At 40.7% G+C, this 144,179-nt stretch overlaps 1 protein-coding gene across 1 annotated transcript; it reads right to left on the bottom strand.

Moving 5' to 3' along the window:
• Positions 1-45,706: 45,706 nt before the first annotated feature.
• LOC148037571 (beta-hexosaminidase 1-like) lies at positions 45,707-139,964 on the bottom strand. Its single transcript, XM_087676525.1, has 15 exons — positions 139,376-139,964; positions 97,756-97,830; positions 97,522-97,557; positions 97,132-97,243; positions 96,917-96,987; positions 96,691-96,821; positions 91,424-91,440; positions 74,078-74,126; positions 71,182-71,282; positions 65,937-65,996; positions 65,533-65,566; positions 49,130-49,228; positions 48,999-49,058; positions 46,095-46,345; positions 45,707-45,991 (listed from the first exon to the last, which is right to left on the bottom strand). Exons 1-15 carry the CDS (start codon positions 139,769-139,771, stop codon positions 45,822-45,824), a joined length of 1,662 nt encoding a protein of 553 aa, XP_087532651.1. The 5' UTR covers positions 139,772-139,964; the 3' UTR covers positions 45,707-45,821.
• Positions 139,965-144,179: the final 4,215 nt, after the last annotated feature.

The following is a 144,179-nucleotide window of genomic DNA, read 5'->3' as shown; positions in this document are numbered from 1 at the left end:
TGGTACTAATGTGGTTTGTGATACGGCCGTGGTGGTTGTGGTGTTTTGGCTCCTTGTATCTGTGAATGCCCCTCTAGGAGCATTGAGCCTTTGGTTCCATGAGTTGTTGTTGTTGAAGGTGTTGCTGAAATTGTTTTTGAACCTGTTTTGATTCCCTTGTGCTGTTCTTCTGCCTTCCAGGTCCACCAGTCTTTCGGCCATTCTCATGGCCTCTGCTAAGCTTGTTGGTTCCTGTCTCTCCACATCTCTTCTAGCCCATTCTTGCATCCCAAACAAAAATCCATGTAGTTTAGTGTCTGTATCCATGTTTGGTAGCTGTAGCATGATTTGCCTATACTTGCTGACATACTCTTTCATCTTTCCCTGTGTTTGCTTGAGGTTCCTCCATTCATCTCTCGCTTTGAACTTTTCCATCTTTGGAATGAAGTAGTCCTTCAATTCTTCCTGCAGTTCTTCCCACGAAAAGATGGTGTGGCCCTGCCCTTGCTCTAGCAGGTACCAAATCGGCAGCGTCCTCCTCCAAGTAAATGGCTGCCACCTCCGCCTTCCTGTCTTTTGTTATGCGTGAATACTTCAAGTATCTGTCTACCTCTGCGATCCATTTCTTCATAACCAACCCATCTCTCTCTCCCTTGTATTTGGCTGGTTGGGGCATCCTGAATTTTCCATAGTCGTCTTCTGAACTATCACTATCTTCCTCCTTTTTACAGTGGTATTTCTTCTCTTTCTTCTTGTCTTTCTTTTTGCTGCCTAACTCTACTACTTTCTCCTTCTCTTTCCTCGTATCTTGCGCCCTCCTAGATGTCTCTTCTCTATCCATTCTATCTATCTCCTCTTGCATTTTGTGTCTTTTCTCCTCTTCTTGTTGTTGTATCACCCATTCTCTATAGCCCTGCTCCACTTCTAGTTTCTTTCTCCTTTCTTCCTCCTCTTTCTTCATCTGCATGTTCCTCCATATTGACTCCAGCATGCCTGACATACCATCTAATTGTCTTCTAGTCCGGCCACCTTCTCCTCTTGGGCCACTCTCCATTCTTGCCCCCTACTCTTCTTCCTCTCCTCCAGTGTTGGGAGGGTGACGTTCTCTCTTTCGTCTTCCATGTGGGTGGTGGTGGTGTCGACATGGGGAAGCTGCGTTTCGCCTGTGGTGGTGTGGGTCATGTCGCGGGGAAGCCGCATCACGTCTCCAGACGGTGGGATGTCGAGGTTGGGGCATCACGCCGGGGCGACACGTCGGGGGCGTCGCGACATGGGGCGACACGATGAGGGTCGACGCGACGTAGGGCATCGCGACGTGGGGCGACATGGCGTGGGGCGTCACACTATGGGTCGTTACGACTTCGATCTCTTTGGGGCACTGGATCTTTCCTCCTGCTTTCGTGAGCACTCCTTCACTCCGAGCAAGAGTTGTTCTGATACCAAGTGTGATAAACCTGCACTCGTTACGCACTCAACACGACACAAAAAGGTAACACAATATATGAGCTCAAGGTATACTCTTGTATTATTCAATCCAAAAAGCGGGACAACATAGACACATCCCAGGACTACACCCTCGTGACGCCGCACATAAGAGGGTTCACCACCACTGGGTATAGGGAATCACACGTAGAGTGGAAACAAGGCAGGGCTTTGAGTCACTACTGCTCCCTATATAGGTGCAATCGGTAGCAACGGCATGGTATAACTACAAAGCCCTTACAGGGGGGGCGCAGCTGCCTGGCAAACGAGGAGGGGGGAGGGCGTGCTGCTTCCCAGATGGAAGGGGGCAGCCTCCGTTTGACATAGGGAGGGGCGTTGTGTGCTGCTATTGTAGCCGATGGCCCTGAGCCTTAGCCCACAAGGGCTTTATAGAGGGGGAGAGGTGGCTTATGGGGGGGGAGACGGTGCCTCCCGCCACCTGGGGGGCTGCATGCCCCCCTTCTCTCACCTCACTCCCTCTCTCTCTCTCTCTCCAACGTGCTGTCAACAAGGAGAGAGTGAGGGATAAAAAAATTTATTTATTTTTTTTAAAAAAATCTTTACAGGGGAGGGGGGGTTCTTATGGGAAAGACATGGGGGGAGCATGGGGGTAACAGAGGGGGACATTACATGCATCTTTTGACATAATCTTTGGGTTAGACGAAGTAATTAAGCTAGTAGCACCTCGAGGCACATTGCATCAAGTTCCCATAACCGTGTTCATGGGCTATAAAAGCTAAACCCCTTCACAAGCATCCATCATCTATCTTTCACCCAATCAGAGTTATTCCAGCTAGCCTTAAGCTCTTCACCTATATTCTTTGTAGATCACCATGTAAGCTTCACATTGGAAGCACACAGGTGAATAGAGCCATCTTTGTATTAGTTGTTTAGAGCTAACTAAATTTTTATATTCTCCTCTTATCCGTTGTGTACTCTCTAACTCTTTCTCAAATTCTGTTTGATGTGTCATGTAGTTTTTACCATTACAAGACAAGCTAACACTTAAAGGAAACTCCAATAGGATTCAAAGAGAGAAAGAAACCATTAAAAAATATAACTAGCTCGTGTGAGAGAGTAAAGAAAAATATCATGCATTAATATTTGAGAGAGTGAGAAGAGAATTAGTCTTTTAAAAGAGACTATGAATAAGAATGATATTTTAAGGATTTTTAAGTCACCTTAGAATGTGGATTTGAGCGACCCAACTCTCAAAGAAATGGTAAAGGACTTAAAGGATACAGTAAAACCAAATAAAATTGTAGAGACATGTGATATTGTGGGTATTAGTCGAAAAGGGTATTGTGCTATCTCTAGATTATGGTTTGAAAATCTTAAATGTCATAGAATAAGTGCATTTGGATTGCCTCAATCCCTTGCAGTATTAGTTGCAAGAACTACTATGAATAGTAAGATTCCACATTTTTTGGGAAATACATTCATATTGAAGCATCTATGCATCGAGATTTCAATGGTTCACATGTATAGACTCACAATAGAGGAATGTCATAGTGTTTTAAACTTTTCCTTGAAGTTAGATGAAGCACTAATCCAAAAAAGACAAAAAAGAAAAACAGTCAGCATTTGCATTGTGAAACATGGTATTGGACTACAACAATGGTGGGGTTCAAGCACTAGTACATAAGTTCTAGCCTGAGATGGAGATTTGGTGGGTTGGTGTAGCTTAGGTACCAATTGAGAATCATCAAACATTGAAATGGTTGTTCACTCATACAGGTATTCCAAACATTATTAAGTCTCAAAGTGAAGGAGAAATGTTGATGGTTGATGGGATTGGTAATTTTAATATGCAATGGCACATGAGCATTGACTTAAAAACTATCAAATATATGCTTGAAACATGTAATGGAAAAAATGCAAAATCTCCTTATACTTATTGCATGGAAAGTGCTGGGTCTAAAGATTGGAGCAACTATCAGAAGATCCCCAACTAGAGACTCTATAGATTTGAGTAAATTTAAGAGCAAAGAAGACATATGAGATCCCATTCTTTCAGTTCCACTTAGAAATGTTCATATATGAATTGACAAAATTCTTAGGTTGCATCTCAACTATGCATACTCGATTAAGCCCTTGTTTTTATTGGATGAGTGTGTTGATAAATGTGAGCCATTACTCTCCAAAATAGATTTTCATGGAGGTCAACTTCACTTAAGAAAATATCCAACACTTAAACAAGAGATGTCTTGGTTGATGTCTGAATGGAAGGCTTAAAAGCCAAATGCTTTTTAGGAAACCATACAAGAAAATAGGTGAGCATTACTTCGAAGCATTGGAGAGAGCTGTGTAATAACAATAAACGTTGCAAACACACCATGACTTGCATTTTTAAGGATGGAGGTTTAGAGACACCTCGTTGTCTTTCTAAAGCTCCTCAAGCAACAAAAAACAATATACACATATCCAAAAGAGTTCAAATGTTTGATTATAAATCATTTTCAAGTAATAAAGGAGGCATTGTGAGAAAATGATATTACATTTTATTTGGTAAGAGAGAATATTTGATCCAAGTTTCTTTGATAAATTTTATAATGGCATAAAACAATTGTTACTCTCTTGTATTTGCAGTATATCTTTCATATCCATGGGTCTTACTTTGTGTAGAAGCAAGGCCCCCTAGCAACTTATAGTGGCCCAGGCATGGAAAAATCTCACTATCAAGCACATACAAGTTTTTTTTCAAGCACAAGATATGGAGTTACAAAAATTAATTCTCTTGAGGAGCTATTCAATTGGTTTTTTTTACAAGACAGCTTCATAGAATGAATACTTAAGATGACAATGAAACTTGAGAATTCATAGTATTTTTCAAGATAGAAAAGTACAAAGCTAACTCTCAAGAGCCTTTACATCTTCCTCCTCCACAGGGATCTTTCCTCTATAGCGTAGAAATTTTCTTCTCTTGTAGGCAACTATTGATTTTATATCAGTTTGATTTGCTGCCAAAGCATAAGATAAGAGGGCCAAAAAGTATTGTGCTCTAGAAGAAGAGAAACTAGAACCATAACTAGAAATCCTAATTGTTGATGTCTTCTCCAAAAACATCGCCTTGTGTGCATTATATTGCAATCCTAGAGAAACCAAGTAGCCTTGTAAGTGCCTTAATACATAGTATAGGTCATGTTGCTTCCTCTGAGAAGATGTTATGGAATATTAAGCAAACATGGGTATCAATCCTTGCCAAGTAATGGCCAAGTGCAACATCTTTGAATGAACTAGCACCAACTCTCAATCCTTTCTCCCCATCCCAACAAGTTATTAAAATCTTCAATCTCCAATTGCAAAAAAGATAAATGTCAAATGAAAGTTGAAATCAAACATATTAATGTACCTTACAAAATTGGAGATAATAGTACCAATTGATTTTCATCATTCTCTAGCTTAGTTGGATACCATATATTAATTAATGATTGTGCATCATTGGTATCTTGCAATTCTTTAACATACTTTGACTCCTCTCTTCCAAAATTGGAAATTCCAAGTTGGTCTTTAAGGTAGTTGAACTCCTCATCAATAATCCCCAACTCTTTATCAACATCTTGTGCCTTGTTGATATAAAGAGAAAGGGCATCCCCTACATCAATAAACTTGTCATCTATAATTTCAGTGTCTAGTTTAAGTAACTCTTCTTTCGTTTCATTTTTTACATCAAAAATGTCATCTGCAGCATCAAAAGCCTCTATAATGATCACTAAACAATAATCCTCCCTAAGATTAAAGAGCCTTTGGATGTCTAATAGCTGCATGTATTCCTTGTCCTTAATAGGAAAGTTGGAAGAGAAGGAACTGTATAGAAAGAAGATGAGTCGCATACAATATCTACATTTACATGGCTTTCTTCAATTATGGTCTCAGCTTTGAATTGGGAAACATTTAGTTTGTTAGCAATATATACTTCTTGCTAGGGGTCCAAACATTCCTCTGCATCCTTCTCATTTTCCACCTCATCCAAAAGGAAAAAGTTGGAACACTTTGGTTCCTCCAATTGTTCTTCATTAGATTTGACAGGATATTTAACAAGAGTATACACAATGAATGCAATTGCTTTTGACATAAGCCTGCATTTCTTAGAATGAGTAGAAGAAAACACATCTGGTATATAAAACCCGTCAAGAGAATGAGATCCACACTTCCTTCTGAATAGTGCCTTCTCTGAACGTAAGCTCCCAATAAGTATATGAACATTTTCCTTTGTATCATTTTCAACCACAGGCAATGCAAGACTTTCAAACTTAGCAAACTCCTCCATGATTCTTTTTTGCAAGAATTCAAGACATGGTCAATATTCCAATCAGGGTTGAAAATATCCTTTTTAGTTCCATAGTAAGATAACTCCATACCATTCTGAGAAGAAAGTCTAGGAGCCTTTCTGTGGGAGAAACCTCTTTGATCTGAGACAATCCAAGAACCCTCAATGGTGACTTACCTTCGATTGGAGCTTTCTTAGGCATTTCCACACTTATTGTTCCTGATGATTGCCAAGTAAGGAGAAGAAGCATTGGGAATTTCAAGAGAAAAGGTAGCACAATCAGAACCCCTTGACCTTGAAGACAACCATTTTGTTTTCCTCTTTGGAGTGACCAAATCTTGGGAGCCTTCAATATGTTTTGGTTCAGATAATTGAAGGATGCACAATATGGTGCAAATAGATGAATCCGACCACACGGATAATGCATGCTTGCTTCATACTGTAAATGCCAATACAGTTCAAAAACAAACTCATGTGCTTGATGAACAACACTTCTCGCATCGTATCATGATTCCTGCAACAACAGCTCAAAGGAAATAGCACAAGAAAATATCTTTAGAGAACTAAAACAATTTGAGAGCAAGATTTTCTTTAAAAAGTAAAAAAATCCTTGTACCATGTATTTACAGACAATTGGTGTGATTTGCCATGTGGAAGGCCACGTAGATGCTCATGGAAAATCCTAGCCAATAATACAATTCATGGTGTCATGTGCAATACAAGTATATAAAACCGACCCTAGCTTACATGGATTGTTTTCGTCATCCAGCATACGATGCAAAAAACAACCCCTTGCAGATTGCCTCTCTTGCTTGTCACACCGTATGATCTCCTCTCCTTTACGCAGGCTGGCTTGTTGGTCCATGATATGGAGCGAGGAGATCTCTTACAGTGATGACACTTCTCTATGTTGTGTCATATTGGCTCCTTCATGATATGGAGCCAAAGCACCTTGCGCCACACTAAAACATTGTGGGGATCATGCTGTATCATCTTCTTCACAATACGAAACAAGGGAAACTATTCCAAAGGTAGCTTTGATCATGTTGTATCAACCAACTCACCCTCGTGTCTTTCTTGTATTTGATTTTTCACCCTTGTGTCCACAATGTGATGAAAATAAGACCTTCATGAGATCAGAATTCCCTCGAGTCTCGCACCGTAGTTGTAGCTCCACAATGCAATGTGAATAGGTCCTTTGTGAGATCATAGTTCCCTCCTCTCACACTGTATATGTAGCTCCACAATACAATGTGAATAGGTCATTTGCGAGGTCATTGTTCCCTCCTCTCGTGCCGTATCTATAGCTCCATGATATGGTACAAATGGGTCCTTCACGAGATCATGCTTCCCTCCTCTCGCACCGTATCTACAGCTCCATGATACGATGCAAATGGGTCCTTTAGGAGATCACGCTTACCTCCTATCATGCCATATTTGCAACTCCATGATATGGTGTGAATAGATCCTTCACGAGATCACACTTTCTTCCTATCACACTAGATCTTACCCTGTGTGGTCCATTTTTTTAATTAGTCTTCCTGTCATTTTCTAGTAGGTGATGGCAAAGACAAAGCAAACAGCAAAAGGAAGGTCTATATAGAGAGCAAGAATAGTGAGGAAGAGGCAAGGCCATCAAATATTCCACAAGCTTTTCGTCTTGAGATCCCTCCTACCCCTAGTTTTCCTCAATCTCCTACTCGAGTGCAAAGACTATGTGTTCTCCTCCTACCCATGGCAAGCTTCCAACATCCCCTAGAGCACATGATTAGCAAAAAGAATAGCCTAGACCCTCTTTTGCTCATGGAGGAGGAATTTTCAAGCCCAGGAGAAAGAGAAGGTCCATGTTTTACTATATTCAGAAGTGTTTTAGTGAGATAAGGAAGGCCCACAAAGCCAACAGAGCATGTCATTCCAAAGACAACTTTTATCAAAGTTGTCAATGACATTTTTTATAGATTATCAAGGGTGTCGACTGAAATTGGCATGCAAAATAAATGGCAGCTTGTGGCCATTCTTTATCTTTAGGAGGCACACAGTTGAATCCTTTGTTATTGACTTTATGAATGATTCTTACATTGCCACCAATCATTCTCATAGGGTGACCTTGATAAACAAATATTTTAGTATGGTCAACAGAATTATATATAGGCTTGACAAGGTTTTGAGGCCCTTGCCCACTACTGATAAAAAAGCCTTTGAGATCCTTAACGTTCTACTAAAATTGTCCAAGAAAGTGAAAGGGCCAAAGATCAAGGATGTGACACATCTACACCTAGCAAATGTTGCATCTCAACAAGAGTTTTTCCAGTAAGAAAAATTGCATAGGTCATAGAATCTAAGGATGAAGTTTGCAAGAGAAATTTTGATGTGCTTGGCCCTATCAATTATAAGAGAATGGGTGAGGTGTGTGGACAAATGGTTATCAACGTTTCTTGTACTTCTAAGGTAGAGAACTATCTTAGTATATCTCTTAGATATTCAATTGTTAGATTTTGTAGTCTATTGTTGCATAAAGTAAGACATTTTGACTCTCAAAATTTTTAGTATATGGAATGATGGTGTTGTTCATTACAAATAACAATGATTTGTTTTTGCTATTGGTTTTAGGGTATTGATTGCTTCTCTCAACCAATAAATATCCAAAATTATATCTAATTCTGATCCATTGTTATCACTGAAATTGTTTTCGAGATCTGGTTCAAACATAAAATATTTTACAAAATGTTTAATTACATCACAAACTACCATATTTTTTTCCCTTACATCAAAGGCATGAAATTTCCAAAAGGGTTAATGTATACTTCTTTATTGTGTTTATTACTTACTAATATTTCACTTTTTGCAGAGGACATTGAACTCTCATAGATATTGATCTACTCACTAGAGAAATCATCCTCATGAACTCGCTTAGTAGTATCCATGGCCAAGCAAAAATGTGTGTTGAATGGAATATCTCTTGCTTTTTGGTTGCTTATTTATTTTATTTGATTTTCTATTTTAGTTACATGTTTCCATTTGCAATGCTCGTAGGCTCGTGACTACCTTCTTGGACACCACATATAAGGATATTTCTAATCCTCAAAAACCTTATAACTTTCTCCAACAAGAAGTACCCTTGCAAAGTGATACACATACTTGTGGTAGATGGAGAGTGATTTCAAATGTCTACAGAACACTAGATTCAAAGATACTTAAGATAGATGGGGTGAATGTAAGTCTTTTTCATATTTTTTGTTTTTTAGGTACCTTTTTTAAGTTTTTCCACTTGTTACATTTTTTCTCGTAGTGCCAAAATTACCCCGATTCATATATGTGGTAGACAAGTGAGTGATGTATTGAGTTGATTTTGGATAAGGCAATCACACTAGCAAATCGCAACTCCCCTCTACAAAAATCTTCAACTAAGAGTAAGGGCAAGGGCAAGTCATCTGGAAAGACTAGTAAGGTGAACTCCAAAAAGAAAAGAATGCCAACACTTCCCCCTATAGATTCTCATCCATCTCCTCTTCAGCTTGAAGAGAAGAGAATCCCTGTCAAAGTCAAATTCTTCTAGCAACCAAAGAAAAAAGCCATTGTAAGGAGACTAGAGATCTTTGCTGAAAGTGATGAAGAAGTTACAATGCCAAAAGAAGATAAATAGATACAAATAGAAACTTAGAGGAATCTCCATTGTTATTTTGTATTCCTTTATATTTTTCACTTGAATTTTGTAACTCTTGATTCAATGAAAATATTTTTATCATATGTAAATGTAGTAAATATTTGTATATTTATTGCTCAAAACTTTCAATTGTGGAAGGCAAATAGCTCATACAAGAGAAAGAGCATTTGGTGCTTTTCCCTATTGTTTTACCATTGACTTTGAACTTATATCCAAGGGATCTATGATCTACCAGCTCTAAGGTATCCCTTACATCCTTAAGCATTCAAAAATTCATTATTGACATCCATTTGTTGTTGTTTTAAACCATATATGGCAACCCATACAATTAATATTCTAACACTAGTCATATTTGCAATCAAACTAAATGTTTCCAACTATAGGTCTATGCATACCCCTTGGCAACCAAACTTGCTTTATATAATTCAGGTTTCCATCATCCTTCCACTTGGATTTCTATATCCACTTGCATCCAATAGCTTTCTTTCTAGGTGTTACTCTTACAAGATCCCAAGTATTGTTCTTCTCTAGTGCATTCATTTCAATATCTGCCCCTCCAATCCTTATTTTGCCTCTTCAAAACAAATGGGTTCCACACACTACAATTGAGATACCATAGATGCATGATGTATACATACATAGCCAATATATGTCAATCTATCCATTGGATGTCTTATCCTTTCCAATCTCCTTAATTGTGGTGTATTATTTGGTGTTTCTACACCCCTTGCATGTGGTAGTATATACTTCCCTACATTTTGAAATCCATGAGTTCTAACTTGTGATATCCTATACTTGTCATCTAATGATTCATTCTCTAAACTATCCACTATAGGCTTCTTTCCTTTTGGAATTTCAACCCTATTTGATTCATCTCTCAAGCTCCATGTCCCTGATTTTATGTTCCCATTACTTGTTTCATGTTTGTGAGGTCTCAATGCATCTTCAATATGTTGTTCATTTTGAGCCTTCTTGGCTATATAGTTTCCACCATAATAATCCTCATTACTTTCATATGACTTCATTGCTTTCATATGCATGATCATACTTGACATTACTTTCATATCCTCATTATCATAATATTGAACATTCTTGGCTACATATTTTCCAACATTATTGTAATCCTCGTTACTTTCGTATGCATCTACAAATCCGTCATGCTTTGCTCTATGCCAAGACTCATATGTAGTAAGCTTTACATCTCTGCTTACATAAACTTCTCTTGACACTAGTTCATAGCATTTGTGTCCCTTCTTCTCATTTGAATATCGAATGAAAATACATTTTACTACTTTAGTTTGCATTTTCTTTCTTGAATCTTCATCATATGGACATATCAAACACAACCAAAAACTTTGAAGTTCTATAGGTGTCCTATTCATGATATGGACTCCTCTATGCACTACTTTGGCCTACTAAGTGAGCAACATATGTATTCAATCCATGAGAGCCCTTTCAATTTTAGTAATGGTGTCATTTTTCCTTTCTACAATTCTATTTTGATGTGATGTATATCTACAAGTAATCTCCTCATAATGCAATTATCTCTCAAGTAGTCAATGAACTCATTTGAGATGTATTCAACACCATTCTCCACCTTCAAGTATTTGATACATTTACTAAGCTACTTTTCAACCATTTCTTTACATTCCAAAAACTTTTCAAATGCCTCAACTTTATTTTATAAAGAATATACCCATGTATTTTGCTAAAATCATCAATAAATGTGATATACTACATTGCACAACCATTCACACATTTAGGCATGGTTCCCAATTATTTGAATGCAAAATTTCCAAGGATACATACTTAGAAGATGACAAGGAGGATGGTGAAGAAGAAAACAATACAAATAGATTTGGTAGAGGGGATGAGGATTTGGAGACTTTTTTTGACTCAAAACTAGATGTCTCCTTACCTTCACCCACTTAAGATAATCATAGGGTATTGATGAGAAAGACTTAGAGAGATATTCAAACAAAATTTCCTCAAAAACATAGAGAGAGAGAGAGAGAGAGATTCACTGCCACAAAAGGGGAGCATAACAATGCTCTTACAATCAAGAGGTGCTCTGAATTCATATTCAAAGCATTTCAAGAAGCATGGTTGAGCTACATGCACCATGTGTTTGTAATGTTCATAGTGTTGTATAGCATTATTATGGATGATGGAGAGATCTATTCATAGTGTTGTATAACATTATTATGAATGAGTGGAGAGATCTATTTTTGATTGGTGGAGGGATCTATTTCTTCTAAGAGATGATGGAAGATTTGAAGAGGAGGTAACCACAAAAGTAGGAGGCAATGGAAAGAGGAAGGGGAATCAATGATGGAAACCACCAAGTAATGAAAACTAAAAAGGGTAAAAGAGGCAAGAATTGGTTTGAATTAGCAAAGGATGAGGAAGATAGACTTGAAAAACTTGAGGAGCTTATGAGAAACACTTTAGGGTTGATTGTTCTTTTTTTTTGGGGGGGTGTAAGGGTATGGGCTTTGTAGCTATACCATGGCGTTGGAGCCAGAAACACCTATATAGGGAGTAGTAGTGACTCTGAGCTCTGCTTCGTTTCCACTCTACATGTGATTCCCTATACTCAGTGTTGAACCCTCTGTGCAGCATCACAAGGGTGCACACCCAACATGTGCCTGAATGTCATATCTTTTGATATCATGAATTCAATGATTTCTTATTGATATTTGTTGTGTGCCATTCCACTATGCCTTTTTGTGCCTCATGACAGGTTATGACTTGAAGTATTGTGAAGGTTCGTGTAACACTTGGGTATCAGAGTAACTCTAGCATGGAACATACTAGCTCGACAGAGGAGTAGGCTCACAAACATGGAGGAGTTCCTACCATGACATGTTGCACAACAGGATGCAATGACCGCGACACAACACGATGCGATATGACACGAAGTGACGGGACATGACACATCCCGATGCCCCATGTCATTGCAACACCCTCAGGTAAGTTACTTATGAATATGTGTGCATCACGTGGGTTCAAAATAAGGTATTTTTAAAATACCATTTTTATTTATTTTTACATAAAAAAGGGTGTAATATAAAGAGGTTATTTACATATTGAATAGAAAAGGGTTATGTTTTATTCATGAAAAATTCACATACAAGGATATTGATAAATAGGCCTTGAACGCACATGATGTAGAGGATATGCATGTAGTAACTTCCCCGAGACAACACCCCCTCGAGCGTGTTACTGAAAATTGGAAGAGAAATTGATGTGCCAACAATGTTGAGAGGCAGCCGTGGTGTGAAAGGGACGTGTCGCATACCATTCAAAAATGACTTGGAGAAAGCTGAGGTTGTGGGATGTCAGTTTCTTTGAAGAGAAAGACGAGCTATGTCATTGGCTCAAAATCACATATGAGATGAAAGAGCTATGGCTCAAACTGATCGAGCAAACAAAGAAGACCATCAAAGTGCTAAGGAAGATCCACATAGCAACAGATGTGATGCGCAATCTTAAAGAGAAGGTTGAAGAGCTGGATGAAGACTTGGAGGAGGTTGACTACCAATTAATCATGGTGTGACCAAGCTATGGCAAGTGAAGATGGCCCAAGACCTCAACACGGTGTCATCTTGTTAAGGGTTGAAGGTCTATCACCAGGGCTTTAGTGCAAAAGAGGAGTTTAGGATTCAAGGTTTGGGAAGGGGAAAATAGATTGGGGTTTAATAAGATCTGGGATTTAGAAATGATTTAGGTATGGAAGAAGAATTCAGGCTTTTTCTCTATGTATTTAGCATACATGAACGGAAGAAATAACTCTATCTTGATAATATCAAATGCCTCTGGATACATACATCATATCATAAAGGACATTTTCAAATTCTCAATTCAATTATGAATATCAAATGCAAGTTCTAATGGCTTTTATTTCAAGTACATAGATGGATTTCAACCCTTTGGAACAAGTATTATGTTGATAGACTCAAATGCATTCAAGATTTGGGCCAATAATACATGAAATGAATTGAAGAAGCATAATTTTAGCTTCAGCCCTGTTTTAAAACAGAAAATTCCAGCCCATAATCAAGCTCAAAATGAGTGCATAAACTCATGAAAAAGCACCTCTAATCATTAATGAACAAAGTCCTGATGAAAAGAGGTCATTTCCTTCCATTACAACCACATAAATCTCTTGTTTGCTCATAAAAATGGACCATAACAGTGGGCTGCCCTGTTGTGCTTCAGACTGTGCAGCTCCCTGCTCAGGCGCTGGTCACTTTTTGACCTACCCAGTCACTTGCTGGTCATTTAAGTCTATTACTTCAGGTCCCATGTAAACCTAGTGGACTTTTGGCAACTTTTGGCATTTTTCTTGAGTTCTGACCATATTTTTGCACCTGAATCAATGTGATTTATCCTGCAGACTGTCAATTACTTCAAGTTGACCAAGTTGTAGGTTCCCATAGACTTATTTTTCATCATTATACATGGTATAACTGAAAATTATGTACTAAATACAAAAGAACTTATGCAACTAAGTTGGTTACTGGATAACAATGTCTGAATTTTGTATGCAAATTCCTCGTATAACTCCTAGTGAAGTTCTTCTGTGTTCATAAGAATCCCATGATTTATATTATAAACAGTAAACTCTTTGGCATTCACCCCCTCCTAACCTGCACATCCTCTGGCATGTGCCATTTCATAAGATTTCAGGTCAAGGAGGGTCTTCTTCTGATATATCTTCATCTTCATTCTCTAAGTCTTTTTCTTCCTGCATGTCTTCAAGTAGAGGGCTCATATCTAAGTCTTCAAGTTCATAAGTTGAAGATTCTCTTCGTTTGAAGAGTTTGATTCGTTTCCCGGCTATTGGAATCTTAATCATGGTCCCATCCATTTCAGCCAAAGAGTAAGTAGCATTATTATGTACTACTTTTACAACATATGGTCCAAACCATCGCTTGGCTAACTTCCTATGAGCACTATATTGATTGTCCAGGCTGCTATCATAGACAAGAACCCAATCATTCTCTTGAATAGCTATTGGACGGAGTCGATGATGCTTGTCAAACCTTTTCTTATTCTTTAATCTTACTGTTTTCAACCTTTCAATGGCTGTTTTGACATCTTCTGGCCTTCTTTCGAGTTGCCTTATGCGCAAAGACAACAACTCTTCTCTATTCATGCCTTCATCCCAAGGTAAGATACTCCATGTGACAATGGATTCCTCAATAGGCATAACAGGTGGCTGTCCATATATAAGTTCAGCTGGCATATATCCTGTCACTGCACTATGGGTAGTTCTATCAGCCCATAATGCGAATGGTAGCATTTTAGGCCATTCCCTCAATTTTCCTTTGCATGATTTTGCTAAAGCTTTAAGAATTGGTTGATGACCTCTTTCACTCTTACTATTGCCTTCAGGGTTGTAGGCTGAAGTAAGAGATAGCTTAATTCCCAATTGAGCAAAGAAATGGCGAGCCTCATCAGCATCCAATTCTCCTCTATCAGCAGTTACTTTAGCAACACATCCATACCTGCAAAATACTTCTTCAAGTAAAAATCTACAAACAACATGAGTGGACTTTGTTGTCAAGGCTTTTCCTTCCACTTGATTTGTGAGATCTTCTCTAGCAAGTACTAGATATATCATGTTCCAAATTCCTATAGGCATGGTTACTAAATCAATTACCCATCTATAGTGAATGGATAAAGGATAGGTAGGCTGAAGCCCTTCTCTATGCTTTACCATAGAGTACATTTGACAAACATGACAAGACTCAACAAAATGCTCAATGTCTTTATACATGTTTTGCCACCAAAATTTCTCTTTTATTTTGGCAAAAGTGCCCCATATGCCTCTATGTCCAGTCAATAGGCTTTCATGAAATTCTTGCATGACCTGTCTTTGAGTCTTTTTGTCTCCTAAGACACGAACAGGCGCCCTTCCTTTCTTTTTCGCATGCCTCCAAAGGTAACCATCTTTAAGAAAAAAAGCCATAAGCTTTTCTCTTAATTCTTTTGAACTCTTCATTAGTCCAATCTTTCTTCTTTGTCATAGTGCTCAAAAATTGGCCAATTTTTAGCCAATCATCTGCATAATATTCTTCTTTAAAGTGTGAACAAACCATAACATAACATTGAACATGCTGTTTAGTAGCTGTCCATTGTCCTTCTTTGGTTGTTTCATCCTTCCTTGCTGATGTAAATTTTGTTTTAGCAGCTGAACCTGTTGTACTTGCTATAATTTTTGTTGTACCTGCATTTTTGACTGCTGAATCAACATTAGTTTCAGCTATACTTGCTGTTTTCAGATTTGTACCTGCATTTACAGCATCATTTATAAACTCTGATTCTTCTTCATCCATCATTTCTTCTTTATCCCTATATCTGGCATGCGAAAGCATGTCAGCAACTGGATTATCTCTACCTGCAATATGTTTCAAATCAGGATTTAAGGATTTAATATAGGCTATCCATCTTAGCATGGCTATGTTGGGAGTGGAACAGTTGGCGATCATGCCCAAGAGTGGAAGGCAATTTGTTTCAACTATAACGTGTGCGCCCATGAAATACTCCCTATCATATTTTAATGCAGTTACTACTCCCCAAAGTTCTCTTTTAATTTGAGCATACCTTCTTTGTCGTTCATTAAGAACCTTTGCTCCAAAGCAGATTACACATCTGTTGCCTTCAAGGTCGTCTTGACCAACTGCCCATCCTATTCCAATAGGACTTGTGTCCACTGTGAGTATAATGGGCTGTCCATTAGAGTAATTAGCCCTCTTTAAAGTGGGGGCTGAAATCAGCATTTTCTTGAGTTTCCGAATAGCCTGAGTGTGTTCTTTTTCCCATATAAACCTTTGGCCCTTTCTTAGAAGCTGATAAATACTTTCAGCAACATGGGCAAAATGTGGTATCCAAATAAGGTAGAAGACACATGCACGAAGAAATCTTCTCACCTCTGAAACATTTGTACATTCTTCTTGCATTTTGCTGATAGCATCTATTTTGGATGGAGAAGGCTTTCGGCCATATGGACCACACATATGTCCGACCACAAGGACTTCTTCGACTCCAAAAATAGATTTAGCTCCTGAAAGAGTAAGATGGACTTCTTCTAATTTAGACAAGATTTGAGCACAATCATTAATGTGATCAGAAACAAAATTTCGACATCCAAGTTCATTGAGTTCTTCATTTTTCTCATGAACTTTACATCCTTTGATTGGAACATCATCAAGAAAAGGAATAGTCAGTTGAGGAATATAATCCCTCAATACTTTATGCATAGCATTCATCATGTGAGCTACTGAATTCATAGCCCCTTGAGGTAGAGTACACATGCGGACTAGGCCAAGAGGCGTCTTCATTGTGGTAATGTCATGGCTTTCCAAAGCAAGCTGAAATTGGTCGTAGCCTGAATATAATTCTTCCATGGAATAGATTGCCCTACCTGCAAAAGCTTCAGCAAATTCATCAACAATTGGCCCTGATTCAACATTTCTAATAGTGACTTTGTTGACGGGTTGTAAATCTTAAATGAATCGCAAAGATCCATTCTTCTTAGGTACAGTAAACCATCGGTTGGAATATGGAGCTGAAGATGGCTCCAATATTCGCATTTTTATCTTTTCATTTAGAAGTTCCAATAACTTAGGCAAATGAGCTCTTGGAACCGGAATCGGTTTAAGATTCCAAGGAACATGTGGGACCGTAAAAATCACCATTGGTGCCACAATGCTTGGATCCACACAGCCAATTTTATGTGGCTGAAATGAAAAGGCTTTGCCATGATTCTTTAACATCTGCATGAAGATTTGCTTTTCAGTCGGCAAGAGGAAAGAGTCTTCACCAATTTTCAGCTTTTGTAGACTTTCTGCTGTAAATTGGTGACCAATATCTTTAGGATCACGAAGGCTTGGCTCTTTGGATACCCTTTCTGCCAGTCCTTCGCTTTCAGGCGGTAGAGGAGTGGCTACCGGCTTGACCTTTTTATCAACTGTTTTATACTTTGTTTCTACTCTTACTTCATCCTTGTTTGGCTGTCCAAAAGCTTCATAATCTGCAAATTCTTGAATTATGTCATACATATCCAATGTACATACCTGTATGGACTGATTTTTAGCTTGATTTTCTGCATGAACGGCTGTATAAATTTCAGCCATTATATCATTATAATTCAGCCCATAAAATAGTCCTGAAATTTCTTCATCTTTAGGTAAAACATCAATTTGCTTCAGCTCTTGCTCCATATGACTCAAATACTTTCTTTCAGCCCTGTTCATGGCTGAAAACTGTTAATAACAGCCCACACTATTGGCTGTTAAAACTTGTAAATCATCTTTTGGCCTTGCCTCCTTCATATGTGGAGGCAAATTTTTTTGACATGATGCACTGCCATAGCCTCCACTTATAGCAGTGCTACCCGAAAACCCTTAAATTCTCGGGCATTAGGAGGAACAGGATGATCTCTCAATCGATCCCTATTCCGGTGGTGATTAACATAGACGGTCAGGAATTAGACAGCTTTATCATTATCCTTGCTTCTTATCCGAGCATATGATGAACCATCATCAAGAGCCTTTGTCTCTAAATAAGACTCGGAAATAAATGGTTATCTAAGAATAATAGGATAGTGAGAGCGGAATTTTGGTACCGAAAAGTGCTTAAAAATAGCTAAAAATTATGAATATCAAGGGAAAAATATTCAACGTCAAAGGCGGCGGCTCGATCTAGGATGATTTTAAGCGCCAAAGTGCTTTAAAGGCGCCCGAGCGACGCTTGTTGATTTTTCATAATTTTTCAGACTGTCCTGCAGGTTGGCAAGAGCTACTAGCCAATGCGTGATGCTAAGCCGGATGCCCAGGATTTTTCAGAGCTCAATTCCAAGTCCGGACGGGGAAATGGCCACAAAATGGTCAAGATATGAAAAGGTGGACACTTGGGAGGCCAAATTTGAGCATGCCTTTTGAGTTTGGACCCCCCCCCCCCCCCCAAAAAAAATTTATGCACCTTATGAAGCAAAAAACGTGGAGAGAGAATGAAGAGGGATGAAAAAACGTGGAGGAAGATGGCGCCCAAAAAATGCGCCATGGAGGATGGAGAGGCAACTTGCCTGCTGCAAACAACCCCCCCAATGGATTATGGGGCTTCATTCCCTCCTGAATGCTGACTCTATCGCCGCCCTTCGCCCATCAAATGATGGTCTCTTTGAAGATCTCTGATTTCAGTCTTTCTCTCTCCTCCCTCTCTCTCTTCTAAAGGTAAGTTCATGTGGGAAGAGAAAGGAAGAAGAAAGAATGGTGGAGGCTTGTCCGGCATTGATCGGATTGCTCCACGGGCTGGGAATGGTGACTTGTGATCATCATGAGCATAAAGTGTTGCTGATTTTCAGATTTGCAGCCATGGACATGAAACCCGAAACACGCAAATAAGCGGTAATTCATTTTTTTTCAAAGGAAATTTGAGATTTCATGGCTTTTGATTGATAAAATGTTGTTCATGTGGGCTAAAAATTGTTTATGTTGCTGTTTTCCATGAGTACTTGCTGTTCATAATCAGAAAATCAGAAAAATATGCATCTTGTGACTCAAAATAATACACTAAAACACGTAAAATATGGAAAATCAAGGGAAAATGATGTTTTTTGGGCATAAAAATGGAAAATGAATAGGAACACCAACTAAATTCTCATTTTTGCTGCAAGAAGGAACTAAGGGCCACAGCCCATAACCTATTTTGAATTTTTAGTAATTAAATCATGCAGAAAATAAGGAAAAATACAAGAAAAATAGAGGAAAACCACAAAAAATAGGGGAAAAATGCATTTTGGCTGCGGAAAATTAATGAAAAGTAAGAATAATGTTTGTGAATGTTTGTGGGGACTGAAGCATGAGGATTTGCCTCAGTTCATCCCCACCTTCTTGTTCTAGTGTGTTTTTTCCGCTTTTTACACATAAAATGATGGCAAAATGCCCTATAAATCTATGCAACAATGCAACATGTGATCGATGGGAGGGTAGAGTGGTTAGAATGTGTCTAAATGCGGAGTAAAATGATGAAAAGATTGCTGTTTTTGTTTGCATGCCATATAGGTCGGTGAATAATTATAAAATAAGAGCCTAGTAGCACGAGGGTTTCCTCAGTGCTAGGTTCGTGCAACGCCGCATAAGAACGGTAGTTGACAATCATTGAAAGGATGTTTTCCAAATGTGCACAATATTGATTTCATAATTGTTTGAGCACTTAGCATCCACAATATGCATAAATCATGGAAATATTTAAAGGTATCAGAAATCCTGGATGCACAGCAATTGCTTTCATTAGGACCTTGACCCACGTTGAGTGAGAGACAGGACACCCTAAGCCATAGACTAGTCGTGGGGTCTAGGGGAAAGAGAAGTAAGGACAATGGTACATTCCTGTATACGATTAAATGGTACCTTTGAGTGGATTTTATGCGAAATGTATATATGTCGAGCGACGCATCGAGGGGCCAATCCCCAAGGTGTAGGAGAGTCGCAGAGGGGTGGCGGTATTCAGCCGTTGGAGGACCCCCTATGTCCGTGCTTCGTGCCATTAGGCAATGTGTAAGGGACTCCCTCTGAGGAGTAGTAGGTGAGAGAAGAGTGGACTACAAACGACGTAATACAAATGCAAGATGTCTAGGAAGGCAATGTATGTGTCATCAACGCTCCTGGCCGCGAGGCCGTGGGGTTGTTGAGCGCGTGAGATAGAGGTCCGGCTAGTGCACGAGCCAGTGCCAGCCTGTTCTAGGTCCCATCAGTGGTGCGTCTACCGGGAGCTGCCTATAAGTGGCGGTTTTCGAATCTAGGGTTTCAAGGGACCCTAAATTACCCATAAAATGGGGTTTGTTCAAGGATGGAAAAACTTAGTTTTCCCCATACAAAACTTACTAATGGACTTAGTTAGTTATGTAGAGCATGAGTCCTCTGCAGAAGATAATTTATGTGATGAAAAGAGTAGCCCATTAGTGGTTACCCCATCCTCTAGTATGATGGCATGGACCGAGGTTCGCCTTGGTGTGGTCTCTACCCAAGAGAAATCAGGTTTAACCATCCATCAACCTAGAGGGCATAAAACAAGCATGTTGGAAACTATGGTAGTTGTGGCATCAACAAGTCATCATGCTAAATCCATAATGCCATGGGAGAGTGCGGATATACGATGGAATATGCTTGTGGTTGAAACATCCCGTGTAATGGGCCACCATGACGACATAGTAGGCATCACAAGGATGTTAGAAGCCCTAGCTGTCAAGGGAAAACCGTTGCTTAAAAGGCACGGTTCCCAAGTTTTAAGAAGTTGTAATGATAAATCTGCTTTAGATAAGGACCAAAAGCTCTTATATAAAATCGTTATGGACTTTCCTTTTAAAGGGAAAGGTATGGAAGACCCTCTAAGAGGGAATCAAAATGACATGTTGAAACTTATAGGACTCCCTAGACCACTCAGTGAGTTGGCAGAAAGGGATGTCAATGAGGATATTAACCCCCCTACACCGGAAAGGGCAGGGATGGAAGAGGTTAAAGATCCTAAGAGGCTGGACCCAGATCATGATGAATATGAAGATTTTAATGACCCGGTGTTGATCCCAAAATGGAGGACTAAATGTCCTCCTCTTTATAGGGATCTCCCAGTGTTTTATGGGTTGCCAAATGAGGATCCAATGATTCATTTAAGAGAATATGGCCTAACTTGCATTGCAAGTGGGTTTGATGATATACATCGGATGCTTGTATTCCCAAGTACCCTAAAGGGAGAGGCAAGGAAATGGTACTGGAGCCTCCCAAGAGGATCGATCAGATCATTTGAGGAGTCTTGTGATAGATTTCTAGATGAGTATGGAAAACAGCTCCCTATGATTCAGGTCTTAGGGCAGCTTATGCAGTTTAGACAAGAGTCTTATCTTTCTGTTAAAGAGTATGCTAGAGCCTTTGATAGTACTCTTAGGCTTTGGCCAAGAAGAGCCATTGCATTAGCAGATGATGTGCTATGTGAGCTCTTTCTGAATGGCTTAGAGATTAATACGTAAATCCAAGTGGGACTGCGGAATCCTAAGTCATTAAGGGAAGCAAAAATGCATGCCATCGATTATGAGGGTCATATTTAGAAATGTTGGAAAAACTTTTAGAGTTTTCCCCGCTCAGTACAGGTGCATCCCAGCTTCCAATCATTTCTGCAAGGAGACAGCTCACTTGTTGATACCAAGGTAGCCTATGAGGGGAACCTTGGTGGCCAAAATCTCAAAGCAGAAAATGGCCATCTTATGAGTAGTAATGACATGCCTCTCAGTGAACAAGTTCCAAGCCATGTAAGTCCCATTAGGGCTTGCGACACTTCCACGAGAGATAGTTGTGATGGAAATATGGATCGCACCAATGGGCCTATGAGTGTTGATAAGAATTCTCTTTGTGGTTCTAATTTTGTTGCTAGTAAGGCTCTTGAGAGACCTTTGGTATTGGAATCATGCTTCCGGGTGGATGTTGTTCCTTCCAATGAAAGCATGGTTCTTATGGAAGAAAATTTGCAGTATGGACGTAAACAAGTAAAGACATCTTTTGTAAAGAGGATGCAAAATGCTAAAAGTCCACCTGTGCTTCACAAAGGTCATAAGGATGTGAGGCCATTTAGCCATAGGGATAAGTTTGCATTGAGTTCGTTAGACCAGTGCAACAAATTGAGGGAGTGCAATAATATTAAGGGAAATGTGAGATGGGTTTGGAGACCCAAAATCTCCAAAAGTGTGGCAGGAATGTCGGATGCAAGGCCAAGGATCCCATCCGGATATATTCTGTTGAACCCCCAAGAGGATAAGATTGGATATACATCTGACCATATGCACTGCCTTGGGATACACCCATGTGATGTGCCTAGGCTTGAAGCTCTACCTAGTTTGGGTCGCAGCACTGATTTATGTGAAAACCCAAATAGAGGAGGTTCGAATGAGTACAAAGCTATGATTATTTCTCCCAAAGGAGCCACTCAGCCGCTTGAACGACCAGTTTATTCAGATTACAGTAAATGTGGGACATGTGAGCCTACTAAGGTTGTTCATTCAACTCATAGTGCCCAAGAAGGGATCGGTCTTATTGATGAGTTATTTGTGGAAAGGCTTGGACTTGTAGCTCTACAAGAAGAAAACCCTAAGATTAAAAAGAAAAAAAGAAAAAAAGAAAAAAATATATACAAGATCAAGCTTTTCGCTAACTTGCATGAGTAGCATGGGGTTAGTCGACTTATAATATGCTATCTTTGGCACCCTGGGTAGTCTGAGAGGGTGTGATGTATATGCCAAGGACATCAGTATTACGTGGACTAACATGACCTATCTAGTTTTAAGCTAGGAAGGCTAGCTGCTTTGGAGATTACGTCCAGATCTCGTTAGGCCAAGAGGGCCAGTCGTTTGTTTAGTGCAGGTGCGGTTAATGGTTTCTTGTTTTAGTTATGTGCTAGACAGGTTTGAAGAAGAGCTTGGAAGGAGCCTTTTTGTTGCGTGGAAGCTTCTTGTGGCCCTCTCCAGGTGATATCCATCCTTTATGAGTACTGTGGTTTTTATGCTATATGTGTTTATGTGCTCGTTAAGGGGGGTTTTTCGTTTCTTGTTGGGGACCGGCGTCCAAGGCATGAAGTCCCGAGGTTTCGATTTAGTATGTTTGAGGGAGGTCGGAGTAGTCATTGCCTCCTACAAAGACATTGTCAAGCGTCAAAATACCTATTTTAGAAGGGAGTTCTAGTGACCCTGTTCTGCTAGTCTGCTAGGCAGCTGTTCTAGGAGTTCTTGCTAGTTGTGAGGCAGTTAGAGAAGCCTGCCAGAAGATAATAATGATGATGCCAAGAAACCCTGAAAAAGATGGAAACATCTCGAAAAATAGAGCCAAAAAAGAGAAAATTTACAAAACTATTATGGAACAAAAGGAAGAAATCCCCTGCCATAATAAGCATCACTCCAAGAAACCCTGGCAACAGTTGAAAGTTGGTTGAGGAGAAGGTAACGATATTCCACAATCGAAACCCTTCAAGTCACTGGCCGATGGTCCATCCCTAGGTGCGACACCCCGTAGTCTAGACCCTCTAAGTTACTAGTTGATGGTCCACCCCCTAGGTGCGATGATTTCCAGCAATAATATAGGATGCAATACTAAAGCCACCTCCCTTGGTGCATTGTATCTTGTGTCTTTACACCATTGGAACTTCTATAAAGAGTCTTGCAAGGGCATCAAAGGATTCTTCTCATGCTTGCTCATTCTCCAATCTGGCCTTTACCTTTTGCCTTTTCACGTACCTTTGGAGATGCTCCAATACTTGCTTGGTGTGTTTTATTCTGTGTCTCAACGCTATTGAAACTTCTATAAAGAGTATTGCAAGGGAGTCAAAGGATTCTTTTCATGTTGTTCATTCTCCACTCTATTCTTTTCTTTCTACCTTCTCACATACCTTTGGAGATGCTCTAATGCTTGTCTCTTTATTACCTCATTCATCAAAGAGTTGGCTCCTCTAAGCTTTTTAATGATCCACAGAAGGGAACATAGGATTTCATGCTTATTTTAGTCTCCATATGTCTCTCTTGCTAACCTTTCTTCCATTTTCAATTTCTTATAATCTCTAAATTCAGCCTTCATGCCAATATAGAGGGAGATGAAATTGGTTTTGAAGTTATCAAAACTTTTACACCTTAGAATAGCCATTGTGCCATCATTCTAATAATAACATATTCTGAGAGTTTCAATAGTATATGTGAAAAAGACACAATCCACAAACTCCCATTGGATTGCTGATTGAACGTACAAAATGTTATCAATGCAACAATTGTCCCATGTATCCTATTGTTGTATGTCCAAGAAGAGATTTCAACTCTTTTTCTTCTTATTTTGATGAACTTCCACTGACCAAGTCCCTTAAAGCTTGTGTATGATCTCCCACCTGATGTTGTCTAGAAAATCCTTAATAAAGGCCACATCCCCCATCAATAACCATTCTCTTTACTTCTTTTCTTTCAGTTTTTCTCCAAACTATCACCTACAATCATATACGTTACTATGGCTTCAAAAGAAAGTGGAAACAGTCCACTACACGAGTTGCATCAATATGTCCTTTTTTTCCATTGAGGGATGAATTTCCTATAGAAAGTGACCTTGGTGATGAATTTATTCAATTATTTTCAAGTTAAAAAACTTCTACAATTCTCCATTTATTTTTTCTCTTTTCAATAGTATCATTTCTTCCACTTTCAACCTCTTCGGGTACTTTTGTTGATGGTGGTTTCCCTTGACTACACACCAAAACATGGACCTTCCGAGAGAATACCAAAAACATTGGGAAAGAACATCAAAAAAATCTACCTTGTCTCACCAACAAGGATGGTTTTCATCTTTTATGAAAGCACATAAGGAAAACAAAAACCAAGGAAAAAAAATCTTGATATAGCATCATAGATTGTATCTTCCATGGAAGCAAACTTAATGAAATGCATCATATTATTCATAGTAACAAACCACCAAGAATAACTTATATATACCACTTTATGAATGGAATCAATCACATAATATTCATATCAAAGCTTCCATAAAGAATTCTCTCATAATCTCACAATATTTCTCTAATAGAAAATGTTTTGTGTTAAAATTTGGCCATCTCCCACTCAATCTCTCTCATTCAATGATACAATACAATAGAATAACACTCCATAATCATCATTTGGTCATGAAGATACCTTCCATGAGATATGGCTCATCCAAAATGACACCAAAACTACTACTACAGTGACTCTTTATAGTACACCAATGACACTATTGCTACTAGCCTTTAACTTTAGTATTCAACTTTTATTTCTTCATTCAAACTAGCTAAATTGAGCTTGTATTCTCCTTCTTTCAAGGTAGGAAAAGTTTCTCAAGCTAAGAACCCATGAAACAAAACACATACAAAAGCATACATAGGCTTATGGAAGATATATAGAAACTCGTAGAAGCTATAAGAACCCAAATATAAAGCAACAAAACATCATAGGTCAAACCAAACCCATTATAACCTATCAAAAACCATCCGATACATATTCAAACCACTTATTTACAATCACAACATCTCAACAAAACCAAAATAGAGCTCTATACATGCTAGCAAAGCACATCAAAACCAAGTAAACACAACTAAACATATTAGAACTTTTCAAATCAAACCAAGACTTCAATTAGCTTTCCAAACACACTGATCCTAGCTTAATACTCTCTAAAATCAACCAAACCTATCCAATCATGTATCAAGCTATCCATTGAGTCCCAAAAAATCAACCAAAAAACAATTAAACATCAAGTCTTTCTAGCACACAATTAAAACATATTTGTGAGGATACAAGAAGTATATGTGCAAAAATTTTAATACATATATAGTTGAATGAGGGATAAAACACCAACATACAATGCTATATATACTATAACAAAATGGTATAGTTTTAAAAAAAGTATAGATCTCTCTTGGAGATGTTATGATACATGATTAAAAATCAAGGTTTATCACATAGTTTCTCACTTGAGGCTATAATATGTGCAACTCATGTACTTAATAAGTGTTTCACCAAGGTATTGCAACCTATCACTCTTGGTTTGCATGGTAAAAAGCCATGATTTTCTCACTTGCATATTTTTAGTTTCTTAGTTTAGGCATTAGTACTAGTGCAACAATGCAAAAAGTTGGATAGCAAGCCTACACAATACATACTTGTCTATTACACTATTGAAAATAAAGCTTTAGATCATTCACAAACTAAGCATATTTCATTACGTCAATATCTTATCTTTGTGGAAGATGTTATTCAACCTTTACTTTCATGTACCAAAGAGAAATATACTCTCACAAGCTATTTATAACACTTTTTAATAAAAATTATATCATGCACAAGCTAAGCATATTTTGGTAAGTCATGATTTTTTTTTTTAGAAGATCTACTTTCACATACCAAAGAGACACATATATGCTCAAAAGATATCCATGACAATTATCTCTGTTTAATGGTAGGCAAACAATGTTGCACTAAATGAGATAAATTTTCAACATATGCATGTCTCTTATGAATTCACAAAGCAATGTATTTCTAATGAAGATATGAATGATACACTTCTTGAGAGAGTAGAGACCAAGCAAACTAAGACTATACCAAACTAGTTGGTGTAAATATTACATGATAGTAAATTGGATACACATTTATCTTATCATACTCATTCTAAGTCTCATAATGCCTCTTTTACATTAGTTTGTTATGCATTGGCTATTTCTTGTCTGCAAATTAAGGATTTTCTTGTAAAGAGCCAAAATTCAAAAAAATAGATGGTGCTTGTGCAATCCAAGTTTGATACTATCTCAAAAATGGCACTTGCTTTTATGTGGCTTATTTCCATACAAAAGGACATTGAAACTAATTGGGTTTATAAGTAGAAACATAAGTTGGTAGTGTTGATTACTATAAGAATAAACTTATGATTAAGGGTCATGCTTAATAGAAAGGCATCGCCTTTGATGAGATATTCATTAGGGGAGTTTTGAGGTCTCGAAAATGCCCTGTAAGAGATCCTAGAGAGAGAAAACAATTTACGAAATAAAATCATTTTATAGAATTTTTAAAAGGTTTATATTTTGGTAAGTTAAAATATCAAAATTCGTTAATAAGTCATTGTCGTGATATTCTCGTGGTCACATCAAACCTAGAAATCTAGGTCGCCATAAAGTTGGCAATGTTGCCATAATGAAGATCTTACCTCTCCTCATTAAAGTGAAAAGTAATATTCAATTTGAATTTTGGTGGATACTCGATTGCCTCCCTCCATCGTTTCTCCATCGTTTCTCTCTTCTTTTTTTCTCCTCCTTATTAGTCTCTTCTTTGTTTTCGTTCTTGCTTCTAATCATATCCTTAGCTATGGATCAATCACCCAATGATCTCTGTAACTCAGCTATGGATCAATCATCTAATGATCTCTGTAGCTCTCATAAAAGACCTCTCTATCATCTTCATATTGAGTTGGACAGTGAGTATGAACCGATAAGAAAGAGAACAAAATCTATCACGGTTACAGAGTCTATGAAACATATACTGAGGTTTGAAGGAAAGAAGAATATTGATCTTTGGTTAGATGGAAAGCTATATCCCAAAGATCCTAGCAGAAATAGCACTCCTCCTTTCTATAATAGCTCGTCATTAATGAGGTTTATTGGCGATGGCTACAATGGATTTTTAGGTTATACACTTAATCTTGTTGCAGAAAAGGATATCCTTGGACTAGAGAATCATCTTTTGATGAAACACAATATAGAGTTGTTGCAGAAGCTAGAGGATTGTCAACAAAAAATTCATTCATTGGAAAAGCGTATCAAAGCTTATCAACAAAAGCAAACTTTATTAGGCCTTCGAAATCGACAAAGAGCTCTTAAAAATATTGAGAATCTCAAACGAGGAGGAGGAGGCTGTGGTAAAAGAATCCAAGCAGCAAGGTATATTTTTTTTCACTTGAAAAATCTTAAATATGGCTTTATTTAAACTACTTGCATTGATTTGTGATGTTAATTTTGCTTAGATCTCTTCTACAACCAAATGCAAGTGAAAGAGATTCTTTAAAAGCAGCTCAGTTTTATTATCATCTTCTTCCTTCAGTGGTTTCAAAGGATATTTTGGAGAAGAATAAATTTAAAAAGGCAAAGAAACAATGCTTGGAGTCATTTGTGAAGGATCATTCTTTGGATTCTGAGTTAGTACAGAAGACACTGGATAGTATTGGTATCAGTCGAGATGCTTATATGCAACTTTTCCAACTTTTACAATCAAATATGAAGCAAGGACAGGTACACAATTGCATACTTCCGAAACCATTTGTGGTTAGGACTATCAGACAGAGAGTTAATAACAAAGTGATGGAGATTCTAGGTGAGCCTTTTCATATCAAGGCTAGCTTCAAGGGCAAGAAAAAGGAGGTTACATTCAATGAATTTAACAATATTTTCCTTGACTTGCCCACCCTACAATGCTTAATGATCAAATTTTATGACTTGTCAGTAGTTGAGGCACAGGGAGTGGCTAGATTTGTGATTAAACTTGATGAAAGTGAGATTCTGAAATGTAAAAAATTGGAGAGAATCTCTATCACCTTGATGAATAGAGCACTTTCGTCAAGTCATTGCAATCACTCAACATCATTTAGTGTTCAATCTGAATATAACATCTGGTGGCTAGGAGCATTTGAGGTAGATACTGAGAATTTTGATATACTATATTGGGTTTTTCATCAAACATCAATACCTAATGTTATTCAAAGGCAACAAGCAGGAGAAGAGCTATTTGTTGAAGGATTAGGGAACTACAGGATTGAGTGGCACATAGCTGGTGACCTAAAGACACTCAAATGTATGTATAATGTATCAAAGGGAGCTAACTCGAGATCTCCTTGCTTATACTGCATGTCACCAGCTGTAGAGTTAAACTCAAGCAATTGGAATAGAGCTCCCTCTAGGCACAATAAGGATCCACAGTTTAAACCAGTCTTGGACATTCCTTTAGCGAATGCCCATATTTGTACACTTCATGCACTTTGCAGGATAATCGAAAAGCTTGTTCATCTCTATATAGGATTTGCATGGAAGTTGAAGCCATTATCAACTAGAACAGATGCTATAACAAAGGTTGAAAAAGTTCTCTCTGCAATTGGTTTGCATGGTGGCAATGTTGTTATTGAACCAGATCTTCAAAAGTCTAAGGATGGTAATTGTGTCCCAAAAAAACCATCTATTGGTGGAGTGAAGGCTAGAAGGTTTCTAGGCTTTCATGGGAGACTTGGCAAGATAAACTCGAGAAATGGTGGCTCAACTATTAAATTTAATCAGTGGAAATCCCTACATAATGCAGTTAAGGATCACACTGATAATGGACAAGCTCGAAATAGAAAAGCTAAAGTTTGGGAAACACTAGACAAAGTGTTTTTTTATTGTGATAAGACTGAATGGAATGACGATGATCTCAAAGACTTTAAAAACCAATTGAACCTTTTCAAAAAGGCGATGACAGAAGCTTGGGGTGATCAACACTTTACTCACTATATGGTAAGAAGTTTGTATATGTTTGTTTCTTCATTGTCGAACTCATATAATGTTTTTTAATAACTTTCCTTATTTGTTGACTATGCAGCATATTCTATACAACCATGCTCCATACTTTATTAAACAATATGGATCTCTATCTATCTGGTCAACCCAAGGTATGGAAAAATCACATTATCAAGCAAGAACAAAATATTTCAGACATACAAGACATGGAGGTGGAAGACACAAAGCCAACAGTTTATTAGAGGTCTTTCAATGGTTCTATCGACAAATTTGGCATAAATTCAAGCTTAAAGATACAACCACATCAAGCAATACATCATCTTTAGCAAGGACTATACAAATTGTTACCCAAAGAAGAAAAGATAGATATTTAAATTCTTGCGCAAAGCAAAGATTTACAGAATGGTTACAAACCAAACAAAGAGTTGGGAAAAGATGGGTTTCAAGAAACCCTTAATCTTTGGCATCTTCTAGTCTGATTGTGTTGCAGAAGAGTCCTTAGTTTCAGGTACCTCAACAGGGCCTTCAGTGGAGTCCTTGGTTTCAGGTAGCTCGACAGGGCCTCTAGAGGAATCTTTTGTTTCATCCCACTCAATAAGACCTCTGTATTTCAAAAACTCTTGTTTTCGATAGCCCGGAAGAAGCTTCAAATTCTTACTATCTCCTACATAAGAGAGCAAATAGGAGCCAAGAACTCCAAAATATCCAGCTCTAGAACCACTGTATCCAGGCATAAAGCCAAAAACTCTTATGGCTTCTTCCTTCTCCACCAAAATGATCTTGTCCAAACCTCTGCTGAAAACTTGAGATCCAATAACCTTTGAGATAGCTCTCAAAGCCATCATTGGTAGACTTGGAGAGCTTGACAATCTACTATGATATATTACAATTATTTGATTGTTTAAGTTTCCAATATAATGGCCAAGGCTTTGATTTTTTCCAAGCTTCATTGGCCTAGAGCCCTTGGCCCTTCCAAGAAAGTTGTCCAGATCTTCAATCTCAATCTATAGAACAAACCACAACAGTACAAGATATAAGATATTTATCTATAATGCATAATAAAGTCTAACATAAACTCAATGGGTAACTTCGAATTATATTTCATACCTTAGGGTGTTCATCTTCTTCAAGAAGACTATCATCATAAAGATTTATTGAACTCTTGGGCTTCTCATCTGATGGTGACTTCAATCTCTCTTCATACCCTACATCATCAATATGAAGTTTCTTCTGGACTTGCAAGAACTCTTCTTCTGTAGGTAGCCCCCCCTTTTCGTATTCTATGATCTGATTAATACATGTATGTAAGGCTATAGAGCTATCTTGGAAATTCTCTCCCTCAACATCAAGACTTGCTAGTGGTTCTTGTTCATAACCTATAAAATTCATGTCATTTTTGCCCCAACCTACAAGGATTGCTAAGCAATAATCTTCTCTAAGATCAAAAAGATGTTGAATATCATTTAGCAACACATATCTCTTCTTGTTGATAAGATAAGTGGGAAATGTTGGAACACAGGCAAGAGGACCTTCTTCATCAACCTGTGCACTTGGCTCAATCTCCTTTTCTTCCACCATTGTGATATTGTCACTCTTGAATAAACCTACATCAAAACCTTGGACAAGTTGATTCTCAACATCTTCTTGGAACATCTCCTCCTTCTCTTCAACCTCCTTATCCATACTTGCAATATCCTCTAGCTTTCTCTGTTGGTCTATATCTGGAGAAGAATTTTCCATGTACTGAAGATACACAATAAATCCAACGTCCTTGTGGATTAGAAGGCATTGGTGTTGATACCTGTGGAAAGGGCAACATGTTTCTTTCTTTCTGAATTCCTCATCAATGAGGTTGAACCTGCCGAGCAAAGTTGACCTGGATGTATTGGTGGCTCCCATGACATCACTATAATGAACAAATCCATTGACTTCCAAACCTTGCACATGTCTATCATAAAAACATCTGTACTCCTTAAGTTTATCATCAAGATCCTCTAATAACTCCTTCAAATCAAAAGGAACATTGAAAATTTCCCTGATATAGCAAAACTTGGAAGAATTTCCAGTGATGTGTAAAAAATCAAAGAGCCTATCATCAGATGTCTCAATTATCTCCTCCTCATCCATTCCTTCCAGAGATAGCTTCCTCTTTGTCATTTTGACCAGAAAAATATTTATCCCTGAAAAAAAAAGCAGAAAAGAACCAATATCCAATAAAACAAGATGATATCATGGAAAAAGGCCCCAACATTGATTTTCCAAGACAAAAAAATCAAAACAGGAGAATTTTTTTAGTTGACCGGTGAAACGCGAAAATTCAAGTGTGTAAGGCAAATGCCTGTGAAGGAATCGCGTTTCATCAGACACTAGCTTGAAGACAAAAATTATTCTAAAATGTGGCCGGTGAAACGCGATACTAAGAAAAATATCATCAACAGAGACATTGTCTCGCGTTTTACTTGTCAAAAATTGCAAATGAAGAAAAGAAACATGAACAATAAATAAATTCTATGGAAACACACAAATTGATGATATAATCATTTTTTGAAAAGATATACTGCATTTGAAAGATAAAAAGCACATAACATCTTTAATTATTTAAGTGTTATAAAACATTCTTTCTATATTAATCAAATTTATTTTGTTAAAATGCTTGTAATAAAAAAAATTGTTACCTATCAAAGATTGTTGAACTGCTCTTCACACAGGATGCAAGGACCTTGAAGGGAAGTCGAGACGAAATTTTGGCAGAGAAGAAGACAATGTCGGAGAAATGGGTTTGAAATGCTTTTATATCGACCGTTAAGCATGTGGTGATAGTTCCAACGAAAAAGTTTGTGTAATAATGGAAATACACGTGTGTGACTTAACACAGCGTAATAAACTCCTCAGAAGACGTGCGCATTCTCTTTTTCCAAAAATACGTTTTACGTGTGTTAAATAACCCTTTTCCAAGTAAATAAAAAGTTCCGATAAGCGAGGGTACGTCACACGTGTGTTATTAACACTTTGCGAAGAACGTTGAGTCCATGCAAATTCACCGCCTTCAGCTTTCATCGCATTTCATCGCTACTCCATCTTTGTTTTTGGTGTTCCTTCCAGTCTCCACGCATTTCCTTCCAATCTCCAAGCATTTCACTGCTTCCCCAACAAAGCAAACCTTCAAGCATATTGTCATCTTTAGGCTGAAATTGTGAAGAACAAGCTAAGAAGAAGGTATGGTTTCTGCATCTTGCTTTTCAATACAAGCTCCATTCAATGCATTGTTTCGATATTTTTCCTTAATCCTTTATGTTATTATTAGCTCATGACCACTACAAAAGAATTTTTTCCACAGTGAAAGCATTCCTTAATATTGTGGATATTTAAGAAAATCTTACTGTGATCTGCATGAGCTATCTGAAATCCATGCTACTGTAAATAATTACTTATCTGAGAATTCCATGCTCTCGGTGACTGTTTCTTTCCTCCCTAATTCTTTGGGTATTTTAAGTAATCTTAAAAGCTTTCCTTGGTCAATTTTTATGCTATTCATGAGTTGTCCGGTGAAACGCGAAAATAAGATACTTCAAGCAGGTTTCCTGGCTTAAATTCGCGTTTCACTGGACACAATGGACAACAAGTCCGGTGAAACGCGAAAAGAAGCAGCTGCAAGGAGGCCCCCCTGCTTGACACTCGCGTTTCACTAGACAGCTCGAGAAAAATTCAGCTGATACGAGAAAACGCCATGCAGCATAGATAACTCTTGTCTGGGACTTGCGTTTTGCTTTACATGCTGGAGAATAAGTAACATATGTTTTTTTGGCAGATGGCTAGGACTAAGGCAACAGCAAGAAAACAGAAGATTGATCCTAGGGATTTAGCATCAAAGATTCATCAGTCTTCAAAGCCTCAGAAGCTGTCTAGAAAGTCAAAGCCAAGGAGAAGGTTTTCTCAAAATGTCAGGTGTCTAAGGGAGATTAGAAAGGCAATAAATGCTCTTGACAATGCAATTCCAAAGTTGTCTTTTCAGAGGCTTGTCAGGGAAATTTGTGACAGATATAGTTTGGATAGTTTCAGATGGACAAGAACAGCTCTTAATTGTATACAAGAAGCCACAGAGGATTTTCTAATTGAGTTTTTCCAAGATGCCTACATTTGTGCTGCTCATGCTCATAGGCTCACACTCATGGACAAGGACATGGTAATTCTTAGGAGGCTAAGATATAGATTTTCAAAGGTCCTTGAGCCAATTCCCCTCACTGATATGAAGACATTTAATATCCTTAATGTGCCCCCAGCTAGAAGAAAGAAAGATGATTCTGGTGTCAGGGTTGAGGATGTCACCCATGAGAAGGATACAAGGCAACATGAAAAAGAGGAGAAGGCTAAAGAGGAACAAGCAGATAAATGGAGAGAGTATAGGAGGCAAAGGGTTGAAGAAAGGGAAATAGAGCAACTAGAGTCCTTTGAAAATGAGCTAGCCACCCTTCTTGAAGCAACTAATCCAAAAGGATTCAGTGTGTTTTGTTTCTTACCTGGTGACTTAGGCAAAAGAACTGAGGTTATCTCCTTTGATGCTGCATGTGTTCAGATTCTTAAGGATAAAAGAAGAGAAGTAAATGACAGTCTTATTCTTGCTGGCCTAAGGTATGTCCATCCATAATTACTTATACTTTTTGATATTTTTTTAGCAATAAGATTTTTCTTGTTTATACTCACTATTTCTATGCCTTTTCTAGGTGTATAATGCATGAGTTTCCTTTGGATATACAACAAAAAATTGAGGTTTTTGATCCATCTATCTCATTCTTTATGAGGAATGAGCTTGATGCAAGTTTTATTGAGCACTGGCTCAATTTGATTGACTTCGATACTTTGGAGCTGCTTATAATTCCATATAATGAAAAGTAAGTGATTCAATATTCTATTAGAGTTTTTGAGATTTTATCCTACTAATTTGTTGAGATATGATTGCTTTTAGTTCTCATTGGAGCTTGATTGCAATAGACCTTGTGGATAAGCAATGCTTTTTAATCAACTCTATGAAAGGAAGCCATGGAAATGCTAAATTGTAAGTTATATTATCCAAGGGCTCCTTGATATTTCAATTCTTTTTTTTGTAAGTACTCTAAATTTCAACATATTTTATATACAGAGGTGCCAAAAGATTAATTGAAGAGCTAGAGAAAAGACCCCCTATGCTATCTGATTTGCTTGCAATAATGCAATATAGACAAGTTGCAGTAAGTTATTCATTAAAATAATTGAAACATGAGTTTGTTCTATGAACTACCATTCGTCCTCTTTATAGTTTTACTTTGTGTTGGTGGTTGCAGTGTCCCCATCAGGATGATAGCCATTCTTGTGGCTGGAGGGTGATTGCAAATGCTAGAAGAATGGTTAACTTTGTTTATCTTAATGATGATAAACATGTAAAGGTAATATGAAAGATGCTAAACTTTAAGATAGATATTAATTGAAAATAGTCCATTGATGATAAAAATATAGTCTATTGTAAGAACAATAATGAACTAAAACTCTTTTTTCTATAAATGTGTGACAGTTTTCGAAGGATTGCTATACATCTGAGCATATTTGGTACATCAGAGCAAAGCTCTTGAAGTATATGATAATCAATTGTATACAACCAACAACAGAGATTGGTGGGGATTTGCACCATGAAGGAGATGTGGTGCCTATAACCACGGAAGGCAAATCCACAGCTTCAACACCTTCTATACCCAAGACATCAAAGAAAGGCAAAAGGACTCCTAGAAAGAATAGTTCTCCAAAAAAGAAATAGCTTTGCCATATCGCCTTGTAGGCCTTCATATATAGAAATTTGCCCTTCAACCCTTGTATATCTCATAGAGATGGCAGATAGACATCTGCTACAAAATTTGTACATGTATTTTATATTGATAGTAAAGATATCTTTTCTTGAATGTCATTGCAGTGTATTTTATTTTCTCTCCTTTTCGATATCTGCAAAAAATAAATTACAAATGTTTGTTAGTTAGAAAGTGAGATCTTGATATACATCTAAGTAGATATAATATGATGTGAAAACTTACTCGTTTCTTGTCAAGTTGGAATACAAAGGAGCATGGTAGTTCAATGTCTTCATTTTGTAAATCCATCCTCACTTGATGTAGCGTACATGATTTTCTGATCTTTAAGATTGCAATAATATACTCGTTGAACCAAATATCAAGATCCACAATAGGATCCTTGCTGAAATCATTAAGATTCCGGTCTAAAGCAACTAGACTACTACCAACAAAATGTCATCGACTATAGTAAAAGCTAAGGATAAAATTTTGAGTAGCAATCATATATTTACAAGCTATAGAGTCTTGATCTATCTTACATATAATTTTTCCTTCTGTCCTTGTATCCCATCCTTCATCAACAAATTGTATGATATGATCATATGTTAGTCTCTTCACTGAAAGCATGGTTTTTGTTATTCTTATCTCCATATTAGAGAAGAAATCAATAAATATATTAATAGGCATAAATAAAGTAACTTTGCTTAGCCTACTTGAGATATTAGATTTTAGTGCTTTCTGGATCTCAGAAAATATCTTACATCTATAGCCCTCACTAGTAGCTGGACTTGGCAAAGGCCACTCAAAGCTTGAAAAATCTGGCAAAGGAAGGAGTTTTATTGATCCCCATTGGCAACACCGCATAGGAATAACATAAGAATGGTCATAAAAGAATATTACATTCTCTGCAAGCTCTGTCTTCTTTCTACCTCTATACATTTCTTCTCCAATTGAACCATGTATAACATCAATAACATCAATAATAGATTCCACTGGTTGCCATTCCTCAAGATTAGAGGGATAGACATCTACAAGACAAACAAATATTATAATGGAAAAACCTAAACCATGTTTAAGAAAGGAAAAACTTTAAGAATCAAATTCTTACAATTTGGTCTATGCATTGGAAGCTTTGAAGATCCAGGTTTCAAACACAGCTCTCTATGCATGAACACATGTTGCACTAGTACCTCTTTGATACTATTCTTATTTGCTCCAAGCTTAAAATCTCGGATTCTGCCCTTCCAAGCAAAGATAAACGAGCTCTCATGTCTTTGTCTTTTTCCACGTTTTGCTTGTTGCATGGTGATCCAACTACCTTTGCTAATGATAGTAGGAATCCATCTTCCATCAGTTTGGAATGAGTTAAACACTGATATGGATGTGATTTGGGAGCTTGGACGCCTTGTTGAAGGTCGAATTTCTGTATCCATGGTAGAAGAGAGAGATACATGCACACACACACACACACACACACACACACACACACACAGAGAGAGAGAGGACTAGGCTATCATAACGGAGGGAAAAACAATAGAGGAATAAAAGAAACGAGGGAAAAAACTGAGCGCCATGCTTTTCACCAATTTGAATTTCGATTACATCAGTCATTATCATTAATCTAGAAACATCATTAAATAAAAGTAGCCGAGACTCTATGCCATTAATGCAAAATATGTCATAATCACGAATATAAGAGACTAAAAATACATAATAAAAATACAAATTCGTAATATTATCATATTTATATATTTTTGTAAAATGATTTTTTATTTTTTTTAAATTAGAAGTTCCGTTACGGAGGCTTTGCTCTTATTGGTCTAGAGCACTCTCTCTCCACATCCTAAAAGGCATTTTCGAGACCTCAAAACTCCCCTAATGTGCTCTTATTTGTGATATGAAAAGTATTCGTAGCATTTATACTTTAGTAGCTCATAATGGTTGAGACATAGATCAATTGAACATTAAAACTACATTTTTGAATGGTTAATCTCATGATTCTATTCATAAGGGATAGAAAAAAAATGACGTACAAATCATAGAAGAAATAGTATAGTCTACAACATGCACCTTAAGCTTAGTATGAGAAGATACATGCATACTTGACTACATACAAATTTTCATAATACTCCAATTGAGAGAACCATGGGGATGATATGCCTCCATTTGTTGTGGTTTGAAACGATGGCATACTGCTCACTAGTCCTAACAAAACACATTGGTAATGTTAAGGATGTGTTCAATTCAACTTTTAACATGTTAGATTTGGACCTATTGCATTATTATTTAGGCATTCAGTTCAAATAGTGTGATGGAGGTATTACTTCTTTGCATCAACCGAAGTATGTTGAGACATTATTGCATAGATTTGAACTTGAGTGCTACAAGCCTATTCCTACTACTATATAGACAAGTTTGAAATTGAGCCTTCATGATATTAGAGAGTTCCTTAATGTCTTTCTCTATTAAAATGTTGTTGGATTCTTGATTTATGTAGCACTAAAAGGCTTGATGTTCAATTTGTAGTCTCATAAAATGTGTTTTCTTATCCCAAGATATGATCATTACCACCAAATTTACATGGGTTTTTCGAACTTAATTAGGCTTATTGTAACACTCATGTATTCACAATTGGTTCATGCTTTATAGCTCCTACACTTTGGTTAAATATAGTTTTCTTAAATACCTTTTAGCAAATTTTGGTATTAGACAATCATATGCCACTACCATTTTTATTAACAATCAAAACACATTGGCAATTGGAAGTAACCCATCATTCCATGGTCGTACTAAGCGCATTGAGATGAATTATCATAGTATCAATGAGAGACTGCAAGAGAGGTTGAGTTACTGATGTACCAACACATCAACCTTTTAGATTTCTTCATAAAGGCTTTGCCTTGAAAATCTTCTCTATTGATACCACTTAATACACGGTGTTGTGTGTTGTCTTCTTATCCAAGCTATATTTGTGCATTTCCACAATACTATATCCAACATGATTTCATATTTCTTGCCTTTGCTTCCTTGGATACAGAAGTCATTGCAAGGTGAAATCCATTTGTTTTATGCTATTGAAAAAGTAGGAAAATCATTTGGGTCAACTCTAGTCCTTTTGATTATATGTTAACATACCATAGCGTTACGGTATTAAGATTCATAGGACAATTTTACAAAGGACCCTATTGCTGTCCTTATGTATGCAATATCATCCTTGGACAAACATTGCTATAGCTTTTATTTGGGAAGTTGGCTTAGTATATCATCACTCTAAAAGCAAAGCCTTCTAATGACATATTCTTAATTTGACTCAAGCCTTGTGGCAAGAGACCCTTGAGTGCTTTGTGGCAAGAGACCCTTTACTCAACTACTTAGCATTTCCCTAACTTGTGAAAGGAAAATAACCCATTGCAAGCTAAGGTTTTGACCATATCCAAGTTGCTTGATTGACCTCCTAAGCACATAGAGCATGGTCATTGTAATATGATGGCACTGAGTTTGAGGACCATACAAGATGTTCTCAATCTTGGCCAATCTCGAGTTTATCCTTCCATCATATCTGTTAATATTTTTGAGTTGCCACGGTTACCAATTGATTTGGTCGACCTTGGATGAATGATTGTGGCATTTCTGATCACTTCCATTTCAATCTCCATTCCCATGGTTGGACTAGGCTTTTGTGTACCCTAATGATCTCTAAAAACAATCAACCAATCAACTTTATCATACAATGGTTTAGGATAAGAGACGAGTGACTGAGAAAGCAAATACATTTTGGCCTGCACGTGATAAACTAGGTGACATGATTGGTTGCCTTGATCCTGGAGGTCTAAGTGTCGATACTAGGAATATTATATAGAGGCTTCTTATTGAGGGTCTTACCACAAGGGATATATTGCATGGTTGCAAGATCTCTAGTTGTCTTCTGTGCTACATGTGATGAGTCTGAGTCTCCTATAAACACCGTTTTATTTCTGGCCAAGTGGCTAGATTCCCAGTTGTCTTCTATTCTGCACTACATATGATGAGGCCTATAATCACCTTTTTATTTCATGCTAAGTGGCTAGACAAGTTTGGGCTTTCATTTCTAGAGAATGGACTTTAGTGATATCTCAAGATACAATCATCCATTCTTGGGTTTTGGCCAAGGTGTTGTCCTCACTTTACAACCAAAGCATCCTTGGCTTTTTCATTTTCCGCATTAGACTGGTCTTTGACACATTTGGTGGACATGCAATGCATTTATCTTTTATTCAACCTCAAGTATTTGTGGTCATGTGGACCAAGTTCCACAATTGTCGCCAAGCAAGTTAGTTCCATTGTTTCTGCTGGTGTGATCCTTAGAGAGGTGGCTGCTCCATGGATGTTGGGAAGGGGCAACAGGAGAGAGAGAGAGAGAGAGAGAGAGAGAATCGATGGCGTCTGCAGTGCCTTTTGTGTTCTAACTGTTCAAGCTGCCTCGTAGGGGGCCTGAGGGCCTGCACGCCTGCATAATCCCACCCTGCTTCAGCGTGCAGAGCAATGGCAGTCACTGGACGAGAGTGAGAGAACTAGAGGAGGGTCACGCGTTGTCTTCCCTCCCCCCTTTTCAAACCAGCACAGGGTTACGCCTGCCCTGCCTGCATATTGAAACATTTCCCCCTGCGGTTTCAGATTTTACTAGTCGGCTTGCAAATTAACTTGAAGTCTGCTCCTTTCTTTCTGCAACGCTCAACTGAAAGACAGAAACAGACCGTCCACTGTTAATGCACCTACACAGACAATTTTCATGTAGGGCCTGAAGGAGTCAGTCCCAGCTCAGATCTGACTTCGCCAGTCAGGGTTCAGAAAGACATTTGTGATCAGCATCTAGTTCTGCTACGGCGAATCTACAGATGTCAAATGGTATCGATATGGACTTCTTCGATCAGCATATAGGGCAAGGGAATGACAGATCTGGCAAACTTGGATGGTGATTCGTCAACTGAAGACCTCGGGCCGTTGCTGAACGGGGATGAGATGGATAAATGTCATAGGATGTCAATTGATGAATAGGTATTAGGCCCCCCAAATTTGCCTCAGCCAGAGGTTCATGTTTCTTGCTCACAATCTAATGGGTCTCTTCAGTTCATGCTGGCCACTGCCAATCATCTTATGTCAAATTATGTACATGTTAATGAGGGTAAAGCTAACTCTCTACCAGATGGGGATCATGCAGTTGCAATCATAGGAGCTGACGTGGTCGTACAGCATATTGCTACTTTCCATGAGAGAGCAGACATCTTTTACTTCACTGGTAGGACTCCCTTGATCACCACGATTCGTGCTTGGCTGCAGTCCATGCTTGTCAATATTGAACACTGCCAAGATGATGCTTGAAGGCATATGCAAGCCCCTCTTGTTGAATGATTTATGATGGACCGAGGGGGTTTTTTTGAGGTTCTTTTTCGCTCTGCGGAAGTATAGGCTCTTATTATGCAACACATTCCTTTGTTTATGGATGGATAGCTAGTTCATATGTTTCCTCCGAGGCCTCGACTGAGTTTCAAAAGGCGTTGAGACAAGCATTCCCAATTTGGATGGAGGTGGTCGATTTTCCTACACATCTTTGGAGACTCCTCCCTCTAGTTTTCAAAACCCTTGGTGAGGTGTTGGTGGAACCTTGGTTGGCTTCCCGCAATAGGAATAGGGCATGTATACTTTGGGACACAAGGAAACCTTGCTCGACAAAACTTCGTTTTGAGATTCCAATGTTGCAAATGTTGGTATATGAGTTGAAATGGGGTACTTTTTTTGGACATTGTTTCAAATGTGGCCAATTGGGCCATTTTATTTTAGAATGCGATAAAAATGTTGAGATATTGCAATGCTCTATGGATCTTGACATGGATATGCAAGACCACCATCCTCAGTAGATGCTTCAGTAGCTAGAAGTTTATCTTTAGCAGCTTTCCCAACATGATCATGATGATGGCAAGAATGATGTTTTCCATGTTGGTATGGAGCGTGCTTTGCTTGTGGTTGGGCAAAATTTGTCTCCTCAGGAGGATTCTTGGGTCGTTGTGGTTCGACGTAATGCCAGACAGGATTCTCGTTCCAACTCCTGCCCATCCACTGCCACCCCCAATCACTCACACCTTTCAACACACACGTAGGGAGTTTTATATGAAACCTCAATCTTCGCATGTATCGACAGTGGAAGATAAAAGGACTTATGATTCTGCTTTGCACTGTGATGCACGTGGGAGGCTTGTGCCTCCTTAGGATATTTTCCATTCATAACAACAACAATTTCCTTCCCGTGCTTCAATTGTTGATTTGCAGAGGGCAGATCTTGTAGATGTTATCTGAAGTGAACTGGGGAAATTCCAATCAACTAAAGCTATTGATGTAAAAGGGAAAGGGAAAGTGGTGGCTTAGTAGTTTTCTCATTTGTGATTGATCATGAGAATTGCTTTATGGAATGTAAAAGGTATTTCTTCGAGTAACAAGCAATATCGGTTGTGGAAAGTTGTGTTAGCTAAAAATTGGGATTTTTTTGTGCTGTGGAGCATAAACAACACGCTTTGGTTGGATCTTCTTACGCATACAATGATTATGCAATCTTTTTTAGTGGTCAAGCTCCACATAAATCTGGAGTTATGTTGATTGTCAAATCTTCCCTACAACCATCGTTGGTTTCTCAAGACTCTCATGGCCGATTTGTGATTCTAGAAATACTTTGAGGCAAAGGTTTTGTGGCTCATAGGCGTGTATGCTCCTTCTACTACTCGGGAACATCGTCAGCTTTGGGATAACCTGCACTGCCTAGTTATGGCTCATCAAGGCTTTGTCATGATTGATTTTAATGCATGTGTATCTGGGGATCAAGCGATAAACCTGCATCCAATTATGGATGGTCCTGAGCAACAGGTTTGGGATGCACTAGCAACAGTTTCTTTGAGTGGTCCTGGATGTATCCATCACAACCCAGATATACTTATTTGCAGCAAAATCAATTTTTGGAAGGTGTTCAACAACCGATCGCTTCTTTTAGCTCAAGGGTCCTATCTGGAGGGATGAAAGAATGGGTTTTTTTTAGAGATAATGCACGAGCGTTGTCCCAACAATATGGTATTCAACATGCTCTCTTTACAAGCTGATTTGCAGCATGCCCAATCTTTATTAGCCCATTACTTGTCTCTGTGTTAGTCAAGGGATTCCAATGATGACTTGCTCACATGCATTGAATGATTGAAAGGCAAGGTTTAATCTCTTCAAGAAGAGGAATATACAAAATACAAATTGCTGGCCAGGCCCAAAGCTTTACATGACAATAACTGTCAGTCTCATCAAATCTTTACTCGTCTGCACCAAAAATATGCTCGAAAAAATATAGTGTGTTTAATGGATGGGCAAGATGTTATGGTGACTGATCCTGCCTCCATCATTTGAATGAGTGTAGACTTTTATAGGTCCTTGTTGGATCCGCAGGAGATTCTTCCTAATGCTATTCACTCTGCTCTCAGATATGTTTGTGACTTGGTTAGTAATTAGGTCAAACCAGAACGGGTGGATTTAATGGAGGTTGATATTTTAGAAGATGAAGTGGAAGAAGTGTTGGCCCACTTGCCTCGAAGAAAAAGTCCTGGTTAGAATGAGCTTTCTAATGAGCTGTTTTCAGCCCATGTAGAGCTACTTAAGGATCCATTAACTCGCATGTGTCAGCAAGTATGGAATTCTGGCATGATGCCTTCAGATTGGAAGATTTTTGTCATTAGGTTGTTTCCCAAGGTTCCCTCTCCAACCTCTTTGAAACAATGGAGATCCATTTCTGTTATGGGGTCTTTATATAAAATCTTCTCCAGAATCATTGCCAACAAATTGCAAAAAGTATTTCCACACTTGGTTCATCCACATCAAAATGGTTTCATTAAAGGTCGGAATATAATGCACAACAATTTGAATGTTCAATTGGGAATTAATTATGCCAAAGCTTCAGGCCAACAGGTTGTTATGCTTCAACTGGATATTGAGAAGGCATTTGATTATGTTAACTAGTCATTTTTGCCACAATTAATATCTACAATGGGATTCAGTCCGCACATGATTTCTCTGGTTGATACCATTAGTCAGGGTGATGTGGCTCGTATTGCACTTAATGGAGGGATCACAAAGAAAATTGCCTTATCTCAGTCTCTTCGGCAAGGTTGTCCTCTCAGCCCTTTGTTATTTGCTTTAGTCACTCACGTGATGCTCTCATTGTTGCATAAGATGGTCGATCAAGGCGAGATAGTTGGCTTATCTCTTCCATGCGGTGCCCAGCTTGTGGATCAATCTTTGGCAAATGATTCATTTATGTTTCTCAAAGTTGATCACACTAATGTTAATCGGGCAATGGTGGCATGGAATCTCTTTGCTTTGACATCGGGTCTTTATATTAATACTTAGAAATCTACTCTACTCTTCTGTACGGAGAATGATCTGCAAGCCTTGGGTTGGAATGGAATTGCCATCCCAAGAGGAAATATAACTAGACACTTCGGATATCCTATTGGTGTGGAGGTAGCTCCCCGTGCCTTGCTAGATTGGATGGCCTCCCGAATTCATGATAGATTCATATACTGGAAATCTCAAAGCTGGCCTCTACATATCAAACTAAAAGTTGCTCAATGCATTATAATCAGTATGATTTCGTTTTTTCTACCTGCTTCCTTGAACTAAGAAGTCCCTTTTGGAATTTGTTCAGTCTATCAGATTCATGTTGTGGAAAAATAAAGGCAATCGTTTGGGACGTGTGGATTTCGTGGCAACATGTGACTACTCCTAAAAGGGTGGGGGTGTAGCTTTGTTGGATATTAACTTGCATATAGCTACTTTGAGGCTAACCCTTTTGCAAGCTCTATGCATACAAAGTCATCCTTAGTTAGATATTGCTCATTTTTTCATAGAAAAGACAAGCATCTCTCATGGTAAGCACAATTATCCATGCTTTCTGGTGGCACACGTGCTTAATTCCACGAGGCCTATTAAGGTCTCCCAGTCTTTTCTCCTTTCTCCTTTGATTGTATCTTGGTAGGAGATGTAATGTTTTGCGGTTTGGCATCCTCCTGATATTCGTAAGGAGAAGAATTCGCTGCAAGAAGTTCTGGCTTCCTCCAAGTTGTTGGAGTGGCCGCATAAAGATTTGCAGCGATACAAGTTTAATCGAATGGCTCGATTGATATTGCAAACACTCCTTGATGGTGTTATTCCTAGGCAGCCTCGTCTTTGTTCTTTCAAGTGTATTCGTCAGCACTTTCAAGTGCCTCGCGGATATAGTGACATTTAGTTGTCCATACAGGACAGACTTCAGAGGTTCTCTCCTTTGCCTACGTTACAGCCATTGTATCCATGGCATGACTGGATGTTTGTGCTCCCTGATGATTTCGAGCAAAGGTCAACTAATCAAATATATCATCAAATGGTGGAAGCCAAGAGATGGGTCACTAAAAAGGTTAATAAATTATGGCATCTTCGGGATAGCAAAAATAATAGGCAGAAAATATTTATCCCGCTTTGGAAGTCTAATGTTCCCTATAAGGGTAAAGTGTTCATGTGGAGGCTGCTTATTGGGAGTCTTCCAACTGGGGATGTGCTACATGCCCGAAAGATCTCTGTTGGTCGTGTATTTTGCACTACATGTGATGAGACATTGCTTCATCTCTTTGTCTCTTGCCCTGTTGCTCGACAGATCTGGAGTTTTATTTTCCGCATGGTCCTCGGCGACTCAGCACCTCATACCAGCTCGTTCGTGTATTTTGAAAAATATGTCCTCTATGTCTTCCTTGCATTCAGATTATTCCTTCCTTTCCCATTTCCTTAAATTGACAGCCCTTTGGCATATTTGGCATACTCACTATGCCTTTATTTTTTATTCAATATTGGGCACCCATGGTCATGTGGCTCATGTTCGTGGTTTAGTGCTATGGCAGATCTCTTCTATGATGTCAGCTCACCTGGTTCTTCCTAATATTGCTGCTCCCTGGCTGGCAATTGTTCGCTCTACTCCAGCTGTCCTGTGTGATTTCTTAGTGTTACTCATGTAGTAGGTTCTATTAGCCTGCTGGCTTTATTACAGTTGTTTCCATCCTGTTTGGTTTGCCTGGAGGCCGTAAATATCTTCATACATTAATATACTCTTGTTCACGAAAAGAGAGAGAGAGAGAGAGAGAGAGAGAGAGAGAGAGCCCAAAAAGGCATCCTTCTCTGTCATGGCAGACATTTGGAAAGCCTCGTGCATTCTTAATTGAAGTAGCTTATCTGTTTTCATACTTGCTCTATTTATACTATGGAAATAGATGTTACAGATCTATAAATAATTAATCCTGATATGGAGATTTGCTGCTGTGACTTTTGTTTCAAGTTTGTAACTTGTGTACCCGCTTAACCATGAAGAGTTAAGGGCCTAAGGACCTATTAGGAATCGTGTTTCACATTTTCTCCTACATTATAAACAGATACTTACAATTATTTTTTCCTACATTATAAACAGATGCTTACAATCATTGCATTGAAAAGCACTAATACACATTCACTGTACATAGCAGGATCCAGGCCCAGAAGGTGCTCTTCTAGCAATTTCATTTGTCACAGGAGCCGCTGCAATGCCCCTCTGATTAAGCAGGCATCTGAAATACTCTAAGCGATTTTTCGCCTCTTCGAGGTGGTTGTCTGTGTAGTCTATAGGACTCCAGAGTCTTTCTGCAAAGATCAATAGCCTACAGTCTGTGAAACATGAATTAAATGACCAGTAACTTAAACAAATTGAAGGAACACATGGTAAAAGACAGTCTCTTTTATGTACCTGCAGCAGCAGCAGCACGAGGCCATATTGTTTGGAGTAGATCAGATGCATCAACTGTTTCACCCCACATGCATACCTCCCCACCTAATACAAGGCCTTGCTCTGTAGAATTTGAAATCCCTTCCAAAGGTTCATATGTGTAGACAGTTTCCCATGGAACATCCAAATGATCTAGATACAAAACTCCCTGATTGCTAACAATACAACGAAATCCTTTGGCAACTACTTTTGGTGCTACACCTGGCCCCAGCCTGAAAGGACAAAGGAACATGAAATTGCTATTGAGTGAGAGAGTTGGCATTGCATTTTTCACCACAGTACTTTGCTGCACATGCTTTTTTTTTCCGGGGCAGGAAATGGTTCGTCTCTTTTTTATTAGCTTTTTCTAGTACAGTTAGTCTTAACGATAGACTTGAATAATCCATAAACTTGGATAGGGCTGTTCTCCAAAGGGAATATCCTTCTGCTAATAGTAGCCACCAGCAGATAGGGATCTTTCTACTTTTTCCTTAAAGATAACAGTGAATTGCTGAGAGAGGAGGCAGAGCTGGATTGAGCTTAGTAGCCATGAGATCCTTGCAAGGGGTGGAGAAATGCATTCAAGACAGGTCATCAGATGTTCCCTTCTTGTAGTATATGGCCAGACTTTTGGAAATTTCAGATAAGCAAGACCAAAGAGTTTCTAGCTCTTTACAAATACAACAGTTGTGTGAACGGCAAATCTCGTGAGCTATAACACCAATCCATCTGAAGGGCCCATGTGGAAATATATGTTTTGAGTCCCAGGTCTGCAAGAAGGCCTCTCTCCTCATCCTCCCAGACCTCCCTGCATCCTCTCCCATCTCCCATGGAGAGAGTGGAAGATCTCTATTCACATCTTTGAACAGGTCTTTGCTATGGATACATCCTGAAGGTCTATAGCATGGTTGCACCTTGCTGTCCAAATGTACAAAGCTATAATACTAGCAATCATAAGTATAGATATGACATCGGTCAGCCTTTCTTGACAACCTGTTGTAGGAGGTTGGAGGAGGGATTTAGGCATGGAAGACTATACTCGTTTTTTGGCTTCTAGCACATGGGAGTCTGGCAGTAGGCATCTGGCAACATCAGCAAAGTTCCTGTAGCATTCTCAAGATGTGAGCTTGAGTAAGGAGACTTGGAGACTATAGCAAGGGAATGTGAATGCACAAAGAGAAGAACACTCCTATCCATCTTTGCAACAGTCGTTCTTCAATAGGAACGCTCCTGTCCCACTCCACTTGTAGGGAATGGACTGCCTGGAAGTAGATTGCATGACTTTTAGGATTTGAATTTTGCCAAACAAAAATTGTGCGCATTTGTTGATGTGCAGCCTGCCAGCCATCCCATGGACTCTAGGAGAGAGACAAACTCTGTTAGCGAGAGGCAGGTAGGGAAGTACATAGGGAGATTAATGTCTATTAGAGGCTAAGTTGGCATTGTAGGGAATGGACTGGAGGGATATCCACTGCATAACTTTTATGTGTGGTCAAAAAATTTTGCCCCACTTTTGTTGATGTGCAGCCTACTGGTCATCTCATGAACTCTAGGAGAGAGAGAGACTTTGTGAGCATGTGACAAGAGGAGATCAATATATGCTAGCGGCCAAATTGGCCTATGAGAGAAAATGTCACAAATTGGTATCCAAAGAGTCCATGCCTCAGAGTATAATATAAAAGATAAAAGAGAAACTAAATCTAGCCAAATGCATCCCATGTCTAGTCCCTATTGAGCATGCTATAGAAGTACAACCATGATGAGTAATGAGTAATATGTAATCTAACAAACAGCTCCATCCAATGGGTATGATAGGATGTAGTATGTTACAGATGGGGGGCGTGCACTAGTGGGCTAGAAAAGGTGGCAATCTGTGGCTGGGACCTTTGGCTCTAACTATGTATAAGCTAAAATCAATGACTTTGTAGCTCCATGGGGTAAGTCCAGGCATCTCTAATCAGGGTAGCTGACTTTGTAGCTCCATGGGGTAAGTCCAGGCATCTCTAATCAGGGTAGCTGACTAAGAAGGCCAAAACCTTCTCTAGACAAGCATTAGCGTCTCCCCTTAATCTCAGTCTAATGGGCTTCTACATATACGATGTTCCTTTTACTCTTATAACTGGATGGTGAAGCCTGCACATCCTATCCTCACCAGCCACCCATGCTGCTCAAAATGTCTCAATCTCTAAGGGTGTGCAATGATACTCTCATCTGCTGACAGCAACCATCACAGTATGGGGCATATGTACATCCACATAGCTTGGCCATTTGATAAAACTGTCATTTGTGAATCTGATCTTTGTACTTGAGCATCTTAGTGGGTAGGGTACCCAACCAAGTCTCTCAAGGATGCATCTAAATCAGATCTTGTCAAAGTGTGTGCTCCTCTTATCCCGGGAGAGTCTAAAGTGTCAGGAGTGCTGATCGTACTAGAGAGGCAGAAATCTGTCTATGTGAAGTCCATGTTCTGAGAACCACACGAATATGATATATTTGCTGTAAAAATGTATCTTAAGGCAAAATGCAAAGTACACAGCAACCCTGTAAGTGATCCCTTACTAAAAAAAACACAAGGAAATCCAATTACAAGGCCTGAATGAGTAACTAGCCAGGTCTGTAGTGCCACACTATATGGGCCTAACAATGGAAGAAAGTGCTAGAGTCCCAAGTCCTGAGAAAGCATCTCTTCTTATTATAATTGCACTATTGACAAAATAGATCCTGATGAGTTTGAAGTATAACCAATGCAGTTCATGTGTTTTCGATGTGCTTTGAGTTTGGCCAGAGGTTTCTTGTCCTCAGACGCAAGGTGCAGCCAGCTAAAATGACAAATAGCATCAAAACAAGGAATACTTATGAGGTAATATAACAGTTCAAATCACATACCAATTATGCACAATGGTCTTGGGATCCAACTCATCAGCAAATGCGTTGAATGTCTCCTCCCTGCTACCATAAAATCTTAAGCACAATCATTAAGAGAAAATACAATTCCATTCAGAAAGTTTTGTGCTTACCAATTAACTGGCTCCCAACCATGCGCAATTGCAATTTTTTGAGCTCTCAACACAAAATATATATATCCTTGATATGGTGTCATCTCATTCTCATCCAACCTATCATACACAGAACTTTGAATATTCCCAACAAGCATTGCACATCACCATATCTAACCACATGTTGAGTAACAGTAGAAAATTATTGATTGCTTCCAAATTCTATCACATGTTTCTTAGGGTATGTATACATGATCCAAACATATTTCCAAACAATTCCCAATAAGATCTCTCGTATGCCTGTAAATTGCAGCAATTTAGATCCAATCATTATCAGATATAGACATTGATATTAACAATGTCAATGCATGGATTTCTTTCCCTTGAATTACAATAGCAAGGATCTAGCATGGAATCACTTTGTCTAATTATCCAAAAGTATCTGAGAGGTTGACACAAGAGACATATGGGTAACATGCTAATATCTATGGAGCTGGCGACATTGTATCGTGAAATTATCAATCCTGTGATCTTCAACATAAACATGAGACCTTAATGCCCCAGACTAGAAATTCTCGGATAGATAGATGGTGACTCTATCTGAAAGAACACTTACTGGAAACCAAGCTAAGGCAAATTTCCAGCTGTGCAGCACAGAGCACTGTGACCTAGCAGAACTGTGTGATTGTATTAGTGCTGCCAATAGAGACCTTGGTTGCAGGAAGCCTGCTATCTGCTGAGAGGACTGCTAGACTCGCCCCTCTCTATCTCTTGTCACATGTCACCCAACAGCACATACGCAGCCAGAAGCAGAAACAAGAAAACAACTTATTGTCATTAGCCTTTTGTGACCAAACATGCCTTATACCTGTCAATGGTGCCATCAGCTGTGCTTAAGTTTAAAACCCATTTTGTGCCAATAGATTTCTTGCCATGAGGCAACTCAACAAGATCCCAAGTACGGTTAGTGGTAACAGAGTCCAACTCTTCTACCATGGCCTATAACCAATGTGCATCTTGCTGTGCTTCATCAAAGAAGTAGGCTCATCATCATCCAACAGTGAGCTCATAAACACATGCTCATCAAAAGGAGTCTCATCAGTGTTGCAACGACAAAACCTGGGCATCTAGCAATCTAGATGCATCTGTATTGTGGCAAGGGAAATCTAGCTCAATTTGTGTTGTGGCTCTACTACCCTTTATTTCTAAAGGGGGTGAGTGAACTATTGAAATGGTACTTACTTGCAAGCAAATACCAAAACATAATCGAAGAAACACAAGTGCCTATCACACCAATCATAGAAGTCTCAAAACAGAAATATTGACAGCACCTAGAACCTGTATGGGGTCCAAAAGATCTCCAAACCACCTCTAGATATCTAATCACATGTCAAGGAAGTAGTAGCACCATCATCTCCGAGCACCAGACAATGCTCCAGATGTATGCTCCACTGAATCTTAGGTAGCGCTGACCTAAGTCTGCTCCTACTAAAAAGCATTAAGGTAAAGCCGTAACAAGTGAGTCAATTTTGCCAAATCATCCATTCCCATGCATTTTGCATGAAGTGTGAAATCCATTTCACATCAAGTGGTGGGTGGTTCTAAAACTCAACCAAATAGGATAGAAAACTTCACCTTGATCTTCCACTCCTTAATGTGCAAATATTTGTTCAGGAACCAAGATCTCATCAAATTCTTCATTGTCTAGCTACATTTCATCAATGATATCAAAGAGGCTTAACAAGACTCACATAAAAGACATTGTAAACCTTCCAAGGAGTAGTTTCACCTTGTAAGCCACCTCATTGATCCTCTACAACACTTAAAAAGGCCCATAAATACCTCATGCCAAGTTTATGGAAAACACACTTTTTACCCTTTGATTTATTTAACCTAGCCTTCTCAAAACAAAGACAAGCCCAATCGGCCTTTACAAACTCTAAAGCTCTACAACGACTATTAGTTGTTTTTCTTGTTCAGTAGGCCTATCAGGCATAATCATGTACAATGATGATCATCATTGAGTATCAAAGCGTGACATACTAAGATGTCATCTTTGATGGCAAGATGTGATCCGTGATGGTGAAATACAATGCCAAGAGAAAACTATAAAGGTATACAAAACAAGATAATGTGAGTACAATGGAGAGAGTGTGGGGGAATCTATGGATCTACTAAATCCATCCAGTGGGGATTGAGGGGGTAGAGTATGCCATACATCCCTGAGGAGATGGTGTAAAGGTAGTATCTAGTTTGATCTCCCATCTTTACCAAGTATTAGTCGTAGCATCGACAGCAAATCTCCCTCATCTCTCTCTAGTGTAGCCTCTATGTTTGGAACCCAGACTCTGTGGTCAGCATGCTGTTTTGATCTCTCAACTCTCTAGACCTTCACCCCCCTCTTTGCAAATACTATGTGTGTAGCCACCATCTAAAAGAAGTCAGTAAGCTGTGATTGCTTGCCTCCCCTATGCATTGTGCCTCTGGACCTTGATCAAGAACTGGCCTAACCAGCACTCGTCTGGTAACTCCATGATATAGTTGAGAGAGTGACAAAATGTGTGGGCGCACACGCATATGAGAGAGAGAGAGAGAGAGAGAGAGAGAGAGAGAGAGAGAGAGAGATATTAACGTCTACATAAGGCCAATGTGGCCTATGAGACAATCCAAAGTACATCCATGTCTAATGTCATCTCATCAGTAAGGTAAAGATAACATTACAAATAAGTGGGTGGCCTATGAAACAATACTGAAAATAACTATGCGATGGGACTATACTAGGGTTGCACCATGTGTAGTGTTGTTCCATCGATAGAAAAGAAAAGGAAAGAAAAGGAGAACCAAATCTGATAGAGCCATGTACAAAAGTGTGGTGGAGACTATGGGCTGTAGCTGATCTCAAGATCTGCACATGATCTCAACTATGATGCGGTCCCTAGCTGCTTCATTGATATGCCTGGTGGTGAGTCTTCGGTGTCTTGTGATAATGGCTCTAATCCGACTATGGTGTGGCCTCCTCGGACGTGGTCCTGGTAGACGGGGTCGTCATGCTCGACGAAGTGAAAGGGCTCTATCCAATGTGACTCCACGGCGTGGCCTGTAAGGTGTCTGGTGGGGTGGCTCTGACTCTGCTAGGCTAGTAGTGTCAATAGGGTCGGCTTTGTAGAAGAAGTCTATCACTGCTCTATGTGTGTGTCCTTCTGGATGAGCTAGTCTCCTGTCTTGCAATAGTGCGGTTCGGCTCCTCTCGAGCTCTAGGAGGAAAAGACCTAGGCATCTCTGGTCCTCGTACTCCATGACGCGACGAAGAGGTCCAAATTCATCACGGAAGAGGCAATGGTACCGTCCTCGTATGTCATAGTATATTGTGCATCTGCATATGTAGTGCTCCTCTGTCTCAGGCTCTCGACCACAAAGCTAGCAAGTCCTATCCTCTGCTAGGGTATTTGTCCATCTGCCTGTCTCCATCTGAAGCCTATGTGAGGAGGTGTGAATCTGTCCGATAGAAACCCATACGCTATGGGAGAGATGGGTGTCCATATATGCTGGCCGAATAGTGAAACCATCATCAGAGAGACATAAGAAATGATTCCTGTAGAACTCCATCCTTGATCCTAGAGGGAGTGGTGGATGGATCCATGTCTTTGCTGTCTCAATCCTCAAGATATCAACTCTGATCACCTGGTTCAACTCTGATCGGCTGAGAGAAAGTGTAGGGCAATCAAGGCTATAATCCAAAGGTGGAAGACAGTCAATATCCAAACCATGTAGACTCATCCAAATAGCCATCTGTGAAAACTGACAGTTCTTCTCGCCTCCTGCTGCTAGTTGTCTAGATGAGGTTAGTGCCAATCTAGAGTATCTATGGCGTGGAAGTTCCAATAGTCTGTGCCAAAAGGTAACTACCTTGAAAAGTGCCTCCGTAACTATAGGTGTTTCCCCTAGCTCTGCTCTAACAATGGGATGTGGGGTGGAGGGCTTACTCCTAACCATGCGTGCTATCATCATGATCAATGGCCTTTCCATGCTATCCCAACCATCATAATAATCCCTCTCTACTCCAATCTGACCAGTGAGTGGGCTAAGATGCCTGTGGTACAAGCTGCAACCCCATACCTCTGCTCCATATAGTAATGTAGGTGTAACTAGGGTGTCAAACAACCAGAGTTTGGTGCGGGGCTCTTGGAACTGTATGTGAGCACATTGACTCTCGAGTGCCCCTAGTGTTGCGTATCCACGTGCCAGACATGCCTCTAATGCCCCTCTCAACGAAAAACGTAGGCTAGAGAAGGTGACTCCCAAATAGACATATTCCCTCACATGCTCCAGTATGTCTCCCCCAAATGTGAACTAGTACATAGATCTAGTCACCCATGTTGCTGAAGTATTGAAAACCATTATTTTGGTCTTCCCAAGGTTCACTGTGAGATCTTTATCCCTACAAAATATGTGCAAAGCGTCTAGATGGCACTGCAATCCCCTCAGTGAATCTGAAATGAGAACAATATCATCTGCATACAGTAATATCGGTATTACCGCCCCTTCCAGCCTGGCTCCAGCTGCTCCTCCTCTGTCTATGTAATCAAACACTTCATCTATATATAGACCAAACAATGTGGGCGAAAGTGGACATCCTTGTTTCACTCCTATGGTACTATCAATCCTCTCTAATAGCCCCCCAGGTGCTCGTACATGACCTGTCACTGTCTCATATAATGCATAGACACCCCATCGTATACCCTCTGGTACTCCAATGTCCTGCAATCTCTGCATGATGCATGTACAAGGCACTGTATCAAAAGCTTTACAAAAGTCTACAAAGCAACAATAGATCCTCGTCTTGGGGCTCGACCCTCCTCAATAATGGCTCTAAGTGTGAGAATGTGGTCCAGTGTAGTAAATCCTCGTCCGAAACCTACATGTCCTTGTGCTCTCTTGCCTTGCATTTCAGCCCACTCACTGAGTTCATGCTCCAATATAGATCCATAGGCCAAAGTATGACCGATCATGATAGTCCTGTAGATGCTAGGAATCAAAGAATCACAACTTTTAAATAGCGGGATTATAGTATTGTCTGACCAACTCATAGGGAAACCTTCACATACTGCTCTATTGAACATATGTGCTAATATGGGTGCTAATATGTCACAAGCATGTGAGAAATGTTCTGCTACTAGTCCATCCTCATCCTATGCCCTCCCATTTTGTAATCTATAAATTGCATCCCTAACCATTTTCCATGTGAAGAAAGACCACTATGTTGGTCTACAAGCTTGCGGGGGCTGTATAGGTGGCTGTCCTGGCAAGTCATACAGTTGTCTCCCATAGTCAAGCCAAGCATCTGGTGATGTAATCTGTATGGGGGGCTGTCTTTCATGAAACATCTTCCATGCACTCTTGCTATCCCGCCCCAAAAATAGCTGATATCTCAGCTTTTGCTTTCGCTAAGTAGTCTCGTTTCTTCTTCCACACAAGGCGTTTGAAGAACGCCTTTGCTTGGCGATGTGTCTGAGTGCCTAGCTCCACTTCTCTCTGTAAGCGAGCTCAAGTGACTCTACACTCATCATCATACCAGCTATTTTGGGGAGCAGTCGATCGTGTGGGTCTACATCGGGGCAAGGTGTGTGGGAATGCATACATGGCTGATCCATGTATGGCCTCTGCTAAATCCCTTGTACATTCTTCCAACGATATACTCAAGTCCAATGTATGTAAACTGGTTTGCAGAGAACCACTGTAGATGTGTGAGGTGTCTTCTGTAAAGTAGTATTTGGGATGTCTAGGGAAGCATGATGTTTCATGTTTCATATGTACACAAGAGAGCATAAATGTCAAAACAACATTATCTGCTGCTATGCCAATTGGTTTCTTAGATATCTTAAAGTTTTGGATGTCTGGTATCAATGTTGGTGAGCCCATCAAGTAGTCCACAATATTGCCTCTCCTTTGTGATTCCAGCATGTCAAATTGTCAGATCCTGGCCATTGTGGCAGACCATTAAAGATGGCTAGTCTATGTGCACTTCCCAAATTCAATAGGTGTGTCCCATAGGTACTCACTTCTTTATCCTAGGCTCTCCTGCGTAGGCCTATTTCATCTATGTCGATCTCTTTGAACATGGCATTATCATGCATATAAAAGTCACTCTATCTCCAATGTGTGCATTGAAATCTCCTACTAATAATATGTCCCCAATGCTAGCATATCTCATGATATCCTCATAAAGTACATCAAAGGGAGATCCATCTTGTGTGGCATAGGTAGAATTTACAGGAGGAAAGCAGCATATTGCAATGAATATATCCCGTGGTCTTCCTGCATGTATCCTAATCCATAAATGTCGTGCATCATCATCTCTTTTCATTACTTGCACTATCCCTTTGAGGTCTTCCCGATATAGTATGGTCACACCTCCAGAACCCCTAGTGCTTCCTGGTTTTCTAGCTGCTAGACGAAATGCACTTTCCCACCTGTATCCCCGCACGTCTGGTAGTCCGCTACCTTTACATTGGTGTGTTTCTGTGTACATTGCTATATCTATGTTTCGAAAGCTATCTTCAAAGTAACCAGCATCTAAGCATAGGGCTCCATTACAATTCCATATTGACATCTGAAGTGTCTCATAGGCCTTGTACCATCATGAAGTCCTTTTGTCATTGATGATGACTCGTGCATCCCTATAAACAGCCCACTTTCCCTCTTTGTGAGCCTCCAATACCTTGGGCATGTGTTCTCTGCGATGTGCGATTTGTGCTAGGGTAAGGTCCTCATCCAAATAAATCTTCTCACCCTTGAGGGCTCTCCTCTTGGAGAGGAAGGTCTTTTTTTTCTCTATGTCCCCAAAGCAAAGAATTAGAGCCTTCAACTTAAGAGTCCTCTTTCCCCACTCTCCAAGCACTGACGATGGGTACGTCTGAAGCCCCAATTTGTCAACAAGTGTCTTAGCATCTTCCTGTGGGCTGCTCTTCTCCTCCCATCCTACTACCCGTACATATAAAACCCTAGCCTGTCTCCTAGCCTCTTCTTCTAAGGTAGCATTCATTACTTCAGTCTTGTTTGCGGATGTTCCCTTATTCTTTTTTACTACCTCGATCCATAGATTGGCTTCTTCTATCTACTTCTGTGTTGTCTTTGCCACTTCTGCCCATGAGTGAACCTCCCTTTCACATGCCTTCAAAGCCTCTTTCTCTTTTTGTAGTTCTTCTTGCACGTTCTTTTTTTTTTCTTAAATGTATTCAATTCTTTCCCTAGTTCTAATATTTCAGATTTGTAGGCATCTGCCACTTTCAGCATTTCCATTTTCAGCGTGTGCATTTCCGACAGCATTTGTGCCTCTAAGTCATTCTTAATCTTTATGTGCATGTCTTGCATTTCTGCCCTCTAATTTACTGTTAGTTCGGCTTTGACTTGCTCTCGTATTTCTTTCTCCAATTCTTGTCTCATAATTCGTAGTTCAGAGTAAATCATGAGATGAATTTCTTCGTATTTCTTTTCATTCATGGTACGTGAGGTCTTTCCATGCCTGTCAAATGCTGGGGAGACGGATCACAGACCCTATGGCCATACGTCTTGTACAGTGTGTTCTTAGAAGGGGTGTTGAACATTGCTTCCAGGGACGGTTGTGTTAGTTCTTGATCAGATTCGTCTCCCAAATATTCATTTTCCACAGTTTGATGCTTGCATTTGTCTACATTATCCATCTCTCACACATTGTGTGCAAAGCCACTCAGCCTGTACTTTGTACTGTCAAAATCAGAGCAAATTCTGTGATTCCTGCAAATTTCCAGGGTTTTCCTAAACCCTCACTAAATTTTTGCAAGCCTAGTAATCTTTTACAAGCCCAAATGCCTTCACACTGTTTACAGTCACTACAGAAATACAAATTGCAGTCCCAGTCAGTGCATTACTGTGGCCAGTGCATCAATACATTCACCAAGTCTGCATTCATTACATTCTGAGTGCATTCGTGTCCCTGCAGGACAGCAGCTGTCTCCCTATGCAGAGACATGACCTTGCAGAGCAGCTCCTTTGGGTCAGCACTCACACCAGTCCCGCTAGACTACTGTCACTGTCGTTGCTCCCACCACACTGACGCCTCTTGTAGGACGGACATGATAGTCACGTCAGCTCTTGTCACTCGCGCCAGACACGTCTCGTCTCACGACAGCATCCCATCACTCACGCCAGACACGTCCATCACCAAAACTGAATGAATAGATTGATAATGATAAGTGAGATGCTAGTAGAACTCATAGGGCCTTAATATATAGGCTAAGGTGTGTACCTAAGACTTTGACCCTTATTTAAGGCTAAGTAGTGCAAAAAGGTGCTCATACCTGCACACATTGATGTGTGTTCGCACACGGGGATAAACAATAACTACCAAACACCCCTTTGAGTCATACGTGATTGAACCTGTGACATGATGTATATAAAAAGGGAAATGGAAAGCTCTTACCTCAAAGAGAAAGTGTCTAATCTTATACAACATATCCTGTAGAGGAGATACATAAGTGAGAGAGATGCAACATGAGCTAGATCATGACATGATCTAGACTCCAACGACAAGCTCAGGGACCAAAAGTAGGGCATGGTTCAAAGGTATGTGTGCCTTGCTCAAAGGCAGATCAAAAGCCAACATGGCAGAGAGGCACTATCAAGGGCATGATTCAAAGGTGTATGTGCATGGCTCAAAGGCTAATCAAAACACCAGTATAGTTGAAAGGTATACTACACGTGATCAAAAGCCGAGTACCTAGATAAAGCTTTTGGGCTCAATACACAAGCCATGAAAAAGTGATTACAAACCCCTGCTAGAAGAGAAAACTCCTTCAAGAATCATAAGGAAAGAAAATAAAAAGATGTACAACTCGTTTTGGATTAAAATATGGACAGAGGACCCCACACAATTACTTAATATTCAGGTGATGGAAAGGCCCTAGCACACGTGTGAGGATAGTGATGTCTAATACCAATCACATTTTAATTTTTTTCAACTTGTTTACAATTTTTTAAAATTATTTGTAAAATAGTATCTTTAATTTCTAAAAATCCTCCCTTCATGTCGATGTCAAAGATGATGCAATCGATACTGGCTGCTTGTGATGGCATCACCACAAGCATTAGACGCTTGGTGGATCATTTTACACGAATATGAAAGACGAGTACCCGGACCATCTTCAATGCATTATCAAAGGCTTCGCTTGGATGGAGATAGATGCCAACATGAAAAGCCCCGAATTTTAGTGAAGTTGTTTGGAAAAATGTCAAACAAAATCAAAATGCCACAAATGTGTGTGAACTTCCTCTTACAGAAAAAGACTTGGACATTAAGTAATAAGATTTCGTTAAAACCTTATATTTGCACTAGGCAAATGTCGGTCACGACAAAAGACGAAAAGTTAGATTACATGTTGCAATGCAGCACAGGGCAGCAAATATAGAGACAGCTGGGCAGCACCTAGGAAAGACAGCATGCAGCACACAGCTCAGGTGGCACGCAGCTCGGGTGTGGGTTGATGTAGCAATGGACAGGAGGTTGGTCAAGGCAGCACCTTCTTCTTCTTCTTCTTCTTCTTCTTCTTCTTCTTCTTCTTCTTCCCATGCTGGAGCTGCTATGGCACAAGTTGAGCAATGTGCATGGTGGCACTCAACTGGTCTAGCAAACCCGCTTATACCATTGTTAGGTGTGGTGCACCAAAGACCAATAGGCTATGGTGGATGGAACTCCATTCGGGTTTTGGTGGGATGGGTGGGTTTGGGAATTGGGGGGGCGAAATGAAATGATATGATATATTAATGTCCGCAAAAGGTACAATGACCTATGAGGCCATGAGTTACAATCCTTTGTATAACAGCACAACTATCTGAAAAGAAAAGTAAATGAAAATGCATAACTAGTACAAGAAAGCTAAAAGCTACAAGTAAGGAAACTCTAGTTGACAAATAAAGAGCTCTAGCTGATATAATTCCATGGAGGTGCAGAGGGCATGGATCTAGCCTGAGCAATAATCTCCTCTATCCACCTATGGAAGTGCCACTAATGCTTACATTGGTGTTGAGGACGTCTAGATCAGTCAAGCTGGGCAGCTTAATCAATCGATATGATACGTGAATGTGTAGACGCTCGAGGCTGTGACTGTGTTGAAACTTCTTGAGTCTCCCTCATGAAGAAAACTATGAGCTACCTTTGGGTAGGGCCTCGACATTTTGAGCTGCTATACTCCTAAGGAGCATGCCCCGAAGCTCTCATATCTCAAGGAGGAAGAGACCAAGGCACCATTGATCAATGAACTCAATGATTCTCAATAATGGTCCAAACCCATCTCTAAATAGATAGTGGAAATGGCCTCAAATCTTATAGTATGTGAGTACCGCCAAATATAGTGCTCCTCTATCTCTAGCTCTAGTTGACATATCTAGCATATGCACTTCTCTAGTGGTATGGATCTGTATCTACTAGTCTCAATCCCTAACCAGTGTGAAGAGATACACAACCGACCAACAACACACGACCCCATGTAAGAGGTGGATGTATTTCGGATGAACAATAGATCCAAGATCCATAGTAGAGAGAAGATGCTCTCTACAAAAAGCCATCGGCTAGTGTCTAGCAAGGTGAGATCCATCCCGATGACCCTACCCATCTATGGGTGGCATCAAATAAGAGATGTTGCATGCCATGCATCAAGGGAGTATTGAAAGTGGAGTAGCCTATCCATGCTAAAACCATGTAACTCAAATCAGGCTGACATCTATGCATATCAACACAAAGTATTACCCTCTCTAGCAAGCTAGAGGACTCGAGAGCTAGTCATGCATATCTACGTTTGGGTAGATCCCATAAGCTCTGTAAGTATATGATTGATTAGATGAGTGCCTCTAGAACAGTCAGTGTGGCCGCTAGCTCAACTCTGATGATCTCATATGGAACTGAGGCCTACATTTGATTGTCCTAGAAATTATGGATACAAGTGGCCTCTCCATCGACCTCCATCCATCAGAAGTGCAACTTGATCAGCTGCAATGATCAAAAGTGTGCCCCCATACCTCTACTCCAATGAGTAATGTGGATGTGACCAATGTATCAGAGAGTAACATATTAGTGCGGGGTTCCTGAAACTGCACCTGTGAGCACATCCTATCCAAACCACCTAGTGTTTTGTATCCTCAGGTCATTCTAGTGTTTGTTGCCTCTCTCATAGAGAAACTGGGATTTGTAAATAATACTCCTGAATATGTATAGGAATCTACATACTCCAACTCCTCCTACCCATTTGTGAGTTTAGGTGCTGATCTCCTAACTGATTATGGTGTAGTGTTAAACACCATCACCTTGGTTTTACCAAGGTTCACTAAGAGCCTGTTGTCTAATGCATAAGAGTGTAGTGCATCTAAAAGTCTCTATAATCCTTCTGGAGAATCAGGTATCAATACAATGTCGTATTGGAGCTCCTTTATCTCCTCCCTAAGATATGTAATCAGCAATCCCATCAAAGTATATGCCAAATAGCATTGGAGAGAAGGGGCATCCCTGATTCACCCCAATGGTGGAGTAAACAACGTTTGAAAGGCCAGCATTTGTCCCTACTCTGCCAATAACCCTCTTACACAATGCCAAAATCCCCCAATTAAGCTCTTTATGCACTCCCATAGCATTTGTCGTGTATATCAACATGTCTTCTGGCACTCTATCAAAGGCTTTGTGGAAATCCACAAAGCAATAGTAGATCCATTGGCCATGAGCTCTACCCTCCTCAAATGATCCCTCTGAGTGTGAGGATGTGATCTAATGTAGAGAAGCCTCTCCTAAAGCCAACATGTCCCCATTCTCTGAGACCCAACATCTCTGCCCACCTGCTCAACTCCTACTCAAGAATGGAACCACATAACTTAGTCAATGTATGTCCAACCATAATAGTCCAATAGTTGCTAGGTAGAGTACGATCCCATGCCCTGAGGATAGGCACAATACTATTTGTACTCTAGCTCTCTCAAAGCCCTTTCCACATGACTCTATTAAACATGTAAGCTAGAACCCCTACTACCAAGTCCCTAGCATGAATCAAGTGCTCCGCTACTCATCCATCATGATCGTGTGACGTGCCTCTACTAAGTCTATTAATAGCATCACAGTCCCTACTCTATGTAAAGAAGGTGGTGGTCTCTGGGCAAGGCTCTAGTGGATAGGGGAGAGGAGGTTGACCTGCTATTGTATAGAGACTAGATGGATACTACTCCCATGTATCAAGGGATATAATGGGTGTGGCTAGACAATGCTCTCTAAAAAGCCTCCAAGCCTCTCTAGAATCTTGACTCAAGAACAACTGGTACAAGTCCCTCCCTGAATTGAGCTAGGAATACTCTCTTCTTCTGTTAGACGTGTGATGAGTAATTGTGCTTAATTGTCGGTAGTGGATTCTAATGATGTGAGCTTTAGTCTCGCGGCACTCATCATCATACCAACTATCTCCAGATATTACCCCAGTGGAGGCTCTCTGTTTAGGCTAAGTTTGGGAAAGCTACACCTGTTGTTGTGTGAAGGGCCCCACTAAACTGTTGGGTGAGCTCTCATAGTGGAATGTTGATGTCTATATTCTATAACACTCTAAGGATCTTTGTGTCATAGATATCCTTTCTCTCTCTAGAGAAGTACCTCGAGTGTTGGTGGTCTGCATGTTGGGTTTGCATATCAATAAATTGGAGATCTATAATGAAAGATAAATAAGCATAATCTACTGAAACTTTGAGGAGAGATGGTGGGACTAAGAGGTCTTGAATATGGGATATAAGCAGTAATGGAGCAAGTACATAATCTATCGTGTTGGCAACACGCAAATAGGGGTAACATGTGAAGGCACCTAATAGGGGTATCTACTAGGTCATTAAGAATGGCTAGTGCATGTGCCGTACACATCTCCAAAAGATATCTCCCATACTCTATGACTTCTCCCGTGACCTAAGATATCCTCTCCATCTGTAATTCTAAAACATCCTACTCATGTAATATCTCTTCAGATGCATCGAAGAGAGACACGTGTTGGGAGGGATGTTATCCTAGCATTAAAGTCCCCTCATAGAATGATATCTATCTCCCTCAAGAACTCCCAAATATCCTCATTTAGAGCCACACAGGGCGATTTCCCCATGTCATGGGGGGGAATCAGCATATGGTGATATAAAGTGTGCGTTCCTCATCCTGTACTCACAAAGAGAGAGAGAGAGAGAGATGAAACTTCACTTTAGCACACACTTCATCCATACTCTCAACATATTCGTCCCATACAATCCCATACACAATCTTACACAAAGCCTCTCTCAGCCCTACCCCTCATTTTCTCAACCTTGAATGCCATTTCCTCATCCCTACCTGCCATTTTCTGCAGATCTGAAAAAAAAAACGTAGAAACCCTAATTTCTAAATTTGGGGGTTTTCGGAAATTTGTGCAATTTCTCATCCATCTTGCCGTGTCATCCCCAATTTCAAAGAGATTTTCAATTCCTCACACTCGATACCAAGAAATTTAGAGATTTTTGACCAACTTGCCAATTTTTAAAATTTCTTCGAGGAAATTTGGCTTTTGTCCAATTTGAGCTCATATGCATAAATCTCCACCGAAATCGCTAACACTGTGCAATTTCTTCGACATTGGTGGGAGAAATTTAGGGATTTTTTTATTTTTGGGTCCGACACGCATCCTAAGATGAAGTCTAGTACAACAATAAATTGCTATGTATTGTAGATTTAGTACTGTTTTGGGCAATTTTGGCATGCATTTTGAGGCATGCAACAATTTTAGACAATTTTGGTACTTGCATTTATATCGTGTGTTGGGATTTCGATACTTGTGAGAGTACGTTTTGCACATCGGCTTAGAAGTATTTGTTGCACTTTGTGCATTTATTGCAACTATTGTTGAGCAAGGTCACACTGACCACAACAACATATTCATTGTGAAGTTGGGTAAGCACTTCCACACTCTTGAGTATGTGCCCTTTTTCTAAGTTCCAATCCTTCAAATTGGTTCCTTGTTCAAAGTTGAGAGTGCTCTCATATTGAATTGAGGCCACCTCAATGTTCTAAACACTCAATAGTTCACTGGTATGTCTTTTCTACCTTGTTGTTCTATGTGTGTCCCATGTGTAGCTTCAACCACCTTCTCATCAAGGAGGTCCGTGAGGGCTGCAAGGGATGAGTGCTCACTAGCATCTAGGCATGCATCCCTAGTTTGTTTCTTCTCACCAAGGCTCAGCCCTAGGGCTTGTATTGGCTTTGAGGCAAGATCAAGATTATCATCCTCACATACTTGCTCGTTCTATTCCAAGTAGCTAAGAATATCATCCTTGATTTGGTAAATTTTTTTCAAGGGAAACTTTGGGTTGGTCTCGTTGAATTGGGGTGCTAACTACTCTAGCAAGTAGCGATTATGGTTCTATAGTGAGCGGATCTATATGGTTAACAAGCCTTCATTGAATGAGATTGATGACCCTACCATCCCTACATTTGTTTACATTCCGTGTTCCATCAAGTTTCACTTGCATGGCCATGATTGGCTGTTGCATGTTCCAAATGTGGTCAAGTGGCTGATTAAAGGTGTTAGTGCCTTAGTCTCTCATTGTTTTGTTCTACTCCTAAAGGTGTCTCTCTCTCATGTGCATCCTCTCAATTTGTCAACTCAATGTTGTTACACTGATCGTGCTCCTCCTTGGTTCTGGCGTGAATGGTCCCTTATCCACAAGCACTTTTTACCTTCTAGCTAAAGAAGGATTCTTTCCCCATGTGAACACCCGTAAGGGGGTGTGGTACTTTGGTACCTTAGGGATTGTACTTTAATTATCATTCTCACATAGTGGATGTGACCTTCCAGTACTCTCTTCTTTAGGGAGGACAAGTCACAAGGCCATTAAGTGGGCTAGATGCCCAAGAGAAATGATCCACATCAAAAATAGCTCCACCCCCCATTCTTTTCAGTATACATATATAATTCCAAGAAATCCAAGAAATGCCAAATTGTGTAGAATCCTTTTTTCAAAGCATTAAGAGAATAAATTGGAGTGATATCCCATGGATTAGACTTTGACCAAGCAATGGTAAATAATATGAAATCATTAGTACCATGATTGTCTGAGGCACTTTAAGACATACATGAAAAGGCCATACGTGTGATTTCCAATAGACAAATAAACTTGTCAACAGCACATATTCAAGCAACTTCTTAGACAAAACTTTGACACCAAGGGCAGCCCAAATGTCTTGTAATATTATCCTAAGATACCACCTCTCTTTGCAAACCCAAAGCCTGCAAGAACCATTCTGTAGAACTAAAAAAAGGAGATTTTGTGGTATCAATATGTAGCCCTGAAACCAATGCAAAAAAGTCTCATGTGTCTATTGCTTTGCAAAGATATATTTTTATCAACTTTCAAGAACATAAATGTATCATCAGCCAAGGCTTGATCAATTAAATATTGCACTGAAGGATGCAGCCAAATGTGATAACATTGTCACTATAGGATGTGTTGCAAGAGCAAAGAACAAAGGACTCAAAGGGCAGCCCTGTCTAATCGATCGAGAAAGGATGAAAGGCTCTATAACACCACCATTAAGCATAACTCTGGAGGAAGAATCCCTGCTGATAGTGTAAATCAAATGAGAAAATTAAGAGCCAAATCTCATCATTTTCATAAGCTGGTCTAGAAAAGACCATTCAAGATTGATGAAGATTTTTTCTAAGTCTGACTGAATCATTACCAATTCGTGATTTATATAACAAATCTCAGTTCCAAATATTCATTCATGGACTGATCATTTCACGCCACACTAGAAATCACAGTAGTAAAGCAGAATGTATTGAACCACCCAGTACTAATCAGCATATGGGTGGCATATAGGCTTGGATACTGAAAGTGCTATATAGTACAACACACATACATAACAGCAACACTGCCACTTTGGACTCTCTGGAACATTCTATTATTTGCACATAGCAGACTCTAACTCCATACTCTAGATGAGAAGTGAAAACAGATTTCAAGCAATTACATCTTTCCTAACAAACTATCCTTCATGCATCCTAGCTCTTTTTGTTTATCCAGGGGTCTAAGCCTACACTAAAGTCATCTAAACACATGCACCTATATAGATATCATTCCAATCTGTAAAGGAGTCCAAGACTGTGCTGCTGTGATGCGTTTAACACATTAAGAAACCTTCGTTCATATCTTCAATTTATCTTAGTTACAACCAGAGTTATTAATCCTAATTCACACTTTGAAAGACTATAAAGATGTGCTGGCAAAACAACAAGCACAAAATGTCTATAACCATCACCCTTAAACAATTTAATTCGGTAACTTCTCAGGAGTCTTGAAACACCAACAAATAGATTTATTTGGTCAATATTGGAACTTCCAAAAATCCTTACCATTGCTTGACATGAGGAGTATTATTCCAGCAAGCTGTATTGAGAAAAAGCATGCCCACAATGATGTCAAACCAAGTACTAAAAGGTCACAAAATAGGACTTAATTAAGATAAAGTATATATTTCCACAATTAAGCAATTATGACCAGTTACCCATTAACATCAAAACATCATGAACACAGTATTATAAATAAGAGACAGACTCTTCTCCCCTTTCTCGGGGGAAACTTGTTTAAAAGGGGAAGAAGAGGGGAAAGGTTGTTGTTGTGTGTGTGAGTGTGAGGGGGGTTGTTTGTTTTGGTTGGGGTGTCAAGTGTTGGTTGGGTGTGTGAAAAATTGTTTAATGGTACCTCTTTAGCATAAGGTAATATTTATATAAAAGGAAAGCTAAAAGGAAACACTTACTAGTGTCTACTTCATCTCCTCCTAGATGAAAAAATCCAAAAGGAAAAACCTTCTTCAAATCTGCAAAAAAAGTTCACAATTTTCCACTTGTAATGTGATGTGTGTGTGTGTGTGTGTGTGTGTGTGTGTGTGTGTGTGTGTGTTTTATTCCAAGAGATCCAAATGTAATAGCATTGATAGAATAGGATCTGTAGCAAGAGCGAAAAACAGAGGGTTCAAAGGGTCGCCCTTTCTGACAAACTTGGAAAGGATGAACAGCTCTATAATGCCACCATTAAGCATGACTTTGGAGGAAGAATCATTGACAATAGTGTAAATCAAATGAGACATTCCCCATCATTTGCATGAGTTGTGCTAGAAAAGACCATTCAAGATAATCAAATTTGACAGTTTGGAACTGTAATTTTGGAACTGTGATGGAGCTTTGAGGCTTGATGCACGGTACTTTGAAGATATATTCAAGAACTTGGATATTGCTATGTACGTACAGACACACTAGTGTATGGGTAGCAACTTACCAAATATACATGGATATAGGTGGAAAAGTACATGTTGACCTCATCCCTGGAGACTTGGAGGGACGAAAGGATTAGGTGGTGTAGCTGTTATGTTTAGAGAAGGGCTTGAAGATCTGATCCATGTGGTACATAAAGATGTAGAAGCTAGATACATGTGGATTAGAGTGCACACAAATAGACCTAAGGATATCTATGTTGCAAGATGTTATTTCCCCTAGCATACTCTGGATTCGCCTCTACAGAGACATCTATATATGCATCACTTTACAAAGACATCATGAGATTCACAAGCATCAAGATGTTTTACTATTAGGAGACTTCAATGCTGGTATAGGAAATAGTCAATATGCTTTCTATGAGACAAGTAATGAGATGTTCCAAGAGCTTGTGCTGGATGAGGTGGGGTTACTTAGATCAGCCCAAGCTGTCAGAATATGGAACACACATATTGCCGATGGTGAGTGCATATAGCCTAGCTCTCTTCAATAGACTATCATAGTGGTCAAGATCAAATGGTCTCACATGCTGAAACGATAAGAAGGGAGAAAGTACTCCTTGGAAGGCGCAACAATGAGGATGGGATTCCCAAAGTAGTGGGTTAGGGAAGTAGTGGCTCTATTCATCAATACATGGCTAGGTTATGACTGGGGGAGCCAGAGGAGAGAGATTCAACATCCAGATATCAGTGAGATAGGGTTGCCCATTGACCCCCTTCTTGTTCTTTTATAGAGAAGGCCATGAGTTCCTTGAGAGACAGATCCACCGGTATCACATGTCTCAACCTCCCCATCCTTGAGTTTACGAAGCTTCTTGATGTAGAATTTGTTGATGGCACAACAATGTATTTAGACAGGGATGGAAGTAACTTCAGGGCCTTTACAATAGCCATGGAGATCTTTTAAAAAGCAACGTGTGCCTTAATTAATTGGCACAAGTCCTATGACTTTTGGGTATGTGACACTAGGCAACCAGAATGGCGATCGCACACAGATTTCACAAGAGTTCCCTCAATCATGGTGAGATATCTTGGATGCCATGTGGGGATTGACATCATCTCAGAGCGGCAATTGGCACCTCTTCTTCTGAGCATCAGACAAAAGCTCCTATATTGAAGCTCCGCGAGACTATCGTTAGCAAGGAGAGTAGTAGTCACCAACCAAGTCCTTCTTGCTACCATGTGGTACATTACTTCCTATTGGGCATCCTCCAAACTCCAAGTATTGCATTGGCCAAGTGAACTACCTTATCAGGAGCTCTATTTGGTCAACACGAGATGAAGCCCGACTAGAGCAAAGGTGACTTGGAATGTCATCACATAGCCTAGGTCTAGGGGAGGCTTGAGGATCGTAGACTTAGATTGCCAGAGCAAATCCTTCTTCACCAAGCTCATTGTTAAGGGTCTTCTTCCAAGTAAGGAGCCTTAGAAAAAGTTTCTAATAAAGAGGCTTCAATCCATCACACATGTACATGGAGGACCATGGCAACCCAACATTCACTCAATTTTTCAACAGATCAGGACCAAAGACTTAAGGAGCTCTGAGGTCAGATTTGTAGTTGCTATCATCATAGCATGGAGATCTATTTCTTCCGGCCTCCACTGGCTACCACCGAGTGCAACATTCACTCAATTTTTCAACAGATCAGGACCAAAGACTTAAGGAGCTCTGAGGTCAGATTTGTAGTTGCTATCATCATAGCATGGAGATCTATTTCTTCCGGCCTCCACTGGCTACCACTGAGTGCAACTGAAGAGAAGAGAAGGCAATGCCTTCTCTTCAATCATCACTTGAGATTAAAGTCAAACAACACCCTTGGACAAAGGACTTATCTATCTTGGAGGAGATTCTCTGCATAGGTCACTGCCTCTCTAGGAGATAGGTTCACATTTCAGGAGCTACTGCAAGAGATTCAAAGGCAAAGACTAGAAGCTCTCAGGGAAGCCAGGGCTATAATTTAGGCTGTGATAGAGGGAGTACCTCCTGAGTGGTAGATGGATACAGACGATTCTCAAACCTAGGTTGGTCTCTTTTCCAGAGTGGAATCCTTCTAGTAGTCACTATGACTACCAAAGACAAGGCATTCACTTTTCTAGTAGAGAAGGATGGACACGCAAGAGGACTTGGATCTCACGAAGTTCACAAGATACTCTAGACAGAGGAACAAAGTAGTGGCATACTTTGAGAGGAAGTGGCACATTGACCCAAAACCGACCATCTGTCTTATAGATGGATGGAGATATTGGGCTTATCAAACGAGGCCTTTACAAAGACTACAATGGCCAAGAGAGCAAGTGCAGAGAGATGCTTTTCTTGCTAGACCATGTGATGTGGCCTTCTTTGGCTACACCATTAGGCTTGGGAAGAGAATACAACTGCTCAGGATCAAAGCATAGCCAACAACCAACAGCCACCTGTGATTGGTACAAACAGGGCATCTCAACACATTTCATTTCTTATTGGACTTTTGGAGGAGGCTAGATGAGAACATTAGGCATAGGAAGATATCCCTCTTCCTATGGCTATTAGCTCACGAGAGCTTAGTAGTTGGCACTTGGCTTCAATACAGTAGGGAATCGCTAGCATGTGTGAGATGTGACGAGCTAGAGGAGATGCAAAAACATTGCCTATGGGAGTGTCCCAAAGCTCAGGAGGTCTGGTGAGCCCTCATGATGACATTCCATGGCATAGCATAAGCCATGGTCGTAACCTGGGGGGCTATAGCTTGGGTCATAGATAGAGTCCTAGCATGTGGATGTGATGATGTTCAGGGGAGCCTATCTTTCAAAATTATTGGGCAACATTTGAACAAGATTCCTACTCCAAACTACTCACAGGCACATTGAAGACGAGACAATGTCACAAATGGTAGGTGAGTGCTAGTATTACAGGTTGGAACATCTGGACCACAAGGTGTAGCCACATTATTGACCTTCAGGATGTATCCACAGCTAAGACTCTTTTGAGGATTTGGATACAGATCATCCACACTCTCCACGGGAGATGGGAGAGGATGGAGGCCATTGACCATGATGATATCATGCATGATTAGGAGTAAGCCCTCCACCCTAGACCCCACCGTCAATGCAAAGTTGGGGGCAGCACCTATGGTTGTGAGGCACTCTTTAGAGCAGTGACCTTACACAAGTTATGGGAGCTCTCACACCAATGATATCCTAGACTGACATTGACCTCCTCTAGACAGCTAGTAACAGCAGGTGAGAGGAAATGTTAGTACTCAAATAGGGCCAGTTGGATGAGGTTCCATCGGCTGGATTGACCGGCTTCCACCTTTTGACTATAGCCCGCATTATCTCACACTCTCCTCAGCCATTCCGAGCTGAATTCAGTCATCAAGGGCCAATGTTCATTGGGTTGAGACAAGGAGGACGTGGATCCAGCTGCCTCTCCCTCTAGGACCAAATATGGGGTTTTATAAACTCTCCAAGGATGGATTTATTGTCAGACCATAGTATATGGACACGCACCTCTCCCACAGCATGTAGGCTGCTATTGAACAGCTTTTCACCTCTTCCCATTGGCTGAAGAGAGAAACTGGCAGAAGGATAAATATTCCAGCAGAGGACAATATATGTCAACTCTATGGTTGAGAGCCTGAGATGGAGAAGTACTAAATGTGCAAATGTATAGTGTACTATGACATACGGGGAAGATATCGCTGCCTCTTCCATGAGGGCTTTGGACGGCTCTGTCATGTCATGGAGTATGAGGACCAGAGATGTTTAGGGCTTTTCGTCCTGAACTTGATATGATTAGCAACAAACACTTTCCTAGTCCAAAGAAAATTACTGCTCAAGTACCATGTAAGATGTAGGGCTTAGGACACAAAACTAAATGTTGTTAAAGAATGCTCAATAAATAGGAAATTTTGAAAATGAAAATGAGTGGAAACATAAAGACCAACACTAGTATTGCAAAGAGTCCCAATCATGTTCTTGAAAAATAGTGAAACTTAACAACTCTTTATGCCTTCTGCATGACACATGAGCTTGGGTGTCAATTAGATTTTCAACCCAAGGTTGACATCTTACTAAACAAATTAAAGAGCCCTTTCTACAATAGAATTACTAAGAGCCATACTTCACTTACCACAACAATAGAACCAAACTTACCATGACAATATACATGAAGATGTTTGGTAATACAGCACACTAGTTGTTATAGCCATGTGTCAATGAAGTGGTGATGAATCACCACATCTCTAAAGCAAAACTGCTTCATTATAATATCATTCAAAATTCATTGTTTACTTCAAGCAACAAAGTTGTGAATCCTTGATCAAAGTCTAAACCAACCCGTCCCATGAACTAAATTAAGCTTACACTTTGGTTAAATGATGCATCTACCTCAATTAAACCTCATCTTGGGTGGTTCTTTCATTCTCCATAAAGCATGAGCATACTTGAGTCTAGCTAAATTTACCCCACAATCTTAGTACTATGTTAGCTCAATTCATACACTATAGTGGACATTCTTCTAGTTTTAGGCATATCTGGAAATAGGCAACAATTCTCATTAGTTCAATCAGAATTCAGCATACAGACACAAACGTATACACACCTCATGGCTAAAGTGAGAGCAATTTCAACTACCAAACTGCATGACCACTTCCAACCAAAAATGCTTGCAAGCACAACTTTACAAGCTTTAAAAGGAGAGATGGTTAAATTTCGTACAAAAAAATGCAAAACTCAACAAAGAGCAAATTACCAGAAAGGATGATATCGATGACTTCAAATGTAAAATTCTGGCTTACATCAAGTGGTTCTCGACAGTCAACTGAAGGCCACAAATCAGGATATCCATAACCCCTATCAGAAAGCCCAAAAGTAAGAAACACTCTGCAGTAAAACATTACAACTTTTCACCTTATACTCAATAACAAGTTTTTGGTCAAGCCTTCCAGTCTTTGGCTGTATTTTTCTATCATGGACTTTCATTTTTACTAAAATACTCACTTCATACTCAACAATGTGTTCACATGTGTATGTGTGTGTGAGTATGCATGCACCCCTATCAGAAAGCCTGAGAGTAAGAAACACTCTGCAGCAAACATGACAACTTTTCACCTTATACTCAATAACAAGTTTTTTGGTTAAGCTTTCCGATCTTTGGCTGTATTTTTCTATCATGAAATTTCATTTTTACTAAAATACTCATTTCATACTCAACAATGTGTGCACATGTGCATGTGTGTATGGGCGCGCGTGCGCACGTGCATGTACATGTGTGTGGGCATACTGAAAGGAAACATACAATTTTAGGAGCCTGACATTTAATTTTGATGGCTACTTTAGATGCTTGCTGCATCAGGCCTTGAATGAAAGCTATTATATCAGTGATACAAAGATGCTTCTTACTAATGTTTAAAAGTGTCTTACCACTGTTTTCTCCTAGCACACTTAGTGGTGAAGTTTATTCTTCTTGTACATTGATGAGCTGTGTTTCATACTCAGCAACAAATGACAAAGAAAATTGACTTGGTTGTGTAATTCTATGTCCACTTCTATTGTAGGTGCTATAACCTTCTTGTTTTCAGTGTTCACCAAAAACTTGCTTCTAGTTAATCCTCCTCCTTAGTCAGAGGGAGACTGCAGTCATTTCACCCTCTCTTTGATAAACACATTTACAAAAGGCTACCCACATTTTTAACCTTTGGTTGCTGCCTATTTGATTACACTGTCCCTCTTATGGAGGAATGGCAGCAAAACAAGAGTTTGATATAAGACAGCAGGGCATGGAGACTAACAAATATACCACATGGCACACACACAAAATAGACCTGTATACTTTCCCCAATTCAAGTTAAAACATGCCTCTTAACTAGGCATCCCTTTACTTCCTGCACTAATGCTAACACTCAGATGGGCAGCATCAAAATTGTGTAAAGATAGAGATCTATGTGTATTACTAAATGCACAAGGAGGGCACACCAGATTTCCCAAGGCTTGATCTAGGAAAGAAAAGCAGATTGATAGTATAATGGCATATCCACCAAACAGGACATTCCTGCCAAATAAGACCCTGACAAACTTTTGTCCACCTATGAGACTAGATAGTTATAACTCATTTCCTTGGGTGCTATTCTGGAGTCTTTGCACCCCAATACATGTGCGAGTGTCAACCTAGATGTAGAACATAAGGGCAAATCTGTCTCAATTGTATCAACTACTGCTATTCCCTCAATAATAAAAAATCATATTTCACTATGCTTGATTTTTGATAATGAAATAAGTAGTGAGCCTAATGTAAATGTGTCTAAGTTCGGTAAAGAGCTCGGTAAAGAGCAGACAGCATTCTTGCATGAGCACAAGGACTGTTTTTCTACATCTTTGCCAGAGATACTTCCACCAATGAGACCTAAGGACCATCCCATTGATCTAGTGCCAAGTAGTAATCCACTTTACAGGGTTACTGCTGGCTCGTACGAGGAAATTGTGAGTCGGGTGATTTGTTGGCAAAGCAATCGATTCAGCCTAGTTCATTTCCTTGTTATTCACCTATATTCCTGGTTAAGAAAAGGGATGGTTCTGGGCACATGTGCATAGATTTGTTGTGTGGAGGAGCTAACAAGTGGAGATCAGCCTTTCATAGTCAGCACATTCATTGCTTATATGGACAACTGGTTAGCTCATTTAGGGCTACCTTCTTTGTCTCAGGTCTCTTTCGGTAGTCTATACACTTCACTCCTCCATTCATGTGGGTATCACACCACATCCACTTGACAAGAGGGAGTCTAGAGGTACTGCTGGTCCTCACACGTGTCATCACCCATGTGGTCTGTGTGGCACATCTCATTCTTTGTGCTGTGGATTCCATTGCCCATTTATTTGTTCTTTGAGTTTTGTGTTCTCTCTTTTGCTGTCCATGGTTCTCAGAGTTAAGCATTTGTGCTCTCCTACCTTCACTGCTCATTCTCACAAGTGACATATCTCAAAACACCTCAAAGTTTAACTAGATGGATGTCACATACCAAACTACAATCTTTGAATTGTTGCCAAGTAACATGAGTCACACAACTCACGTGAGTCACATTAGTCCCCTTTCCTCACAAGTCACAAGCCTACTAAGTTGCATAAGTCTTAGTACTAAGTCTCTCATCACAGAAGTCTGCCTGGTAAAACTAACTGAACAAGATTTCTGGACAATCAATAATTACAAGATCACCAAAGCCTGGGAGGAGACAGGCATCAGCGAGCCTTGCTTGGAGGCCTGAGAGGTAAACAACTTCCTACCAAGTTTAGGTATTTTGGGTCTAGTTGTCACATTCATATTTTTGTCCCAAACACTCTACTTTTAGAACACTGACCCACAAAGAGCAGCATCCCATTATCATGCATAAATACAGAATGCACATGCTCTTACGTCTATCTCAGCATCATAGAGTTATTCACACCTTTGGAGACAGTACCATGTTTTTTTCTTCATTACTATGGCAGAGAGAGGAAGTGTGTAAGATCCGTTTGCTGTCTTTTCATGAAGATCTTGAAACAATTATTTGCGACCACATATGGTAACTAATCAATCTTCTGGTCGCTACCTGAACTTTGTATATGGTTTACGAAGTTTTACTTAGACAGGTGAGGTTGATTCATTGAGCACTTACCATGATTCTGCATGACCTGGAACATCTATTTCTGCCATAACTCGGATACCTGTTGAAGAAAAAATGATAAAAGTGACATGAAATTTGGTAACGGGGGTACAACTGAAAGTGCTGAGCGAACAATTTTTTCAGCCTGGTCAACACATGAACTGGCACTTGAAATAAACAGGTGAAAAGAAAATTCAGATTCATCTTTAAAAATATCATAAAGACTAAGCATGTAAGTAACAGAAACATGCAAAAACAAAGGTTGTACTCAGACCAAATCCAAGCAACAAATATTTCTCCCAGTCTTTGTCAGAGCAAGTATGAGAAGTAAAAGATCCTTCAGCAAGGGAAAAACAAATTTTAGCCCTGGCATACAAAAAATAGCCAATAAGAAACAGAGAAAAGAGAGAAATGGTCCATGGCACATGTTCGCTAACAAACAGATATAACATGGAGGGTTGCAAGCCCCAGTATCCACCACAATGTGACAAATTAAAAAATGAGAAAAGAAAGAAAGAAAGAGCAGAGATACCAAACATGGCAATCAGACGTCCAAACTCAAAGAGAAAAGAGGATAGATCGAAAGAAAGAAAGAAAGAAAGATATTTAACGTCTTCTAAGGCCAAAATCAGCCTATGAGACAAAACCATGAACAATGTTGATCATCACTAGACATCCAAGTGTCGCATGCTAAAAGATGGTCAGTGCTATACTGTGAAAAGAAGTTAAGGTGATCTCATGACAAAATAGCGCCCTTGAAGAGATACAATAGGAGGATCAAACAGTACATATCTCTAAGTATCCAAGTAGTGTCTATCCGCAAGGAACTGTCCAGCAGCAAGCAATTGATCAGGCCCGAAAATGCAGCTGTCCACATGGCTGGAAAGCAGGGCAGCAGCTGGGAACAAGCTGTAAGGTGCTGCAGCAGTCAATGTGGCTGTTCAACAGGCTGTAGATGGTGACTTGCAGGATGACCAAGGCTGGAATCAGCAAAATGCAGCTGCCAAAGGGTTGAAGAGGAGTGTAGATGCAGTTGCCAAGCAGCTAGACTGTAAAATGCAGCAGCAGCAACCTCTAGATGGGTAGGCAACAGCTGAGAATGACAATGCCAAGGGTTGAGGAGTGGCAGCAACAGGCGATGGAGCTGGCAGCCACAAGGTGGTGTAGACTGGATGGAGTAGACTGAATTGAATGATCAGGGGATGCCAAGTGACTGAGCACAACATGTATTTATAGATGAGGAACCAACCAAACTCTGAGAGTTTGCATATGGGACCCAAAAACTCTATTTAGCATTTCAATTTTGAGTTTTGGGGCTTTTTAACTGAGCTAATTAAGGTCTAATGCGTAATGCACCTTTTTAGCTTAACAAAAGGGTGGTAGGTGCTATAGTGAAGATCCTTGTCAAGGAGGGCTTCGACTCTTCCCAAGGTACAGGGGACATTCTTGGAAGCCTTCTTCGAGAAGCCGCTTTCAAGTTTGACCACCTGACAGAGGCCTTCAATGAGCAACTTTGTCCAGTTGGGCCTAACTATGGCACTGTGAATCAATGATCCCCAAGCCTCCCAATGTTCTTCCATGCCACTTTGGTCTAAGAATCCTCGGATCCATCTCAGCCTGACCAGAAGAAGATCCAAACCAAGCAACGTAGCTAAACTATATAGATTGCAAAGAAGCACCAACATAAATGTATGTACAAGGTGGTTGCTAGTAAGAGGTGTTTGACAACTAGGGTTGTGCCCTCTAGAGAGGGACATGCAGTGCTTCAGTATACCATCTTTTGCTCAATGCCACTGGTAGGAATTGCTAAGGAGTTGTGATATCAAGCCCTACCTTGTATCTAAGATATTTGATTGTTTGCCCTCTGCTTACCCATCTGAAGCCCAAGTGAGCTCCCCATTTTTTGTGGAATTAGGATGTGTGTGAAAATAAATTGGCTTACACCAATTGATTTTCGCACTTGCATGTTGTACTCTTACTTGAGTAAACCTATTGAGCATTAAGGCATCCATCTTACATAACAGCTATATTGCATGAAGTTTGCATCCATTAAAGCTGGGCATCAAGGTGGGGTGCAAAACCTGCAATTTTTTGTCATTTGGACTTATACTTGCATGCTCAAGATGCATTATACGCTTGCCAAAAACATTGTTTGGGCATTGGACATTATCAAATGCACTCTAGGCACTCCTCTTGCATGGAAGTTGGTTCATGCTTAATCACAGATGCCTAAGCACTTGAGAATCGGTACAGCAACAGGTTTTGAGTTAATTTTGCTCTATCATGGGCACAAACACATCCATAACACTCACAAAGCTTCAAAAAGCTCTAGTCCTTCCCGAACACTCTATCTTGCATTGAATTGAATATGCCTTGCTTGTTTGCTCTTCAAAACGACCCAAAAGCCATCAAAAACACCTCTTGAGGTATTGGGGCTGAAAATACATGGTGGGTCCATACTATTTATTCTTGCACTCATTGGAAACACCTCCACTTGAGCTTTGTACCACGAGAAAATATACTAGCTAAGGACTAGGCAAGAAACCATTGAGACTTGCATTGGCTAGAAAGAACGTAAGGAAAGGATTGAAATTGGCATCCCTGATGTATGGAGGCTGACAATTGTGAGAATGCAAAGATGATCAAAAGGATGAAAGAGAAAGCATGAACACTAACAGAACACATAAACACAAGAAGCTCAAAATGAATGGGCAATGGAATCATTAAGATGAAGCACGAGATTTGCAGTACAATACCAAAAGGGCACCGGCACAATGATGACTAGCAGCAGTGCCTTTAGTCTCCCTCTCTCCAAGGATGCAAGATGATCCGATACAATTGCGAGTAGAGTGAAGCATATATAGAAGCCTTGAAGCAAGACACGAGACAACTAAAGAAACCGTAAAATGGATTGCCCAAAAACCTGTGTCCAACGCCCAGCTGAATGCTAAACACAAGGCCTAAAGCCTGTGATACGTACTGAACTAGCACCATCTCTTGGATCATGGGTGATCAACACAATGAAAGATACAATCATGGGGAATATACAAACCCTTGGGAACCACCACTATATCCCCTACCACAACAGTGATCTGCCAGAAGCTATATCATAATACATACAAACAATGGCAATCAGCTACGACCACCAATACCCAAGGAGGAAGGCATCAAGCCACCACCACGGTGCCTCAAAAAGACATTGATGTCAATGTTGATCATATTGGATCCATAATTATGATTCATAGAAAGTGAAAATAGTCGAATCTCAATGCCTATCACTAATGCCCTACAAAAGAACATCATGACCATGGATTTCTCTCCTTTAGCCACAATGCAGAAGTGTATCCCTATGTGAGAACAAACTAGGAGGAAGCACTCCTTGCTGTTTAAACCTCCCATCACGGACCTGGACTCCAACTGCCAAACAAACCTAATGCATGTGGCAAGCCTCCCTCAAGGTCCACCACATCAAGGAATTGATGAAGCTGGCAAGCCCCACCGTACCATAGTCCCTCTCTAGCCCGGGAACTTGTGAGGGATGATGGCATCACTAGGGCTAGAAGACGAATTTCTCAATGATCACAGCCTTAGCTGCACAACCACAATTAGAGTTGGAGTCCGAGGATGATGAAGAGCCTATGTTGCCCCTGCTCTTCACCCCCTTGTTCTAAAAACCCACTAGCTTCTCATGATCCTTCCGAAGATGCGCCTTCTTCCCATAAAAGAAGCAATTCATCTTCTTCTTCCGACCCGTCTCTATAACCAAGAAATCTTGAACCTCTAGAGCACCTACTATTGATAACAACCTCCCTATAGCCTCAAGGCCGACTCATGCTCCAACAACATAGATTACATATGAAGAGAACTAATTGGAATCATTGAAATTTGTGCCCTAAAGGCATTTTCCACACCTCCAAACTCAGATGGGAGCTTGTAAAGCACAAGCTCCACAAGATGTGATTCAAGAAGGGCAGATTGCATGCTACGAAGCTGGTCGTGGATAGTCATCACTCTGAGAAGAAAAGACTGAATGGGGTCCATTGGCTCGAATTTGAGGGTCTCAAGATGTCTATGAGAGTGACAACCCACATGGGTGATGGAGCCTCATACATTAGGCAAAGCTTCACCTTCACCTCGAGAAAGCCCCATAGGAGTTGACCACCGAGAAGACTTTCCTTGGAGATGCACTAAAGAAGAGCTGAACAAATGACAACATCATCAAAGTCCTAATCAAGGACTGCCTCCTTAAAGTTAACCTGTTCCCAATCATATGGAAGTGGAGATGGCCATTGAGGATGTGGATTCAAACCAGAGAGGATATACCACAACCGCATCCCCACAAACCAAGCCTTCGTAAAACCACTCCAAGAAGAGTAGTCAGGCTCTTTGATTTTATCATTAATAGAAGAACACAGAGGTTCCATGAGAGTGAATCAAGAGAGGAGTTAGAGAGAGATACCTTGGACACTTTGTGGCCAAAATCAGCCCAATCTGAAAAGCATTCGGCATTCAACAGCTCATACACACAAGCATGCAAGAGTAGACAGAGCGTGGAGCAGCAACGAAGAGAATGTAGTGAAGAATCACAACAATTGAAACCCTTTCTAAACCTGAAAATGCAAAAAACGTAAGTGCAGTGTGCAGACCAGTAAAAATACTGGTTTTACCAGTCATTGGATGACTTCAGCCCAAAATGCAAGACGCATGAGTCTTCAGCACAAAAGGCAACAGCAAACCAGGCCCACGAGAAGCAGTTACGGTCCCAAATGACCAAGCAGTAAGCCAAAACACAGAGAAACATAGCAACCAAAAACATTAGAAACATTTAGAAATGAAATATTAAAAACACGTTTCCTAAGTTTCTTTCAAGAGGGAGTAAAATAAGAAACTTGGTTTTTTCATAAATGGTTTTTTTATAGCTTTAAAGTAGGAAAAGAGGTCTTAAACCTCTATGGAACTTTCTCTTAATCCAAAAAAGGCCAATTGAGCATCTGTGATGATACATGAGAGTCAATTGAGAATAGTGTCTTACACATCCATGATCCATTATTGACTTACGTCAAAGTTTAGCCTTTGGACAAGCTATTCTATGATTCAAACCTCAAACAATATGATTCAAACATATCACACAAAGAAATTAAAATGAACAAGCTGCATAGCCCATGTACAATATGGAATGGATCAAGCTGCAACGTTACGATTTTCATCTCAAAACAAAATAACAAAATGTCAAAATCCACCATGAATTATGGTATATCATAGATAACTCATGAGGTTGAGAAAACAAGCCGCCCAGTGTCATGAGGATGTCAAATGTTGATGCTTTGCTTAGCATTTGATTAAGTGTTCATCGAATGTGCAAAGTTAGATATTTCACAATGATGGGCCAAGTACGTTGAGAAATCAATGGTGTCAAAGGAAAAGGTTGTAATTAGTTATCCTTGACAAATACTAGGTGGTGGCTAGTGTCAGATTTTGGATTGTATTAGCCATGTCAGTGATGACATTAGGAACTAGGCATTGATTGATTGATTAATGTCAATTCAAGGGTTAACACATGCTTAAGAATACTTGGATGCCAAATTGGCCTAGCCAATTTAATTGTTGGCAAGCACAGTTATTTTTCTGACCAACAATTAATCATTAAATCAATTTTCAAAATTAACATTCTGAAAATTCATTTAATTGAACTGAAAATTGCTAAAAAATGGAAGGCTGCCACTCGGCAAAACTTGCCCATGCAAGTGAGGGAAAGGCTATTAAAGATTGTTGGAGCTCATTCCAATGTTGTGGAGGTTAGGAGAGGAAAAGAGAGAGTTGCGGCTGCAATTTTCCAGCCCAGCCATTAGAGACTATCAAAAAGGTGTCCCCAGTTTGTCAAGAGGCTATTGGAGATAGGTAACAACCCCTATAGGCTGTCTACAAGTACATGCCAGCAAGTTTGGATCCCACAAGGCCAAGTGAATACATATGGGGCTCTTGTTGATGGTGACCTGCAGGGCGGACTTAAATTTCACCCAATTTTGACAATAAAACTCTGAAATTTCTCTCTCCACAGCTTCTTCTCCATTCTCTTAACCAATTCCCAGCTTTCCTCAAGAGATCTCAGCTAAGTTCAGTCCCTAGAGGGTGCAATTGAAGAATTTCTACTAAGGGTTTACCAACCACCCAAGGAAGAGTGCATAGAAATGGGGGCCTAGTACTTCAAATTCAGCAGCTGAAATATAGGGATTTTAAAGATTTTCAATAGGCCAACTAGTCAACATTAAGTTTGGGGCAAAATTCATTATCCAAGAAGCAAATTAAAGGCCAATCCCCAAGCAAACCAAGGGGAAATTTGGTTTGAAGACTTACCGGTTGCTATGGACAGCAAGATGTATTGAAGATTGAAGGAGATCAAGTTGGATCTTAGTGTACTTTAACCTTTAGCAAATCAAGTTAAAGAAATACCATGAGGGACACCAATTTCGGGGACAATTAGGTGCCCAATGTCCAAGATTAAGTGGTAACATTTGCATTTTCAGTTTATGTGAATTGTATGCTTACTCTAGTTCGTGTTAAATCAGGTTATTTACCACCCTATCCAAGAAAGAAGGCTAGTTTCATGGTTCCATTGCCGAGATGCCATCATTTCCCTTGACTTGGTAGGCTAAGACACCTAAGTGAAGGTTAAAAGCTTTGCTTAAGCGCTGAAATTGTGTTCAGCTGAGTAATTATAGTAAGTATGTCTTCTTATAGTGAGATGGGATCAAGGAGTGATGATGCCTCTCAATCTGAAAAATCCACACAAAGGTATGTTGCATGGACAGCAAGCTAACAATGGTGGTTTAGACCAAAATGTGGGTCCTTCTAGGCCTTTAGGAGCTGATGACTTGCAAGAGGGAGAGGAATTCAATGAGACCAATTTAAAAATCAGCTAAGGATAGCAGCTAAAATATATGTGCAATTGGCAAATGATCCTCAATTCATGTGTTTTTTCAACCCCTTGAAAAAGGGCAACAAAGGCAAAAAGGGAAAGTCGTCTTCTAGAGCTTCAGGACAACACGATCTAGCAAAGGAAGAGTCAAAGCAGCAGCATGATGTTCCAAATGTGGATATCGAGAAAAAGCCAATGATGCCAGTGGATCAGCCAATGAATATGCAAGGCCAACTTGGTAGTACCAATCCATTTGGTTATGGCCAACAAGGAATGCATGCTAATGTGGGTCACTTGGGATACATTGGTGGTGGTTAGATTTTCTAAGCAATGGCTGATAATACTTTAGCCATGGGGATGCAAGGACCAAATGTATTTGGCATGCAACCAAATATACATGGTATGCAAGGCCCAATGTATCCAGGTATGGTAAATGGAATGGAAAACCCCAATTTATAGCAATGTTGGCATGATGTTGGCAACGAAGTGACAAGTTTGGCAATGCATACATGTAGCCCACTATGTTTGAGACTCATGGTATTAATGATAGTCATGCAAATGCTCCATATAGTGCTAGTCATAAGGAAAATGCAGTCAATGTACCCTTTTCGACAGTAATGTGGAAGTTCCAAGAATCTATATGGTCCAGAGAGACAATGGCCTAGAACCTAGTGCATTTTTGAGACAATTAAAGTTAAAAGTAAAGTCTCCATGTGCTTCTTGGTGAAGTTTCAGTATTGTTCCACCAACAAAGAATACAAATGGATAGAGGAGGGTGACCTGGCACGTTATCCTCACTGATGCACTTTAGCTTGATGTGTTTTAGTTAGAGTTGAGTTTGGATCAAGCTCTTTCAAGCTTAACAAAGAATAGAAGATCCAAAGTATTACTTGATGCTCAATGGGGAGGTTGTATCTCCACTCCCATAGTAATGGACAAACTCAGTTATGTAGTGGATCTTGGATGTACTTGATTTGCATCTAGGGTACTATATGCTGACAGTATTTCTACCATTGAGATCTCTATTCAGTATACTAGTCATTGTGAGTCAATATGCATATGGTAGGTATGGTTTGCACCTAGGCTTTGAAACTATATATTTACAAGGTTATTGGCAAGTATAGAATACATGGAATGTACATTTTGATGTGATGTACGTTTGCTAAGCACGTATGGAATATATGAATCATATGCAATGTACATTTGCAAGTGATACAAAATAAGTACATTTGCATGAGTTACATGTGGTTTGCAACTGATGTATGCTTTACATGAGTATCATGTGGTACATCATTGCTGTGAGGCACTATCTATGCTCAATTCATACATTACATTGCCTTGGTGTTCAAGATAGTGTTATTTGTCTTAGCAACAATTAATCATTAAATCAATTTTCATAATTAACACTTTGAAAACCACTTTAATTGGACTAAAAATTGCTTAAAAATGCATTTAGAAGACTACCATTTGGCAAAACTTGCCCATGCAAGTGAGATGAAGGCTATTTAAGGCCGTTGGAGCCTCATTCCAATATTCTAAAGGTTGGGAGAGGAAGAGAGAGAGCTGCTGCTGCAATTTTCCAGCCATTGGTGATCAGCCCAACCATTAGAGACTATCAAAGAGTTGCCCTCAACTGGTCAAGAGGCCATTGGAGGCAAGTGACAGCCCTTGTAGGCTGTCTACAAGTAGGTGATAGCAAGTTTGGGGCCTACAAGGACAAGTGACTGCATGTGGGGCTCCTATTGATGGTGGGGTACAGTAAATCAGCTCTTCATAGCAAAGCAAAATTAAATTTCAGCCTATTTTGGTGATGAAACTCTGAAATTTCTTTCTCCACAACTTCCTCTCCGTTCTCTCAAACCAATTCACAACTTCCCTAAAGAAATCTCAGCCAAAATCAGTCCCAAGAGGGTGCAATTGAAGAATTTCTGCTGCTACCCTAATTTAGAGCAGAAATTAGGGTTTACCATCCACTCTAGGAAGAGTGCTCAGAAATGGAGACCTAATACTTGAAATTCAACAACTGAAATATAGGGATTTCAGAGAATTTCAAGAGGCCAACCATCTAATATTAAGTTTGGGGAAAATTTTGTCATCAAGGAGCAAATTGAAGGTCAATCCCCAAGCAAACCAAGGGGTAGCTTGGTTTGAAGACTTGCCATTTGCTATGGACAGCAAGATGTATTGAAGATCAAAGAAGATCAAACTCGATCTCAGTGTACTTCAACCTTTAGCAATACAAGCTAAAGAAATATCACAAGGGGCGCCAATTTTGGGGCCAATCGGATGTCCAATATGCAAGTGGTAACATTCGCAATTTCAATTTATGTGAATTTTATGCTTGCTGTAATTAGTGTTAAATCAGGTTATTTACCACCCTATCTAAGAAGGAAGGCTAGTTTCACCAACTCCAAAAATAGGTTGCCCAACAAAGAGAGAGGTCAGACTCAGCAACCATATAGGAAGGGGTAGGAAGCTGAAAAGCAAAACAGGTGTACAAGTGTCCAGCGACAAAAAACGTAGAGGTTTCAGACCTAAAACTGTCAATAACAGCAAACAAGCAACATTGATTGTCTGATACCATGTGAGAATGCATGGCTGATCAGAAGCATTAAAGATACAGCATGAACACTGAAAGAAAGAAAGAGCACATGAACACAAGAAACTCAGATTGAATAGGCAATGAAATCCATAAGATGAGGCACGAGATGTGCAAAACAATGCCAGTAGAGCACCAAGACAATGATAACCACCAAAACTGCCTCCCGTCTCCTACTCTCCAAGGATGCAATGTGTGTGAAACAGCAACTACGAGTAAACTGAAGCATACATAGAAGCCTTAGGGCAAGACATGAGACAAGTAAAGAAACCCTAAAAGCATCGGGGTGAGACACAAGACAACTAAAGAAACACTAACATGGGCTACCCAGCTACCTCTGTTTGGTCCCAACTGAAGGCTAAACATAGTGCCTAAAGCCCATGATATGTACTAAGCTAACAAGAACACCTTGAGGGTAGGACTGAACTGTAGACTGCACACCCTCTGCTGCTGTTGGCGCCCAGTTTCCAGCCTACAGCCTGCCTCCATCTGCTGTCCAGCCATCATTGACTGCAGCCACATTATCTTCAGCCTGTCCATTGCTGTGGGCCATAGCTCTCAGCTGTTGGCGACTGCTCCAAACTGTCCCAGACTACTGCTCAGCCTACTGTCCATCATCTCCAAGGTCGGCCAGCCTGCGTTTTCAGCATTACAGGCCCTGACACCCTCCATCACACCTTCTCCAGCTGTCGCCCTGCTGTTTACAGCACCTATGCACAGTTTCCAGCTTTTGATCAGTGGTACACTGCTGCGTTTACCAGTTTTCAGTCTCCAGACTGCTGCATTTTGGTAACCAGCCTGCTGCCATTCACTATTCAGCACTCCTACACTCTAACTGGTAGTCATAAACTTGGGATCCGTCTCCGGTGGACGTCACACTCCAACATTGCTCTACCCTTAAGCATATTGTACACTCTTACATTCATTTACAGCATTCATTCACTTCAAAGTTGTGTTCTCTCTCTCCCTTCTTCTATTTGTGTTTTAGTTTCTATGTTTGAGTTTTGAGTTTTGCGTTTAGGGTTTAAGTTTTTCCCTCTGTGTCTGTGTCTGTCTCTTTGTGTTTCTGTCGTGGTCGTACACTCTGTGTGTCCTCAGTGCAAACCTATTGGAACTAGAGGGACACAGCTGAGAGAGATGGAGATCGAGCAAGAGTGAGCATATGAGTGTGACGGCTGGAGAGCGTGTGAGCAGAGTGAAAGTACGAATCGATAAGAGTGTACCAACAATGTGTTGGTACACAAAGAATAAAATGTATTTATACTTGGGGCACGTAAAGGGTGCGTTCACATATACAATGTGTGTATACTATACAGAAGGTTACTCGGCCTTTATATCCCAACAACCTCCCACTTAAAGGCCCGATATAAACCTCTAGCTAACCAACTCCCACTAGTCGAATGCAATGCTCGTGCTGAGCTTTGCTCAAACTTTTAGTGAAAACATCTCCAGGGTTATCTTGTGTTTTAATCTTGGTCAATGTGATTTGACCATCTTCCAAAATCTATCTAATGAAGTGATAGCGCACATCTATATGCTTTATGCGTGAATGATACATGGCATTCTTAGCCAAATACACAGCACTCTGGCTATCACATCCCAAAACTGCAGTACCCATAGACATGCCGAGATCATCTGCAAGTCTGCTCAACCATATAGCTTCCTTAGAAGCTTCAATAGCGGATATGTATTCAGCTTCAGTGGTACTCAGTGCAACAATGTTCTGCAACCTGGAACACCAAGAAATAGCCCCACCAGCAACTGTAAAGACATACCGCTAGTGGACCTACGAGTGTCCAAGTCACCTGCCATGTCTGCATCACAATAACCTTGCAAACTAAGTGTACCCTGCCCATAGCAAATACTTTTTCTTTGTGTACCCTTAAGGTATCGAAGAATACACTTGACAGCTTCCCAATGTGCTTTGCCAAGATTTGACATAAACCTACTAAAAACTCCCACTTCATGAGCAATATCTGGACGAGTAGCAACCATAGCATACATAAGAGAGCCACAAGCTGATGCATAAGGAACTCCCTTCATAGCATTTGCTTCTACGTCATCTTTTGGGCTGTTGGCTTTGCTAAGCTTGAGATAAGGAGGTAAGGGTACCCCAAAAGGCTCAGCTTCAATGATCTGCATGGCTGCGTATAAACTCATGAGATAGCATAAAAGTATCAAACTTTTTGTACCAATGTTGTGGTGCTTGCTTCAGCCCATACAGGCTGCGTTTTAGCTTACACACCATCTGCTCTTTTCCAGGAACTACAAAGCCCTCGGGCTGTTTCATGTAGATTTCCTAATCAATGTCACCATGCAAAAAAGCTTTTTTTACATCCATTTGATACAGCTCTAAATCCAAAACAGCAGTAAGAGCAAAAAGCACATGTAAAGTGGTCAGCTTCACAACAGGTGAAAAAACCTCTTGGAAGTCAACCCCTTCCTTTTGTGCAAACCCTTTGGCAACTAGCCTTGCCTTGTACTTGGGTTTCCCATCAACTGTCTTGACTTTGTATACCCATTTGTTTGGAAGTGGCTTCCTTCCCTTGGGAAATGACACAAGATCCCAAGTATCATTTGCATATAGAGATTTAATCTTTTCCTGCATAGCTAGCTCCCGCTTACTACTGAACTCACAGTTTTCTTCACACCACCCATCCCACACAATAAGCTAGTTACACCTCAAGCAAGCACACGTGTTTCTAGCAAGTATACCTCAAACAACTCCAAGTACCACCAACTCCTACATCCAACAATAGTAAGTTGTACTTTACCAGCAACTCTCCTCTCCACCATTACCTCACCATCGACCCTTTCAATCCAAGCCTAGGGGATGCATGCCCTTGCACACTACCTTCAAGGAGTGCCAAGGGATGGGCACTCTAATGGCAACGAGAGTAATGTTAACCCAAAATTAATGTGGCTATAATTTTTACAAAGTAGTCAAAAGCAATCAAAGCTGGTCAAATTTAGTCAAAGACAATCAATGGAGTCAAGATTAGTGATCAAAGAAGGAAGTAATTGGGAGATAAAAAGTAAAAAACTGCCAAAAATAGTAGTTTCTAGAAATACTAGCTACTCAAAGTGTAAAACTACTAGAAATAGTTGGCTTCCGATGGTTAATGAGAAAAGAAAGCCTAGTTAAGCACCAAAAAGTTCATGAGCATGAATTCTATTATATACAAGTCACTTGATCAACACCCGATGTTGGTCCTATTGTTGACACTTTGAAGATGAAGCACCTACTATCATTCTTCATTTCAAATAAGGAGCTTGTAATTATCTTTTGGGTCCCATAACACATAATAAAATCTAAGCATTGGACTCCCCTACAAATTATAATTAATTTGTACGTTAAAAACTCAAGTTTCACATGTGCAGTTAAAAGTTCCACACAAATATTTCCATTTCTAAGGGCCTTCACTTAATTCATAAGTCTAGTGCATGTGATTTAAGTCCCATAAGCAAGCCACAAAGGCCTACAAGCATTGTGTATAGACAATGAACCAAACAAGAGAGACAAAAAGAGCAAAGGGTGGGCACCTATGCTATCCTATGTATATAAAGTTCAAAACTAATAGAATCTCTCATTCTTTTGTGTGCAACTTTATCAAAGCTCTTCTTTTATCCTCTTCACCTTCTTGCTTCTTGCCATCAAATCTTGTAAGAGAGGTTGAGAGAGTGTGAGAGAGAGTGAGTGAAAGAAAGAAAGATTGCCAGTGAGTGAGAAAGATTGAGAGTGAATGCGAGCAAGAAGAGGCTTCCACCACTCTTCTCTTGTTTCTTCTTCTTCTTCTTCTTCATCTTTTCAAGAAAAGAAATTTCGATTAATAAAAGCTCGAAGAAAATACCCATGAGTCAAAGTACAAAGTACAAGGAACTCTATAAAGAGTAACTAAGTACATCATAAATACAATGGTTGTGTGAATAGCCCTTCTGGTGGCCTATAATGCCACACCATCTGAGGGCACCACAAAAAGTGGAAAAAGATGCATGAATCGAGGAGGAAGAGCATGGAGCTTTCAAGAGGAGGCCACACTTCAATCTACAAGCACCGGAGCTTCACCATTGTGGATTAGATACACTTGAGAAAAAGGTAACAATACAACTATCTCATCTTTTCTTTCTTCTTTGTGTTTTCTTCCTTTCATGGGGTTTGAGAGAATGCATCAGATAGAGGGGTGGAAATGTAGACTATCGTGTGAGAACAGTAGAGTAGAGAGAGTGCAGAGCTCTCGAAAGAACAAGAGTACATCTGTTTATGTTCCACTATTGGGGTGTGAGCATCTACAATGATAGAGAAAAGACTACCGATTTGTCGGGAGCACATTGATAGGCAACAAATCATATAACATAGGCAAGGATATAGAGGGCTCACAGCTTTGTTAAAGTATGCAAGCTCACACGATCTCTCCATTAAGGTGTGAACAATGCTTTTTGGTTTAGCAAAAGTCAAGGATAATGTTATGATGGTAACATGAGGTAAATACATGTGCCTGAGATAATATATTTGAATTATGGATGCCCATTTGATAGTACACAACATGTGTGCTTGGATGGTGGAAAAGTCTCCTTCAATCAAGGAGTAAATTTTTGGTTGCCACCTTTACTGTGAGCAACTTTGCAAAGCTGGTATCTCTCAATCCAACCACTTTGGAGCAGTTAAAGGACAAAATGTTCATTCCTTTGTATACTACGACTTCACTGTTGGGATCTTCCAAATCTGATCTCTGGAATATTTTACCTAGCCACCAAGTTGGCTGGTTGCCTACCTATAGAAATCTAAACTGCACCTACCTACCTACCTAGGGAGCTGAATAACTAAAGATACACACATTATCTCCAAATGGAATTTGAAGAAGAGTTGTTTCCCACATCATGGAGAATCTACATACCAAAGGGTTCCTTGAGATTCGCTCAGGCTACCGAGACACATCAACTGTTCTACACAATAGACAATGAGACACTATGGAGGTGTACCATCAAGGGTTCCTCAAGATTCACTCAGGCTACCAAGACACATCAACTGTTCCACACAATAGGCAGTGAGACACTATAGAGGTGTACCATCAAGAGTGTAGAGTGGTGCTAAACATAGCCCACACTCTCAGTATTGTATGAATTGTTATATCAGATCTGGTTGAGCTCCTCAATGTTAGTTTTGGGTTTAGGGATTAGCCCATCACTTGCATTTCGTAGCCATAGCTACCCTTCTATTAAATAAAGACTATTATTGTTTCCTCTACATTGTCATTGTATTTTCGGTTGTACTTGTGTTTCATTTCCTCTTCATCACTAATTTTTTCTCACTTTGCAAGCACATGCACATTCAATGGGCAGCATGGAAGGCTTCCACTCCATTACAGTCTAAAGAGACATCTATTAGAACATAGGAATAAAGACCCTTTAGGAGGTGATGTTGGAGAGCAAGATGGGAATAGGGAAGCCATAGCTTGAGATTGATGCAGCGATCACTCAACAATGGCTTGCCTCACCCCAACAAAGAACTTGTGTAACTCGGCGCCAGTTAGTAGCCCAGTTGTCCCCATTGTGTGACCTGGATGCAAGTAGCAAGAGTGCTCATCAACACTCCCACAAACATTTTTTTCTTTGTGCAAGGGGTGGCATGCTTGCCTTTGGTACAAGAAAGTAGGGTCTAGCTTTCTCTAACCCCCCTTAGAGGATATATGTCATTGGACTCCAAGGGAAGTCATAGAACTTAGATCCACACCCTGCCTTGGTCAGGCACCCATGAGGGGGAACTGTGAATGTCAGAGAACCAAGACTTGCATGGGTTGGACTGGGACCTAGGGAAGTTAAATTGGCCAACCGATATGGCTTGTGTCCTTGCCCATAAGCAACATTGAGCAGACCTCTTCACACGCATTTTCTAGAGGCGCCTATGAGGGTATCCCATACTTCTATGGCTACATGGCCCATGGGGGTCTTGTAGGCAACTGGGTAAATTAAAAACACAGCAAGATGGGGTCTGCCAATGTTGCCCACAGCAATGCATGGAGACCCAAAAGCATTGCCTGTGGTCATGTGAGGCAACGCAACTAGTTTGGAGAGGTACCACTAGGATCATTCACATAGGAAAGCCTAGCTTTGGTGTATTATCTAGGGAGCTTGTCGCTGGCAATAAGCCAACCAAGGGCACCATCTACTTTATCCAGCCAAGATGCATGATACCATCTTCAAGCTGGTTTGTGTGCAGTGGCAGGATTGGATGTCTTGCCCTGCCAATAGGTAATAAGCCCTCAAGGTCACGATCAGAGGTATGGGAGCTTATCGAGAGCCTCACAGAGTGGGACATTTTGAAGGCTCACTGCCAGCTGACACTCACAGAAAGAGAGCCTCTCGGTATATGCCCCACTGGCAAAGGTCTAAGCAGCCATTACCCATCCTCGTTGAGGCCACTAGGAACAGCTTCATGGGGGTCTTGACATCGACAATAGCTTCAACAGCTGTCCCTTCATGCCTGGGGTTATAATAGTTTGTTTTTTCACTCCACCCAAAACGCACCCCCCCCCCCCCCAGGCGGGGCGCAAAAAAACTTTGTTTGCCCGATTTCCCCTACACCATACTAAGAGCCTTGTGTTCACATGGTTTAACTTGCATTTAGCTCCAACTAGACTGTCAAGCACTTTGTTGTTTTCTTTTGAGTAGCATAAATGAGCCACACTTTATTTTGCCAAAAAACAACAAAAAAACAAACAAACATGTAGCATATCTTTTCAAACTAACCATATTCAATGTGAGACAAACATCATTCCATATGTTATCCAAAAGGACCTCAGTACAGTCAATTACTAATTGCATGAAAGATCAATCACATCATAAAAGTTCAACCACTTTATCACAAACTAAAATGCCTAATAATTTTCCTGTGAATGATCTACATCATATGCTGCCTCATCATTGAAGCTGGTTTGCGTGCAGTGGCAGGATTGGATGTCTTGCCCTGCCAATAGGTAATAAGCCCTCAAGGTCACGATCGGAGGTATGGGAGCTTATCGAGAGCCTCACAGAGTGGGACATTTTGAAGGCTCACTGCCAGCTGACACTCACAGAAAGAGAACCTCTCGGTATATGCCCCACTGGCAAAGGTCTAAGCAGCCATTACCCATTCTCGTTGAGGCCACTAGGAACAGCTTCATGGGGGTCTTGACATCGACAATAGCTTCAACAGCTGTCCCTTCATGCCTGGGGTTATAATAGTTTGTTTTTTCACTCCACCCAAAACGCACCCCCCCCCAGGCGGGGCGCAAAAAAACTTTGTTTGCCCGATTTCCCCTACACCATACTAAGAGCCTTGTGTTCACATGGTTTAACTTGCATTTAGCTCCAACTAGACTGTCAAGCACTTTGTTGTTTTCTTTTGAGTAGCATAAATGAGCCACACTTTATTTTGCCAAAAAACAACAAACAAACAAACAAACATGTAGCATATCTTTTCAAACTAACCATATTCAATGTGAGACAAACATCATTCCATATGTTATCCAAAAGGACCTCAGTACAGTCAATTACTAATTGCATGAAAGATCAATCACATCATAAAAGTTCAACCGCTTTATCACAAACTAAAATGCCTAATAATTTTCCTGTGAATGATCTACATCATATGCTGCCTCATCACATACATCAATGTAACAAGGAAATTATATAAATTATCAAAGACATGCATTCTTATCAGATTAAAACCTTCAACACCTACAGAATAAATTTAATAAGACATGATGAGCAGTAACTTTTCACCCTTACAAATCCTTTAACTTTACAGTTTTCTACCCCTTTTGAAAACATTCACTGAAAATAGAGTTGATTTTCTTCATCCCACCTCGTGCTTTTGCATATCTGCATAACAGCCAAAAAAGTACATGGCATCTAGCATGAGATTTTTTACTTTTTTAACTATCAAGTAAGAGCATGAAAAAAAAAATGAAGAAATTTCAATTGTCTTAACTTGTCTAAGTCTTCCTTCTCATGACCCAACAAAACAATGTCCATTGGTATCTTCTGATATATTTATTACCTCATTGTACTTATTTCTCTATGACCCCAAAGAAAAAGTAAAAAACATGCAATTACTTGGGTAGACTTCAAACCCCAGCTAGGCTACAGGACTACCCACAAGTCATGCTGGATGTAGTAGATTTGCCTTCCACCTATATTACACCTTAACAACATTTATATTAAAGTGCTTTTATTGTAATTCATAGATACAAGGGTAGAAACCTCACACACATGAATGATCGATGCCTTGGTGTGGACTAGATCCCCTAACCAAATACGTAGAAACATCTGTACTAAAATGCAATGGCAGTATTATGCACACGATAAAAAATGAGACCGATATTGATGACTCCTAGACTTGAGGTAGTCCATACAAAGATCACATCCACAATTGCCCAAAGTGTTGATACTGAACATCACACTTTTGAAAATATTGAAATGTGTGCATGTAATCGCAGCATAGATGAGGGTGTTGATGAGGAGGAACACTCACCCAAGTGGGGATGAGGTCCAAGAGCCAACATGCCAAAGAATGAATGGAGCTAGGGCTGCCTCTGCATTGGCATTATACATATAACACATGTACAAACACAAGAATAGGATGGGTCCAATGTGGTCACCCAAGAACATGTCACAAAGCCTAAAAATGGGTGGAGGCTGGAGCACCTAATGCAATCAAATAAGGCTCAAAGCACAAGACCACCAATAATTGAAATAGGGATGTATGGCTAACCCCCACCCCTCGTTTCTTCAAACCTTGGATGTGTCACAAAGGTCTACATCCAGAGGAGAAGCTACAAACATGATGTGTTACAAAGATCCCATAGGTGTTGTCTACACAACAATCGGATCCCAACATTTTCTAGGTCCAAGCCTCCTCTCCTCTTGACCCTTATCCTATTATTCCACCTCTCCATCCTCCCTCCTTGATATTATTAGCCTCCACACAAACTACCTTCTCCACCTATTGTTAAGCTAAAAAAGGTGCATTACACATTAGACCTTATTGGCTCATTTAAACAGCCCCAAAACTAAAACTTTGATCTGGTCACAGAACTGAGTGGGGGTGACAATGACATGCAGCCATTGGAAACCACTATTCAAAGCGACAAAAGCCAGCATGGTGCAAATGCTTTGTGCAGCAATTGGCCAAGGTGTGGTGCTTAATGCCAATGGCTACATTGGAGGTGGTTGCAAGCAATCGCTAATGAGCCTATAACATGGAATAAAGGGCATCAGCACAAAGTCAGTGAGATGGCATATAGATATGATTATGATATTATAATATAAAGAAACAGAGGAATCAACACTCCTTTTAGGCTAGCACCTAGGCCTCCAAGCCTGTTAATGTGATCATAGATCTTATCAGTATATATCCCAAGAAGTGTGGGTGAGAGTGGGTAACCTGACCTCACATCAGTGTTGCTAGTAATCTCCTCCGGCATCCCCTAGAGCTCAAACTTGGCCTCTAACTAACTCATAGTACTGCAAAGGTAATACTCACTATCTCATCTCCTCTAGTATCCCCATGTTTGTATCCTCCATATCAACCTCCCTTGTGGTACCGTGTCAAAGGCTCTATGAGAAGTCCATAAAATACCAATAGTCTCCCTCCCATGGGCTCTACACTCCTAAATGATGGCTCAAAGTGGTAAACCATGGTCCAAGGTGGAGTACCCCCTTTGAAAACCCACTTCTTCATATGCATGATACTAATGTGTCCACAAAGCAGCAATAGTCTCTCCTCCCATGGGCTCTACTCTCCTAAATGATAGCTCAAAGTGTTAAAACATGGTGCAAGGTGGAGTACCCCCTCTAAAAACCCACTTCTTCACATGCTTGATATTGATGTGTCAAGGCCCACTTACTTAGCTCGTGTTGCTTAAGCACATGTGGACTGCAAGTTACTTAGGGCACAACGACGCGACTCTCCAAAGCCCCAGTTGGGTAGTGGGAGACATTGGCAAAAGTTGTGATAAGCTATGTTGAACAAGTGCTAGTGGATGCCTAGTGACAATCTTTTTGCCTCTTGCCAGCCCTTGGAAATGACCTAACATGTCATTGTGCTAGAGAAAACTTAAGGTTAATTAAAGTTTGAAAACTTTTAAGTTTGAAGGGCTTAGCAAACTAAATTGTGGATGGGCACTAGCCAATTTGTGGGCAATGACCAAGAGAATTTTTGGATTTCCACCATTAATTATTGCTGAAAATCATTTCTTGAGACTAGCTCTTGCATTAGAAGGTATGCCACTTATTAGAAGAGAGAGAACATGAAATGTGAGGCTTCCTTAGGCCATTGGGAGCTTGATGAGACACAAAGAGGGTCCTTCCAATCAGGGCAACTACCAGTGTGTGCATCTTCTCTACTCAATGAGAGGCAACGGTAGAAGAGGAGGACTCACTAGCCACCAAGGTTTTACCCCACTTTTGAAGCTCTTGGTGCCATCTGAATTGTCATCATGATGGCCATTTGAAAGATTCTCTCACCCGCTGATTTGCTCTCCCCTCTATCAATTTTCTCTCTCCTCTCATCAGTAAATCTGAAGGAGATCAGAATCCTTTTTCTCTCAACAAACCTAATTGCTGCTGTAATTCGGGTTTCTCAGCCACCTCATGAAGCATGCCCTCAGATTGAAGCCCAATGATCGAAGAAGTTGTTATACTTTCAGAAATTTATAGCAGATCTAAAAGGGATTGATCATCTATAGTTTGGTGGACCCACATGCAAGTGTTCTCGACCCCATTTGTGTCCAATTATATCCAAAATCAAGGGGCAATTTGAGTCTTCATGCTACTGCTCATTTGTGACAGCTCGTAGTTCTAAAATTCGAAGAAGATTAGTCACAATCTTCGTGTACTACAGATTTGGATGAATACAAGTTAAAGAAATAATGCAAGAGGCACCAGTTTTGGGGCCAATCAGGTACTGGTTGTCTCCAATTTAATTGGTAAAGTATTTATTTAAAATTTGGAAAATTTATTGCTTGCTGTAATTGCTTGGTTAATTATGTTAATCACCACCCTATCTGCGTAGAGATATGTTAAGAGGGAAAATTAGTAAATTCATGGATGGGAAAATGGAGATGGCAATGGTTGGTCATGAGATGGCAATGGGCATGCATGGCCTGAACGCACTTGGCATGCAGCAAGGAATACATCACATGCATGATCAGATATATCCAAGCATGGTTGTTGGGATGCATAATAAAGATCGTCTAAGTCCGGATTGTTCTCCGCAATGTCTAATCATACTGGGATGGTCCCTAGTGCACGAATGGGAATGTTTGGAAGGCTTCATACCCTAGACCAGCATGGAGTATCCTCCTCCAAGGCTGATGTCTTGCCTTCCTTGAGGCGATCTTAGAGGCCATTCATTTGTCGAGCACAATCATCAAGCGATTCCGGTCTACACAGAGGAAGCGATTTTGGATACAAAGGTTGATACTGCAGAGGTTCTTCGCTCTTTTTCTGCCTTTCATGAGTGAGGTGTCATTCTCTTCTTCACCGGTTGGATTCCTGTGCTCACCCAGATTCGTCAGTGGCTAACATCTCTTCTTCAGATTGATTGTGTCGAGAAGATATTTACTGATCCGCATGGTTTCTATGAGGTTGTGCTCCTTTCTACTTCAACAATGGATTTTTTTCTCAACCATTCACCTCTTCTCTTTGATAAACAACTGGTACATGTTGTTTCATGGCATCCAATGGCAGACTTCCAATGTTTGCTCAAACACACATGTCCAGTATGGGTGGAAGTGGAGAGTTGTCCGACTGTTTACTGGGCCCTTCTAAAGGATGCAATGGTTGTAGTGGGTCATGTGTTGGTGCCACCAAGTCTAAAGGAAGCAAACCAAAATCGACTCTATATACTACAGAATACCGCCAGAAAGAAACCCAACTAGTTGTGCCTCCATTGTAGCAATATGCAGCCTCTTTAGCTTCGCCTCAAGTGGGATACTTTTCCCAGCCACTGTTTCTCATGTGGTCAGCTAGGTCACTTCATGGCCAAATGTCTAGGTAGAAAGACTATTTTTGTAGATGAGCCCATGGATAAGGTTCAGAACATGCCCCCACCTTCTATAGAGAAGTAGAGTATTCAGCCCAGTCAGTCCAAAGGCAAGCAACCAGCTCCTTCTACAAATCAGGAAACACAGGGGTGGACGGAAGCCCAATGCAATAAGGAAAAAGGAAAGGACACTTCCGTGCCCACAGCCCCTACTGACCTTTCTGCTTCACAGGATCCCCTCCGCATTTACTCACGCCATTGAGACAAATCCATCTTCCGATAGGCCACTACTCAAGTTCCTACTACTGACAAAGATCCACCGGCCTCCAAACAGCAACTGCAGCAACAGCAATTGAGCCTGTCACCGTGTGCCCATGGCCCAAAGAGAGAGGATCTACAGCCCCCTAAAGAGTGACTACAACCACAACACAACCTTGATCCTCCAACCCAACTGGCATTTGATGCTACTAGTAGAGTCATCACTCCATGGGACCGCAAGTATCCAGGTTCCACTTCCCACACTGCAAATATGCCTTCATCCTCATGGCCCGAACATCAGAAGCCAGCCCCTTTGTAGTGCTGGAGGACTTCTTTGAAGATGGTGTACTAGAGACCTTGGCAGCAAAGGCACAGGCCTATGCAACAAAATCCCATCAAAACTCTTGATCCTTTGTGTCTGTCCAGTCCTAGGGTGCCTCTAGCACTTGTCCTTTTTTTGCTTACTGAATCCGTTGTATCTGGCTCATATGTGATGGCTTAGAGCCACCCTGCACTTTGTAATCTTGTAATCCTCTACTTTTTTTCATAATTAATATAATTACCCATTACGAGAGAGAGAGAGAGAGAGAGAGAGAGAGAGAGAGAGAGAGAATGAATTAGCCATTTGCAACATATTTGCAAAATAGGAAGAAAGAGCTGCCAGTTTCACAACAGACTGCTGATTTAAAAATGCTTTGTACAAGCAATTTAAGATCAATTTTCTTCTGTCAAAACTTAAGTGAGCTTACTCCCAAACAAATGAATCAAAAGAACAGATGGTAAACAAGCTGTAAACCAGAATACCTATTAACCTACTTGAGACATACCCCACAATCTCACGGGCATCATCAATAGTGTATCGTTCTGAAAATGTATAAGCCCCCTTCCAGAGTTTAGGTAAAGAAGGAATTTCCAGAGGGAAAGATTCTTCATCTACGATGTGCCAATGCAGAACATTCTGACAATTAAACCATAGATAAGTTTGAATAAGTAAGCAGCAGCATATAATCTAGTTATGGCACCACACTGGCAACATGTGAAAGGGGTACTCACAAGTTTTGCATAAACCATGGAATCAATAACTTGTTTGATAGCATCAATAGGTTGAAAGTGTCGAGAAGTATCTGCCATAATTTAGGTGTTAGGCATTATAAGTGAATGATATTTAGTCAAACTCCACGATATCTCAAGTAGCCAGTTTGGTATCATGGATAAGAACTTTCTGGGCATACTATAACAAAAAAGAGTGGTTTTCATGGCATTATTACCTATAAGTAGCCCACGGAACTTGAACCTTGGAGTGTCTTTGATATCCCAAGGTGCATTTGCTATTTCCACCATCTTGCTAGTGAAGTTGAATGCACAAAGCTGACTGAAGGTCTGGCAAAAGAACAATGTTGAAACCTATCTGTGAACTTAAAGATGTATGCAAAGAAAATCGGACTGAAAACAATGGTATGTATTTTTAAAGGTACATGATAACTTGCTAGACACCATGCATGGAGTTCAAAAAGATGTGTTGTAAAAAAATACCCATATCAATTTGTAATCTGCCTAGTGGCTGTTAGTTCTCAAGCATTGATTTACACTCTCCGTGAATGAGGATAAACTGCTGTAATTGCAAAAGAGTAGTAAGGTAGAGCTTCATAACATCATACCTCTAGACCTCGCAGCGCACCATATACTGTATTTGCCTGTAAAATTCACAAATAAGTACGCTTTACAATTGTAGTCCCAAAGTCATGGCTTGCCATACAATCTTCAAACATGTAGAGATGAAAGGCAATGTCCCAACTCCCAAGTAATGAGCGAGCGCAGAATCCCAGAATCTAAAATTATATAAAAGCATAAGTGTCCACATATATGCCTTTATGAATCAAAATGTAAAGTACCTCTAGGTGTGCACCGATTATACTCGCTTGATCTGGTAAATAAAGGTGATAGCTCTCATCTGTCTCATACTGTAGCTGCAGTGGACATGTCAGAAAGGTATTAGGTTTTGAACTATTTGGCAAGAGAAAAATTCAAAAGTTATAGTGTGTATATGGTAATCAATGGGTTCGGATTGTACTGGTCTCTAAGAGGCATACCAAAGATAAAGAAATCACTCTTTTCTTTATATGTATCCATGGAGAGTTCTAGCCCTTTAATTTCCCATGTACCACGATATTTGATACCTTGAAATACAGACTTAACTTTGTGCGATTGCATTAAGCATTAAGATTTAGGGCTTGAGGTTTTACCTTATCCGCCATTGAGGGACCCTACGCTGCCACTTCAGCCTCTCTATGCTAGATAGACCCATGAGAGACATCCTAGGATGAGTGCCTCCTAAGCAATTCCACATTGTATCTGGCTTAGACATCATTTTGTACTCATCACGTATGTTTTGTTCCGTCTTTTTCTCCATTTAGTTAGTCATAGCATTAGATGATAGCTTTCTTCAGACATGGGAATTCCCAAACTTCTCAAATGTAACATTTTGGTCTCATAGGCCAATTTAAGCTTTGTAGACATTAATATAACTCTGTGTGTGTGTGTGTGTGTGTGCCCGCGCGCGCACCTTGAGGATGATCTCACACCTATCCAAGTAGCCCACCACAAGGAGTGCATGCTATAGATTGTGAAGGCCCGCAAAGCAAGCAAATGGGTAATATACAGAGATGGTGTCAAACACTTTTGCGTAAACTGAAAACCCCTAGAAAAACATTACATAGGTAGGATTTTTTAGCTTAATTGTTTGTGTAACAATTTGTTTTGTTGTCTTGTTACTGGATTTTTTGTGATTGTCTAGATCAAGAATTGTTTTTGACATTTTGTTTGGATTTTTTAAGCTTGAAAACTTGATAGCCTTGGTTGAGATTGGTGTTTTTCTGGACAAATTGAAGCAAGACTTTAATGGTAGCTACTGGACATCCTAAAATAGGTATGCTTTCTTGCCGGTATCTTGCACATCACAAGGATTATGGGTTCACAAGCACTTCACATTGCACTTGTCGGATGCACTACACTCGCGGATCGTCTCTTGATTTTATCAATTACTACCATGCCATGGGTTGGGTTGATGCACTTATTGCATCATCATTGAACACTAGCACGCCATGATGCCTCCTGCAGCTATATGTAGTAAATATTAGATGCACACGCACTTGAGAGAGCACCTTTCATTGTGCATGCACTGTTTCTTACATGCACGAGTATTGGAATATTCATTACCGAATTAGGAATCTCAAGATGAGTGGGAAAGGTGGTTGGGTGAGTCTTGAGGGTTGTGTAGGACGCCTACAGTTGTGAGATGGATTGATTTCTTTGTCAACATCATGAGGACCATATTTTTGTTGAGTCATTGTGAGATTTTGGGCGGGTGGAGAGGCGTGCACAATGTCTACTTTACTAAGAGTTGAGAGATGAGGTTAAGGATTGCAAATCAATCAAGGAGCTGTGTTTGCATTTTGCATGATGCACGGACACCTATAGATAGGCTAGGCACTAATTCTTCAGTGCATTCATATCTTTGCGGGTGGCATTGTTTGTATGATTGCATGGCATGTTTCGGACTATGCATTTCTTTTCAACATGAGTGACCGAGTACGGAGTTCATCTTCAACAGCATATGATTGCTCGGACACATTGCATGAAATCAAGCAAGTACATCTGAAGAAAACAACTTTTATTGAAGACACGAAGAAGATGTATTCAATCATTGTTTATAAGGTAATATAGTTAGAATAGCTATTGGTGAAGGGATTGACGACTACTAGGATCATTATCATGATTGACAAAGCTTTACAATAAACGAGCTTTACATTTAGGGACATATTTATTTTTACATTGATTGATGATCATAGATTGGATGAGAATTTTAGTAGAAAGGGACCCTGATACAATGAGTGGAGGTAAAGTTGGCACGCTAAGCTAGATTGGGGAAGTTGAGATTGGTCTCTTGAGATGCTAGCCAAGGGTGTTAGCCTCTCATGGTCTATAGTGATATGGATTTTGGCAAGCTTATTATGCTAATACCTCACGTGAAATAAGTTAAAGCCTTCAAGTGTGGGTGGTAGATTCATTATTGCATTAGGAGGCATTTGGGATGCAATCAATTGTTATGGTGGCCAATGAGGGTGATGTAGGGGCTCTTTTCCCTCAGAAATACAATGGTTTATTTCTCAGGTGCTAGAACTTGTTTATGTGAAGGTAGCTCTCATCTCGAAGTAATGGAAGAGTTTATTCAAAAAGGAGACCGCTTGCATGCTTTCACACGAGTAGCATCATTTTGAAGAACAGAGAGTTAGCTAATTATAGGTGAGTTATCATATGAAGATAGTGGAAGCTACTTTCAGTAAGAAGGTGGAAACATGCAATAGTGACAAGGATGAGGTTGTGCAATATGCTAAAGTCGGACCTATAGCTATTGTTGGTCATGGAGGCGTAGTTTGATCAAGTGGTGGTGGAGCTTTTTTTTTTTAATGGAGAGGACAAAAGCGAATGTTCAAAGAGCAATGGGATGTTAGTACCGAGGCTTATTGGATGATCAGTCATGACAGGCAAAGCACTCGGATCTTCATCCCTCGTTTGGGTGGCTTGCCACACTTCCCCTGCTAGGTAGCGAGGATGTGAACATAAGGCTGAAAGCTGTCAACTTTTGCGGTACCGATGTTCTTTACTTAAAGCACATGAGCTATGCAGAATTTGTGGTGAAAGAGTCGATGGTGATCGGATACGAAAGCACAAAGGGTGGCCATCAGGGAAAGCAAAGAGGTGATGGCTTGAAAAGCTATGTTTGCGTTTCAAAGGCTTAACCATAATGAAAATTTTAAAGGCTTTTTGTAAAGCTTATCTTGTATGAAGAAGAGAAAAGATTATATAAAGGAAAGAGATTAAGGAGTTGGGACCCTTCTCTCTTAGTCATATCAAGTCTTGATGCTGAGAAAAGGAGGGTCACACTCAAATTGTTTTCGAACATTTTCAAGCACGGTGCCAAATGCTCGATATATCACAACAATCAAAAATAGAGGTATGAAGACTGAGTAAAGTTATTTTTTACGAGTTCGAGTTCATGCTTCTTTGTATTGAGGTTGAAGAAGTTCTTTATTGTGTGTGCTCTCTGTGTATTTGAGACTACAAGAGGCATTGTCATTGGTTATATGAGAATAGGATTACTGGTGTTTAATTTTGTATTGTCGAAGTTTCTAGTTGAGTTTACCTCCCAAACAAAGTCAATCACTTTACCAACACTTCTTGTCATCTCATTTTCGGTTGTTCACCACTCGCTAAATATCTTTTTTGGTGCCCCCACTGAGCAATGCCAAAAATTGACTTTGTTTGTGATTTGTGAATTGTTTTGTTTGAGACCGTGTTTCAATGGCCAGTTCTTTTTTGGAATTTCATGGTATGAAAGGAGAAGATCCTCAGTAATTCCTTGAAATTGAAGCTTGGATGCATAATCCGGTGAATAACTGATTTCGACCCTGAAACTTCAATTTTTAAAAATTCAATTGTTAGATTAGGATACAAATTGGTTTGAGGATTATGAAAACAATCTAAGATTGAGAAATCCTCGTGTTTCGATGGAATATGAAGCTACCAAATAGGCATTTCTTGACCGATTTAAAGAAATCGAAACTTCCCAAGACCTTTGGCAAAAAATAGAAACTTGCTAGAAAAAAGAATACCAAACTTTAGAACTTTTTGCCCTAGAATACACCCAACTTTAGGATTGTTGGAATACATCCCTAGGCCCAAGAGAAAGAGCACCTAAAATGCTAAAAATAAAACCTTTTGTGAAAGAATTACAGGGAGAGGTGAAAAAAAAATTAGAAATTAAAGAACCGAGCACCTTTGAGAAAGTAGTGATTATCACTATAGGAAAAGAAAGAAAAATAGAGAAAATAAAAAAGAGAGAACTATGTAAAACATCTAACATCAAAAACAAAGACCAAAACTGACAGGGGATGGAGAAAATTTTCAAATTTTAGCGAGACAGAATGCTCAATTAGCTCTGGAGGTTAAGGATCAATTGTTTGGACAAATGAAAAACATGAGATTAGGAGCATTGAGAGGAAGACCTTGGGGAACAGGTAGTGGGGGACCTATTGGACAAAACAGTCATGAAAATTTAGGAGATGAAAGAGGAGGAAATGGGAGAGGATATTACAAAAGACCAATGATAACTTGTTCTTCTTGTGGAGAGAGAGGTCATATAAGCACAAATTGCCCTTATCCACCTAGAGCAAGAGGAGATATGTATCGTTTACCTCAAAACCTTACGAACAAACAAAATGATTTTGGGATAGAAATAAAAGGCCATACCATATCCCAAGTACAAAACCAACGAAAGAAGAGAAAGGGAAAAGTGTCATTAATTGTATACTTCTAGAAAAATAGAGTAAGGAAAATAAGATAGTTGATGCAATGCTTGCTATCAAAAGGAGAAAAGATGAAGAGAGAGATGAACTTGAGACTAGTAAGGTTGGTGAGAAAAGAGGCCAAAAGATAACGAAAGGAGAGAAGAGAGAAAAGAAAGAAGAAAAATAAATCGAGAGCACCTAGAAAACATTATCATGCCTCTGATATTCCATAGGGGAAAGGGAAAAGTGATTATGACCTAAAAAGAGATGATGGAAAAGAAGGCCAACATATCTATTGCTCGGGTGCCATTGGACAGCTCTGTACATCCTCACACAAGCTCCAAAACAAGATAGATAGATACAACACAGACTCCCATCCCCCAAAGAACAAGATTTACTAGATTTGTTAGCTCCAGCCAAAGACAAAGCAGCACTACTTATGCAAATGCCTAGTGTACTACAAGATCCGAGGACACTTCCATTGCTTGTTTAGAGAGGGATTTGGACCACTATCCAAGGTTATGGATTTTTCAGATCAGAGATGTCTCGGGCTCTTCTTGTTGGAGCTACGCTGCCATAGAGAGCACCACTTACGAACCCAATAGCAGAGACACGAATCCACACACCAACGTGCACTCATGGAGTTCTACAAAGCATCGACTACTTCCTCCACCACAGAGCCCTCATTGGTCCAACCAACAGCCCCACCACAAGGGATCACCTTAGACACAGCCACAAAGAGATGCAGAGCCCATTGCTCACCTACAACTGATCCATACCCTTGCATGAGGCATCAACTACACATACAAAGAATACTACACCGTCACTAGGGGACCCTACCTTGCCGCTTCAACCTCTCTATGCTAGATAGACCCATGAGAGATATCCTACGATGAGAGTGTTTTCTGAGCAGTTCCACATTCAATCTGCTAAGTTATCATTTTGTGCTCACCAACTATGTGCTATTCACTATTTATTTTCCATTTAGATAGTCACAACATTGGATGATAGCTATCTTGGAACAATGAAAATTCCCTAACTTTTCTGATGTAACATTTTGGTCTCATAGGCTGATTTTAGCTTTTTGTAAATGTTAATATAACTTTCTTTCTTTCTTTCCATTTCCAACAGTTGGCATCAAAGCCACACACGTGGGTTTCATCTCACCACTGCTCAAACAGTGCCACCTGTGCAAAGTTCACTCAACCAAGAAAGAAAGAGGAGCTATTGTTTTGGAGGAAGGAGCTGCTACGAGTAACTACTGCTGTTTTCAGCTTGCACACAATCCTGCACACAGTCCTACACACACAAGCTCTCTCAGCCTTGCTCATGATTTTCTCAGCCTTGTTCATGATTCTCAGCCTTGCCCGCCATTTTCTCAACCTTGCCCATCAATTTCTAAAATCTAGACCAAAAAACACAAAAACCATAATTTTTCATTTTTGGGGTTTTTGAAAAATTGTTTAATTTCTAATTCATCTTGCCCAAAAAATGCAGAAATCCTAATTTTAGAATTTGGGGATTTTCAAACATTTGTGCAATTTCTCATCCATCTTGCTCATCTCATCCTGAATTTCAAAGAAATTTTCAATTTCTCACACCTAGTGCCAAGAAATTTGGAGGTTTACCTCACTTTGAATTCTCTTCCAAAGTCGTACCTTGGCTTTCACACTTCACTAAATTTGTCATTGAGAGGGGCAGCTGAGCTCCTCACATTTGTGGAGTTGACCAGCCTATTGCTTCAAAAGGAGCAAACTCGAAAGAATATGGCCCTAAGTTCAAGTGATTCACACATACTATCTAGGTACAAAGGCAAAGGGAAAGGGAAGAAAAATGCAAATTAGTCCAAGGCTAATGCTAGGTAGCCTTCAAATAAGGGCAACAATGATGTAGATAAGTCTAAGAAGAAAGGAAAATGCCATTATTACAAAAAGCCAGCCCATTATATTGAAGAATGCAAAACAAGGCTTGCAACAAAGAAGAAAAAGGACTCCGGTATGGCTATCCAAGAAACACCAGCCACTTGCACGACCGATGGTGATGTTTCAGCCAACCCAGTTGCAAAGGACTATGCTTTTCTTACATGCAATTATGATTCTTCTATCGATGGGTTAGCCTTTAATGTAAGAGAAACTCAGCATACTTGGTATTTTAACAATGGTGCATCACAACATATCGCTTCTAGGAAGTGTTTGTTCTACTGATTATAGTACCAGATTGTTAGAGTTCATAGCCTGTTGTTTAGGCAGAGTTCATAGCCTGTTGTTTAGGCAGCAGCACAGCTGGTCCAGCAGTCGGACTGTGCAGTCGGACTGCCACGTGGCAGTCCGACTGCCTGCAGCCATTTTATTCCAGCCTGCGCCCCATTTTTGAGCCCCATTCTAGGTGATTTTTCGCCTATTTATTGCTGACGTTTTCAGCAGTCTGGCTACTATTCTCTGTCGCAGATTACAGACCGGTGCCGTGCAGATTTCTGTCTCTGTTCACAGATTTCAGACAGCAGACAGTGCAGACTGCAGCAGACTTCGAGGTGGACAGCAGGTCGCATCGTCGAGGTGGAGACACGCAGTCCAGCGCACTGCGCCCGTGTATATCTTTGTATTCAGCATTCTTTATACAGCAGATCTTCATTGTACACTGTCTCTTTCTCTCCCTTTTCTCTCTGCGTTCTCTCTCTCTCAGTCCTACGCTTCCGCACCGCTGCACTCTGACATGGTATCAGAGCAGTGTTTAAGGGCTGACTGAGCGCAGAATCAACCTAAAGAGGAGTTTCCATCGCGACACAAATTTGCGTTTTTTTTTTTGCGTTTAAGGGCAGACAGGAGGGCTGCGCCTTGGAACAAGGCTGAAACGAGTGTGGGCGCACAGGAAAGGAGTACAGGTGGTGGATTTGCTGCTGTTTACTGCTATTTGACGCGGAGGAAGTTTGAGTTTTCAACCTAAAAGTGCAGGTTTTGCTTTTTCATTGCCTCCGGCGGGTGAAGAAGCTTCGGGACGCGGAAGAGCCTTAGCAGGCTGAGTTTACTCAGTCAGAGGGGGCTGCTTTTGCGTTTGAGAAGGCATTGCAGGTGAAGATGTCTACAGAGATGGACTTGGAGTTCCAGGCGATTATGGACCGGAAGGTGCCTGTTTTACCGGCTCTTCCTACAGATCAGAAGCTCGACGGCGACAACTACCACATTTGGCGCGTTATGATGTTGGCCATTCTTGAGTCCTATGATTTGGCGGAGTTGGTACAGGAAGATATTGACCGGCCTTCGGTAAGAGATGAGTCCAAACTCTCTTCCGATGCTCGTGCGGAGTTAGCCAGGGCCCAGTCTCATTGGGACAAACTGAATGCCAGGATTCGATCCTTTCTCTTTCTATCATGCACTACAGCCGTGATCGCTCACATCGAGCACTTGACGGTGGCTCGTGAGATATGGCTGGAGCTTGATCAAATGTACAATCGGATGACCCTGATGAAGAGGGTTTCTTTGGAGGTACAGATGCGGACCTTGTCCGTCAATAAGTCTTCTTCGCTAAGGGAACACATTAACAAGCTAAGGCAGCTACAGATGCAGGTTCAGAATGCGGGGAAGCCAATTTCCTCCGAAGACATGGCGACTACACTCTTGTCCCAGTTGCCGCCACGATTCGGTACATTTTACTCTGCCCTTATTGCTTCGGGGCGAGAGTCTACTCTTCGGTGGGAAGAGTTGGTTCCTATGGTCTTGGACCAAGAGGAACAGTTAAAGGGACAGAATGCTTCCAAGACGGAGGCGTTGACAGGTCAAGCCTCTCAGAAGAAGGGGAAGGACCAAAAGAAGAAGAAGGGGGATAACAAGTCCAAGAAGGACAAGGAGAAGGACAAGGACAAAGACTCCACATGCCATATTTGTGGAAAGACTGGCCATTGGAAGAAGGATTGCCCTGACAAAGACTCGAAGGACACCAAGAAGAAGGAAACCAAGGATTCTGGAGTGGTGGCTGCACCCTCATCAGCTGCATTTCTACATTTAGTTGTCATTGAGGACGCTTCACCGAATGCTTCTGATGCTGCGATGGCGGCTCCCCAATCTCGAGAGTGGATTATTGATAGTGGTGCCTCACGGCACATGACTCCTTCATCAGATGGTGTTGCCCAGCTGCGACCTTCGCGTGGGCAGGTTCTCATTGGAGACAGCTCTTCAGTTTCTATTGCAGGTCGGGATAAGATGCAGCTTATTCCGGATGGACGAGGTGGCACCCATACCTCAGAGGTTTTGCATGTACCAGGATTAGGGTACCATCTCCTTTCAGTCCATAAGATTTGCTCCCTTGGTCTTCTGGTGGAGTTTGACAGTTCTACAGTGCGAGTCCTTGATCGTGAATCGAGGAAGGTTCTATCATCTGGATATGAGAAGAACGGCATTTACAAACTGAAGTCTTCCACTGCCCTCTCTACTCTTCTTCTTACCTCACAATCACAGTCTGAATTATGGCATGCTCGGTTTGGTCACCTGAACTATGACTATCTTCGGAAGGCGTCACGGGGACAGCTTGTTCGAGGGTTGCCGGATATAGTGGTGAGCCAGCAGCCATGTGTCTCCTGCATAAGGGGGAAGCAGCATAGGGATGCCATTCCCCACACCGCTTCGCGGCGGTCTACTTCACCGATGGAGTTAGTATCTACGGATCTATGTGGCCCTATGAGGAATGAGTCCCTGCGTGGGAGCTCTTACTTCATGCTGATCGTGGATGACTATAGCAGGATGACATGGGCCTACTTTTTGGCACTAAAGTCAGAAGCTTTCTCGCACTTCAAGGATTGGCTTCTCTTTGAGGAGAACCGATCAGGCCGGAAGTTGAAGACCTTGCGATCCGACAAGGGAGGTGAATTTGTGTCTAATGAATTTGCTCGGTTTTGTGCAGATAGAGGAATTCACCAGGAGTTTGCCAATACCAATACTCCTCAAGAAAATGGTATTCTAGAACGGAAGAACCGCAGTGTGATCGAGATGGCGCGCACCATGATGGAGCACCGACAGACCCCTCAGGTTCTGTGGGCCGAGGCTGTGGCTACTGCAGTCCACATCCTTAATCGATCCCCTACTTCGGCCGTGGAAGGGATGACTCCATTTGAGGCTTATTTTGGGACGAAGCCAGATGTTTCTTACTTTCGGGTCTTTGGGTGTGATGCCTATGTTCACATTCCCAAGGCTCACCGTGACAAATTTGAAGCGGCTTCCCGAAAACAGGTATTTGTTGGCTACAGCTCCCAGTCCCAAGGCTACCGACTGTATGATCCCGTCAAGCGGGATGTATATACTAGCCGTGATGTGCGGTTTGTGGAGGTTCCGGCTTCTTCAACGGGTGAGGAGCACCCCGTTCTTGGAGATCCAGGGGAGAGTTTGGCTCCTTCTACAGTTCCACTGGAGCCTGTGCCGTTTGATTATGATTCTGTTTCTGACACAGAGTCTACTGTTCCACCGGATCCTTCTGAGGAGTTACCACCGCTGGACATTCCAGAGTCTTCTACTGATGGAGAACGACGAGGGGAGGTTCGGCCTCCTCCTCGCTGGGCCTGTGACACACTCCGTGATTCAAGGATCGAGGGGGTTCCTGAGGAGTGGGGACCGCAGGATGGTCCGCAGCGGTCACGGAGGCACCAGGCGCATTCTTCGGAGCTTGTTTGCTCCAATTATTGTTTGATGTCCCGTGTTCTGCAGGATTGAGAGCCCACCTCCGTGAAGGAGGCTTTACAGTCCGCCCCATGGAAGAAAGCTATGGAAGCTAAGTTGGAGGCTATTGAGAGGAATGGCACTTGGTCACTTGTGCCACGCCCCCCGAAGAAGAAGGTGATTGGAGTCAAGTGGGTCTTCAAGACCAAATATCTCAGTGATGGTACTTTGGATAAGCACAAGGCTCGCCTTGTTGCTAAGGGTTTTGCCCAGCGCCCAGGGATTGACTGTCATGACACCTTTGCCCCTACAGCTCGTATGGCAACCATTAGAGCTGTTCTTGCTTTGGCTCGCCATAGGAGATGGCCTGTTTATCAGCTGGATGTGAAGTCGGCCTTCCTGAATGGTGATTTGAAGGAGAAGATCTACGTTGAGCAGCCTCCTGGCTTTGGTTCTTCAAATGGGAAAGTCTACAGGTTGAAGAAGGCCCTGTATGGTCTCAAGCAGGCCCCGCAAGCTTGGAACGAGAAGATTGATTCGTTCCTCCAGACTCAGTTGGGATATCGGCGGTCCAAGGCCGATCCGCAGCTGTATGTTCACACTTCCGAGGACGGTTGTGTGCTGTTTGTATTATATGTTGATGATTTGATTGTCACAGGTGATGATGCACAGCAGGTCCAGGAGACAAAGTCAGCTTTACATCGGACGTTCGAGATGACGGATTTGGGGCTACTTCATTTCTTTTTAGGCCATGAGATTTATCAGTCTCAGAGGGGGATTTTTCTCTCCCAACAGAGATATGTACAGGAGCTCTTGGTGTCTTTTGAGATGGAAGATTGTCGGGCCCTCTCTACTCCTATGGATCCGAACTGGAAGGCCACTTCCCACTCAGCTTCTCCTTTGGCGGATGCTTCCCGCTATCGACAGTTGATAGGGTCTTTGATTTGGCTTCTCAACACGAGGGTTGATCTATGTTTTGCTGTTGGGCTCTTGGCAGGGTTCATGAGTGAACCTAAGACGGTGCATTGGCAGGCTGCTCAGAGGATACTTCGGTATCTGAGGGGGACGTCTGATTTGGGGATTCATTACCCCGCAGGGACAGATGGGTCAGATCTTGTACTTGCAGGTTGGAGCGACTCGGATTGGGCCGGTGACGTGGACCACAGGCGGTCTACAACAGGTTACTGCTTTACTTTGGGTGCAGGTGTTATTTCATGGAGTAGCAAGAAGCAGCCCACGGTAGCCCTTTCGTCTACTGAGGCAGAGTATCGGGCCGCATCTTCCAACACCTGCGAGGTTGTGTGGCTTCGGAGATTGTTGGAGGAGCTTGGGTGCCCCCAGACTCGTCCTACATTGCTGCGATGTGACAATGAGAGTTGCATTGCCTTGGCAAGGAACCCTGTTTTTCATGCCCGGACGAAGCACATTGAGATTCAGTACCACTTCATTCGAGAAAAGCTTCTGGATGAGACCATCACTGTGAAGTATTGCAAGACGGAGGATAATCTTGCGGATTTGTTTACGAAGGCGCTTCCTCAGGCTCTACTTCGGCAACATTCCAGATCCCTCAGGCTTCTGCCCTGTCCAGGCTCTGAGAGGGGGTGTTAGAGTTCATAGCCTGTTGTTTAGGCAGAGTTCATAGCCTGTTGTTTAGGCAGCAGCACAGCTGGTCCAGCAGTCGGACCAGCTGCACAGTCGGACTGTGCAGTCGGACTGCCACGTGGCAGTCCGACTGCCTGCAGCCATTTTATTCCAGGCTGCGCCCCATTTTTGAGCCCCGTTCTAGGTGATTTTTCGCCTATTTATTGCTGACGTTTTCAGCAGTCTGGCTACTATTCTCTGTCGCAGATTACAGACCGGTGCCGTGCAGATTTCTGTCTCTGTTCACAGATTTCAGACAGCAGACAGTGCAGACTGCAGCAGACTTCGAGGTGGACAGCAGGTCGCATCGTCGAGGTGGAGACACGCAGTCCAGCGCACTGCGCCCGTGTATATCTTTGTATTCAGCATTCTTTATACAGCAGATCTTCATTGTACACTGTCTCTTTCTCTCCCTTTTCTCTCTGCGTTCTCTCTCTCTCAGTCCTACGCTTCCGCACCGCTGCACTCTGACACAGATGGCATAGATCTCCAAATTTTGGATGTTTTGTATGTGCCTAAAGTTACCAAGAACTTGCTTTTGGTGTGTCTGCTTTTAACACAAGAGGATTTCAAGTCATCTTTGAGCATGACAAATGCATTGTTTGTGACAGAGAGCATGATTGTACATTGAGGGTTGAGCCTTTCTTGCACTTTGTACAAAGGTCTCTTTCTTTTCGATGATTATGTAAAGAGATTTGATTGTGCGTTTTCAATTGATACACTCGCTCATGCAGTGAAAAATGTGGAGTTTTGGGATGCTAGATATTGACACATGAGTTTTGGTAGTCTCATGACTCTTCAAAGGTGTCAGATGGTTGATGCTTTGCCTAATTTGGATACTCCACCTCCCCATGCTTGTGAGGGTTGCATTCTTGGCAACACGCATAGGTCTGCCTTTAAGAAGAATGGTGCAATGTGTCCTATCTGAAAATTACAGCTTATATATAGTGATGTATGTGGTCCCATACCAACTCATACTCTTGGGGTCATCTTTTTTTTGTCATATTTGCCAATGACTACTCTAGATACACTTGGGTATATAGTTTGAAGGCCAACTCAAATGTATTATGTATTTCAGACATTTGTTGCAAACAGGTTATAGATTATATATATTGTTAAGCAATCATGAAAAAGATTGCATGGTTTCTTACTGTGCACATCTTATGGAAGATTGCAGAAGACTTGTTGTTGATACTAAGTTTTGTCATAATGGCTGAAAACAATCGAAATCCTATTATTGAGAAGCTAAGCAAAAACAACTACCTAATATGGAAATTCCATGTAACAAACTTCCTTATTAAAAAATGCCTCTACAAGTTTGTTTTAGGTGAAGAAAACGAACCAAAGCTAAGTGATCTTGTGATTACAAAAGAATTAAAGGAATGGAAAGAATGGAATGCAGAAGATAAAAAAGTAATGAATTGGTCATTTGTAGTCATTGATAATAGTATGTTGAAAATATAAAATATTCACATGCAACTTGGACAACATTCGAAAATATGTTTTCAGTAAATACAAAGGCACGGAAGATTCAACTCAAGCAAGAGTTGAATACTTTGAAGAAATGAAAGATGTCTATAAATGAGTATATTTTGAAGGTGAGGAGCACTGCAAATGCCTTAGCCACTAGTGATGCAATACTAGATGATGATGATTTGGTTTCATCTACATTGGGTGCTCTTAATAGTGAAAAAGCATGGAAATCATTTGTAACTTTGTGTATGTACGAAAGCCATTTCCAAATTTTTAATGAGTTGGTCTATCTCATGATCATTGAAGAGATCAGCATGCTAGTATATCATATGAAAGATGTGGTGAACATATCCAAGCACTTTACTCAAGTTTAGGAAGGGGACATGGCAAATTCCCTCCTTCAAGAGGCCATGGTATGGGTCATACTAACAATGACTAGCAAAACAAGCATTAGAGATTTATTCATCCCTTGGACAAGCATTGGCAATTTATTGTTGCAAAATTAGTACTCTCAAGTATATTTATGTGTTTCCTATTTTCAAGTCAAATAGTTCTATGCAGCCGCTAGGTCATTTCCAACATTTCCAAGTAGTCAAGCAAGCTAGACAGTTTGCGTAGGATGCCATGTCCTGGTCACATTTATCGCGCAGCATTTTATGCAGTATTTTATTGCTGCGATCAGTTTTTCACGACAATCGACCAAGTTTTTACTAGCCCACCTATTTATTTTATTTATATTTTTCTTGCCTATTTATAGGCTACCTGCTTGATCATTCTACACTTGTTTCTCAGTTGGAAAGAGAGATCAGCTCATGGAGATACATTCGAGAGCCCGCATACACATCTGCCTTCTTTATTTCAGCATTCATCCACTACAGATTTCTGCATTCTGCTGTCTCTTTTCTCTCTCCCTCTTCTCTCATGTTTATTTTCTTTCAGCCCAATCATACACTTCCACATCCACTGCACTCTGGCATGGTATCAAAAGTAGCATTGAAGGGCTAATTGATAGTGGGCAAACCTGAACAAGAGATTTCAGCATGACAAAAGTTTGTGTTTTTAGTGTTCGAGTGCGAGTGGGAGGACTGCGCATTGACACAAGACTGAGCGAATAGGTTTTTGCTGTTCATGAAAGAGAAAAGGTTGCATTTTTCAGTCTTTTGGAGCTGATTTTGTGTTTTTATCACATTTGGCGCTTGAAATAGGTTCAGAACGAGGGGAGAAAGCCCTCACACGCTGCCTTTCAAAGTCAAAGGGGGCTGCCCTTGTTTTTGTGCAAGTTATTCACGTGACAATGTCTTCCAAGATCGATGTGGAGTTTCAAGCTCTTATGAACCGTAAGGTCCTCGTGTTACCAAATTTTCCTTCTAATCATAAGCTCAATGGGAGATTTACCACATTTGGCGGATAATGATGCTTGCCACCTTGGAATCCTATGATTTGGTAGTACTCATGACTGAGGCTATAGGTTGTCCTACTCCCCTTGTCAAATTTTCATGCCTTTTGTATTGAACTTTCAATACAAAGCAAGAATTGTATTTTCTCGTGTGACAAATATCACCACTTTCACATCTTTAAACAAGCTTCACTCAAACACCACGAGTCTACTTCCCACAAATGCAGGATACACAAGGCTGCTGGTTCACCACATCCTTTTGACGCCTTCGAGAGGTAAGCATAATTGAGGTGGCCCAACCGAGCATGCCAAAGCTCAAACTAAGTTTGTGAGGTAAGAAGAAGATAAGTCAAGGCAGAAAAAGACTGCAACTTGTAGACTCCATTCTCCTCATAACCTAAAGAAGGAATCTGTCTCGATCCTCGATCAAGAATCTGAAAAGAATCCACATCAAATTCAACCAAAAGGCTAGAGACACAAAGCTTGTGCACCGAAAGAAGATGGTAACCCAAAGCCGGCACATAAAGTACCTCGGAGGTATGGGCACCACCACATCCATCTGGAATAAGATACATGTTGCCCCATCCGTGTATAGGAATAGACCAACTATCACCAATGAGAATTTGGCCATGGGAAGGCCGCAAATGAGTAACACCTACTGAAGGAGTCATGTGCTAGGGGGCAACACTAACAACAATCCACTCCCGAGTGTATGGGGCCTTCAACACAACATCAGAAGCCGTTAAGGTCAAATCTTCAACCACCTCCAAGTGGAGGAAAGGCGTTGATAAGGGAGCAACCACCACTCCAAAATCCTTTGAAGATTTCTCCTTCTCCTTCTTCTCCTTGTCAGGGCAATCCTGCTTTCAGTGACTTGTTTTGCCACAAATGTAACAAGTAGACTCCTTGTCTTTGTCCTTCTTAGATTTGTCCTCCTTCTTTTGGTCCTTCCCCTTCTTCTAAGAGGACTGACCAATCAAGGCCTCAAATTTCGAAGCATTGGTACCTTTCAATTGCTCCTCTTGGTCCAAGACCATAGGAACTAACTCTTTCCACCGAAGAGTCTTAGACCACCTTGAAGCAATCAAGGCGGAATAAAAACCACTGAAGCAGAGCAGTAACTCTGAAAGAAGACTTATCACCATATCTTCAGAAGTGATCACCTTTCCTATGTTTTAAGCTTGCATCTGAAGCTACCTCAGCTTGTTGATATGCTCCCACATAAAAGATGACTTGTTGACACTCATTGTCCACATCTACACTTCCAAAGAAACACCCTTCATGACAGTCATCCGATTGTACATCTGATCAAGCTTCGGTCATATCTCCCGAGCCATCGTCAAATGCTCAATATGAGAGATAACAGCTGTACTACATGAGAGAAATAAAAATAAGCGAATGCGAGCATTGAGTTTATCCCAATGTGCCTGAGCCTTGGCCAACTCCACCTTTTCACTGGAAGAGAGTCTGGGCACGTCTCGCAAATAAGGATGATGCATGGCCTCTGTAACAAGCTTCACCAAATCATAAGACTCCAAGATGGCAAGCATCATGACCTGCCAGATGCGATAGTTCTCGCCATTGAGTTTTTGATCTGATGGAAGAGCCGATAAGACAGGTGTTGACCTAAAATACGCTTTTTAGCTGATTAGCATTCTTAAACAGCCCCAAAACACGCTTAATTAATGAAAAACCCTAAAAAGAGGAGCGGTCCGAGAGAGTTTCAATGGTCTCCCAAAAACCCTAAATTTTGGGGCACCCTTGAGACGTCGGCTAACCTGTGACCGGGCTGACCTACCCCGCGGACTTGCGACGTTGCCCTTGGCTACACGCCCTGAAAGAGAGAGAGGACAGTAATATGGCTGGCCTGGATATGGATTTCATCAACCGGACAGTGGCAGCCCTTGGTCCTGATTCTGATACAGAGGAGCCGGAGGATATGGTGCCGTGCACGGAGAAGATGCCTTCTGGTTCTGACCTGCCGCCTGCGAGCAAACGCTCCAAGCATATTTCTGATGAGACAATGGGCCCTCAGGAACGTTCCTATGCGCAGGTTGCCTCGGATCCTGTGGATTCACAGGAAATTGACTGGGAGCATTTACTGGACTTTGCCAATACTCTGCTTGGCGATTATGTCCAGCATAATCATGAAGCTTTTTCTTACTCGGGAACTGATGAAGTGCTAGAAGCCACGGTGGACCCGAAATCAGTCTTGCGGTCTTTTTCGGTGTCTATAAATAGACAAGCTGCCCCCATTCAGCCCTTATTCCGTTTGTGTAGGTTTCACACTCTCCAGTGCAGATTTCAATCGTCAGTCTACCTCCATATGGCTGTCCAGCCTTCACGACTGCTACCACCTCTCCATCCAGCCTTGCAATGGCCTGGCGCCTTCATCCAGCTTGTCGCCCACTGTCTGGCACCATCCCTCTTGCTGCGTTTGCAACTTTGGGCTGTTGGCGACAGTAGGCAGCCCTCCTCCTCCATCAGGCGACCTCCAGTACCCTGCGTTTTGGTCCTCCACTGCCAGGCGACTGCTGGTTGATGCTCTCCTCCATCAGGCGACACTCTATCTACTGCATTTGCAACTTTCTTGGGCCACCCTCTACATCTTCTACAGCTTGCGTTTGGTTCTCCAGCAGCCTCTGTACCATCGTTTTGCAATTTCCTCTCTCTTTACACTCCGATTGCTGGTCACAGACTCGAGATCCGTCTCCGGTGGACATCACTCTGACATTGCTCTGCCCTTGAGCACACTGTATACTCTTACATTCATTTACAACATTCGTTCACTTCAAAGTTGTGGCCTCTCTCTCTCTTCTTCTGTTTGTGTTTGAGTTTTGAGTTTTGCATTTAGGGTTTGAGTTTCATTCTCTATGTCTACGTCTGTCTCTTTGTGTTTCTGTCATGGTCATACACTCTATGTGTCCTCAATGCAAACCCTAGCAGTTTTACGTTTAGGGTTTGAGTTTTGCTCTCTATGTCTACGTCTGTCTCTTTGTGTTTCTGTCATGGTCATACACTCTATGTGTCCTCAATGCAAACCCTAGCAGTTTTACGTTTAGGGTTTGAGTTTTGCTCTCTATGTCTACGTCTATCTCTTTGTGTTTCTATCGTATCGTACACTCTGTGTGTCCTCGGTGCAAACCCTAGCAGTTTTCTTCACAACAAGTACCTTCTAATCCATGATCACCTGAAACTCTGTCTTGGCCTCAAAAGACATCTTCATCTACAAAGCTTGCACAAAACACAAAGAGCAACCCCCTCTAATTGTGAAAATACAACCTGCTAGGGCTATGGTTTTCTCATCCTGCTCCTTCATCCGCACCGAAGGCGATGAAAAGGTAAAATCTACACTTAAGGCCCAAAACGCAACATTCTTTCTTCTCTAACAGCAAAAAAACAATAGTAGCTTCAGTAAATCTTCTCCTTTCTCGCACACCCACGCTCGCCTCAACCTTGTTTTGGTGCGCACCCCACCTGCTCACACTTAACGCTGAGAACACAACCTTGTGTCGCACTAAAGTCTCTTCTTCAAATGGGTCCATCCTAGGTCAGTCCTTCAATGCTTTGATACCATGTCAGAGTGAAGCAATGCAAAAGCAAATGACCAAGACAATAAACAAAGAGAGAAGAGAGAGAGAGAGAGAGAGAGAGAGAGAGAAAGAGATAGTGAAACGCAAAAAATCCACATTGAAGAATGTTATATAAGGAAGTAAAATTATACATGGGTGCAGAGAGAATATCTGTGTATGTCTCCACCTCGAAGATCTCAGACTCTGTCAACCCTGAGGGCAATCTCCACGGTGTACAACCTGAAATCTGTGAAAACCAACTGATTGAGGCTACTGAAAACAAAGCCTATAAAAAGACTAGAAAAAATGCCCCAAATAATGCAAGTCCATTGCAATTAATGCAACCGACTAGCGACTGCATGCCACTTGGCACCTGCGACTAACTGCCACATGGCATCCTACCTATCCAGGAGATGTCACTCACTAACACCTCTTTCCTAGTTTGTATGTTCCAACTTTGAAACAAGGAGCCTTCCCTAGCATTAGCTTTGCGCTTTTTAGACATCATTCCATGAGCATCACTATCTTGAGAGAAACAAGCAACCACATTAGCACTAGCATTTCCTAATACATCGTCCAAATCTGAAACCTTTGCATCCAATGCATCCTATAAACTCATGGGAGCACTTACATGCAATGTGTGAACTGCATCTTTTACATCTTGGGATGCACTAGAACATTTTTCAATCTCAAATCCCTTCAACCTCAAGATGTGGGCACAAATAGAAGCAGGGCTACCATTCCATGTGTGGGAACAATATTTGCATTGCATAGTGTGCTATCCATTCTTCAATTTTTGCAATTCAATGAAAAATTGCCACGCTTTTCCTTGCTTTCAAACCATGGTGAGTTGTGACCTTAAAAAATGAGATTAGAGAGAGAGAGGATGGGGCTGACTACTCAGCAGTGAGCACACTGCCTTGTTTTCACACAGCCTAAGCACACTATCCTGAAGCTGAATTTCTGCACACACTGATGACTGAAGTCTGAATATTGTTGGTTGCACACATGCAAGCTGAGGGTTGACCACACAGGCTGCAAATGCATGTAAATTGCAGAAAACAGAGGTGGAGACTGCCGCAAACAAGTCGCCGAGTAAAAATCATCGAACTAGGGCAGTCATAGCCTTTTTAATTTATGGCCTAAAAATGTCAAGTATGAAATGTCATTTCATACCTTATCATACCAGACATTTTCAAACATCTGGTATGATCAATCATACGCGTCTGAATCCAACTATGGCTTCAAATGCAGGTCTAGAATGCAAGGAAGGTGATTACCTCAAAAGACATGGTGATAACTCTTCTTTCACAATTACCGCCCCAATTTAGTGCATTCTATTCCACCTTGATCACTTCACGGCAAGCAGATACCCTTAAGTGAGAGGAGTTGGTATCAATGGTTATGGACCAAGAGGAACAACTCAAAGGTTAGAATGCTCCCAAGTCAGAGGCATTGACAAGACACTCTTCCCAACAAAAGGGGAAGAAAAACAGGAGGAAGAAGAAGGACAAGAAGACCAAGCAAGATAAAGCCAAAGAGTCTACTTCTCACTCGTCCCATTTGTGGCAAGACACGTCATTGGAAGAAGAATTATCCTCATAAGGACAAGAAGGACACCAAGAAGGAGAAAACTATGAAGGACTCGAACGATGGCTGCTCCTTCATCAACCGCCTTCCTCCATTTGGAGATGCTTTAGGATGCTTGAGGATAGCCTCTAATGCGGCAATGTCGACCCCCCTGGCACTTTCCGCCACATCACTCCTACAAATGGTATTGTCTATATGCATTCGATGCATGGGCAAATTCTCATAGATGACAGCTCTTCAATTCCTATCAAATACAAAGGTGATATGTGGCTGTTCCAGATGGGCAAGATGGTGTCCACAAATTAGAAGTTCTCTATGTGTTAGGTTTGTAATATCATCTTCTTTTAGTGAGCATGATTTATGCTCTTGGTCTTACGACCAAATTTGATAAGGACTCTTTTCGAGTTCTTGATGGCGCTTCTCAACAACTTCTTTGTGCAAGTCATGAGGAGAATGGAATCTACAAGACACAGACTTCATCAGCCTTTCCTTCTCTTTCTTTCTCTTCACACACTCAAACCGAGCTATGGTATACTCGATTTGGCCACCTCAATTACGAGTACCTTCGAAAAGCAGCTCGTAGTCAACTTGTGCATGGATTGCCAAAGATTGGGGTGAGCCACCCACCATGTGTATCTTACATTCGTGACAAGTAGCATAGAGATATGATTCCCAGCAAGGCTTCGCAAAGGGCAAAGCAACCCTTGGAGCTTATTTCGATGAACTTATGTGGAACAATGAGAACAGAGTTCGTTAAGGGGAGTTTATGCTAATTGTTTCTTGGAAAGGCATTAGTAGTTTACTGTTATACAGTTAGTACTCTCTAGCACACTTTTTCCTATTTTCAAGTCGGATAATTCTATGCAATCGCCAAGTCGTTTCCAGCATTTCCAGGCAATCAAGCAAGCCAGACAAGCTGTATAGAATGTCATGTGGCTATCATATTTATTGCGCAACAATTTATGCATTATTTTATTGCTGTGATCTTTTTTTTGCAACAGTCTGCCAGTTTTTATTGGCCAACTTGATTATTTTCTTTGTATTTTCTTTACCTATTTATAAGTTGGCCCCGGTCATTCCACACTTGTTTTTCGAGTGGAAAGAGATCGACTCGCAGCGATACATTCGACAGCCCATGTATACATCTACCTTCTTCATTTTAGCATTCATCCATTGCAAATTTTTGTGTTCTACTGTCTCTTTTCTCTCTCCCTCTTCTCTCGTGTTCATTTTCTTTCAATCCAGTCATACGCTTCCACATTCACTACACTCTAACAATTAAATCAACAGTTTGATGACATGTTGATTTCGAGAGGCCATGGTAATTCTAGATGTAGGGGAATCTCTAGAGGAAGAGGTGGATGGCAAAACACAGGTTCTAGCAATTCGGGTATTGGCAAGTCATATTGCAACCCATTGTTATATTAAGAAGGATGAAAATCGCAATGATAAATTATAACAAGGAAATTAGGCATCAACTTCAAGACAAAATAATGATAAAAATGAGCATTTGATTGTCATACAGCATATGATCGATGTTGTTACAAGGAAGAGGGGATGTGATTATGTATAGTATGTTGATTCACGCACATTTAATCATATGACTAGCCATGCTGAATGGTTTGAAGAAATGCAAGATTTATAGAATCCATATTATGTAGAGACAGGTAATGATTCATACCACCCAATCTCACATATTAGGAAAGTTTCTTTATCCTTGCATAATGGTCAAACAAAGTGTTTGTTAAATGGATTACATATGCCATCCACCACAAAGAATTTGGTATCTCTTGATCAAATGAGAAAGCAAGGACTATAGGTTAGATTCAATGCAAAAAGCTACTTTATTGGAGACTTTAATAATAAGTGTAAGTTCATTGCAAAAGGAAGTAAAGTTGGTTGCATGTTTACTTTAGATGCTCAAATTCCTACTATGAATGCTACTATGTATGATAAAGGCAAAGGTGTGGTTGCGGTCATTAAAATATTGCACAAACTAATTGGAAATGCAAATGTATAAAGGCTGAAATTAACGCAATCAAAAGGGTAGTTACAAGTTTGTCTACATTTAGAGTTGCAAAATTACATAAGATCTATGAAGCATGTCAGTTTGGAAAGTAAGAAAGACAACTTTTTTCGCATGACAAAGATGTAAGCAGGAATATACTTGATGTTGTACATATAAATGTTTGGGGATCTATGCAAAAATGTATCTCTTGGTGATAGCAAGTATTTTGTTACCTTTATTGATGATTGCTCTAGAAAGTTGTAAATATATTTTATGAAAGAAAATAGCAAAGTGTTTGGAGCACTTCAAAACTTTCAAGGCTATTGTTAAAATAGAAACAGGCTTGAAAAACTAAGTCCTTAAGATTGGATGGAGAGGGAAAATACCTTTCTAATGAGTTTAGTGATTTAAAACAGGCATATTGCAGAAGTTGCATGGGCATGCCTAAGTGTTTTTAGTCTGAGGCCATTCATACTACTATCTATATTATAAACAGAACTCCCATAATTGCAATTCATGGTATAACCCCTGAAGAATATTTTGTAGGCAAGAAGCTTCATATCACACTTGAAAGTGTTTGGTTGTATCACATATATTCATGTGCCTAATGAGTTGGAGAAAGAAATTGAACCCAAACACTAAAAATTGCATCTTCATTGATTAGTCTATTGAGTAGAAGGGATATCGTTGATGTAACTGAAACTAGCCTTCCTTCTTGGATAAGATGGTACTAGCGTAATTTAACATAATTACAACAAGTAAACAATTCACATAAACTTAAATGCACACTTTACCACTTCAATCTTGGACAATAGATTGTCTGTTGGCCTCAAAACTAGAGTCCCTTTTGGTATTTCTTTAACTTTTATTCCAAATGGAGAGAGTACAACTAAGATCAACTAATGTCCTTCACTAATCCAAATACCTCTTGTTGTCAAAACTGACTAGCAATCCTCTAAACCAATTTTCCTCTCAGTTTGCGAAAGGATTAGCCTTCGCCCTGCTCCTTGAAAAACAAATTCAGTCCTAAATCTAAAATTGACTGGTGGCCTCTTGAATCACCCTAATATTTCTCAATTTTAACTACTAGAATTCAAGTCCTATGCCCTTAATTCTGAGTACTCATCCCGAGGTGGCTATCAAACTCTAATTTCTGTTGTAAACTAGGGTCTACAGTAGAGATTGACTAAAATCTTTTTCTCTAATGGCTCAAACTATTGGAGAATGCTAAGATAACTTGAGAGATGCCTAGGGGATGAGAGAGAATGCATAAAGAGAGATTTTAGAGTTTCATCGCAAGAAATGCTAAAAAACTATTGCTGCCCTGCTCAAACAGCCATGAAAGCTATCACCTACAACTCAAAACCACCAAAAAGACTGCTACCCCTCCTATATGCTGTCATCTACACCAAAAAGACCTTGGGCTGCTACCACCTACTCTTAAAGAGCTCCAAACTGTTATCACATGCTGTAGGACTAATTCCTACAAATCACATCAGCAACCTCTGCTTGCTCTCTAACAACCTTCTTTTCTCTTACAATGGTTGGAATAGACTTCCATTAGTCCCTAAATACATTTTTTCCACTTGCATGGGCAAGTTTTGTCAAGTGACAACCTTCTAATTCTGTTTTCCAACATTATCTAGCTTATTAAATTAATTTTTAAAATATTAATTCTAAAAAATTATTCTAATAATTATTCTAGTACTTTAAAAATTAATTTCACTAGTCAATTTGTCTTCCAAGTATCCTTGAGTTGTTATTGACCCTTAGACTGGTATTAATTAATTAATTAATACATAGTCTCTAATGTCACCACTAACATTAGTAGCCAATAAATTGGTCTAGGCCTAAATCTGACACTGAGTACCACCTAGTACCTATCAAATATCTCGAGGTCTCGAGTCCCATACTATGAAATAATCAACTTGCACCTCACATGTGCAAGTGACATTAGCACATTTAATTATATTTTTAAACAGATACTAAACAAAGCAATAAAATTTCACGTCCTTATGATAGCAATCCTATTAATGGTGAGTTTAGAGTGAGCAAGGATGTTATTTTTTATGAGATGAGTAATTGATATGCATCTAGTGGAGATACATTAGATGTTGTTGATGATCATGATAGTCATGTGCAAACAACAAAGCAAGAATCATGGACCCTTAATGAACCAAAGACATCATCTAGTAGTAGATCTACAATCAATCCTTAATCTCTCAGACTAAGGAGTAACCCCCATTTTCAAGTACATCTACTAGTATTGCAGGTAATGATAAAGGGAAAAAGAAAGTGTAAAATGGTAATGATACGTCTATTAGTCATTCCGTTCTTGATGGAGACTCTCGTTCGACAAAGAGTTTGGATGATAAGCTTGATATTCCTTCAGTCAAGACATGAGGTGTACAAAGAGCACATAGAAATATAAAGGCTCCATTCAGTGATCCAATGGTACGCAAGTCCAATAGGATAAGATATCCTATTAGAAGATTTGCTTTGAGGATTATGCAACTCACCATTATGCTTATATGGTAAAGGTAGTTGAGGATGTTGAGCCCACTTGTTTTGAGAAGACTATTGGTCATGCTCATTGAAATACAATGGACAAGGAGATGACTATATTAGAGACCAACAAGACATGGGATCAAGGGTAAGAAAGTTATTGGCTGTAAGTAGATCTATAAAATAAAGCATAATGCAAATGATTCTATTAGCAAGTATAAGGCCATGCTCGTTGCAAAAGGCTATGCACGAACATAAGGCATAGACTATAAAGAGACATCCAATCCAATTGCTAAGATGGCAATTGTCAGATATATAATTAATTTGGCAACAACCAAAGTCGGAGTTTACAACAGATCGATGTGAAGAATGTCTTCTTGCATGGCGATTGCAAGAAGAGGTATATATGGAGCAACCAATAGGTTATGAGAATTTAGAGCATCCCACGTATGTGTACAAGTTCAAGAAGGTTCTCTATAGTCTAAAGCAAGTACCTAGAGCATAGTTTGACAAGATCAGACAGTATCTTGTTAACATTATTTATGTTTTTGATATAGGTTACTCACTTTATGTGAGAAAGGGTGATGTAAGTTTAGTCATCATAGTTATCCATGTAAATGACTTGATTATTACATGTGATAATGAAAATGGAATTGCTGATGTTAAGGGCTTTTTGAAGCAAAAGCTTGAGATAAAAGATTTAGGTGAGCTGAGGTACTTTCTTGGTATTGAAATGATCAAATGTGTTGATAGTATATGGTTACCCCAAAGGCAATATGGTTTGGATATGTTATCTAAGTATGGTATGACGGCATGTAAGCCTCTTTTAGTGCTATTGGAGCAAAATATCAAGTTAAGTGCTGATATTCGGGATGAGACAGAAGACCCTACTATATTCAAGAGGATAGTAGGAAGTTTGATTTACATATCTATCACAAGGCAAAACTTGAGGGCTTGTAAGTCAGTTTATGTAGGTACCTATTAAACCTTGTTTGGATGGACTCAAAGCCAAATTGAGATATCTGAAGTCCACCTTGTATTATAGACTTTTTTATAAGGTAGCTAAGGATACACGTGTTTGGATGCACATATACAGATTGGGCTAGTAGCACATTTGATAAAATATCTACCAACGGATTCATGTTTTCTCTTGGTAGTGCAACAATCACTTGGAGTAGTAAAAAGCAACCAACAATTATTTTATCGAGTATAAAGGTGGAGTATAGACATACTGCTATGGCAACATGGGAGGTAGTACGGCTACAAAATTCATTGGGTGATTTGAATGTGCAAGTAGATAGTCCACTTGTATCATTAATTGTGACAACATGAGTAATATACAACTGGTTAGGAATCCTATGTTCCATGCTAGGATAAAACGCATTGAGATGCATTACCATTTTGTGAGAGAGGAGATACTTACAAATGAGATCAACTTGATATATGTCACCATAGGATCAAGTAGTTAACATTTTCACGAAGATATTGGGTGTAGAGAAGCTTCGAGGATTCCGTAGCTTACTTGGAGTTACAAAGACGCAATTGAACTTAAGGGGGAGTGTTAAGATGGCAAGCTCAACATGTGCGTACATTGATGGTGGACCGTCTAGTTAGATAGATCCACACATCTACACTTAGCGTGTCGATGGTCATTATGATCCTCCATGGCCACTAACTCATTATTATTATATTTGGTTAGTTACACCTACCTACAATTGGCATAGTTCTAGTGTCAATCGATTAGTATAATCAATTATATACTAGGTGTTCTTGAGTGAGTTTCTTCTTATATGTATTGTGTGTATTCAGCATAGTATCTTAAGCAAGTCCCCCGGGCCCCCACTATGCGATTCATGACACATTAGACTCTTTGAATATATTTGAGGTCCCCTTCCGTATGCTATCAGTTTGGAAGCTGATTTTGATACTGAAAATCAGCCATTACAGCATATTGAACCTTCCCCACTTGCCCAAAATCAGCCTAATAAGCCTACATGTTTTAAGGATGCATGACAAGATGTGCATTGGGTGCAAGCCATAAGTGATCAGATGCGCTCTATTGAGCAAAATAACACTTAGAGTCTTGTTGACTTGCCTTCTAGCAAAAAGGTCATTGGCATAGTCTTCTAGTTTGCAATGTTGGATCTAACCACAGATCCAACTCATTATTTTTCTCTCATGGGCACAGTTTTTTTTTTCTTTCTTTTTAAGTTCAAAGCGGTTTCATCGCCTTTGCATGTCCTCGTAAGCCACAAGGCAACCAACGAGCATCCTTTGTCTAATGCCTTGGCCTCTCTGTGCGACCCTTTGGGCTCTTGAAGTAAGCTAACCATCGCCTCTTGTAGTCTTGGTGGGTCCTGTTAGAGATATGGTCATCCCCTAGATATGGACAGTTTTCACACATTTCTTGTCGGTCTGGGCATTCTAAAGTAGTTGCCTGCATTTTGGTACTGTCGTTTTGCAGTTGGGGTAGGTGCCATCAGTTCTCAGCAGTCGGACAGATGCCACTTGGCAGGCTGACGTTTTTTGCATGTGTGATCAAGTGGCACATTTACTGCAGATCCACATGTCCATCGGCAGCATTCATGACCAGTCAGCTGTATTAAATTGCTGCAGCAGTCGGTGCATTTACTGCAGGTCCCCATGTCAGTCGGCAACATTCATGACCAGTCGGCTGCATTTAATGCAGCCAACCTGCACATATTCTCATTGTTTGCTGTGCCTATATATGCTGCCTTTCCAGCCTACAACAGATCATCTCTTTGTGCAAACTTCGAGGTTCACGGCTTGGTGAGATCATTGAGGTGGAGATACGCAAACATACGCACTACGTCCATATACATATCTACTTTCCTTATAGCATTCCCTCATTGTAGATCTTCCATGTTCTTTTGTCTCTTTCTCTCTCTTTCCTCTCCATGTTCACTCCACCTCTCAGTCCTAGTCATACGCCTCCACACCGATGCACTCTGAGATGGTATCAGAGCAGCGTAGAAGGATTGATTGATCGTGGGTAGACCTGAAGAGGAGATTTCAGTGCAACACAAGGCTGTGTTTTCAACGTTCGAGGGCGAGCTAGAGGGCTGTACATCGATACAAGACTGAGGCGAGTATGGGCCTATGGGAAAGGAGTAAAGTTGCTGAAGTTGCTGCTGTTTTTTGCTATTCAAGCAAGAGCAAAGCTGAATTTTGAGCCTTCAACTGAAGATTTCACCTTTTTGCCTTCAGCAAAAGTGAAGTAGGAGAGGGACAACTTGAGAAAAGCCCTAGAAGCTGCATTTGCACAGTCAAAGGGGGCTACTATCATGTTTTTGCACACATTGTAGGTGAAGATGTCTTCTGATACTAGCTCTTCCGTCAAATCAAAAGCTCAATGGTGAGAACTATCGCATTTGGCACATTATGATGATTGACTTGGAGTCCTATGATTTGATGGAGCTTGTGACGGAGGCTATCGACCATCCTTGATCAAGAGACAAGTCTAAATTTTCTACAACAGATCGTTTGGAGTTGGCAATGTTCAGGTGCATTGGGACAAACTCAATGCTTGCATCCGTTCGTTTCTCTTTCTTTCCTACACTACAGCCGTGATTGCCCATATAGAGCACTCGATGGTGACTAGGGAGATATAGCTAAAGCTTGATCAGATGTAGTACAACAAAATGTACCGTTATAAAATGTGTCTCTTTGGAGGTACAAATGAGGACCTTGAGCATCAACAAATCATCTTCTATGCGGGAGCATGTGAACAAGCTAAGGCAGCTACAGATGCAAGTGCAAAACACAGGGAAGTTGATCACTTCCAAAGACATGACAATAACACTCCTTTCACAATTATTGCCTAGATTCGGTGCATTTTACTCTGCTTTGATTGCTTGAGGGGGGACAAAGACTCTTCGTTGGGAGTAGTTGGTTCCTATGGTTTTGGACCAACCAGAGCAATTGAAAGGGCAGAATGCTTCCAAAGGATCAAAAGGAGGACAAAAAAAAGGATTCCACTTGTCACATCTGTGGCAAGATAGGCTTGGAAGAAGGATTTCTCTGACAAGGAGAAAAAGAACAAGGAGAAGAACAAGAAGTCCTCAAAGGATTCAAAAATGGTTGTTGCTTCCTCATCAACTACCTTCCTCCACTTGGAGGTGATTGAGGCATCAACCCCTAGGCCTTCTGATGCTGCATTGATAGCCCCACAACCTCATGAGTGGATTGTTGACAGTGGTGCCTCTTAGCACATGACTCCTTCTACGGCAAGCATTGCCCAATTGCGGCCTTCACATGGGCGAATTCTCATTGGCGATAGCTCTTCTATTCCTATTCAAGGAAGGGGTAACATGCAACTTATTCTAAATGGGTAGGGTGGCGCCCATACTTCAAAGGTGCTTTATGTGCTAGGCTTGGATTACCATCTGCTACACAAGATTTGTGCCCTCGGTCTTTTGGTTGAGTTTGACAAGGATTCCTTTCGGATTCTTGATCGTGGATCGAGATAGGTGCTTACTTCCAATCACGAGAAGAATGGAGTCTACAAACTAAGGTCTCCTTCTGCCTTGACCTCTCTTCTTCTTACCTCTCAAACACAATCCGAGCTTTGGCATACTTGGTTTGGCCACCTAAATTATGATTACCTTTGGAAGGCATCTAGGGGATAGCTTGTTCTTCAAGGTATGCCACACATTGTGGTGAGCTAGCAGCCATGTGTGTCTTGCGTTCATGGAAAACAGCATCATGATACCATTCCCATCAAGGCTTCAAGGCGGTCTTCAGTACCCTTGAAGCTTGTTTCTACAAATTTTTCTGGACCTATAAGGATGGAGTCCCTTAAGGGAAGCTTGTATTTCATGCTGATTTTGGACGATTTTAGCAGGATGACATGGGCTTATTTTTTGCAGGAGAAGTCGGAGGCTTTCTCCCACTTCAAGGATTGGTTACTCTTTGAAGAGAACCAATCAAACCGAAAACTACAGACATTATGATCCGATAAGGGAGGAGAATTTGTTTCTAATGAGCTTACTAGGTTTTGTGTAGATGGTGGTATCCACCATGAGTTTACAAATACAAACACACCTCAAGAAAAATGGCATATTGGAGCAAAATAACTGAAGTGTGAATTAGATGGCTCACACCATGATGAAGCATAGACAAACACCTCAATGTCTCTGGGCCGAGGCTGTGGCTACTACACTCCACATCCTTAATCAATCCCCCACTTCAGCCTCAGCGGCTAGGGGTGGATTTCCATGACACCTTTGCACCTACAAATCAAATGGCTACCAGTAGGGTCGTTCTTGCCTTAGCTAACCATAGGGGATGGCCGGTTTATCAACTTGATGTAAAGTCTGCCTTTATAAATGGTGATTTGAAGGAGGAAATCTATGTTGAGCAGCCTCCTGTCTTTTTCTCATCAGATGGACACGTGTACAAGTTAAAGGCCCTTTACAGTCTTAAATAGGCTCCACATACTTGGAAAGAGAAGATAGACTCATTCCTCCAAGGCAAGATGGGGTATCGATGTTCCTCTTCCAATCCCTAGTTGTATGTCCACACCTCAACTAGAGTGCACGCATTATTCGTGCTTTATGTGGATGATCTTATTTTGACGAGTAACCACGCCCAAAAGGTCAAGGAGACTAAGGCGGCACTATATGAGGTATTCATGTATTCATGTCACGAGTACCCGAAATTTTGAGATACTTTAATCTTACCCACAACATTTGATTAAGTTACTAATCATATGTATAAGGTTATTTAGCACATGTGATGCACATGGTAGTTATTTAATGGTAACAGGACAAGGACCCCAAGGATATAGTGGGTATCAAAGGCAAAAGTTGTGATAAGTTATGCCAGCTAGGTTTTGGTGGTCAGTTAGAGTCAATTTCAACCCTTGGACAGTTGTTTGGCCAATAAGTGTCAATGGTGACACTAGGGACTAGCACTAGTTAATTAATTAATGCCAATTTGAGGGTCAATTAAGTTTGGGGACCACTCCAGGTTGCAAAATGGCCTAGCTAATATAATTATGGAAGGCACATTTAATTTTGGGCAAGGTCAAAAAGGCTGAAATTAATTTTCAGAATTATTTTATTTTGAAAATTAATTAAATGGTTGAATAATGCTGAAAAATGGATTTAGAAGGCTGCCACTTGGCAAAAATGCCCATGCAAACTAAGAAAACGTTTTTGGGGGTTTGGTCTTAGCCATTGGGTCAGTTTACAACCTGGGGAAGAGAAGAGAGAGAGCTACTGGTCCATTTTTTTATCAGAGAACAACAATTTGTTGTAGAAGAATGTCATCTGGGCACCTTAGCAAGCAAAGGATAGTAGAGAGATACCTTCCAAGGGCTAGCGACAACATTGCTGACTAGATGACTTCATTAAATGTAAGCTAGAACATGCAACAAGCAGATTTTAGGGTTTCCTCGCAAAGAAAATCAAATGTCTCTCTCATCTTGGCTTTCTCTCACCTTCTCCAATCTATTCTCAAGAGATCTCAGCATTTCTTGGCCATTTTAAGTAAATCTCAACCAAATTTGGTGGACAGCAAAGAGATCTCTACTGTAAACCCTAAATTTCTGTAAAAATTAGTATTTGGAAACCACATTGGAACCCATGCCAATGGGATAAGGCATCATACACTAAAATCAACACTTGCAATTTGTTGTATTATCAAGGATTTCAAATGCCCAGTCATCCATTGTAAATTTGGGGCAGAATTTGGCCAATTGGGCTCCAGTTTAGAGCAAGTCTTGAGTGAAAATCAAGGGGCGAATCGCCCAATTTATTTACTGATTGCTGGATCAACAAGGGGCTTTTGGATCAACCAAGCAGATCATGGAATCTCGGCTTGTAGTACATCCATTGGCAATTAAAGTTAAAGAAATACCAAAGATTGTTAAGGTAAATTATGCATTTCAATTTATGTTTATTTGTTGATTGTTGTAATTAAGTGCTTGATCAAGGAATTACAACGCTTTCCAAGAAGGAAGGCTAGATTCATTCAAGATGGAAAATATGGGCCTTCTCCACTTCTTTTTAGGCCATGAGATTTACCAAACTCCAAGGGGGATTTTCATATCCCAGCAGTGGTATGTGCAAGAGCTTTCGGCCATGTTTGAGATGGAGGGTTGTAAGGCCATTTCTACTCCTATGGATTCCAACTAGAAAGCTACGACCATGCAAATTCTCCTTTGGTGGATGCTACCCACTATCAACAATTGATTGGGTCCTTATATGGCTCCTCAACACTCGTGTTGACTTGTGTTTTGCAATAGGTTTGCTGTGATGGCACGTGTGCAAGGATCGAGATAGAGTGTAGATCAGATTTGAGTATAGAGTTCAAAGTAAAGAGTGAGCAAAGATAGTGAAGCACGACACTCAAATTTTTTGGTACAATGACAAAGTGTACCACTTTAGATTTTGATAATATATATAAAGTACAAGTATAAGGATGCGTGCACACCCGAACACTGTAAAAGACACGGTGAGCCTTTATTCCCAACAACCTCCCATCTAAAGGCAACGTGCCTAAAGGTAGAGGAAAGAATCAGCTAAGTCTATGTATGTACAAAGCTGAAATACACATATACTACCCAACCCCCATCATCTGGCAGCAATGAGCAAACCGCTCTACTGGAAGACCCTTCGTAAGAAGGTTTGCAAGGTTATCATATGTATGTATCTTGATAAGCTCAATGCTCTTGCTGTCAAGTACATCCCTAATAAAATGATACTTCACCTATATGTGCTTTGTCTTTGCATAAAAGACAGGATTCCGTGCTAGCATGATAGCACTCTAACTATCACAGTGGAGGATAGGAACCTCTGTAATGCCAAGCTCTCTCACCACACGTGAAAGCCATAAAGCCTCTTTGCATACCTCAGTGGCAGCCACATACTCTGCCTTTGTAGTAGACAATGCAACACACTTTTGCAACTTGGATATCCAAAAGATTGCTCCCCCTGTGAACGTGAACACATATCCTGAAGTAGACTTCCTACAGTCAGAATAACCAGCATAGTCTGCATCCATGAAGCCAACAACAGATGACTTCTCCTTCCCAAAGCAAATACACAAATCCTTTGTGCCCTTAAGGTATCTCATGATACCTTTCACTACTTCCCAATGCTTTTTACCAAGATATGCCATGTACCTACTAACCACTCCCACTGCAAATGCAATGTTAGGACGTGTAGCAACCATAGCATACATCAAGCTACCAATAGCTGAAGCATAAGGAATCTTGGTCATCTTAGCCTTTCCATTATCCGATGTAGGCCTGTCATCTACACTAAGTTTCATGTATGGAGGCAACAGTACACCAATGGCTTCCCTCCCCCCCCCCTCCATATTGAAACGCCACAAAACCTTAGTAACATACTCCTGCTATGACAGATAGAGAAGACCCTTCGATTTGTCCCTGAGTATACGCATGCCAAGAATATGATTGGCCTCACCAAGATCCTTCATATCAAAGCTATTGTGTAAGCTTTGCTTCAAGGAGTCCAAGGCATGAACATCCCTACCTGCAACTAGCATGTCATCCACATACAACACCAAAAGAATAAGGCTGTCATCTACTGCCTTCTTGGTGTACAAGCAGTGATCAACTTGAGATCGATGGAATCCCTAAGATTGCATAAATGTATCAAATTTATGATACCATTCTCGTGGGGCATGTTTCAGCCCATACAAACTCTTGTTGAGTTTACATACCATGTGCTCTTTCCCCTTTGCAACAAAACCCTCGAGCTATTGCATATAGATCTCGTTATGCAAATCACCATGTAAGAAGGTTGTCTTGATATCCATTTGTATGAGTTCCATATCTTCAGATGCAACCAAGCCCAAAATGATTCGCAAAGTAGTCAGTTTGACTACAAGAGAAAAGATTTCATCAAAATCAATAAAATGTTCTTACTTGTACCCATTAGCAACCAATTGTGCCTTGTACTTTGGCAAAGAACAAAAAATGACTTTCATTTTCTAAACCCATTTGCATGGTAGCACTTTCTACCCTTTAGACAAATGCACCAAATCCCAAGTGTAATTTTTAATGAGAGATTCCATCTTTGACAGCATAGCCTTATGCCATTTCTTACTGTCTTTTCTACCCATTGCTTCCTGGAAGCATGATGGCTCACTGCAATCTGTCAACATGGCATAATCAGCCACATAATTGATACCAAGAACAAACCTATCTAGTTGTCTTTGCACTCTAGTTGACCTACGGACCCAATGATCAACATTTGATGGCTATTCAGCTTGCAAATCTGAATTAACAGCTTGCTGTTCTGCAGGGTCAGTATGCTGTACAGCTGATTCTGGTCGTTCCAAGGCATCTGTTCTTGCTGAATTTGTAGTACATCATAGGTAATATCTTGTAATCATTTTCAGCATTATTCCCTATATTTTCAAGGACATTTACAACAGGTATTTGCTACTATCTAGTGGGCATCCTTTGTTGTCCTATTGGTACATCCTCCCAAAATACAACCCTTCTGACCTCCTTTGTCTTTTCGGGCTGTTTGTGCATGTAATCTTCCCAGAAGATAACATCATTGCTATGTACTACTTTTTTTTTCTCATGATTCCATAACCGATAACCCATTTCACCCTCATCACCATATCCTAGGAAAATACATTTACAAGACTTTTACTCAAGTTTATTGCATTACCCTTGCGAATGTACACAAATGCCTCGCAGTCAAACACTCTCAAGTGAGCATACGCAGGTGGCTTGCCGACCACACTTCTTGAGGGACTCTCCCCCCCTCCCGCTCCCCAAAAGACCTATTTGGTGATAGATTAATCAAGTGTATGGTTGTCATAACAACCTTTGCCGAAATCCATGAGGTAAAGTAGCATGTAATAGCATTGTATGGACCTTGTCTTGAATGGTCCTATTCATATGCTCTACAGCACCATTTTGGAGTGGATTGTGAGGGGCGGTGAGCTCCCTTTTAATCCTACTATCACAAAAGTCCTAAAAGGCTTTGGACACATATTCCCCAACATTGTCCGAGCGAAGACACTTTAATGTCTTGCTGGTCTAATTTTCAACAAGTGCTAGAAATTTTTTAAATTTATCCAAGGCCTTGTCTTTATGACGGATTGGATAAACCCATACTTTGTGTATGGCATCATCAACAAAAGTAATGAAATACTTCTTTCCCCCTAGAGATAACCCTAGCATCTGACAAACATCTAAGTGTACCAACTCTAAGGGTAAAGACTTGAGAGAGATTTTTTATGTGACATTTGAGCATGCTTACCATAAATACAATGATCACATTGTTTAAAATCAGTATACCTTAAAGGTGGCAAATAACCCAAATGAGAAAGAACTTTTCTTCCACTTTGACTCATGTGTCCCAACCAACTATGCCACAAAGAAACACTTGGCCGCTCAGATATGGTGACTACATGGTCATGCATGCTAGATACGTGCAAAGGATATAAAGTATCACTTTTGGAGCCCTTGGTAATAATGCGAGAGTCCTCACAAATTTTCCATTTGCTATCCCCAAAGGTGATGTGATAGTCTTCATCATCTAGTTGCCCTGTGCTTATCAAGGTCTTCTTGAGCTGAGGTACATGCCTCACGTTATGCAAAACAAACATGGAGCCATGCTGAAATTCCAATTTCACACTACCAATGCCTGCAATCTTACATACATAGTTATCCCCCAAGTGAACAACACCATGTACACCACCACTGTAGTCAGAAAACCATTCATGATGTGGTGTAACATAAAAAGATGCACCTGAATCAAGTATCCAAGTGTGCATGTCATCCTCAGAATTTGCAATCAATGCGTGTGCACTCAAAGAAGAAGCCAGAGGTACATCCCCGTCATTGTCATTCTCATGAATGACTACATTTACCTCTTCTATCTTCACATTGCTCGTCTTTGCAGGCTTGCTATCCTTTTTCCCAACCTTGTTGTCTTCAGTATTTTTGTTTTGGCCTTTCTCTTTCTTCAATTGAAAACAGTCCCATTTGCAATGTCCTTTCTTGCCGCAATGATAAGACTCCACATTTTTTACCACAAGACTTTATGTGTACGCTATTTTCAGAACTGCCCTTTTGCTGAAATCTGCCCCTAGTGTGCAATACATTAGGAGACTTGTTTGTTGAATTATTTTGCTTGTTAAGTTCTTCCATCACAAAGAACTCTCCAAATCATAATATAACAACTGAGCATTTGAGTTACTCAAGGCAGTCCTGAAAGTATCCCAACTTTCAGGCAAAGTGCATAGCAAGAAAGTAGCCTTAAACTCACCATCAATATGGAACTCCAAAGCAATCAGCTAACTAAAAATTGAGTGAACTCGTTCAAATGTACAGCCATGGCTGTACCTTCCTTCATGCAAAAGTCCATCAACTTTTACAGTCAATAGACCTTGTTGGCTGCACTTTTCTAAGCATACAATTCTTCAAGTCTTTGCCACATTGCATATGCTGAATTCAGCTTCTCAATGTTAAAGAGCAAGTTGTCTAACACTAAGAGCTCAATGGTAGAGCGTGCAAGCTCATCAAAATCATCCCACTCTTCTTGTTCTGTACCTGCTGGTTTTATTTCCTTTGCTTTGATGGGCTTCACCTGTTTCTTCTACACCAAGACATTATAGCACTATTTTTGCCATATTGCAAAATTATGTGCACCCTCAAGCTTCTTGATGTGCAAAAGATTGCTGCTATCACTGTTTCCAGTGACAATTTGCAGCACTAAATTGACTCAAAAGTCAACAAATGTGAGCCCAAATGTCACACAAGTGACCACGGTACACTAAAAGTACCAACCAGCAGTGAAAATCAAAAATTTGCAGAAATCTCAGATCTGCAAATTGATTTCCAGAATTAGAGAATGTTTGCTACTGCACTCCACGAGCAATTCCAGCCACATTTAGAGGCCAATGCACCCATTACATTCGAAATCCCCAAATTCAACTGCAATTTCTGCTCCAAAAGCATTCTCAAGCACAACTTTGACAGTGTCGGTCAAAAAACCCAAATTTTCAAAAGGAAATCCATCCAAATTGCATCAATACATGTACCCAAGTGCATACACCAAGCACTTCTCGCACAAATTGATGAAATTCTGCAAAAGCCCCAATTTTCTTAAGTCCAGTGTGCACAAATTTCAGTGAAATTGAAAAATTTTCACTAAAATGTGAAAAGCCCCAAAATTTCCCGGGTAAATGTGCACCTATTTTGCAATTTCTGAGTCAGATTGTCCAATTCTGCATCAAAGTCCCCAAATCCGGGAAAAGCCCCAAAAGCTTTCGGCTCAATTTTGGGCCTGAGAGGGGATGTTGAGCTAAAATATGCATTACTTGCTGATTAGCCTCTTAAATAGTCCCAAAACACACTAAAAATGCTCTTTTAGAGTAAAACCCTAAAACGGGGAGCAATTCGAGAGAGTTCAGTGGAAATCCTAAAACGGAGAGTGGTTCAAGAAAGTTTAGTGGAAACCCTAATTTTTGGGGCACCCTTCCACATCTATAAATAGACAAGCTGCCCCCATTCAGCTATCATCATTGTTTTGTAGGTTACACCAGCCCACACACCCTCTACTGCTGTTGGCGCCCAGTTTCCAGCCTACAACCCGCCTCCATCTGCTGTCCAACCATCATCGACTGCAGCCACATCATCTTCAGCCTATCCATTGCTGTAGGCGACAGCTCTCAGCTGCTGGCGACTGCTCCAAACTGTCCCAAAATGCTGTTCAGCCTGCTGTCCATCATCTCCAGGATCAACCAGCCTGCGTTTTCAGCATTGCAGGCCGTGACACTCTTAGACACTGTTTCAGCCTGCTGTTTACAGCAAACTGTGTACAGTTTCCAGCCCCCGATGGGTAGTACACTAATGCGTTTACCAGTTTCCAACCTCCAGACTGCTGTGTTTTGGTGATCAGCCTGCTGTCATTCACTACTCAGCACTCCTACACTCCGACTGGTGGTCACAGACTTGGGATCTATCTTCAGTGAACGTCACACTCCGACATTGCTCTGCCCTTGAGCACACTGTACACTCTTACATTCATTTACAGCATTCATTCACTTCAGAGTTGTGTTCTCTCTCTCCCTTCTTCTGTTTGTGTTTGAGTTTTTGTGTTTGAGTTTTGAGTTTTGCGTTTAGGGTTTGAGTTTTGTCCTCTATGTCTGTGTCTGTGTCTTTGTGTTTCTGTCGTGGTCGTACACTCTGTGTGTCCTCAGTGCAAACCCTAGCAGTCTTCTTAACACCACTTTAGGTTTTGATAATATATATAAAGTACAAGTGTAAGGGTGCGTGCAACACCGAACACCATAAAAGGCACGGTGAGGCTTTATTCCCAACATGCTGGCCAGGTTCATAAGTAAACCCAAGATGGTGCATTGACAAGCTGCTCAATGGATTTCGCGGTTCCTAAGGGGGACCCCCCATCTAGGGATCTATTATCAAGCAGGTGTTGATTCAAATCTTGTGCTTATAGGTTGGAGTGATTCTAATTGGGCTGGAGATGTGGATCACAAGAGATCCACAAGAAGTTGTTGCTTTACCTTGGGTGTTGGTGCTATTTCATGGAGTAGTAAGAAGCAGCCCACAATTGCCCCATCTTCGACTGAGGCAAAGTATTGAGCAGTGTCTTCTACCACATGCACGACCAACCAATTGCATTTAATACAGTCGACTTGCACATATTCTCATCATTTTTTGTGCCTATATATACTATTTTCCTAGCCCACAACAAATTATATCTTTGTGCAAATTTCGAGGTTCATAGCTTGGTGAGATCATCGAGGTAGAGATACGCAAACAAACGCACTATGCCCATGTATATATTTGCTTCCCTTATTCAACATTCCTCCATTGCAGATCCTTTGTGTTCTTTTGTCTCTCTCTCTCTCTCTCTCCTCTCCGAGTTCACTATATATCTCATACACTTCCGCACTGGTGCACTCTGATAGGTCCTTGGGCAGCCAATGTGCGCCCTTAGTCCGATGCCTTGGCTAATTTGGGGTGGGAAGCTTCAGGGTATTCAAGGTTGAGCTATGCTTACAGTCCCTTTCTGGTTCTAGTTTAAGGCCTAAGAAGGGATGTGAAGCTAGAAAAGATGCATTACACTTTAAGGCTTCATTAGCTCATTAAAACAGCCCCAAAACGCAAAGATTACCAAAGTTTCTGTGTCCTATAAGCAAACACCTGAACTTTGGGAGGATCCACATCTATAAATAGAGGCTACTTGCATCACTCAGTTCATCCCTTTTTTGCAAGTCGTCACTTTTCTTGTAGATTTCAGCCATTAGTTCCCCTTCGAGTGGTTGTCTAGCCTTCGCAACTACTGCCACACCTCAAGAAACATGTTTCCAATTTGCCACCAGCCAATTGGCGTCTGAAATGAGGTTGCTTTCACCGCATCTTTGATGACATCATCAACTATTGCCCTCTTTTCAGCCCTACTACCTACATTTTCAGGTCCTACAAGCTGCCCTATATCAGCTTCCTACAGCCTCCAGTGCATCAGCTACCATCACATTCGGGTGGTTACACTATTGTGTTTAACAATTCCAACTCGAGACTGCTGTGTTTTCGTTTCCAGCCTGCTACCCTTCCACTTTCAACATCATCTCAGCTCAAACTCCAAGTTACAAACCTTGGGTGCCTTTGGTGAATGTCACTCTCCAACTATTCCCATTGCTTTGTCTTTCAACATCTTGTACACTCTTTCGTTCATTTATAGCATTCATTCATTCGCTTTAGATTCTCTTTCTTCCCTGTTTGTGTATTGTGTTTTCGTATTTATTGCATTCTTATCTGAGTTTTTGTGTCTTAGCTATGTTCATACATTTTGTGTTTTCTCAGTGCAAAGCATCACTTCACACCATTTTAGGTTTTGGGTTGTTTAAAATGAGCTAATTAAGGTTTAAACTTAAATGCACCTATATTTCATGAAGAAAAAGAGTGATGTGTTTGAGCACTTCAAAACTTTCAAGATTGCTATTGAAATAAGCTTGAAAGTTTAAGCGCTTGAGGTTAAATAGAGAGAGAGAGAGAGAGTACCTCTCTCTAATGAGTTCAATGACTTCTTGAGGTCTCATGGGATAAATAGATAGTTTACTTGCAAGTATACCCCATAGCAAAATGGGGTTGCAGAAGTGAAAAATAGGTGTATTGCAGAAGTTGCAGAAGCATTAATAACTGAAAAGAATTTGCCAAAATATTTTTTGTCTAAAGCTATTCATACTAGCACTAGCCTGCACCCTCAAAACCACTCGCTCACACCTGCACCTACCTGCACTCAAAATCTCGCTAACTACAAGCTAGAAGAAGACCACAATTGTTCTAGACCAAATCTTACTAAGGAGAAGAGAAAAGTCAATGTTGATGATACTAGCTCCTCAATTAAAGACCAAAAGTTGCTTTAAATAGCCTAAAACTCTTGAAATAAACTACAAAGTAGGCCAAAGCTTTTGAAATAATTACAAAGCAACCAAACCATTGAATCCCACTTTTTGACCATTAATATACTCTCTAGGGCCATTTTAAATGTCTAGAACTTCATCAATTATGTATCTATGGTCTATTGCATTTTGACAAGGTTCTAGCTCTTTCTATCACCAAATAGTATCTATTTTGCCAAGGAAAATGCTGTCATGTCATATGTGCACTACATCTTGTGTAAACAAAGTTCTCGTCTTACTTATCATTGAACTTCAAGATGTTTCTTTGCCATTGCCGGTTGCTCCTCATTGAGGGAGATTTGAAGACCCACCAAACATGTAGGATTCCCCCTTGTGATTGGCACCAAAAGATAAATACTAACCCCCTCCCCCCACAAGGTCTCAATGACTATACAAACGAACACAAGGATACTTGGATCACGAGTGGCCCAAACCACCTCCACTCCCAATAGATAGGGTGGTGAAACATCTACAAGTAGGTCAGCACTCCTGCTTTGATCCTCCATGCACATTAGATGCCCTCTCACCATTGGATGACCTTGAGCCAAAGCCAATGATAATTTTCATGGCACTTAAGACTTTGTCTATCAAATTTAAAACCACTCGATACTCAAGGCACTCCTATCTTCGCTCCACGTGCCTCCCCAAGTCACCGATCGCCCCCTAAAGTTGAAAGGTGGTCAAACAAGAAGAACTTAGTTGGCTTTGAAAACCAATAACCATTGTCAAAGCACCACTATGTCCATGCACATTGCCTCCACTTACATTAGAAGCTCTTCTTGTGAAGCCTCCATGGTCGAAGAAACCTTGTAGTATTACTCTAAAGGAGTAATAGAAATTTTGGAATCCTCTAACTCGAATCACTCTTCATCCATACCTCAAGAGTTGGCTTTGATAACAACCGTAAGGCAGGAGGTCCTAATTACACAACTCAAGAAAATATAAGAGAGCCCAAAAGATGAAAGATGCTTGGGCAAAGCTCAAGAAATTCACAACTGAGAAGCAAATAAGCCTTAATGAAAGATCTTAGTCAAGGAAGATGATTGAGCAAGTTTTCCTTGTTTTTTCTATAATGGTAGTTCAAAGAGTATCATCTAATAAAGAATAGCTCACCATGCTATATTCAACTCATTTTAGTATGAGGGTCCTTAATATGGCAAATAGTCTAATCCCCACTTCTATCCATAAGGAAACATTTGTTCAAAATTACTTGGTTGCTTCTTCAAGGGATGCAATCTTGTCCTTCATATGAAGTGGCTGGTTTGTGAAGTGCAATCCACTCCCAACTTGGAGCTAGGGCCATCTTTACTGCAAAGGAACTTACCAAGTCCATGATTGTTTTAAGGAATGCATGTGTCCTTGGTCTGCCTATCATTCAAGGTTAGAAACTAAGCAAGATGTCCAACAGTGTGCACGATTCATCAATTCCTTTGTTAGTTTATAAAGGAAGTGCTCTGATGTTCCTTGTCAGTTAAGGGCTTGTTTCTCACAAATTAACTACTTCCCAACTCCTACCATGTAGATGTCAAAAGCACACGGTAAGTTGGTCTCTACAGGTGAGCCAAAAACATCCTTTCAATTGGAGAACTTATTACAAGTCACTTTCCGCCATCCTACTTGCAGTGCCACTTCTTTCTGATAGGGACAGATTTGCTCGACCAGCTCTAGAGAAGCTGACTATCAAAAATCCATCGTTAAATTTGCAGCAAGCATCGCATGGAATTTTAATGGATAAAACGCCATTCAAATTGCTGCAATTTCACATTTTTCTCTTCCCTTCAGTCGAGCGGGAGAAGCCCCTATTAATTGCAATTTGTTTTGCTACGCTGATTTTGATGTTCAGATCCTGTTGAGCAACTCCAAATATACTCAAAGGCATAACTCTAATACTTACTGTGTCGTCTGCGGAGAGCACATTGATGGTCAGATGTTGCAGGTAGAATCCGTCAAGTTGTGACTCGTGATCCCACTCCGAATGGTGCAAATGAGCAAACAGCATGTTCTTGTACCGGGAGAAAGCATCTGATAGGATGACAGAGTTCTGCCCAGGGCCATCGACGCGGAGTTCGAGGTCCTGAGCAACGACGATGGTAGAATTCCCACGGCTGACCTCGGCTGGCATCGGCCACAGGTAGACGGGCTGCTCGGACGATGGATAATGGGCTGGCCCGTCGCCGAAAATGCGCAAAGGCCACAAGCCATGGCTGAATCTACCATCAATCCCAGAAAAGAAGCTGGAACAGAAGAATACCAGAGAGAAGCGGAGCCAGGCTGCTGTAAGGGAAGACATTCGCACCAAAACGTGAAGCTTCCTTCCACTACAGGGATGAATCAATGGAGCTGCACCTATTGACAGTCTTCGGCCCCAGTTGGTGAAATGACTTTGTCTCTCAACCTGACTTCAGGCATGGCTGACAAAGACGTTCGCCATGTCATACTCGTGCCATGGACATCCTGTTTATTACTGCTCATATACCAAAGATACCCAAATCTTATTCCAAGGTTTTCTATACTTAACTGGTTAAGTTAGAACAAAGGCTGCTTGCCTTTTGTGCATTCTCTAATGTTGTAACTTTTGCTTTATTCTTTCGGCTAATTTAATACCAACCCGCCAATGAGGTCGTAGCTCAATTCTTTTGAGTGTGGGCTGAGTTTATTGGGTGTGTGAATTCAAACCCTACAACTAGTGAAGCATCGAAGTCAAAGACACAATGTTGAAAGACAAAGTAGCAATAAAAGGAGAGCACTTAGAAGATGAAGACACTATAGGAGGTGGAGTACCATGCCAAGAGGAAAAAAAGCCTTTAATATGATATCACTTGGCTCATAGTGAGACCCTCAAACATCCATTATTTTCCTTTTATAATATATATATATATATATATATATATATATATATATATATATATATATATATATATATATATATATGACTCAAATTTAGACCTACACACCAAGGCATTTAGTAAGACGAAGAAACTTTATTATATATTGCACTTACGGTTTGGTCTAGCCATTGTAGATGACAATAATAGATAATAAGATTGTACGAACATAAAGATACCCAAAGGAAAATGAACAAAAGGGCACCTTGAGTGTGCTATGGCCAGAGCTAGAAGGAAGAAAGACAGTACTCACTTCTCTTAAACTTTCATCGACTAAACTATTGTGATACTACTTCATCATGCAAATCAAAGAGGAAGCCATTAAGAACCATCAACACATACTTTCACTACATTGCAAAACTGGAGCTTCTCAAGTTGGAGACAATTGGTAGCCTCAATTGGCTAGCTGTATCTTTAACCCATGTGTGAGCTTTCACTTGACTGCCAAAACCCATGGACCGCTTATTACTCAAGTGTTTCAAGCCGAATGCTAATGGCTACATCTCACATAACCGTATGTGCTCCCAAGCCTATGAGTCTAGTGAGCTTACCTCAATGCCCGATTGAGTATACTCCTCTCTCAAGTACACCGGTAGCTTCACGATCCTAGATGCAAGCTCAATCCTCCATAGCCATACGCGCGAGACAAGAGAAGAGAAGAGAAGAGAAGAGAAGAAGAGAGGAGAAGATGGAGAGCTTCTCCACCACGGTCCCTCACTCTCACACACTCACTCCCTCATACTCTCACACTCCCTCTCTCAAGCACAAGCACCAACAAGCAAGAATAAGAAGAGGAAGAAGAAGAAGAGCCACTTTGCCACGCACCAAGAATGAGCTTCTCTATTCACTTTTTAACTTTTATACATGCCCTCATCCCCTTAGGCACCTATCCCCTTTTTTATATGACAGACTATCTTGCCAAGGTCCTCTTTTCCTATTCCCCTCTACTTACATCATACCTTTACCTATGCCCATCTACTCTTTACAACTTACACAGGAGGGAGTCTTGGCACTCTTTTACAAAAATTTGGGGGCGCTTTTACATTTTAAAATGTACATTTGCCTTTGCCTCAACTTTCAAGGTTGTCCTTGCACTTTTGGCCTCTTCTTCTCTTATTCTTCAGTCAATCCACCTTTTTCCACCTTGCTCTACATTTTTAAGTCGTTTTGAATTTTCTTTTGCTTCATTTTTCTTTGTCTTACGCTGGGGTTAACATTACCCCCCTCCTAGTCAAGTGCCAATCCCATGGCACTTGCGGGACTTTGTTGATGAGGGCTCATGTGATTGAAGGGTGGTAGTGTGAGTCGATGATGGGGCTTTCATGGGGATTGGACATGGGAGAGCAGCATGTAGAGATAGTTGGCGTTGTGGGGGCCGAGGGTATATTGAGTTGGGGCTCCAAAGTCAGTGATTAGGCGTAAGTTATCGAATTCTCCTGAAAAAGAAAAGAGAGTGCACTATGTGGAGTGTGCCTACCTCACCTTGCCATGCATTGTGTGCGTGCCAGTGGAAGTGGGAGTTGGGTCTTGGGGTGCTATCCCACACTTGAGGACCTAGTTCGCGTATGGGAAAAGTGCAATGCGTGTAGCTTAGGGAGACAGGTCTAACCATAGGTGAGTGTAACCTCCCTATGTGTGTTCTGCCCTTGATATGCCCTAAGCATGAAGTGGGGCAACAGGACTAGGGGATTAGAAATGAAGCCAGCCAACTAAGGCCACTGGACGTGGCTAACTTGAGGACCCCTAGGTGCAATGATTATGGCACTCATCAAGTGAGATGTGTTTTCCCATTTTCCATTTGATCTTCTTTTCCCTTCTTGCTTTGTCTTTCTTTTTTCTCTTCTTCTTTTTCATCTTTCCTTGTTCTTTCCTTTTTTCTCTTTTTTTTTTTGGAATGTGCATGAGGAGTTAATCCTTGGATTCCGGGTTGTGAGAGAAGGAGGCTAGGGGCTTAAGCCATTTACTAAGGAAGTTCCTACTTTGCATATAGTCTTTTAGGTTCATGCATACATTCAAAGGAGGAGTTGATAAAAATGGATGACTACACCTAGTGAATTGGCTGTCATTTATGTCCTCTAGTAAGGCCATGCAAAAGGATGGGAGGAGGGTGGCTCTCATCATGAGCCTGGCCATAGCACAACTATCTATGCCAGCATTCAAATCAAAAAATAAAGGTGGTAGGCGGTATTCATGAGAGGTAGGTGGTTGCTTAAGCAAAACCCTAAGTATCCTAAGGTAGTTAAAGGTTGTGATAAAGGAAGGATCGGGGCATGAGGAGAATTCACTACAGAAGTAGGAGATGGAAGGTCTTAGGTCATTTTTAGAGAATACAAGAGCTTCCTCTTGCTTAGTAGCAATTACATTGTAGATTTTAGGGAAGTCATAGCCACCATGGATGTTGAGGTTAAAGTCCACCCCTACCCTTCTTGAATATGGCATGTATACTGGGTTGTTTCTTTTGTAGGGTAGGGTGCTGCAAAATGATATCCATGCATCTATGTTCCCATCTTAGATTCTCCGCCTCCATCTTAGCTGTATCCTTTGACAATCATGGGTACCCCCATGACCTTGTCTTCCTAGTAGTCATGTGCCTCTGTCCCCCACAGTGTTGGATGTGTCTCTCTTTCTGCGCTCCATTGCTCCCCAAGCCTTTTGCCCATGATGATCACTTCCTCGACCACTTTAGGGGATAATACCCAGCTTAGTATGGGTGGGTATCGAAAGGTGAATTTGAAGGGCTTACACTTGTTCTCCCACTGCTCCCATACAATGAGTCACAGGCTCTAGTTGACTAGAAAGCATTCTTCTCTTTGTGGGATGGGGGCTTCTAGGGTTCCTAGGGGTCATGCCCTTAACCTTCTACATGCTTTCTCCATCATCTTCTCCCTTCTTTTTCTGATCTCCTATTTTCTTTCCACCATCTTCAAAATCTTGCCCCTCTTCTGGTGGCGGTGCCTACTGCTCTTTCTCTCTCATTGGCCCTTGTGGTCCCTACTCCTTCACATATCCTAGCCATTCCATCTCTTGTACATTTAATCTTGCCCTTAGCAGGTACTCCCTTTGCTCCTATAGGCTTGTCTTTGTGAGCTTGAATACACAGGTTGTGCCATATGGCCTTACATGTGATTTCTAGCTTCTTTTGTAGGGCTTCAACGACCTCCTCCTCGTCTGGATATGTGACATCTAAGGTGGTGTTGACGAAGGCGCGTTGTTGGGCTTCCATGCTCATCTTTACGGCCTTTGCCCTACTTTCTGCGAACACTCTATTCCCTTTGGCATGGGCTAGACTGTTTGCTAGTTCCCTTACTCTCCTCCTGCTTTTGGTGACCCATTCTTCTGCTCCTAGCTTTATTTCCTTTAGATTTTCATTCTGTCTTTGTGCTAGAGCCACCATTCTCAGTTCTAGCTCTCTCCGCCTTTGGGTTGCTTTTTTTTTCCTTCTCCATGTGCTCAATTTCCCTCTCTAGCCTTCTTTGCTCTTCTAGCTCCGTCAGTAACCTGTACTCTATCTTTTCCATGTTTTTTCAGAGTTGTTCCTTCCTCTAGGCTTTCATTGCATCTACTGCCTCAAGTTCCTCTTTGGCATGGGCTAGACGGTTTGCTAGCTCCCTTACTCTCCTCCTACTTTTGGTGACCCATTCTTTTGCTCCTAGCTTTATTTCCTCTAGATTTTCATTATGTCTTTGTGCTAGGGCCACCATTCTCGGTTCTAGCTCTCTCCGCCTTTGGGTTTGCTCTTTTTTTTCCCCTTCTCCATGTGCTCAATTTCCCTCTCTAGCCTTCTTTGCTCTTCCAGCTCCGTCAGTAACCTGT

Source organism: Lygodium microphyllum, chromosome 4 (genome assembly GCF_053477565.2).
Source record: "Lygodium microphyllum isolate KBCC chromosome 4, Lygodium_microphyllum_v1.1.10, whole genome shotgun sequence".
NCBI lineage: Eukaryota > Viridiplantae > Streptophyta > Polypodiopsida > Schizaeales > Lygodiaceae > Lygodium > Lygodium microphyllum.
Note: the sequence above shows the minus strand (reverse complement) of the source record. Positions and strands in the feature narration are given on the sequence as shown.

What these genes read in the sequence shown, in the direction of transcription:
- LOC148037571 (XM_087676525.1), bottom strand. Translation starts at nt 139,771, where the DNA reads ATGTCTTCCCTTACAGCAGCCTGGCTCCGCTTCTCTCTGGTATTCTTC. An exon ending in CCAGGTCATGCAGAATCATG is followed by an intron (nt 71,283 to 74,077) that starts GTAAGTGCTCAA and finishes GCTTTCTGATAG; the next exon opens with GGGTTATGGATATCCTGATT. An exon ending in CATCGATATCATCCTTTCTG is followed by an intron (nt 65,997 to 71,181) that starts GTAATTTGCTCT and finishes CTTTTTTTGCAG; the next exon opens with ATTTGAAGAAGGTTTTTCCT.